This window comes from Elgaria multicarinata, chromosome 11 (genome assembly GCF_023053635.1).
Source record: "Elgaria multicarinata webbii isolate HBS135686 ecotype San Diego chromosome 11, rElgMul1.1.pri, whole genome shotgun sequence".
In the NCBI taxonomy this organism is placed as follows: domain Eukaryota; kingdom Metazoa; phylum Chordata; class Lepidosauria; order Squamata; family Anguidae; genus Elgaria; species Elgaria multicarinata.
The window spans coordinates 26,318,179-26,462,357 of NC_086181.1; the positions used below are offsets into that span (position 1 = coordinate 26,318,179).

The 144,179-nt window shown below is 41.7% G+C and overlaps 8 protein-coding genes across 8 annotated transcripts in view; all 8 read left to right on the forward strand.

Moving 5' to 3' along the window:
* Positions 1–1,247: 1,247 nt before the first annotated feature.
* Positions 1,248–12,861, forward strand: LOC134405602 (vomeronasal type-2 receptor 26-like). Its single transcript, XM_063136843.1, has 6 exons — positions 1,248–1,456; positions 2,745–3,036; positions 4,119–4,982; positions 9,178–9,405; positions 10,310–10,436; positions 11,960–12,861. Exons 1-6 carry the CDS (start codon positions 1,248–1,250, stop codon positions 12,859–12,861), a joined length of 2,622 nt encoding a protein of 873 aa, XP_062992913.1.
* A 290-nt stretch (positions 12,862–13,151) lies between these two features.
* Positions 13,152–29,668, forward strand: LOC134405603 (vomeronasal type-2 receptor 26-like). Its single transcript, XM_063136844.1, has 7 exons — positions 13,152–13,312; positions 15,513–15,677; positions 18,461–18,752; positions 20,368–21,171; positions 24,675–24,902; positions 27,152–27,278; positions 28,767–29,668. Exons 1-7 carry the CDS (start codon positions 13,152–13,154, stop codon positions 29,666–29,668), a joined length of 2,679 nt encoding a protein of 892 aa, XP_062992914.1.
* A 3,926-nt stretch (positions 29,669–33,594) lies between these two features.
* On the forward strand, positions 33,595–46,116 carry LOC134405604 (vomeronasal type-2 receptor 26-like). The gene is made up of 5 exons (XM_063136845.1): positions 33,595–33,806; positions 35,204–35,495; positions 37,016–37,879; positions 43,556–43,682; positions 45,215–46,116. Exons 1-5 carry the CDS (start codon positions 33,595–33,597, stop codon positions 46,114–46,116), a joined length of 2,397 nt encoding a protein of 798 aa, XP_062992915.1.
* Positions 46,117–50,155: 4,039 nt separating this feature from the next.
* Positions 50,156–64,706, forward strand: LOC134405605 (vomeronasal type-2 receptor 26-like). Its single transcript, XM_063136846.1, has 6 exons — positions 50,156–50,331; positions 52,892–53,183; positions 54,138–55,001; positions 59,182–59,409; positions 61,304–61,430; positions 63,805–64,706. The coding sequence occupies exons 1-6, from the start codon at positions 50,156–50,158 to the stop codon at positions 64,704–64,706; spliced, it is 2,589 nt and encodes an 862-aa protein (XP_062992916.1).
* A 4,427-nt stretch (positions 64,707–69,133) lies between these two features.
* LOC134405606 (vomeronasal type-2 receptor 26-like) lies at positions 69,134–82,678 on the forward strand. The gene is made up of 6 exons (XM_063136847.1): positions 69,134–69,342; positions 72,883–73,174; positions 75,003–75,866; positions 77,814–78,041; positions 78,669–78,795; positions 81,777–82,678. The coding sequence occupies exons 1-6, from the start codon at positions 69,134–69,136 to the stop codon at positions 82,676–82,678; spliced, it is 2,622 nt and encodes an 873-aa protein (XP_062992917.1).
* An 11,679-nt stretch (positions 82,679–94,357) lies between these two features.
* Positions 94,358–110,719, forward strand: LOC134405608 (vomeronasal type-2 receptor 26-like). The gene is made up of 7 exons (XM_063136848.1): positions 94,358–94,566; positions 96,321–96,612; positions 98,010–98,885; positions 100,466–100,693; positions 101,924–102,050; positions 105,662–105,664; positions 109,806–110,719. The coding sequence occupies exons 1-7, from the start codon at positions 94,358–94,360 to the stop codon at positions 110,717–110,719; spliced, it is 2,649 nt and encodes an 882-aa protein (XP_062992918.1).
* Positions 110,720–124,133: 13,414 nt separating this feature from the next.
* On the forward strand, positions 124,134–134,567 carry LOC134405609 (vomeronasal type-2 receptor 26-like). Its single transcript, XM_063136849.1, has 5 exons — positions 124,134–124,508; positions 125,401–126,264; positions 127,368–127,595; positions 130,600–130,726; positions 133,654–134,567. Exons 1-5 carry the CDS (start codon positions 124,134–124,136, stop codon positions 134,565–134,567), a joined length of 2,508 nt encoding a protein of 835 aa, XP_062992919.1.
* A 5,641-nt stretch (positions 134,568–140,208) lies between these two features.
* LOC134405610 (vomeronasal type-2 receptor 26-like) overlaps positions 140,209–144,179 on the forward strand; it is an 8,683-nt gene continuing 4,712 nt past the window's right edge. The window contains exons 1-3 of the mRNA XM_063136850.1: positions 140,209–140,417; positions 142,285–142,576; positions 143,394–144,179. The exon at positions 143,394–144,179 is cut by the window's right edge and continues 78 nt beyond it. Of these exons, the coding sequence (XP_062992920.1) occupies positions 140,209–140,417; positions 142,285–142,576; positions 143,394–144,179 (1,287 nt within the window). The remainder of the gene's footprint in view (positions 140,418–142,284; positions 142,577–143,393) is intronic.

Sequence of the window (144,179 nt, forward strand, 5' to 3'; positions counted from 1 at the left end):
TCACCACAGTTAAAGCTGTGACTGCCCTCTTTTAAATCTGGTCACTCTAGTATAGCTCCTGCACTTTTAACTGTGGTGCTGAAGAGGGAATTTCACCAGGTGCTGCATGCATACAAATGACAGCTGCTGAAATTCCCTTTTCTATGCAACTGTTAAAGATACAGGAGCCCTGTCCTCCTTTTCATATGGTCACCCTACCTAGTGGGATCAATGGGACTTATTCACTGATATAGGATTGCCTACCGTTTAGCCCACAACAGAGGAGGGGAGATCCCACAATGTGTTTATCGCGAGATCTCTCCTCTGTTTACATGCGATGCACGACGACCTCAGAAGAAGAGGCATCTGGACCACCATTTTTTTCGAAATTAAAGGGGCAGCAGCGCACGAATGCTCGTGCTCTAAAGGTAAGTGTTTTTTTTAAAAATTAAAGTACTTTCCCTGCTCCCCCCACCCTACCCCCGATGGGCGCAGCACTTCTAAGGAGCGCCGCACCCCGTGCGTGGCTCCCTGCTCCTCATGAAGAATTGCACGGAGCTGGGTCAACCCGCGGAACCTGGCCACATATTCCGTGGTCTCAGGCTCAGCCCAGGACCATGGAAAAACCAGGGCCAAAGGGGAGGGCTATATCCCAGGGCAAGTGAGGGATGATCACTCCCTGATCCCGGGATCCCCTGTGTGTCATGTGGACACACAGGGACGATCCCGGCGTTGGCCCCAGGATAAAGCCCTGTCTAGCTATGGCCTTACTCACCGATATAGGATTGCAGGCTAAATAGATCAAGGTCATCTTTGAAGGTGGTCAGTCTCATTATCAGATATAAACATTTTGTCTCTGATTTCAGTCCAAACTTTTTTATTTCTGTTTTCAATTTCATTAGTAAAAAATAAATTCTGTTGGCCATCCCAAGAGATATGGTCCCTCGCTTGTTATTCTGTTGGGGGAGGAGGGATATGATTCAGATGTGACAAACATGCTTTCATCAGTAATTATTTTGTAATTAGTCTCCTCTTAAGTTATCTAAAGGATAGTGATTAATTCTGCTGATTCTCAAATCCCCTGTAGAATTTAGGAGACACTTGGAAAACTAATATCAAAAGATTTCATAAATATCCCCAGTAATATTAAGAGGTAGAAAGAGGACCTATGGATAGGCAAAGATCTTGGATTCAGATAAGGCAACTGTTTTGCAAATGACTGGTTCTCAATGCAATAAACCAAGCAACTATACTTCTACTGTTATGCCATGGTAGACCTGCTGCTGGTACTGCTTGCTTGGATGGGATGCAAAGCTGACATTGACAACTGTAGGGTCAGAAATCCTAATCCTCTGCTTCACAAGTATCATCAGTCAGGAGACCTCATCATTGGTGGTATTACTTCTTATGGTCTCCTCATCTCCAGTCCAACAGCCTTCACTGAAGAACCCCCTCCAGAAATGTTGGATGAACTTGTGTAAGGACAGTTGTTTGCTTGATATATGTCCATTTATGGTGTCATCATGATGATCAGAGTATTAGAAATTCATAAAGCTGTGGAATAGGGGGTTACTGGATTCGGATGTAGAAAACAGTGGTGTATGTTTGTGTATGTGTGTGTTTATGTTGTTCCAGCAGCTATTAAACATTTGAATTCTCAGACAAATTTTTGGTTCCCTTATAGAGCTGCTATACGGATTAAGGGATTGTCTACAGTTTTTAATGGTGGACAAGTTACAGTTTTAGGAGCTCGTTTGCACATCCCACAATGTTTTCCAAATGCAGCTATATTAATGGAAACAGGTACAAATAACTGGCTTTGGGTGTGAGTGCTTGGATGGCTGCCTTAAAGTTTAATTTTAAGATTAATATGTTTCAGTAGGTTCCTTCTTTCCCTGAATCTAGTTGCCAAGGTCCTTTGAGGAAGCGCTCCTTGTATTGTGCAGTCACTGCCTTTTATTTTTCCATAGGGATAGGGTTCTGCAATAGCTAGAATAAGGCAGAACCCCTGCGTTATTTCTTTTCAAAACCTTTCTCCTCAGGCCTGTGCAATGTGCTCATCTTGTTTGTTAGGTATTCCTAATCAAAATGGTTTTCAGTTAGCTGCCAATCTAAGCAATTTGTATTTTATTAAATATGAAAACCCTCAGATCTTACCCAATGTCACCTTGGGCTTCCACATCTGTGATAGCTATGACAATGCAAGGAAGACCTATCATGCCACAATGCTACTGTTGACTACACTGGAAAACATTGTACCTAACTACATATGTAATGTCCAGAATATATTAACAGCAGTAATTGGGGGACTGGATTCTGAAATCTCCTTATATGTGGCAAACATCTTGGATATGCCTCTGGATGATCTCTCCCAGCTATTTCATGTAAATATTAAATAGCATTGGGGAAAGGATGGCACCATGTGGTACACCACACAGCAGCTCCTTCTTTAAGGAGCAGCTATCCCCAAGCATCACCATCTGGAACCTGCCCGAGAGGTAGGACCGGAACCACTGAAGCACAGTGCCCCCGATTCCCAATCCCCTCAGGCGATCCAGAAGGATACCATGTTCAATGGTATCGAAAGCGGCTGAGAGTCCAAAAGTACCAGCAGGGACACACTCCCCCTGTCAATACTCAGGCGTAGATCAAGAAGGATCACATTTGAATGCTGTAATATGAATGATGATGAGGTGAAACGCAGTGGCAACAATTAATATATGTTTGGAATATTCTGCTGTTACCAAATGCAACATTCATTTTAGGGTAATTCCTAAGCATTACCAGCACATCCTGGTCTTGGCATTTGCAGTAAAGGAAATCAATGAAAACCCTCAGATCTTACCCAATGTCACCTTGGGCTTCCACATCTATGATAGCTATGACAATGCAAGAAAGACCTATCATGCCACAATGCTACTATTGACTACACTGGAAAACATTGTACCTAACTACATATGTGATGTCCAGAATATATTAACAGCAGTAATTGGGGGACTGGATTCTGAAATCTCCCTATACGTGGCAAACATCTTGGATACCTATAAGACTCCACAGGTAGGTTATTTGGAGAGCATGAGAATCTGCCACAACACTCACTTTTATGAATATCATATGCTGGCTAATATAAAGCCATGGAGTTGAAATAGCAGAACATTGCTATAGTTCTACAAACCACATTTAAGCCATTCAGTATTTTAAATATGTCACTTCTTAATGCATTTTCTTGCAGATATATTTTGTAATTGGTGCATGGATACTGTAGGATACTACTCATTGCATTTATATTGATAACAGTGTATGCAGATTGCAGTTCTGCATGGCCTAGCTCCATTGCAATTCTGGTAGTAAGGAAAACCAATAACCCCCCTCCACACACACACAAACAACAACACTAAAACAAAGGAGCTATTAGGAGCTCCCCTTCATCCAAATGCAGCCCGTGAGAGAATGTAGGAAATAATGTAGGGTGACCATATGAAAAGGAGCACAGGGCTCCTGTATCTTTCACAGTTATATTGAAAAGGAAATTTCAGCAGGTGTCATTTGTACATATGGATAATCTGGGGAAATTTCCTCTTCATCACAGCAGTTAAAGCTGCAGGTGCCCTGCCCTCTTTTAAATCTGGTCACTCTAGTATAGCTCCTGCAGCTTTAACTGTTGTGATGAAGAGGGAATTTCACCAGGTTCTCCATATATACAAATGACACCTGCTGAAATTCCCTTTTCTATGCGACTGTTAAAGATACAGGAGCCCTGTCCTCCTTTTTATATGGTCACCCTAAATAATGCCACATGTTGTTTGGCCCTCAAGATCCTTACAGTTCTCTGATAGAATCACATGAGAACACTAAGTTTAACTCTTAAGTATTACTAAGTTTGGATGCAATCCAATGTCCCTGGAAAGACCGTATACCATGATATAGAATCCTTCCACTGAGAGCCTTATCCTTGAATGTGCTAGATGGCTATGGGATACTCAGTATTCTCTTAGATCAGACTGCTTTCCAACAAACCATTTTGTTCCCAACCAGGTGCCCATTAAATGTATGTTCATTTTTTAAAATAAATAAATAAATAAATAAGGAAATGACTCCATGTATGATTTATTTTCCCTCCACCCCAAATTTCTCCTTAGCTCATCTATGGCCCTGCTCCCATAATGAACACTAAAACTCCAGGACTTCCCTTCTACCAGTTGGCTCCTCAGGACGGCGTTCAGTATGAGGGGATCCTCTCTTTGCTTATCCATTTCAGGTGGACGTGGATAGGGATTGCTGCTATGGATAATGATAATGGAGAAAGATTTCTACAAGTGGTCATTCCACTGTTTTCTAAGAGTGGTGTCTGTTTTGCCTTCATAGAAAGAAGCCCCAAATTAAGTTTTGACACTAAAATTAGTGATGAAATTCTACAGGGGATAAAAAAATATAATGAAGTAATGGGCAGCAAAGCCAATGTAGTGGTAGTCCATGGAGAATCTTATTCCATGGCAATATTTCTCTTCATTCCATATCTCTCAGAACAAGAGGCCATGGCAAAGGAACTAAAGGGGAAGGTCTGGATAGTAACTGCTCAGATGGAGTTCACTTCAACTGTCCTACAAAGAAATTGGAATACAGAAATATTCCATGGCGCCATATCCCTCAGGATCCACTCTAGTGACCTACGAGGATTTCAGCAGTTTCTGGAGAGCAGAAACCCTTTTTACTCTAAAGAAGATGGTTTCATCAGGGATTTCTGGCAACATGCCTTTGGCTGTGAATTCCCAGATATTATTGTGGGCAAGGTGAATTGGAACATTTGCACAGGGGAGGAGAAACTGGAGAGCCTTCCTGGATCTTTGTTTGAAATGAGCACAATTGGACACAGCTATAGCATCTACAATGCTGTCTATGTGGTGGCCCATGCCCTGCATCATGCCATGTCATCTTCTAAGGCCAAAAATGGTGCAATGATGAATGGAGTAGGACCCAAACTTCAGAATCTTCCGTTCGGGCAGGTAATGGGCTCAAGCCCTCATATAATAGGGCACTCTATATTGTATTTTATTCTCCTCCAAAATCTTCTTAACATTTCCATCTTCCTTCCCTTGCCACAACTCGCAATAAAAGAATAGTCCCTATTTCAGTCAGTTGTTATGCTTTCCTCTTGGTGCTTTGGGAATATTTGTTATTACCATTGAAATTTCTAATTCTACAGATTCACATAGCATCCCCTCATGCAATCTCTGGGTCATATAGGATGAGCTCTTCCCCAGAAGCATTCTCCAGGGCTGGCCTTAAAGGTGGGCAAGCTATGTGGTGACTCAGGGTGCCAAGCTGATGGTGGCAGGAGAGGCAACCTGAGCTAAGTGAGTGGGCTTTTTTTTTCCACATGTAGTGTCTACAGTGAGCTACAGTGGCAGAAATCAGGTGTCATCAACCTTGCTTTCAAGGTTCTTCGGGTTCTTTGCGTAAAAACTACATAAATGATCTTCCTTCAATTAGCTTTTAAAGTATGTTTCTTTTTCCATTTCCACTTTCATGTCATTTCTGCTAGGTAAAAAATATTGGAATACAGCTGTACTTTGAGGCAGCATGACTTGGGATGGGAAAGTGACCCCCATAAGGGCCGTGCACCAGACCCACACCAGCCAACCAATTCTTCTTGTCACTGGCAAGTAGTGTTCAGCCGCCCACTCCCTCACTGAGCTGCTATTTTGTGTGAAAATGGAGGATCAGCCTTTTTCATAAAGGGGCCATTTAAGTAACAATACAGACATCACTGAGCTTTAAACATCAACTGGACATGTGTGCCATCAACAAAGCACTTAGGACTTCAAATACTGCAAATCTTATAAGTGCTAAACAAATAGCAAAAATTTAAGAGGTCAGGTGGATAACTTTTTATGTATTATTATTCTTCATTCTTATTAAAATGAAAAAAAAATGAAATTCTAAAATAAAGAATGCTTACCAAAAGTAGAGTGACCATCTTTTTGAAACCAAAAAAGAGAACACCCCACCATGGCCCACCCCACCATGGCCAGACCCAAGAGGGTGTGCCCACCCCACCATGGCCAGCCCCCAATGGGGTGTGCCCAGTCCAATATGGCCTTGGTCACATGTCTGATTCTACAGCTCACAATTAAGATAAACCTGTTCTACATAATATGTTGATCTCAAAATCACTGAAATATAGAACAAGTGAAACATTCAATGTAGGTGTTCTTGATGTTCATTTTGCTGTCTTCGCCACAACACTAGTTGTGAAAAGGAAAGGACAGATTCCTTTCCTTTGTCCACTGGCTTTGCATTAGAGAGAAAACATGCTGCATATTAAAGTTGTGGTAGGGAACAGCAAAAAAGAAAAAGAAAAAAAAGGAAGGAAGAAAGAAAAAGAACTGTACAATCTTCAGCAGTTCTGAGTGGCAGACAATTTTTTTTCTTTTCTTTTTTTGGAAATGGAATAGAAGGGTGTTCCAGCCGGCTCTGGCTGCTGGTGCCAGAATGTAGTTTGGAGAATTGCCAAGAATAAGTTTAGGCATCCGTGGTTTTAAGTGTGATGCAGTTATTAGCGCCCCCACTCCAAACATCAATGCCCTAATTCCAATTGGTGGGGTGGAAAGTAGGTTCACTGTAGGCAGAGCCAAGAGGGGATCACCCCCCCTCCCAGAAACCTCTCAAGAATAACACAGAGAAAGCTTTCCCACTGCCATTGCAGGCCCCATAAATCCTCTATATGGCCCTGAAAAACTGACTAATGTAGTGACTGGCTACTAAAAATGAAGGCATGAACCGATCCACTCCCAACATGGCATGCCTGAAGCCCTACTTAAATGCTACCATGCTGCCAAGATTCAATTCTTTTCTTTTAATTTCATTTTTTTTTAAATAATAATAATCGTACTGCTCAAGGTCCCAGCCTCCATAAATCCCTTATGTGGCCCTGATATATTGACTAACGGGGTGAATGGCCACCAAAGGCACTCCTTGGCCAGTGTGCAATTTGTCCTAGGGCCAGCCATGGCCTTCACTCAGCTGAAAAATAAGCCAGCCAGAACCCCATTCTTCAGGTGCAATTTGAATGCCAAAATAGACAATATTTTAAATACATATTGAGCAGCTACACTTCCCATCCCCCAATTTCTGCTCTACAGAACGTGCAGTAGGACTGATCTGGATCAGACACATAGCATGAGGGTAGAGGATTTTAAGTAGGGATGTGCTCCGCTCCGATTAGGAGCGTAGAAGCAGTAGCGGATTGGCCTGCTCCGCCTTACCCAGAGGCGGAGTAGGAGCGGACCGCGGACCCCCTAGAAGCAAGGCGAAGAGAAGCGCCCATTTTTCGGAGCTCCTAGTTCAGGCGGAGCGCTCCGGTCGCCATCTTGAAAACATTTCGCCATAGGATTGCATTGCGGCAAATAATCGCACATAACTACGTTGTTTTTGAAGCTATCATTCTGAAAATTCTTGTGCACAGAGAGTCCTGGATGGGGGTCATTTTGAGACCACTCTCAACTTTCTGCATCGTACGGGTCGCGGGCTATATTTTTGTGAAAATCGGGTCAACCGCGCGGCTCAAACGGCGTTTTCGGCTTTTCGCCCATAGGATTGCATTGAGGGAAAGAATCGGGGATAACTGGGGGGGGTTTAAGCTATCATTCTGAAAATTCTTGTGCACAGAGAGTCGTGGATGGGGGTCATTTTGAGACCACTCTCAACTTTCTGCATCGTACGGGTCGCGGGCTATATTTTTGTGAAAATCGGGTCAACCGCGCGGCTCAAACGGCGTTTTCGGCTTTTCGCCCATAGGATTGCATTGAGGGAAAGAATCGGGGATAACTGGGGGGGGGGTTAAGCTATCATTCTGAAAATTCTTGTGCACAGAGAGTCGTGGATGGGGGTCATTTTGAGACCACTCTCAACTTTCTGCATCGTACGGGTCGCGGGCTAGAAGTTTTTAAAAAATCGGCGGGAAAAATACCTTTTTCAAAGGGCTGAGGGGCAGAGTCAGCTCCCGGTCATGATGATCCCAAAGTTGGAGGAGGGCATAGGCAAAACAGGTAACTTGGGATTCTGGGAAACTTCTCTTTCTTCATCTGAACGGGCTTTTCCCCGTGTTTTTTAACACAGTAGCCCCACCAAATGCACAAACACAACCTGAAATCATATACTAAGCCAAGAATAAGAGATAGAAACACAGCACTGCTCCCCACCCTAACCTTGGTGAACAACTGAATAGATGTGGTGCAAGGGGATGAGCTCCCCTAGGGCATCTCATCGTGGACGTGCCCCCACTCTCTCCTGCACTGGAAGGCCATTAGAGCCTTCCAAAGAGAGTAAAACGGTGGAGCAATGCCTATCATGAGTTGAAGTGAATGGTCACTTTTCAGTGGTGGAGCAATGCCTGTTATGAGTCGAAGTGAGCGTTTTACTTCTTCTCAGAGCTGTTGGTGGCTGTCAGTGTCTTGAACTGGCAGCTACTTCCCCCTCCCCCGGGCACGTCCCCCTATTGCTGGTAAAAGACAGATATAGCCTTTTTAAAAAAATTCTTCTTGCTGTTTATTGAGCAACACTGCTGCTTTTAATTCCACCCCTCCTTTGTTTATTGATTGATTTATTCCATTTTATATGCATTACTGGCTTATCCTTGGCTCACTTCCTTATGCCCCCAGAAATGCCAGCTGCATGCCTGCCTGCCTTCCCTCCCTCCTCCCCTGCCCACCTCGCAGGGATGTTGTGTGTGGGGTGCCCGATTTTCAAAAATTCGCCAAAAATCAGGGGATGATGGGATTGCTTTGAAACTTGGCGTGCGTGTGTATATCCCCATGAGGTGTCATGGTGCCAAACATGAGGTTTCTAACTTGAACAGAAAAAAAGTTGTATAATTTTTTAGCTTTCAATGCAAGCCTATGGGGGGGGGAAACGGAGCTCCGGATCCGGATCCGGAGCTCCGGGCGGAGCGGAGCGGAAGTGGGTGGAGCAGGGGCGGGGCGGAGCGGCCCGATCCGGAAAATGGCGGATCTGCAAGTGAAGCGGAGCGGGGGGTCCGTGCACACCCCTAATTTTAAGATCCAGATTGGAGCCCTTACTATAAAGTAAAGATTAAAAATGGTTACAGATGCTAGATGCTGGTTTCAAGTTATGTCCTTTTGTCACATAAAACCCTAAATTCAGTCTTTTCTAAATCCTGCCTTTTCTTTTTCATTCTAGCTCCAACCATTTCTAAAACGGGTCTCATTTAACAACAGTGTGGGAGACAAAGTTTCCTTCAACCAGAATGGGGAACTAGTCTCTGGATTGGATGTGATCAACTGGATGATTTTTTCCAACCAATCATTTCATAGGGTGAAAGTGGGTAGAGTGGATCCTGAGGCTCCCATAGGTCAAGTGTTCACCATTGATGAAGATGCCATAACATGGAATGGCTGGTTTAATAAGGTAGGCTCCAAATGTCAGCTATTTTTAAAGAGACACTGAACTTACCTACAGCAAGCAGGATATTCCACTATGAAAGCAGTATGAAAGTGGTATATAAAAAGCAGGAGCCACACTACTGCTTAATAGTGGTACTGAAGTTCTCTGACAACTATATATTAGTTCTATATATTGAACTAATGGTTCTAACAAGGAGCTGTATCCTGAAATGATTGGTCTGCTGGGAGGCGAAAATCCATGTTTATGGAACTTAGGAAGGGTATAGAACATAGGTGTTCTGGGAAAGATTTTCATGAGAAATGTAGTGACATGGGTATTTACATAGCCCAAATTGAATTCCTGCAATCAGGCATAGGAAGGGGTAAATGTCACTTATTGTTTCATGTTATTTAATTTTATAAGTTTAACCATTTTTTAAGTTTAACCAGTAATAAATAGTTCTTGTTAATAATTTCTTATAAAATAATACCCATTGTTACAATCAAGAAAAGTCCCAAGAAATTGTAGCAAGTCAAGTATTCCCTATTGGGTCTGTTCAAGCATTTCTGAAATTTATTTAATTTATTACAATTTAATGTTCATGCTGGTAAATGCCCTCAGGGTGGGATTAAATGTTAAAGATGAAAAACAATATCGTAATCATCATCAACAACAGAATAACAGTAAAAAAGGCAATCTTAAGCATTAGAATATTTTAAATTATTTTTATTCAATATTTCAACAAAATAACAAATTAAAAATAATGAGAATCTAAAAAAAATAACAAGTTTAAAAACACTTCAATGCCTGATTAAAGAAGAATTGGGCCAAGAACCTTCTGGGTAAAATACAGAAAGGGGCTCAAAGCTTAAAGATTCCAAGCTCCATATTCCTTCATTATATTGATTCTTTTCTTTTTTCCAAATAGTCTCGGCCTCTTTCTCAGTGTACTGTGAGTTGCCAACCTGGTTCTCACAAGAAAATGAAGGAGGGGGAGCCATTTTGCTGCTACGATTGCATCCCATGTCCAGAAGGGAAGATTTCAAATCAGGAGGGTGAGAAATATACTGTAGACATTTATATATATAAAAAGAATAACTATAATAGAGAACAATGTATAAAATTATCCATATAGCAGAGTTTTCTTCAATATTGATCAAAAGGTTGTGTAAAGAGGGCCTGGAAGGAAGCTGCAAAACCAGAAAGAATTTGGCAGGGATCTTCGACTGCATGTCTTTGAGCATTTCTACACAAGGCTTTCATTGTGTGCTCATGATTGGTGAGTTACATTTTACACAATGCCATTCACCTCTAGGGATCCCCTCCAATGCATTCTGGACATTATAGCAGCTTGGTTCCCAACACAGACAACATGAGAAGAAAATATATTACACTTTGATGCATGATAAATTTACGGGAAATTTCAGGAAACCTGCAATACTGCAACAATAAATCGCAGCACCAACTATAGAACATATAGAACTTGCCCAGAAAAAAACAACACGTGGATAAAACCACACTGGTGAAACATGTGGCGGATCTTAATCCTGCAAGGAATCTGGAGGCAGAAGCCCTGGTAAGAGTGGAGGATTTTAGGCTTGTGTAGAAATGACCTCAGTAATAGTAAGTCATTAACACAGTCAGATAATCAGGCAGTTTGCTAGGCAAAATCACCAATAGCCACAGGGTAATAACAGAAAAGAAGGGAATATCTCATTTTATTTATTTTATTTATTTATTTTTATTTTTTTATTTATTACATTTTTATACCGCCCAATAGCCGAAGCTCTCTGGACGGTTCACAAAAATTAAAATCATCATAAAACAACCAACAAGTTAAAAATACAAATACAAAATACAATATAAAAAGCACAACCAGGATAATTAGTAATATATATTAGTAAAGAAAAGCACTTGGAAGATGCTGCTATAATCACTATAAAATTGATGGTTACTGAGTAGCTGGTTGATATCTCTGATCTCAGTAGCCTGTAACCTTCTGACTATAGAACATTCTAGAACTGTAGTTCCTTCCTTCCTTCCTTTTCTCTTCCCTCCATTCCAACATGAAAGCTGTAGGCAGTTTTGCCAATCAAACAACCCCCACCTCCCCCCAGTTCTTTAACATTGGTTGTGAAAGATGTTACAGAAGGGCATCATTGCCGTTGCCATGATTGCAGCTTGCCACATTGTGTGAACATAGACAAGGCGGCTTGGTCCTGTGGCTAACAAACCACTCAGAACTCATGGGCTGTTTTAGTGTCCTTGGTTGGCATGTTAATCACAGCAATATGCCACCAGTTCCTGAGTTTTATTGACCTGAAAAGTCATTCCAAGGAGGGTGATTATGCAAATCCTCCAGCAAGGGACTGACAAGTGCAGTAGAAGAAATAAGCCACTGTGGCGTATTTACCCCATAAAGATCATGTAAAACAGGACATAGTTTTAAACCAGCCCTTGCCATATTTCATATCATGAGTAGAAACAGTATCCATTAATTTTCATAGAGAATATTTAGAAGTGTGAGATTCAGGGAAGATTGTGAGTGACCTGCAGACCACCTCTTTTCCTTTTTCAGATGCAAATGACTGTGTGGAATGCTCAGCCAAAGACTATCCAAGCAAAAAGCAAGATTGCTGTATTCTAAAGAGAGTAACTTTCTTGTCTTATGAAGACCCTTTGGGACTTAGTTTAGCCTCATTTGCTCTTTCCTTTTCTTTTATCACAGCTCTGGTGCTGGGGACATTTATAAAGCACCACAATACTCCCATAGTCATAGCCAATAACCGGAACCTCACCTACACTCTCCTCATCTCTCTCCTGCTCTGTTTCCTTTGTGCATTGCTATTCATTGGTCGTCCTCACAAGGTGACATGTCTCCTTCGACAAACAGCCTTTGGCCTCATCTTCTCAGTGGCTGTTTCATGTGTGCTGGCAAAAACCATCATGGTAGTTCTGGCTTTCATGGCCACCAGGCCAGAATCCAGGATCAGGAAGTGGTTGGGGAAGGAGCTGGCCAGCTCCATTGTGGTTTCCTGCTCCCTCAACCAAGTAGGCATCTGTACTGGATGGCTGGCAACCTCTGCCCCATACCCAGATGAGGACATGCACTCAGGGACTGAAGAAATTGTACTGGAATGTAACGACGGGTCAGTGAGTCTATTTTACTGTGTCCTGGGCTACATGGGCTTCCTGGCAATGTTGAGCTTGACAGTAGCTTTCCTTGCCAGGAAGTTGCCTGACAGTTTCAATGAAGCCAAGTTTATCACTTTTAGCATGTTGGTCTTTTGCAGTGTGTGGTTATCCTTTGTTCCCACCTATCTGAGCACCAAGGGAAAATACATGGTAGCCGTGGAGATCTTTTCTATCATAGCCTCAAGTGCTGGGTTGATGGGTTGTATCTTTTTGCCTAAATGTTACATTATTATGCTGAGGCCTGAGCTGAACAACAGGGAACAGCTAATCAGAAAGAAATCCTGAAATATGCCCTGTTTTAGGTAGGGATGGATGAACACACCCATGTTTGGCTTCGATGGACACTTGCTAAGGTGCCATCACTGCAAGTCCCTGTTCTCAGTGCTATGTGAGCTTCTTTGCAGGTCAGTGAGTGCCTGATGGGGCTGTGAGCCCATTATTGTGGATAATGGAGGCTCCAGAAGTTGCATATCTTCTACCTTCTGTAAATGACAGCTGTAAAGGCCCCCTTTACACAAGATTAAAAGCATTGTTCACACTTTTAATTTCGTGCACATGAGGCCTTTTCAACCGCCATGCTCAGGAAATACACAATTTCCAGAGCTTCCATTGTGCACAGTAATGGAGGCTCCCGGGCAGGGCAGAGGGTGGCTGGGCACTTGTTGGGCTCTGGGGTAGTCGAACAGCAGGCTTGCAAACACATCATGGGTCAACGAGCTGGGGCCTGGGAAGAGATGTGAGAAAGTTGTGTGCCCACGACATCCCTAGTTCTAGGGTAAATTTTTATTCAAGTCCAGATATGTGCTTGTGGGAGTGTGTGTATGGGTGAAAGCACAGACATAGAAAAGTTGTCACACTTTCCCTTGCTGTTGCTGTTATATAAATCTGTCATATAAGTCACAGAAGTACATGGAATGTGTCCAATGCCCCAACAGTTATCAGTGCATTTCAATAACACTTTTTTCTTAACTTTTGTTAGTTTCTATTAATTAGTTGTAACTGTATAAGTTTCAATTTGGTAAAGCCATCTGTGTGTGGGCCATTGCTCTCAGAGCAGTTCCAATGTCTCAGGGTGGATGGCTGTCGCCATCTCTTGGGCCACATCCTGGCCAGTGCTCCCCACATTGTTGAGTGTAATGCGGGCGCCTCTGTTGCTGTGCACACCATTACTGGGTGCCTGGGCTGTGCCCTTGAGAGCAGACACTCTGGCCTTCCTGGAGCATCAGTTGGCAGCGCTGTCCCATAGGCCCTGTCCTTGCTGGCCCCACCCGTTTTGTCTAGATGTGATGCAGCCTCCTTTGCCATGCACATGTGGGCACCATCTTCCTTGGCTGGGGCATCATGTTCAACTCAAACAGGAATCTAAGGTATAACCCACCTGTGCTGATTCCTATGCCCATGTAGCACTGTATAAGCAATATCCTACCTCTTTGGTTGTGGACTGCCACCAAAGAGAAGGTTGGATGGGAAATATGTGGGTAAAATTCCCACACTTTTAGGGTAGATAAACACCAGGATAAAGGCAAGGACAGATTGGGGACAGGAGGAGAGCTAAGGGGATGAAGGTCAATGTGACTTGAGTGAATTGACTTGCTGGCACAGTCAATCTTGCTGGGTATGGTCCAGCTAAAGCACTTGGGCAGAGGGATAGTTAACCAAGAACTGCCCAGAGAGCTTTGGCTACTTGGTGGTATAAAAACGTAATAAATAAATAAATAAGCAGCAATAACATGCGAAGACCATGGTCAAATAAAATGTTTTTAAAACCTTCCTGAAAGCCTGCAATTAGAACCATAAAATAAAACAAGTAGATATAAATTAAAAAAGATAAAAGGTTTTTTTTAAGACAATATAAAATCAGCTAAGTTAAAATCAAGAGAAAGCCTGTAGGAAAGACTACGTTTGTCAGTGGGCACTGAAAGGATGTTACATGTTGCAGAAACAAACAAAAACAGGTTGAGTGTTATTAAAAGGATAAATATTTCCTGTGTGAAAAAAAATACTTAAGAAGTAAAAATTATAATTGAGCAAAAGATTTCTATTTGACACACACTACCTAAAGCATTATATGAAAGGTATAACACATGTCCTATTTCCTGAAATTTCCTTCTACACTACGCATTGAAATAAAGTTCGGTCAGTTTTCTTAAATTCTAGCTCACAGTTGTCTAGCATCCAGCTCATTTTAAGGGATTTTTCTGTGTTATCTAAGGCTGCAATCCTAAATAGACATCTTGGGTAATAAGGCCCATTAAAAACTGTGGGTCTCACTTCTGAGTAAACATGCATAGGACTGCACAGTGAGATTTTATTTTTCACCCCACAGATTAACAACATATACCTCTGCATGTCTATCCTGAAGTAAATCCTATTGGGATCAATGGGACTTATTCACTGATATAGGATTGCTGGCTAAATTGATCAAGGTCATATTCTCAAGATGGTCAGGCCTATCATCAAACATATTCATTTTGTCTCTGATTCCAGACCAAATTCTATTATTTCTCTTATGAATTTATTAGTAAAAAAACCAACAAATTATGTTGGCCATCCCAAGACATATGGTCCCTTGCAATCTATTATGTTGGGCGGGAATATTGTTCCGATGTGACAAACATGCTTTCATCAGTAATTATTTTGTAATTAGTCTCCTCTTAAGTTAGCTAAAGGGTAGTGATTAATTCTGCTGATTCTCAAATCCACCATAGAATTTAGGAGTCACTTGCAAAACTAATTCCAAAGGATGTCATAAATATCACCAGTAACATTAAGAGGTAGAAAGAGGACCTATGAATAGGCAAGGATCTTAGATACAGATAAGGAAACTGTTTCGCGAATGACTGGTTGTCAATGCAATAAAACAAACAACTATACTACCACTTCTATTATACCATGGTCGACTTGATGCTGATACTGCTTGTTTGCATGGTGTGCAGAGCTCACACTGACAACTGTGGGGTCAGGAAACCTAACCCTCCATTTCACAGGTATCATCAGTCAGGAGACTTCATCATTGGTGGCATTACTACTTATGGCCTCCTTGTCTCCAGCCCAACAGCCTTCACTGAAGAACCCCCTCCAGAAATGCTGGATAGACTTGTGTAAGGACTGTTGTTCGTTTGTTTTATTTCCATGATCAGAGTATTAGAAATTCAAAAAGCTGTAGAACAGGGGCTTATTGGATTGGGCTGTAGAAAACAGGTATACGTTGTTCCAGCAGCTGTTAAACATTTGAATTCTCTGATAATGTTTTGGTTCCCTTATACAGCTGCTATATGGATTAAGGGAGTGTCTTTAGTATTTAATGGTGCCCAAGTTACACATCCCACAATATGGTTCAAATGCAGCTATATTAATGGTATCAGATATAAATAACAGGCTTCGGGTGTCAGTGCTTTGATGGCTGCCTTAAAGTTTAAGTTTAAGAATAATATATTTCAGTTGGTTCCTTCTTTCCCTGAATCTAGTTGCCAAAGTCCTTTGTTGAAGAGCTCTTTTGATTGTGCAGTCACCCCTATTTCTTTTTCAGAATGGACACTTTTCTACAGTATCTATTGTAAATAAGACAGAAGCCCTGTGTTATTTCTTTCCAAGACTTTCCCCCTCAGGCCTGTGCAATGTGCTCCTCATGTTCCTTGGGTATTCCTAATCAAAATGGTTTTCAGTTAGCTGCAATTTGCAATTTCTTAAACATTGTACAGCCTGATTAGATGTGCCACTGTCTCAATACTTTAGGAGGATAGAGTGGTGTTTCCTTGCCTCAGAAGGCACATCCATGTAACAATCAGGAAGTGGTGTCTGCGGAATACAAACTTGTTTGTACAATTGTTAATTAGGTTGGCAGCCAATTGGTTCTCCCTTATTGGTTACATTACCAGACAGACCAGCCAAATTTTATTTGTAACTTTTTTAAAGAGATAACAACACCATCAGTATCATTTGCTCCAGCAACTTAAGTTGTTATTCTTGTTGTTAGAGGTAGGGTGACCCTATGAAAAGGAGGACAGGGCTCCTGTATCTTTAACAGTTGTATTGAAAAGGGAATTTCAGCAGGTGTCCTTTGTATGTATGGGGAGCTGATGAAATTTCCTCTTCATCACCATAGTTAAAGCTGCAGGTGCCCTGCCATCTGGTCACAGTATAGCTGCAGTATAGCTCCTGCAACTTTAACTGTGGTGATGAAGAGGGAATTTCACCAGGTGCGACATGCATACAAATAACACTTGCTGAAATTCCCTTTTCTATGCAGCTGTTAAAGGTACAGGAGCCCTGCCCTCCTTTTCAAAGGGTCACCCTATTAGCGGCAATGTCAAAAATGAAACTATGAGTGATTTCATAATGGAAAGCTTACATCAATTATCTTTGCAGAACTTTATGTTTTGGTTGAAGATGTCTAAGAGCTCCATCAGATGAGTGTTTTATTGCTCAGTCATTACTGGAACTCACAGATGTTTGCAGGTCCATCTCATGTCTTCATCTGCCTCCTGTGCGCCTCCCACACCTTCTAGCCTTTTTCACATGACAAAAATCACCCCATTAAGTCCGACTTATTTTTAAAGATGGAAGTTGCTGCTATCTCCTGCTCTGTGCAGGAGAAGCAGCAGGATTATAAACACCCACAGAATTGGCCACGTGCAAGTTGTTTACTTCCTGTTTCAAAAGAGGAAGCAATGAGGGAAAACATGCAGGCAGAGAAGCAACGGTAAGCAAATGCAATTTCCCCCTTTGTGATGACACTCTAGGTCTCATCTAGATCTCTAAATCATGTCTGTTAACTACAATAAAGAATATAAATACATACATTTAGAGGATTTGGGGCAGGGGGAAGTACTTCCATTTGGATATCTTACTTCCATTTGGATATTTTACCTTCTTTGAAACACCTTATGATGCAATGAATGATTAATATATTCAGGCCTCACCTAATCATTGTCAAGTAATCCACAGAAAATCATGCATCCACATGCAATCACATACACTGACTGTATGAATGCTGCCACACCCCATTCAGCATTCTTTACAGGAAAACTCATTGCATTGAAACTAGATCTACTCAACCTCCAAGCATAACAATTGAAATTAATCGAATTCAAGTTAGTCATGACTAATTTAAGTCCCACTGATTTCATTTGGTCTAATTTGAGTAAATCAGGTTCCAACCTATTTCCCCCTCTTATTCAATACAATTTGATCATTGACATAAATCATGCCTAACTTGTTCCATAGATTTCAATAGGACTTCTCCAAGTATGACTTAGTCTGGATGTAACACAGTATATTTCTGTAGCTCTTAAAGAGCGCTTTCAAATAATGTTGACTCACAGTATAAAAAATCCCTTCTATAAAAAGGTACCTTCCCCAGAAATGACAGGTACAGTGATGTGCTGAAGATGAGCATTGCTAAAGTTTGGTGTGTGTGTTTTCTTAGTGTAGGCAAACCTTGGACTTAAGAGTACAAGAACGATTGCATTCACATGCTGTGATATGACAAATGATGGTGTTGTGGAACACAGTGGCAATAATTAATTATTATTATTATTTATTTATTTATTTATTTATATAGCACCATCAGTGTACATGGTGCTGTACAGAGTAAAACAGTAAATAGCAAGACCCTGCCGCATAGGCTTACAATCTAATAAAATCATAGTAAAACAATAAGGAGGGGAAGAGAATGCAAACAGGTACAGGGTAGGGTAAGCAGGCACAGGGTAGGGTAAAACTAACAGTAGAAAGTAACAGTAGAAGTCTGCACAACATCAAGTTTTAAAAGCTTTAGGAAAAAGAAAAGTTTTTAGTTGAGCTTTAAAAGCTGCGGTTGAACTTGTAGTTCTCATGTATGTGTGCAATATCCTGCCATTACAGAATGCAACTTTTGTTGTAGGGTATTTCCTAAGCATTACCAGCACATCTTGGCCTTGGCATTTGCAGTAAAAGAAATCAATGAAAATCCTCAGATCTTACCCAATGTCACCTTGGGCTTCCATATCTATGATAGCTATGACAATGCAAGGAGGACCTATCATGCCTCAATGCTACTGTTGACTGCACTGGAAAATGTTGTACCTAACTATGTATGTGATATCCAGAATACACTAACAGCAGTTATTGGGGGACTGGATGCTGAAATCTCCCTATATGTGGCAAATATCTTGGATACCTATAAGACTCCACAGGTAGGTTATTTGGGGAGCATGAGAATCTTCAACAATGCTCTCTCTTCCCTCATTGGATAGACGTGGAGCTGAAATAGCAGAACATTGCTATAATTTCAAAAGTCACATTTAAGCCATTCAGTATTTTTAACATTTAACTTCTTAATGCATTTTCGCTCTGACATAGTTCCTAATTGGTACATAGGCACTGTAGGATACTACTCATTGCATTTGTATTTATAACTCTGTATGCAGATTCCAATTCTGCATGACGTAGCTCCATTGCAATCCTGGTAGTAAGGAAAACCATTACCTGTCCCCCTGCACACACACACTCACACACTCACAACACTGGAGCTCATGGGAGCTCCCCTTTATGCAAATTCAGCCTGTGGGACAATGTAGGAAATAATACAACATGTTGTTTGGCCCATGGGATCCTTCCAGTTTTTTGACAGAATCTCCTGAGGTGACAACTTTTGTGGAGACAGATGAGTGCATGACAGCAGAAGCAATGCTCTTTCTCTCTGTTTTACTCAACAATAAATTGGAATCAGACTGAGAGCTCCATCACACCAGGGGTTAACACGCTTCCTACCTTTGCTTCTTCAGAGTTGTTTCCATTCCTCAGTTACTTCCTCTTTCAAAAGCGGAAGTACACCATGAGCATGAGACCCATTGAGTCCGCTGTTCTAATGGTGCTGCTTCACCTGTACACAGCAGCAGCGAGCAGCAATTCCGAGTTTAAAAAAACATCGGACTTAAAGAAGGCTTTTTCTGTCACACAAGGAAGGCTAGAAGGGGTGGAAGGCACACGGGAGGCAGACTATGGGCTCATCTATACCAAGCAGGATATTCCAGTATGAAAGCGGTATATAAAAGGCAGGAGCCACACTACTGCTTTATAGTAGTATTGAAGTGCACTGCAGGATCAACACTACTGCTTTAATAGTGGTACTGAAGTGCGCTGTCAACTGTTGGGGCCTAGGACACATCTACACCAAGCAGGATGTAACACCATGAAAGTGGTATGAAAGCAGTATATGGTATGTGTCAATTGGCCCCAACAGTTGTCAGTGAACTTCAATACTGCTATAAAAAAAGTAGTGTGGCACCTGCCTTTTATATTCTGCTTTCACACTGGAATATCCTGCTTGGTGTAGATGAGCCCTATGTCTCATGGGGGACCTGAGCAAACTCTGTGAGTGCCCAATAATGAGCATGCAATAAAACTCTTGTGGGATGGAGTTTTGAGTCATACTGAAATTAGACACATTGAAACTTATGGGATGGAAGCCAATCTGGATTTCTTTACGTTCTATTGAATTAATAGGTTTAACTCTTAAGTATGCCCCTAGAAAGAACTTATATCATAATGTAGTATCCTTCCACTGAGACCTTTATCCTTGAATTTGCTAGCTGGCCATACGATCAGTATTCTCTTAGATCAGCCTGCCATCTACCCAAGCAGTTTCTTCCCAAACATGCCCATTATTTGTATGTATATTTTTAAAATATAATAAGGAAATGACTCCATTTATTATTTCCTTTCCTTCTACCCAAAATCTCTCCTTAGCTCATTTATGGTCCTGCTCCCGTGATGAACACTAAAACTCCAGGACTTCCCTTTTACCAGTTGGCCCCACAGGAAGCTCTTCAGTATCAGGGGATTCTGTCTTTGCTTCTCCAGTTCCGGTGGAAATGGATTGGGATTGGTGTTATGGATAACGATAATGGAGAAAGATTTCTACAAGTAGTCATTCCACTGTTTTCTAAGAGGGGTGTCTGTTTTGCCTTCATAGAAAGAATCCCAAAATTAGGCTTCGACACTAAAATGAGTGACAAATTTCTACAGGGGGCAAAAATACGTGATAAAGTGAAGGACAGCAAAGCCAATGTAGTGGTAGTCCATGGAGAATCTTATTCCATGTTCATTTTTCTCTTCTTTCCATATCTATCAGAACAAGAGGTCATGACAAAGGAAGTAATAGGGAAAGTATGGATAGTAACAGCCCAGATGGAGTTCACTTCTGTTTTCCTACAAAGGAATTGGGACACTGAAATGTTCAATGGAGCGATATCCCTCAGGATCCACTCCAGCAACCTACCAGGATTTCAGCAGTTTCTTAAGAGCAGAAACCTTTCTAGCTCTAAAAAAGATGGTTTTATTAGAGATTTCTGGCAACAGGCCTTTGGCTGTGTATTCCCAAATAGTATTGTGGGCAGGGCAGATGTGGACATTTGCACAGGGGAGGAGAAGCTGGAGAGCCTTCCTGGATCTTTGTTTGAAATGAGCACAATTGGACACAGCTATAGCATCTACAATGCTGTCTATGTGGTGGCCCATGCCCTACATCATGCCATGTCCACTTCTAGAGCTGAACATGGTGCAATGATGGATGGAGTAGAACCCACATTTCAGAATCTACAATTTGGGCAGGTAATGGGATCAAGTTCCTCATATAACAGGGCAATGTATGTTATGTTTTATTCTCCCCAAAGTCTTCGTAACGTTTTCATCTTCCTTCCTTTGCCCCAACTAGAAATAATAGAGGAGTCCTTATATCAGTCAGTCATTATTCTTTCTTCTTGGTGCTTTGAGAATTTACATGGACACTGCAGTGCCCATGTAGTTAAGGGCAATGAGTAGATTCTGCATTCCTCCATTATGAAGCAGTAATTGGGGGGTGTCATTCTAAAGTTCATCAAATGGAAAATGTTTCACCAATTTTGCTGAAATGTACATGTGCCAGAAAGAAATGTTTGTTTTACATACCTGGAAAATTTCAAGAAGATTGAGGGAGTTAGGGCAGTTTAAAGTACAAAAGAAAAGAAAACCCCTCTGCGAATCAAAATGACACTGATAACATAGCCTGGCAAGGATATTTCCTCATGATTTCAGAAGTCAGAAAATCCTTAGTAATTAATGCAGTGAGGGGGTCTTCTTCCTCCTTTCTTCTAGTTGGTGGAATGGATTTTCTTCTTTTTTTAAATTCCCTTCCGTTCATTTTTAATAATTTTTTTTGCCCCATTAGATTGAATACAGAGACTTGCTTCACCCATGCTCAGTAGCATCGCTGTCCCCCTCCCTCCTGCCTCAGATAGATGTATGATGAAAATATAATGGCCACCTGGCTCCTCTTGCAGTCATTTCCATAATGGAATCATCATTCCTTATGATTGTTGGGTTTTGCTTTAACCACTAAGTAGCCTGGTTTCAGACACTACCACAAGGAAGCTATGGGATTGAATGGGATTGAAACTTTAGTTTATAAGTAGCCCTGGCTTTCTGAGAAACAGACTCAGCTTGGTTCTTGCTTCCCTTTCAAGAGAAGAAGAGTTCTCTTTTCTCTTTTGGAACATGTTTTCCTTGGGCTTTTTGAGAGTCTTTTGGGCTCTCTTTTAACAAGGCCAGCTTGCTTTTTTGCTTACTGGTGAAGCAGGGTGTACAACTCAGGAGATATCTCTTTCAGCCTTCTGGATCCATAATCACCTGGTCTTTAGATCTCTCCTTGGAATTCCTTTTAATTCCTTAGAATTCCTTTGAACCCCCCTGCCCCCCATATACACATAGTGCTCCTGTCCATTGTTTCTAAGAGTTTGGTCAATACTGATATAAAGTTGAACGCTTCAAACACTTTGTTGTATTCACTGTTTTCCTGCTTATGTTATAAAATCTGTTTTCAACTTCAAGGCTAACAGAGGGCCTTGCTAGATCTACCGGAGAATCCATGTGGGAGGAGGGGCCAGTCTGTGCTAGAAGTAGTGTGGGCTGTCACTCCTTTCCACACGGCAGACGTGACAGGGTAAAGGAAAGCCCCATCGCATCGGCCATTTTGTTTAAGGTCTCAAAGGGGCCGGGTGTGCAGGAGGTGACTAAGGTAGGTGGTTTTTTAAAAAACAAAGGGTTCCCTGCTCCTCCGGCCCCGATTTCGCCCCCTGGCCACAATTCCCATGACTGTGATCTCTGGTTCCGCCCCCCCCCCCACGATCTCTGGTTTCCCCCATCCCCCACCCGCGATCTCCAGTTTTCCCCCATCCCCCACCCGCAATCTCCGGTTTCCCCCCATCCACGCCCGTGATCTCTGGTTTTCCCCATCCCCCGCCCTTGATCTCCGGTTTTCCCCGTCCCCCGCCCGCAATCTCTGGTTTTCCCTCATCCTCCGCCCGCAATCTCTGGTTTCCCCCATCATCCGCCTGCGATCTCTGGTTTCCCCCATCCCCCATCCACGATCTCTGGTTTCCCCGCATCCCCCACCCGTGATCTCCAGTTTCCCTCCCATCCCCCATGGCTTTGTTTTCCCCCATCTCCCCACCCCGCCCTGATGGCCACAATGCTCCTTTGGAGTGCTGCGTGCCATCCACCACTTTTCTGGGCTACTCATGAGTAAATGCAGTTGACGGGAAAAGCGGCAGATCAGGCTACACACCCACAGTCTTGGGCTCAGCCCGAGATCATGGGAAATATCGGGCTACAATCAGTGCTGGTTACCTCAGGGCCAGGGAGGTTTGACTCCTGCCTGAGCCCGGGATCCCCTGTGCGTCATCTGGATGAACAGGAACAAGCCCGGGCTTCGCACTGCTTTGCCCTGGTCTAGCAAGGCCCAGAGTTGGGGGAAAATCCTCCATCTCTTTGCTATCAGAGCCACTTAGTAAGGGACCCAGGGAGATTATTTAGACTGACCCCAACCACATAGCGCTTTTCCCCCTTCTGAAGAAGTCTGGATCACAAACTATGAAAGACAAATGAAGTAGCAGATATTGTAACAGTTTTCATGTGGCCATTTGCTTTATGAGGCAGGTGCTCCTGTGGGCTAACAGGCCCTAAAATTGCCTGGCTGATTCTGCCACAAATCCAGCCTCAACACACCTGGAAGGTGCATGTTCTATAGCACCTGATGTCAGATGAACTTGATGGAATCCCACCCTCCACCCGTGGGTTTAATTTCCTGGCCTCCCCTGGCTGGGCCTTGCAGGAAACTATAGGGACAGACAGAGCAGGCATTCATAGCACACATAGAGTGCTGAGACTGGCAAACCTAAAAGCAAGTATGTTGCTTTTCAAGAACCAAGGAATTCCAATGGGTCTTACTTTGAGTAAATATCTAGGGATGGAAATTCAGCCTTTGCAAGAATTGAGCCATGCCAAGTTGGAATCACATTGGTTCATGCCTTCATTCTTAGGATTTTTAAAAATGTTGCCTTTAAAAAAAAAAAAAAACCACCCTAAAAATCAAGGCATGAACCGATCCGCTCCCAACTTGGCATGCCTGAAGCCCTACTTAAATGCTATCATGCTGCCAAGTTTCAATTTTTTATCTTTAATTTCATTTTTAAAAAAACTTGTACTGCTCAAGGTCCGAGCCCCCATAAATCCTCTGTGTGGCCCTGATATATTGACTAATGAGGTGACTGGCCACCAAAGGCACTCCTTGGCCAGTGTACTATTTATCCTAGGGCCAGCCATGGCCTTCACTCAGCTGAAAAATAAGCCAGACAGAACCCCATTCTTCAGGTGCAATTTGAATGCCAAAATAGACATTACTTTAAATACATATCGAGCAGCTACACTTCCCATCCCCCAATTTCTGCTCTACAGAACGTGCAGGAGGACTGATCTGGATCAGACCCATAGCATGAGGGTAGAGGACTTTTAAGATCAAGATTGGAGCCTTTACTCTAAAGTAAAGATTAAAAATGGTTGCAGATGCTAGATGCTGGTTTCAAGTTATGTCCTTTTGTCACTTAAAAACCTAAATTTATATTTTTATATTGTATTTTGTATTAGTGTTTTTAACTTGTTGGTTGTTTTATGATGGTTTTTATTTTTGTGAACCACCCAGAGAGCTTCGGCTATTGGGCGGTATAAAAATGTAATAAATAAATAATAAATAAAAATAAATTCAGTCTTTTCTAAATCCTGCCTTTTCTTTTTCATTCTAGCTCCAACCATTTCTAAAATGGGTCTCATTTAACAACAGTGTGGGAGACAAAGTTTCCTTCAACCAGAATGGGGAACTAGTCTCTGGATTGGATGTGATCAACTGGATGATTTTTTCCAACCAATCATTTCATAGGGTGAAAGTAGGTAGAGTGGATCCCGAGGCTCCTATAGGTCAAGTGTTCACCATTGATGAAGATGCCATAACATGGAATGGCTGGTTTAATAAGGTAGGCTCCAAATGTCAGCTATTTTTAAAGAGACACTGAGTTTACCTGAAAGCAGTATGAAAGTCATATATAAAAGGCAGGAGCAACACTACTGTTTAATAGTGGTATTGAAGTTCAATGACAACTGTTGGGGCCCATTACACCTCTACACCAAGCAGGATATAACACCATGAAAGGAGTATGAAATTGGTATATGGTCTGTGTCAATGGGTCCCAACAGTTGTCAGTGCACTTCAATACTGCTATAAAGAAGTAGTGTAGCTCCTGCCTTTTATATACCACTTTCATACCACTTCCATACCACTTTCATAGTGGAATATCCTGTGTGTTGTAGATGAGATCTGAATTTCATATTGCCATCAGTGGAATTACTCCAAAGAAAAAAATGGTTGACATCAGCACTTTGTGTGAATGTAACAAAGACATCATCACTATACTCTTCATACACTTTAAAGTACTTCTTGTACGGATTGATGGATGTGATCAGAAAAATAGAATTTTCTAATGCTTGCATAAAAACATTAGCAATACTAGGGGCAACTGAGCTGCCCATTGCCACTCCTTTAATCGGTAAAACAACAACAACAAAAATAACAACAATGCATCACATTAAAAAAATGTGTTTTGAAATGATATAAAATAAATCCATAAGAAAATGGGTGAGAAGATTTTCTCCAGAGCAGGAATTCCTTAGTTCTTGTACAGTTGATCTGGTACCCATGATAATCAAAAACATGGTAGACTTCATACTAAGATCCTTAATCTGTTGAGTAAAATGTCTAGTATCTTTAATACATGATGTTGAAGAAATTACAGCTGGCAAGAGAAAGGAGTCTATATATTGAAATAATGGTTCTAACAAGGAGCTGTATCTTGAAATAATTGGTCTGCAGGGAGGTGAAAATCCATGTTTATGGAACTTAGGAAGGGTATAGAACATAGGTGTTCTGGGAAAGACTTTCATGAGAAATGTAGTGACATTGGTATTTACATAGCCCAAATTGAATTCCTGCAATCAGGCATAGGAAAATGCAATCCAGAAAATGTCACTTATTGTTTCATTTTATTTAATTTTATAAGTTTAACCAGTTTAACCAGTTTTTAAGTTTAACAAGTAATAAATAGTTATTGTTAAGAATTACTAATAAAACAATACCCATTGTTACAATAAAGAAAAATCCCAAGAAATTATAGCACATCAAGTATTCCCTATTGGGTCTGTTCAAGCATTTCTGAAATTTATTTAATTTATTACAATTTAATGTTCATACTGGTAAATGCCCTCAGGGTGGGATTAAATGTTAAAGATGAAAAACGATATCGTAATCATCATCAACAACAGAATAACAGTAAAAAAAGGCAATCATAAGCATTAGAATATTTAAAATTGTTTTTATTCAATATTTCAACAAAATAACAAATTAAAAATAATGAGAATCTAAAAAAAATAACAAGTTTAAAAACACTTCAATGCCTGATTAAAGAGGAATTGGGCCAAGAATCTTCTGGGTAAAATACAGACGGGGGATAAAAGCTTAAAGATTCCAAGATCCATATTCCTTCATTTAGGGTGACCATATGACCGGATTTGCCCGGATTTGCCCGGTTTTGTGTTGACAAATCCGGGAGGGGGGAGGGGAAATCCGGATTTCTCCCCAAAGAGCAGCTCTAATGGGAATTAACAAAAATGCTTATAACTCTGTCATTTTTTAAGATAAAGTAATTAAACTTGGCACAATGGTAGCTCTTAGGAAGGGCTTTAGTCTTACCAAATTTGATACAGATCCGTTAATCCATTGATTTTTAAAGAATTTTTTTTAAAATTGAGGTTTTAAAATTATTATTTTTAAAATTGTCATTTTTAAAGATAAAGAGATGAAAGTTGGCACCATGATAGCTTTTAGGTAGAGCTTTAGCCATACCAAATTTGAAACAGTTCTGTTCATCCATTGATTTTTAGGATTTTTTTAAAATTTGAGGATTTAATTTTTTAAAAAAATATATGTTATTTTTAAAGATAAAGAGATGAAACTTGGCACCATGATTGCTCTTAACAAGGACTTTAGCTATGCCAAGTTTGAAACAGATCCGTCCATCCATTGAGTTTTAGGATTTTTAAAAAATTTTGAGGTTTTAAAATTATTTTTTAAAAATAATTTTAACATGGCGACCATGTTGTCCTCCTTTTTGGTTTCCAAAATATGGTCACCCTACTTCATTATATTGATTCTTTTCTATTTTCCAAATAGTCTCGGCCTCTTTCTCAGTGTACTGCGAGTTGCCAACCGGGTTCTCACAAGAAAATGAAGGAGGGGGAGCCATTTTGCTGCTACGATTGCATCCCATGTCCAGAAGGGAAGATTTCAAACCAGGAGGGTGAGAAATATACTGTAGACATTTATATATATAAAAAGAATAACTATAATAGAGAACAATGTATAAAATTATCCATATAGCAGAGTTTTATTCAATATTGATCAAAAGGTTGTTTAAAGAGGGCCTGGAAGGAAGCTGCAAAAACAGAAAGAATTTTGCAGGGATCTTCGGCTGCAGGTCTTTGAGCATTTCTACACAAGGCTTTCATTGTGTGCTCATGATTGGTGAGTTACATTTTACACAATGCCATTCACCTCTAGGGATCCCCTCCAATGCATTCTGGACATTATAACAGCTTGGTTCCCAACACAGAAAATATATTACACTTTGATGCACGATAAATTTACACGGAATTTCAGGAAACCTGCTATATTGCAACAATAAATCGCAGCACCAACTATAGAACATATAGAACATGTCCAGAAATAAACAAAACTTGGATAAAACCATACTGGTGAAACATGTGGCGGATCTTAATCCTGAATCTGGAGGCTGAAGCCCTGGTAAGAGTGGAGGATTTTAGGCTTGTGTAGAAATGACCTCAGTTATAGTAACTCATTAACCGAGTGAGATAATCAGGCAGTTTGCTAGGCAAAATCACCAATAGCCACAGGGTAATAACAGAAAAGTCGGGAATATCTCATATGTATTAGTAAAGAATAGCTCTTGGAAGATGCTGGTATAATCACTATAAAATTGATGGTTACTGAGTAGCTTGTTGATATCCCTGATCTCAGTAGCCTGTAACCTTCTGACTATAGAACATTCTAGAACTGTAGTTCCTTCCTTCCCTCCTTCCTTCCTTCCTTTTCTCTTCCCTCCATTCCAACATGAAAGCTGTAGACAGTTTTGTCAATCAAACAATCCCCACCTCCCCCCAGTTCTTTAACATTGGTTGTGAAAGATGTTAGAGAAGTGGAGCATGCCTTTACTGTCTCAGCTGGCTTACTTTCATCCTTAAAGCACAAGACAAAAGTCCAGTTCGCGCATTCATGGTGGAGGAAATAAGTCACAGTGGCAAATTTCTCCCGCTAAGCATGCCGTTCTCATGCCAGCAAAATTTGCATCATTGCCCTTGCCACAATTGCAGCTTGCCACATTGTGTGAACATGTTCATGGTGGCTTGGTACTGTGGTTAACAAACCACTCAGAACTCATGGGGTGTTTTAGTGTCCTGGGTTGGCAAGTTAATCAAAGCAACATGCCACCAGTTCCTGAGTTTTATTGACCTGAAAAGTCATTCCAAGGAGGGTGATTATGCAAATCCTCCAGCAAGGGACTGACAAGTGCAGTAGGGGAAATAAGCCACTGTGGCGTATTTACCACATAAAGATCATGTAAAACAGGCTATATTTTTAAACCAGCCCCTGCCATGTTTCATATCACGAGTAGAAACAATATCCATTAATTTTCATAGAGAATATTTTGAAGTGTGAGATTCAGGGATGTTTGTGTGTGACCTGAAGACCACCTCTTTTCTTTTTTCAGATACAAATGACTGTGTGGAATGCTCACCCAAAGACTATCCAAGCAAAAAGCAAGATTTCTGTATTCCAAAGAGAATAACTTTCTTGTCTTCTGAAGAACCTTTGGGGCTCAGTTTAGCCTCATTTGCTCTTTCCTTTTCTTTTATAACAGCTCTGGTGCTGGGGACATTTATAAAGCACCACAATACTCCCATAGTCATAGCCAATAACCGGAACCTCACCTACACTCTCCTCATCTCCCTCCTGCTCTGTTTCCTTTGTGCATTGCTATTCATTGGTCGTCCTCAGAAGGTGACATGTCTCCTTCGACAAACAGCCTTTGGCCTCATCTTCTCAGTGGCTGTTTCATGTGTGCTGGCAAAAACCATCATGGTAGTTCTGGCTTTCATGTCCACTAGGCCTGGATCCAGGATAAGGAAATGGTTGGGGAAGGAGCTGGCCAGCTCCATTGTGCTTTCCTGCTCTCTCAACCAAGTAGGCATCTGTACTGGGTGGCTGGCAACCTCTGCCCCATTCCCAGATGAGGACATGCATTCAGGAACTGAGGAAATTATACTGGGATGTAACGACGGGTCAGTGAATCTATTTTACTGTGTCCTGGGCTACATGGGCTTCCTGGCAATGTTGAGCTTGACAGTAGCTTTCCTTGCCAGGAAGTTGCCTGACAGTTTCAACGAAGCCAAGTTTATCACTTTTAGCATGTTGGTCTTTTGCAGTGTGTGGTTATCCTTTGTTCCCACCTATCTGAGCACCAAGGGAAAATACATGGTAGCTGTGGAGATCTTTTCTATCATAGCCTCAAGTGCTGGGTTGCAGGGTTGTATCTTTTTGCCTAAATGTTACATTATTATGCTTAGGCCTGAGCTGAACATCAGGGAACAGCTAATCAGAAAGAAATCCTGAAATATGCCCTGTTTTAGGTAGGGATGGATGAACACACTCATGTTTGGCTTCGATGGACACTTGCTAAGCTGCCATCACTGCAAGCCCCTATTCTCAGTGCATTATTGTGGATAATGGAGGCTCCAGAAGTTGCATATCTTCTACCTTCTGAAAATGACAGCTGTAAAGGCCCCCTTTACACAAGATTAAAGGCATTGTTCACACTTTTAATTTCGTGCACATGAGGCCTTTTCAACCGCCATGCTCAGGAAATACACAATTTCCAGAGCTTCCATTGTGCACAGCAATGGAGGCTCCCGGGCAGGGCAGATGGTGGCTGGGCACTTGTTGGGCTCTGGGGTAGTCGAACAGCAGGCTTGCAAACACATCATGGGTCAATGAGCTGGGTCCTGGGAAGAGATGTGAGAAAGTTGTGTGCCCACGACATCCCTAGTTCTAGGGTAAATTTTTATTCAAGTCCAGATGTGTGCTTGTGGGTGTGTGTGTATGGGTGAAAGCACACACATAGAAAAGTTGTCACATTTCCCCTTGCTGTTGCTGTTATATAAATCTGTCGTATATGTCACAGAAGTACATGGAATGTGTCCAATGCCCCAACAGTTATCAGTGCATTTCAATAACACTTTTTTCTTAACTTTTGTAAGTTTCTATTAATTAGTTGTAACTGTATAAGTTTCAATTTGGTAAAGCCATCTGTGTGTGGGCCATTGCTCTCAGAGCAGTTCCAATGTCTCGGGGTGGATGGCTGTCGCCATCTCTTGGGCCACATCCTGGCCAGTGCTCCCCACATTGTTGAGTGTGATGCGGGCGCCTCTGTTGCTGGGCACACCATTACTGGGTGCCTGGGCTGTGCCCTTGAGAGCAGACACTCTGGCCTTCCTGGAGCATCAGTGGGCAGCGTTGTCCCATGGGCCCTGTCCTTGCTGGCCCCACCCACTTTGTGATGCAGCCTCCTTTGCCATGCACATGTGGGCACCATCTTCCCAGCACAAGTCAAGGGCACCATTTGCTGGATGTGTGTGTGGATACGGGCCTTTTGCTGGGCCTACTCTGTGAGAGGGAGGAGTGGCACCCTCTTATGGGCAACCCTGCATGCCTGGTGGATGGGGGGAATGGTTTAGTGGCATCCACTTGGTTGCTGGCATGGACCTGCTGCCCCTTAGAGTGGGGTGGTATGCTGAGATCCTTCAGCTTCATTTCAGCCAGGCATATTTATTATTGCTATTGCTGTTGCAGCAGCTACCCTTCTTGTTTGGTTCATTTGTATTTAGGGCAGTCTAAGCACACTCAAACTCAACAGTGGTGGAGCATCTGCTTTGCATGCTTGGGGTCCCTGGCATCCCCAATTCTGCCCTGGCCTACGCTAGGGCAAACCAGTGGTCCTCTTGAGTGCTATGTGGTGCTTTGTGAACCTAGGGCCAGCGGGGAGGACGGGGGCATTGTATGATGCAGGTTTGATCTCTGGCTGCTCTTGGTAGAGCAGGGAAAGGAGTCTGCCTGGGGCATTGTAGGGCCATGGCCATTCAGTGCAGATATCAATTGCTGGGGTACCAATGGTCTGTTTGGTATAAGGCAGCTTCTTGATAATAAATGAATGAATGAATGAATGAATGAATATATAAGATTGCGCAGGGAGAGCATAATTTTGGACCCCATGTAAACACTCTGGTTACATGATCGATACAAACTGACATACTGTATGCATGCTAGTCATATTCCACTGTACTGTCCATACTCTTCATAATAAGCTGCCTTAAATAATGATGTGTGAAAGATGTGTGCATGGCACATATATGGGTTTTAAACCCTTTCCAATAGGCCTAAAAGGGCAGGGTGGCAAGAAGGAGTGAGGGAAGGCTCCATGCCCTCCTACTAAGCGGCCTTTGATTGCCCTGCTTATTCTTCACTCAATGAGGACCTCTTTGTCTGAAATATTAGTGTGGGGTTATGCTTGACATGGGTGACATGGGAACAGGCCCAGTGTAATGAATGGCTTTCAGTTTTAGCTTGTGGATACCAATGGCCTACAGGGTTCTGCATTAGGTGGCTACATTGAGGCAGACACCTCCCTGCAAGTAAACGGATGCTGGAGTATACTTAAGTCCGGATCCCTTTCCTAAGGACAGCACAGCACAACGGGAGTATATTGCACCACACACAACTCATGGTTCACATGATTGACTCTTGGGGCTGGTTCAGCATTTCCTCTGGCCTGTTAGTTTTGAATAGCCCAATGAGGGTGAGGGCTCCCAGCAGGACTCCTTGTTGGCAGTGTGCCCAATGGAGTAGGATGGCCTATGGTCCCCTTCCGCCACATGTTTCACCAGCATCCCATGAACCTCTGGCTCTTATGTTGGTGGCTGCTGTGGCAGCCACTCCTTGGCTGGGGCATCACGTTCAACTCAGACAAACAGGAATCTAAGGTATAACCCACCTGTGCTGATTCCTATGCCCATGTAGCATTGTATAAGCAATATCCTACCTCTTTGGTTGCGGACTGCCACCAAAGAGAAGGTTGGATGGGAAATATGTGGGTACAATTCCCACACTTTTAGGGTAGATAAACACCAGGATAAAGGCAAGGACAGATTGGGGACAGGAGGAGAGCTAAGGGGATTAAGGTCAATGTGACTTGAGTGAATTGACTTTCTGGCAAAGTCAATTTTGCTGAGTATGGTCCAGAGGGATAGTTAACCAAGAACCGTCCAGAGAGCTTTGGCTATTGGGTGGTATAAAAACCTAATAAATAAATAAATTAATTAATTAATAAGCAGCAATAACATGTGAAGACCATGGCCAAATAAAATGTTTTTAAAACCTTCCTGAAAGCCTGCAATTAGAACCATAAAATAAAACAAGTAGACATAAATTTAAAAAGATAAAAGTTTTTTTTAAGACAATATAAAATCAGCTAAGTTAAAATAAAGAGAAAGCCTGTAGGAAAGGATACGTTTGTCAGTGGGCTTTTAAAGGATGTTACATGTTTCAGAAACAAACAAAAACAGGTTGAGTGTTATTAAAAGGATAAACACTTCCTGTGTAAAAAAAAAATACTTACGAAGTAAAAATTATAATTGAGCAAAAGATTTCTATTTGACACGTACTACCTAAAGCATAGTATGAAAGGTATAACACATGTCCTATTTCCTGAAATTTCCTCCTACACTACATATTGAAATATTGTTTGGTCAGTTTTCTTAAATTCTAGCTCATAGTTGTCTAGCTTCCAGCTCATTTTAAGGGATTTTTCTGTGTTATCTAAGGCTGCAATCCTAAATAAGGCCCTTTAAAAACTGTGGGTCTCACTTCTGAGTAAACATGCATGGGACTGCACAGTAAGATTTTATTTTTCACCCCACAGATTAACAACATATACCTCTGCATGTCTATCCTGAAGTAAATCCTATTGGGATCAATGGGACTTATTCACTGATATAGGATTGCTGGCTAAGTTGATCAAGGTCATATTCTCAAGATGGTCAGGCCTATTATCAAACATATTCATTTTGTCTCTGATTCCAGACTAAATTCTATTATTTCTCTTATGAATTTATTAGTAAAAAAACAACAAATTATGTTGGCCATCCCAAGACATATGGTCCCTCGCTTGCTATTATGTTGGGCGGGAATATTGTTCCGATGTGACAAACATGCTTTCATCAGTAATTATTTTGTAATTAGTCTCCTCTTAAGTTGTCTAAATGGTAGTGATTAATTCTGCTGATTCTCAAATCCACCATAGAATTTAGGAGTCACTTGCAAAACTAATACCAAAGGATGTCATAAATATCACCAGTAACATTAAGAGGTAGAAAGAGGACCTATGAATAGGCAAGGATCTTAGATACAAATAAGGAAACTGTTTCGCGAATGACTGGTTGTCAATGCAATAAAACAAACAATTATACTACCACTTCTACTATACAATGCTGGTCGACTTGATGCTGATACTGCTTGTTTGCATGCTGTGCAAAGCTCACACTGACAACTGTGGGGTCAGGAAACCTAACCCTCCATTTCACAGGTATCATCAGTCAGGAGACTTCATCATTGGTGGCATTACTACTTATGGCCTCCTTGTCTCCAGCCCAACAGCCTTCACTGAAGAACCCCCTCCAGAAATGCTGGATGGACTTGTGTAAGGACTGTTGTTCGTTTGTTTTATTTCCATGATCAGAGTATTAGAAAGTCAAAAAGCTGTAGAAAAGGGGCTTATTGTATTGGCCTGTAGAAAACAGATATACGTCGTTCCAGCAGCTGTTGTTCCAGTGTCTTTAGTATTTAATGGTGCCCAAGTTATACATCCCACAATGTGTTTCAAATGCAGCTATATTAATGGAAACAGATACAAATAACAGGCTTCGGGTGTGAGTGCTTGGATGGCTGCCTTAAAGTTTAAGTTTAAGATTAATATATTTCAGTTGGTTCCTTCTTTCCCTGAATCTAGTATTGAAAAGGGAATTTCAGCAGGTGTCATTTGTATGTATGGGGAGCTGGCGAAATTTCCTCTTCATCACCATAGTTAAAGCTGCAGGTGCCCTGCCCTCTTTTACAACTGGTTAAAGTATAGCTGCAGTATAGCTCCTGCAGCTTTAACTGTGATGATGAAGAGGGAATTTCACCAGGTGCGACTTGCATACAAATAACACCTGTTGAAATTCCCTTTTCTATGCAACTGTTAAAGGTACAGGAGCCCTGTCCTCCTTTTCAACGGGTCACCCTATTAGAGGCAATGTCAAAAATGAAACTATGAGTGATTTCATAATGGAAAGTTTACATCAATTATCTTTGCAGAACTTTATGTTTTGGTTGAAGATGTCTAAGAGCTCCATCAGATGAATGTTTTATTGTTCAGTCATTACTGGTACTCACAGATGTTTGCAGGTCCATCTCATGTCATCATCTGCCTCCTGTGCGCCTCCCACACCTTATAGCCTTTTTCACATGACAAAATTCACCCCATTCTTTCCTGCATTCTTTACAGGAAAACTCATTGCATTGAATCTAGATCTAGTCAACCTCCAAGCAGAACAACTGAAATTAATAGAATTCAAGTCAGTCATGACTAATTTAAGTCCCACTGATTTCATTTGGTCTAATCGGAGTATATCAGGTTCCAAATTATTTTCCTGTCTTATTCTATTCAATTTGATCATTGACATCAATCATGCCTAACTTGTTCCATAGATTTCAATAGGACTTCTCCAAGTATGACTTAGTCTGGATGTAACACAGTATATTTCTGTAGCTCTTAAAGAACGCTTTCAAATAATGTTGACTCACAGTATAAAAAAACCCTTCTATAAAAAGGTACCTTCCCCAGAAATGATAGGGGCAGTGATGTGCTGAAGATGAGCATTGCTAAAGTTTGGTGTGTGTGTTTTCTTAGTGTAGGCAAACCTTGGACTTAAGAGTACAAGAACGATTGCATTCACATGCTGTAATATGACAAATGATGGTGTTGTGGAACACAGTGGCAATTATTAATGTATGTGTGCAATATCCTGCCATTACAGAATGCAACTTTTGTTGTAGGGTATTTCCTAAGCATTACCAGCACATCTTGGCCTTGGCATTTGCAGTAAAAGAAATCAATGAAAATCCTCAGATCTTACCCAATGTCACCTTGGGCTTCCATATCTATGATAGCTATGACAATGCAAGGAGGACCTATCATGCCTCAATGCTACTGTTGACTGCACTGGAAAATGTTGTACCTAACTATGTATGTGATATCCAGAATACACTAACAGCAGTTATTGGGGGACTGGATGCTGAAATCTCCCTATATGTGGCAAATATCTTGGATACCTATAAGACCCCACAGGTAGGTTGTTTGGGGAGCATGAGAAACTTCAACAATGCTCTCTCTTCCCTCATTGGATAGACATGGAGCTGAAATAGCAGAACATTGCTATAATTTCACAAGCCACATTTAAGCCATTCAGTATTTTTAACATTTAACTTCTTAATGCATTTTCGCTCTGACGTAGTTCCCAATTGGTACATAGGCACTGTAGGATACTACTCATTGCACTTGTATTGATAACTCTGAATGCAGATTCCAATTCTGCATGACGTAGCTCCATTGCAATCCTGGTAGTAAGGAAAACCATTACCTGCCCCCCTTCACACACACACTCACACACTCACAACACTGGAGCTAATGGGAGCTCCCCTTTATGCAAATTCAGCCTGTGGGACAATGTAGGAAATAATGCAACATGTTGTTTGGCCCTTGGGATCCTTCCAGTTTTTTGACAGAATCTCCTGAGGTGACAACTTTTGTGGAGACAGATGAGTGCGTGACAGCAGAAGCAATGCTCTTTCTCTCTGTTTTACTCAACAATAAATTGGAATCAGACTGAGAGCTCCATCACACCAGGGGTTAACACGCTTCCTACCTTTGCTTCTTCAGAGTTGTTTCCATTCCTCAGTTACTTCCTCTTTCAAAAGCGGAAGTACACCATGAGCATGAGACCCATTGAGTCCGCTGTTCTAATGGTGCTGCTTCACCTGTACACAGCAGGAGAGAGCAGCAATTCCGAGTTTAAAAAAAAATCTGACTTAAAGAAAGCTTTTTCTGTCACACAAGGAAGGCTAGAAGGGGTGGAAGGCACACGGGAGGCAGACTATGGGCTCATCTATACCAAGGAGGATATTCCAGTATGAAAGCGGTATATAAAAGGCAGGAGCCACACTACTGCTTTATAGTAGTATTGAAGTGCACTGCAGGATCTACACTACTGCTTTAATAGTGGTACTGAAGTGCGCTGTCAACTGTTGGGGCCTAGGACACATCTACACCAAGCAGGATGTAACACCATGAAAGTGGTATGAAAGCAATTCCGAGTTTAAAAAAACATCGGACTTAAAGAAGGCTTTTTCTGTCACACAAGGAAGGCTAGAAGGGGTGGAAGGCACATGGGAGATAGACTATGTATTATGAGGGACCTGAGCAAACTCTGTGAGTTCTCAATAATGAGCGTGCAATAAAACTCTTGTGGGATGGAGTTTTGAGTCATACTGAAATTAGACCCTTTGAAACTCATGGGATGGAAGCCAATCTGGATTTCTTTATGTTCTATTGAATCAATACATTTAACTCTTAAGTATAACCCTAAAAAGACCTTATATCATAATGTAGTATCCTTCCACTGAGACCTTTATCCTTGAATTTGCTAGCTGGCCATACGATAGTCAGTATTCTCTTAGATCAGCCTGCTATCTACCAAAGCAGTTTCTTCCCAAACATATGGCCATTATTTGTATGTATATTTTAAAAATATAATAAGGAAATGACTCCATTTATGATTTCCTTTCCCTCTACCCAAAATCTCTCCTTAGCTCATTTATGGCCCTGCTCCCGTGATGAACACTAAAACTCCAGGACTTCCCTTTTACCAGTTGGCCCCACAGGAAGCTCTTCAGTATCAGGGGGTTCTTTCTTTGCTTCTCCAGTTCCGGTGGACCTGGATTGGGATTGGTGTTATGGATAACGATAATGGAGAAAGATTTCTACAAGCGGTCGTTCCACTGTTTTCTAAGAGGGGTGTCTGTTTTGCCTTCATAGAAAGAGTCCCAAAATTAGACTTCGACACTAAAATGAGTGACAAATTTCTACAGGGGGCAAAAATACGTGATAAAGTGAAGGACAGTAAAGCCAAAGTAGTGGTAGTCTATTCAGAATCTTATTCCATGGCCATTTTTCTCTTCTTTCCATATCTATCAGAACAAGAGGTCATGACAAAGGAAGTAATAGGGAAAGTATGGATAGTAACAGCCCAGATGGAGTTCACTTCTGTTTTCCTACAAAGGAATTGGGATACTGAAATGTTCAATGGAGCTATAACCCTCAGGATCCACTCCAGCAACCTACCAGGATTTCAGCAGTTTCTTAAGAGCAGAAACCCTTCTAGCTCTAAACAAGATGGTTTTATTAGAGATTTCTGGCAACAGGCCTTTGGCTGTGTATTCCCAAATAGTATTGTGGGCAGGGCAGATGTGGACATTTGCACAGGGGAGGAGAAGCTGGAGAGCCTTCCTGGATCTTTGTTTGAAATGAGCACAATTGGACACAGCTATAGCATCTACAATGCTGTCTATGTGGTGGCCCATGCCCTACATCATGCCATGTCCACTTCTAGAGCTCAACATGGTGCAATGATGGATGGAGTAGAACCCAAATTTCAGAATCTACAATTTGGGCAGGTAATGGGATCAAGTTCCTCATATAACAGGGCAATGTATGTTATGTTTTATTCTCCCCAAAGTCTTCGTAACGTTTTCATCTTCCTTCCTTTGCCCCAACTAGAAATAATAAAGGAGTCCTTATATCAGTCAGTCATTATGCTTTCCTCTTGGTGCTTTGAGAATTTACATGGACACTGCAGTGCCCATGTAGTTAAGGGCAATGAGTAGATTCTGCATTCCGCCATTATAAAGCAGTAATTGGGGGGTGTCATTCTAATGTTCATAAAATGGAAAATGTTTCACCAATTTTGCTGAAATGTACATGTGCCAGAAAGAAATGTTTGTTTTACATACCTGGAAAATTTCAAGAAGATTGAGGGAGTTAGTGCAGTTTAAAGCACAAAAGAAAAGAAAACCCCTCTGTGAATCAAAATGAAACTTATAATAGCCTGGTGACGATATTTGCTCATGATTTCTGAAGTCAGAAAATCCTTAGTAATTAATCCAGTGAGGGGGTCTTCTTCCTCCTTTCTTCTAGTTGGTGGAATGGATTTTCCTCTTTTTTTAAATCCCCTTCGGTTCATTTTTAATGAATATTTTTTGCCCCATTAGATTGAATACAGAGGCTTGCTTCACCCATGCTCAGTAGCATCACTGTCCCCCTCCCTCCTGCCTCACATAGATGTATGATGAAAATAAAATGGCCACCTGGCTCCTCTTGCAGTCATTTCCTTAATGGAATCATCATTCCTTATGATTGTTGGGTTTTGCTTTAACCACTACGTAGCCTGGTTTCAGAAACTACCACAAGGAAGCTATGGGATTGAATGGGATTGAAACTTTAATTTATAAGTAGCCCTGGCTTTCTGAGAAACAGACTCAGCCTGGTTCTTGCTTCCCTTTTGAGAGAAGAAGAGTTCTCTTTTCTCCTTTGGAACATGTTTTCCTTGGGCTTTTTGAGAGTCTCTTGGGCTCTCTTTTAACAAGGCCAGCTTGCTTTTTTGCTTACTGGTGAAGCAGGGTGTAGAACTCAGCAGATACCTCTTTCAGCCTTCTTCTGGATTCATAATCACCTGGTCTTTAGACCTCTCCTTGGAATTCCTTTTAATTCCTTGGAATTCCTTTTAATCCCCCTTCCCCCCCCCCCCCATATACACACAGTGCTCCTGTCCATTTTTTCTAAGAGTTTGGTCAATACTGATATAAAGTTGAAAGCTTCAAACACTTTGTTGAATTAATTTGGGCAGGTGTAAGTTTATAAGTACAATTTTGAAATATTTCAAAGTGCTTCTAGGTCTATAACATTGATTTTGGCATAGTCACACTGTTTTTCGGTTAAGCTTTAGAAACAGTTAAACTGTAGTGTGTTTCATATAGTTTACACATATACTTTCTTTCTAATCATTGCGGCTAGAGTGTGTTTTTGGAGGCAGGCAAAACCTTTGTTGGTCTGGCAGGCCTTTGGCAAATAAACTGGACCTCTGTCTATACCTGGGAGTTTTAAATAGTTATATATTTTTAAAGTTTTAAATGTTTGAATACTGAAATGTATTTAATTATGTTTTTAAATTTTGTATATTTCTATTTATAGGTTTAGCTGTAAATGTTTTCATTTTGTAAGGCTGCCTTGAGGGCCAGCATTGGGAATAAGGCAGAATAATAATAATAATAATAATAATAATAACAACAACAACAACAACAACAACAACAACAACCACAACAGTAATGTTTCACATTTCACTTCTGTTTTTGAAGTTATTTTGCATTTACTTTTCTTTATAAACCATTCATATCTTAAGACTTTTTTGTGGCATGTTTTCATTGGTATAACAAGTTAAAAGGGGTATTCACTGGTTCCCTGCTTATGTTAAAAAATCTATTTTCAACTTCAAGGCTAACAGAGGGCTAGATCTACCGGAGAATCCATGTGGGAGGAGGGGCCAGTCTGTGCTAGAAGTAGTTTGGGCTGTCACTCCTTTCCACATGGCAGACGTGACAGGGTAAAGGAAAGCCCCATCACATCGGCCATTTTGTTTAAGGTCTTAAAGGGGCCGGGTGTGCAAGAGGTGACTAAGTTGGTTGGTTTTTTAAAAAACAAAGGGTTCCTTGCTCCTCCTGCCCCGATTTCGCCCCCTGGCCACAATTCCCCTGCCTGTGATCTCTGGTTCCGCCCCCCCCCATCCATGATCTCTAGTTTCCCCCATCCCCCACCCGCGATCTCCAGTTTTCCCCCGTCCCCGCCCGCAATCTCCGGTTTTCCCCATCCCACGCCTGCGATCTCTGGTTTCCCCCATCACCCACCTGTGATCTCTGGTTTCCCCCATCCCTTGCCCGCGATCTCTGGTTTCCCCCCGTCCCCTGCCCGCGATCTCCGGTTTCACCCCATCCCCCACCTGTGATCTCCGGTTTCCCTCCCATCCCCCATGGCTCTGTTTTCCCTCATCTCCCCACCCTGCCCTGATGGCCACAGTGCTCCTCTGGAGTGCTGTGTGCCATCCACCACTTTTCCGGGCTACTCATGAGTAAATATGGTAGCCGGGAAAAGCGGCAGAACAGGCTACACACCCGCGGTCTTGGGCTCAGCCCGAGATCACAGGAAATACCGGGCTACAACCAGTGCTGGTTACTTCGGGGCCAGGGAGGTTTGACCCCTGCCTGAGCCCGGGATCCCCTGTGCGTCATCTGGATGCACAGGGACATCTGGATGCACAGGGACCAGGGATAAGCCCTGGTATCGCAAGGCCCAGAGTTGGGGGAAAATCCTCAATCTCTTTGCTATCAGAGCCACTGAGTAAGGGACCCAGGGAAATTATTTAGACCGACCCCAACCACATAGCACTATTCCCCCTTCTGAAGAAGTCTGGATCACAAACTATGAAAGACAAATAAAGTAGCAGATATTGTAACAGTTTTCATGTGGCCATTTGCTTTATGAGGCAGGTGCTCCTGTGGGCTAACAGGCCCTAAAATTGCCTGGCATGTTCTACAGCACCTGCTGTCAGATGAACTTGATGGAATCCCACGCTCCACCCCTGGGTTTAATTTCCTGCCCCCCCCCCCCCCGGCTAGGCCTTGCAGGAAACTATAGGGACAGACAGAGCAGGCATTCATAGCACACATAGAGTGCTGAGACTGGCAAATCTAAAAGCAAGTACGTTGCTTTCCAAGAACCAAGGAATTCCAATGGGTCTTACTTTGAGTAAATATCTAGGGATGGAAATGCAGCCTTTGCAAGAATTGAGCCATGCCAAGTTGGAATCACATTGGTTCAAGCCTTCATTCTTAGGATTTTTAAAAACGTTGCCTTTTTTTTAAAAAAACACAACTTAAAAATCAAGACATGAACCAATCCGCTCCCAACTTGGCATGCCTGAAGCCCTCCTTAAGTGCTATCATGCTGCTAAGTTTCAATTCTTTATCTTTAATTTCATTTTAAAAAAACTTGTACTGCTCAAGGTCCCAGCCTCCATAAATCCTCTGTGTGGCCCTGATATATTGACTAATGGGGTGACTGGCCACCAAAGGCACTCCTTGGCCAGTGTACTATTTATCCTAGGGTCAGCCATGGCCTTCACTCAGCTGAAAAATAAGCCAGCCAGAACCCCATTCTTCAGGTGCAATTTGAATGCCAAAATAGACATTACTTCAAATACATATTGAGCAGCTACACTTCCCATCCCCCAATTTCTGCTCTACAGAAAGTGCAGGAGGTCTGATCTGGATCAGACCCATAGCATGAGGGTAGAGGACTTTTAAGATCCAGATTAGAACTCTTACTCTAAAGTAAAGATTAAAAATGGTTGCAGATGCTAGATGCTGGTTTCAAGTTATGTCCTTTTGTCACTTAAAAACGTAAATTCAGTCTTTTCTAAATCCTGCCTTTTCTTTTTCATTCTAGCTCCAACCATTTCTAAAATGGGTTTCATTTAACAACAGTGTGGGAGACAAAGTTTCCTTCAACCAGAATGGGGAACTAGTCTCTGGATTGGATGTGATCAACTGGATGATTTTTTCCAACCAATCATTTCATAGGGTGAAAGTAGGTAGAGTGGATCCCGAGGCTCCCATAGGTCAAATGTTCACCATTGATGAAGATGCCATAACATGGAATGGCTGGTTTAATAAGGTAGGCTCCAAATGTCAGCTATTTTTAAAGAGACACTGAGTTTTCCTGAAAGCAGTATGAAAGTGGTATATAAAAGGCAGGAGCCACATTACTGTTTAATAGTGGTACTGAAGTTCACTGACAACTGTTGGAGCCCATGACACCTCTACACCAAGCAGGATATAACACCATGAAAGTAGTATGAAAGTGGGATATGGTATGGGTCAATGGGCCCCAACAGTTGTCAGTGCACTTCAATACTGCTATAAAGCAGTAGTGTAGCTCTTGCCTTTTATATACCACTTTCATACCACTTTCATAGTGGAATATCCTGTGTGTTGTAGATGAGCCCTGAATTTCATATTGCCATCAGTGGAATTACTCCAAAGAAAAAATGGTTGACATCAGCACTTTTTTGTGAATGTAACAAAGACATCATCACTATACTCTTCATACACTTTACTTCTTGTACGGATTGATGAATGTGATCAGAAAAATAGAATTTTCTAATGCTTGAATAAAAACATTAGCAATACTAGGGGCAACTGAGCTGCCCATTGCCACTCCTTTTTGGTAAAACAACAACAACAAAAATAACAACAATGCATCACATTAAAAAAATGTGTTTTGAAATAATATCAAATAAATCCATAAGAAAATGGGTGAGAGGATTTTCTCCAGAGCAAGAATTCCTTAGATCTCATACAGTAGATCTGGTACACGTCATAATCAAAAACATGGTAGACTTCATACTAAGATCCTTAATCTGTTGAGTAAAATGTCCAGTATCTTTAATACATGATGTTGAAGAAATTACAGCTGGCAAGAGAAAGGAGTCTATATATTGAACTAATGGTTCTAACAAGGAGCTGTATCCTGAAATAATTGGTCTACTGGGAGGTGAAAATCCATGTTTATGGAATTTAGGAAGGGTATAGAACATAGGTGTTCTGGGAAAGACTTTCATGAGAAATGTAGTGACATGGGTATTTACATAGCCCAAATCGAATTCCTGCAATCAGGCATAGGAAGGGGAAAATGTCACTTATTGTTTCATGTTATTTAATTTTATAAGTTTAACCAGTTTAACCAGTTTTTAAGTTTAACCAGTAATAAATAGTTATTGTTAATAATTTCTTATAAAATAATACCCATTGTTACAATAAAGAAAAGTCCCAAGAAAATTGTAGCACGTCAAGTATTCCCTATCGGGTCTGTTCAAGCATTTCTGAAATTTATTTAATTTATTACAATTTAATGTTCATACTGGTAAATGCCCTCAGGGTGGGATTAAATGTTAAAGATGAAAAACAATATCGTAATCATCAACAACAACAGAATAACAGTAAAAAAAGCAATATTAAGCATTAGAATATTTTAAATTATTTTTATTCAATATTTCAACAAAATAACAAATTAAAAATAAAGAGAATCTAAAAAAATAACAAGTTTAAGAACACTTCAATGCCTGATTAAAAAGGAATTGGGCCAAGAATCTTCTGGGTAAAATACAGAAGGGGGCTCAAAGCTTAAAGATTCCAAGCTCCATATTCCTTCGTTATATTGATTATTTTCTATTTTCCAAATAGTCTCGGCCTCTTTCTCAGTGTACTGCGAGTTGCCAACCTGGTTCTCACAAAAAAAAGAAGGAGGGACAGCCATTTTGCTGCTACGATTGCATCCCATGTCCAGAAGGGAAGATTTCAAACCAGGAGGGTGAGAAATATACTGTAGACATTTATATATAAAAAAAGAATAATAATAATAGAGAACAATGTATAAAATTATCCATATATCAGAGTTTTCTTCAATATTGATCAAAAGGTTGTGTAAAGAGGGCCTGGAAGGAAGCTGCAAAAACAGAAAGAATTTGGCAGGGATCTTCGACTGCATGTCTTTGAGCATTTCTACACAAGGCTTTCATTGTGTGCTCATGATTGGTGAGTTGCATTTTACACAATGCCATTCACCTCTAGGGATCCCCTCCAATGCATTCTGGATATTATAGCAGCTTGGTTCCCAACACAGACAACATGAGAAGAAAATATATTACACTTTGACGCATGATAAATTTACGGGGAATTTCAGGAAACCTGCTCTACTGCAACAATAAATTGTAGCACCAACTATTAAACATATAGAACTTGCCCAGAAAAAAAAAACACTTGGATAAAACCATACTGGTGAAACATGTGGCGGATCTTAATCTTGCAAGGAATCTGGAGGGAGAAGCCCTGGTGAGAGCGGAGGATTTTAGTCTTGTGTCTAAATGACCTCAGTAATAGTAACGCATTTACCGAGTAAGATAATCAGGCAGTTTGCTAGGCAAAATCACCAATAGCCACAGGGTAATAACAGAAAAGAAGGGAATATCTCATATATATTAGTAAAGAACAGCACTTGGAAGATGCTGCTATAATCACTATAAAATTGATGGTTACTGAGTAGCTGGTTGATATCTCTGATCTCAGTAGCCTGTAACCTTCTGACTATAGAACATTCTAGAACTGTAGTTCCTTCCTTCCTTCCTTCCTTCCTTCCTTCCTTCCTTCCTTCCTTCCTTCCTTTTCTCTTCCCTCCATTCCAACATGAAAGCTGTAGACAGTTTTGCCAATCAAACAATCCCCACCTCCCCCCAGTTCTTTAACATTGGTTGTGAAAGATGTTAGAGAAGTGGAGCATGCCTTTACTGTCTCAGCTGGCTTACTTTCATCCTTAAAGCACAAGACAAAAGTCCAGTTCACACACATTCATGGTGGAGGAAATAAGTCACAGTGGCAAATTTCTCCCACTAAGCATGCCGTTCTCATGCCAACAGAATTTGCATCATTGCCCTTGCCATGATTGCAGCTTGCCACATTGAGTGAACACAGTCATGGTGGCTTGGTACTGTGGTTAACAAACCACTCAGAACTCATGGGCTGTTTTAGTGTCCTGGGTTGGCATGTTAATCACAGCAACATGCCACCAGTTCCTGAGTTTTATTGACCTGAAAAGTCATTCCAAGGAGGGTGATTATGCAAATCCTCCAGCAAGGGACTGACAAGTGCAGTAGGGGAAATAAGCCACTGTGGCGTATTTACCACGTAAAGATCATGTAATGCAGGCCATAGTTTTAAACCAGACCCTTCCATATTTCATATCATGAGTAGAAACAATAGAGAATAATTTTCATAGAGAATATTTAGAAGTGTGAGATTCAGGGATGATTGTGTGTGACCTGAAGACCACCTCTTTTCTTTTTTCAGATGCAAATGACTGTGTGGAATGCTCACCCAAAGACTATCCAAGCAAAAAGCAAGATTTCTGTATTCCAAAAAGAATAACTTTCTTGTCTTATGAAGAACCTTTGGGACTTAGTTTAGTCTCATTTGCTCTTTCCTTTTCTTTTACAACAGCTCTGGTGCTGGGGACATTTATAAAGCACCACAATACTCCCATAGTCATAGCCAATAACCGGAACCTCACCTACACTCTCCTCATCTCCCTCCTGCTCTGTTTCCTTTGTGCATTGCTATTCATTGGTCGTCCTCACAAGGTGACATGTCTCCTTCGACAAACAGCCTTTGGCCTCATCTTCTCAGTGGCTGTTTCATGTGTGCTGGCAAAAACCATCATGGTAGTTCTGGCTTTCATGGCCACCAGGCCAGGATCCAGGATCAGGAAGTGGTTGGGGAAGGAGCTGGCCAGCTCCATTGTGCTTTCCTGCTCCCTCAACCAAGTAGGCATCTGTACTGGGTGGCTGGCAACCTCTGCCCCATACCCAGATGAGGACATGCACTCAGGGACTGAAGAAATTGTACTGGAATGTAATGACGGGTCAGTGAGTCTATTTTACTGTGTCCTGGGCTACATGGGCTTCCTGGCAATGTTGAGCTTGACAGTAGCTTTCCTTGCCAGGAAGTTGCCTGACAGTTTCAACGAAGCCAAGTTTATCACTTTTAGCATGTTGGTCTTTTGCAGTGTGTGGTTATCCTTTGTTCCCACCTATCTGAGCACCAAGGGGAAATACATGGTAGCCGTGGAGATCTTTTCTATCTTAGCCTCAAGTGCTGGGTTGCTGGGTTGTATCTTTTTGCCTAAATGTTACATTATTATGCTGAGGCCTGAGCTGAACAACAGGGAACAGCTAATCAGAAAGAAATCCTGAAATATGCCCTGTTTTAGGAAGGGATGGTGGAACACACCCATGTTTGGCTTCGATGGACACTTGCTAAGCTGCCATAACTGCAAGCCCCTGTTCTCAGTGCTATGTGAGCTTCTTTGCAGCTCAGTGAGTGCCTGATGGGGCTGTGAGCCCATTATTGTGGATAATGGAGGCTCCAGAAGTTGCATATCTTCTACCTTCTGTAAATGACAGCTGTAAAGGCCCCCTTTACACAAGATTAAAGGCATTGTTCACACTTTTAGTTTCGTGCACATGAGGCCTTTTCAACCGCCATGCTCAGGAAATACACAATTTCCAGAGCTTCCATTGTGCACAGCAATGGAGGCTCCCGAGCAGGGCACATTGTGGCTGGGCACTTGTTGGGCTCTGAGGTAGTCAAACAGCAGGCTTGCGAACACATCATGGGTCAACGAGCTGGGTCCTGAGAAGAGATGTGAGAAAGTTGTGTGCCCACGACATCCCTAGTTCTAAGGTAAATTTTTATTCAAGTCCAGATATGTGCTTGTGGGAGTGTGTGTATGGGTGAAAGCACACACATAGAAAAGTTGTCACAGTTTCCCTTGCTGTTGCTGTTATATAAATCTGTCATATAAGTCACAGAGGTACATGGAATGTGTCCAATGCCCCAACAGTTATCAGTGCATTTCAATAACACTTTTTTTCTTAACTTTTGTAAGTTTCTATTAATTAGTTGTAACTGTATAAGTTTCAATTTGGTAAAGCCATCTGTGTGTGGGCCATTGCTCTCAGAGCGGTTCCAATGTCTCGGGGTGGATGGCTGTCGCCATCTCTTGGGCCATATCCTGGCCAGTGCTCCCCACATTGTTGAGTGTGATGCGGGCGCCTCTGTTGCTGTGCACACCATTACTGGGTGCCTGGGCTGTGCCCTTGAGAGCAGACACTCTGGCCTTCCTGGAGCATCAGTGGGCAGCGTTGTCCCATGGGCCCTGTCCTTGCTGGCCCCACCCACTTTGTGATGCAGCCTCCTTTGCCATGCACATGTGGGCACCATTTTCCCAGCACAAGTAACGGGCACCATTTGCTGGATGTGTGTGTGGGGTGGGTGGGTGGATACGGGCTTTTGCTGGGCCTACTCATTGAGAGGGAGGGGTGGCACCCTCTTATGGGCAACCCTGCATGCCTGGTGGATGGGGGGAATGGTTTAGTGGCATCCACTTGGTTTCTGGCATGGACCTGCTGCCCCTTAGAGTGGGGTGGTATGCTGAGATCCTTCAGCTTCATTTCAGCCAGGCATATTTATTATTGCTATTGCTGTTGCAGCAGCTACCCTTCTTGTTTGGTTCATTTGTATTTAGGGCAGTCTAAGCACACTCAAACTCAACAGTGGTGGAGCATCTGCTTTGCATGCTTGGGGTCCCTGGCATCCCTAATTCCGCCCCGGCCTACGCTAGGGCAAACCAGTGGTCCTCTTGAGTGCTATGTGGTGCTTTGTGAACCTAGGGCCAGCGGGGAGGACGGGGGCATTGTATGATGCAGGTTTGATCCCTGGCTGCTCTTAGTAGAGCAGGGAAAGGAGTCTGCCTGGGGCATTGTAGGGCCATGGCCATACACTGCAGATATCAATGGCTGGGGTACCAATGGTCCGCTTAGTATAAGGCAGCTTCTTGATAATAAATAAATGAATGAATGAATATATAAGATTGCGCAGGGACAGCATAATTTTGGACCCTAGGTAAACACTCTGGTTACATGATTGATACAAATTGACATACTGTATGCATGCTAGTCATATTCCTCTGTACTGTCCATACTCTTCATAATAACCTGCCTTAAATAATGATGTGTGAAAGATGTGTGCATGGCACATATATGGGTTTTAAACCCTTTCCAATAGGCCTAAAAGGGCAGGGTGGCAAGAAGGAGTGAGGGAAGGCTCCATGCCCTCCTACTAAGCAGCCTTTGATTGCCCTGCTTATTCTTCACTCAATGAGGACCTCTTCGTCTGAAACATTAGTATGGTGTTACGCTTGACATGGGGACAGACCCAATGTAATCAATGACTTTCAGTTTCAGCTCGTGGATACCAATGGCCTACAGGGCTCTACATTAGGTGGCTACATTGAGGCAGACACCTCCCTGCAAGTAAACGGATGCTGGAGTATACTTCAGTCCGGATCCCTTTCCTAAGGACAGCACAGCACAACGGGAGTATATTGCACCACACACACCTCGTGGTTCACATGATTGACACTTGGGGCTGGTTCAGCATTTCCTCTGGCCTATTGGTTTTGAGTAGCCCAATGAGGGTGAGGGCTCCCAGCAGGACTCCTTGTTGGCAGTGTGCCCAATGGAGGAGGATGGCCTATGGTCCCCTTCCGCCACATGTTTCACCAGCATCCCATGAACCTCTGGCTCTTATGTTGGTGGCTGCTGTGGCAGCCACTCCTTGGCTGGGGCATCACGTTCAACTCAGACAAACAGGAATCTAAGGTATAACCCACCTGTGCTGATTCCTATGCCCATGTAGCACTGTATAAGCAATATCCTACCTCTTTGGTTGCGGACTGCCACCAAAGAGAAGGTTGGATGGGAAATATGTGGGTACAATTCCCACACTTTTAGGGTAGATAAACACCAGGATAAAGGCAAGGACAGATTGGGGACAGGAGGAGAGCTAAGGGGATGAAGGTCAATGTGACTTGAGTGAATTGACTTTCTGGCAAAGTCAATTTTGCTGAGTATGGTCCAGCAAAAGCACTTGGGCAGAGGGATAGTTAACCAAGAACTGCCCAGAGAGCTTTGGCTATTGGGTGGTATAAAAACGTAATAAATAAATAAATAAATAAATAAGCAGCAATAATATGTGAAGACCATGGTCAAATAAAATGTTTTTTAAAACCTTCCTGAAAGCCTGCAATTAGAACCATAAAATAAAACAAGTAGACATAAATTTAAAAAGATAAAAGGTTTTTTTTAAGACAATATAAAATGAGTTAAGTTAAAATCAAGAGAAAGCCTGTAGCAAAGGCTTCGTTTGTCAGTGGGCTTTTAAAGGATGTTATATGTTGCAGAAACAAACAAAAACAGGTTGAGTGTTATTAAAAGGATAAATATTTCCTGTTTTTTAAAAAAATACTTTCGAAGTAAAAGCGATAATTTTGCAAAAGATTTCTATTTGACACATACTACCTGAAATATTATATGAAAGGTATGACACATATCCTATTTCCCCAAATTTCCTTCTACACTACGTATTGAAATATTGTAAGGTCAGTTTTCTTAAATTCTAGCTCATAGTTGTCTAGCATCCAGCTCATTTTAAGGGATTTTTCTGTGTTATCTAAGGCTGCAATCCTAAATAGACATCTTGGGTAATAAGGCCCATTAAAAACTGTGGGTCTTACTTCTGAGTAAACATGCATAGGACTGCACAGTAAGATTTTATTTTTCACCCCACAGATTAACAACATATACCTCTGCATGTCTATCCTGAAGTAAATCCTATTGGGATCAATGGGACTTATTCACTGATATAGGATTGCTGGCTAAATTGATCAAGGTCATATTCTCAAGATGGTCAGGCCTATCATCAAACATATTCATTTTGTCTTTGATTCCAGACCAAATTCTATTATTTCTGTTATGAATTAATTAGTAAAAAACAACAAATTATGTCGGCCATCCCAAGACATATGGTCCCTCGTTAGCCATTATGTTGTGCGGGAATATTGTTCCAATGTGACAAACATGCTTTCGTCAGTAATTATTTTGTAATTAGTCTCCTCTTAAGATATCTAAAGGGTAGTGATTAATTCTGCTGATTCTCAAATCCACCATAGAATTTAGGAGTCACTTGCAAAACTAATACCAAAGGATGTCATAAATATTCACCAGTAACATTAAGAGGTAGAAAGAGGACCTATGAATAGGCAAGGATCTTAGATACAGATAAGGAAACTGTTTTGCGAATGACTGGTTGTCAATGCAATAAAACAAACAACTATACTACCACTTCTACTATACAATGCTGGTCGACTGGATGCTGATACTGCTTGTTTGCATGGTATGCAAAGCTCACACTGACAACTGTGGGGTCAGGAAACCTAACCCTCCACTTCACAGGTATCATCAGTCAGGAGACTTCATCATTGGTGGCATTACTACTTATGGCCTCCTTGTCTCCAGCCCAACAGCCTTCACTGAAGAACCCCCTCCAGAAATGCTGGATGGACTTGTGTAAGGACTGTTGTTCGTTTGTTTTATTTCCATGACCAGAGTATTAGAAAGTCAAAAAGCTGTAGAAAAGGGGCTTATTGTATTGGCCTGTAGAAAACAGGTATACGTTGTTCCAGCAGCTGTTAAACATTTGAATTCTCGAATAATATTATTGTTCCCTTATACAGCTGCTATATGGATTAAGGGAGTGTCTTTAGTTTTTAATGGTGCCCAAGTTACACATCATTACCACATTGTTTCTATGCACAATGTGGTTCAAATGCAGCTATATTAATGGTATCAGATACAAATAAAAGGCTTCGGGTGTCAGTGCTTATTTATTTATTTATTTATTTATTTATTACATTTTTATACCGCCCAATAGCCGAAGCTCTCTGGGCGGTGCTTGGATGGCTGCCTTAAAGTTTAAGTTTAAGATTAATATATTTCAGTTGGTTCCTTCTCTCCCTGAATCTAGTTGCTAAAGTCCTTTGTTGAAGAGCTCTTTTGATTGTGCAGTCACCCCTATTTCTTTTTCAAAATGGGCACTTTTCTACAGTATCTATAATAAATAAGGCAGAAGCCCTGTGTTATTTCTTTCCAAGACCTTTCCCCTCAGGCCTGTGCAATGTGCTCCTCATGTTCCTTGGGTATTCCTAATCAAAATGGTTTTCAGTTAGCTGCAATCTGTATTTTCTTAAACATTGTACAGCCTGATTAGATGTGCCACTGTCTCAATACTTTAGGAAGATAGAGTGATGTGTCCTTGCCTCAGAGGGCACATCCATGTAAGAATCAGGAAGTGGTGTCTGCGGAATACGAACTTGTTTGTACAATTGTTAATTAGGTTGGCAGCCAATTGGTTCTCCCTTATTGGTTACATTACCAGACAGACCAGCCCAATTTTATTTGTAACTTTTTTAAAGAGATAACACCATCAGTATCATTTGCTCCAGCAACTTAAGTTGTTGTTCTTGTTGTTAGAGGTAGGGTGACCCTATGAAAAGGAGGACAGGACTCCTGTATCTTTAACAGTTGTATTGAAAAGGGAATTTCAGCAGGTGTCCTTTGTATGTATGGGGAGCTGATGAAATTTCCTCTTCATCACCATAGTTAAAGCTGCAGGTGCCCTGCCATCTGGTCACAGTACAGCTGCAGTATAGCTCCTGCAGCTTTAACTGTGGTGATGAAGAGAGAATTTCACCAGGTGCGACATGCATTCAAATGACACCTGCTGAAATTCCCTTTGTTAAAGGCACAGGAGCCCTGTCCTCCTTTTCATAGGGTCACCCTATTAGAGGCAATGTCAAAAATGAAGCTATGAGTGATTTCATAATGGAAAGCTTACATCAATTATCTTTGCAGAATTGTATGTTTAGGTTGAAGATGTCTAAGAGCTCCATCAGATGAGTGTTTTATTGCTCAGACATTACTGGTGCTCACAGATGTTTGCAGGTCCATCTCATGTCATCATCTGCCTCCTGTGCACCTCCCACACCTTCTAGCCTTTTCACATGACAAAAATCACCCCATTAAGTCCGACTTATTTTTAAGGATGGAAGTTGCTGCTATCTCCTGCTCTGTGCAGGGGAAACAGCACGATTATAAAGGCCCACAGAATTGGCCACGTGCAAGTTGTTTACTTCCTGTTTCAAAAGAGGAAGTAATGAGGGAAAACATGCAGGCAGAGAAGCAACAGTAAGCAAATGCAATTTCCCCCTTTATGATGACACTCTAGGTCTCATCTAGATCTCTAAATCATGTCTGTTAACTACAATAAAGAATATAAATACATACATTTAGAGGATTGGGGGGGAAGTATCTCATTGTTTCATGACCTCTTACTTCCATTTGGATATTTTACCTTCTTTGAAACACCTTATGATGCAATGAATGATTAATATATTCAGGCCTCACCTAATCATTGTCAAGTAATCCACAGAAAATCATGCATCCACATGCAATCACATACACTGACTGTATGAATGCTGCCACACCCCATTCAGCATTCTTTACAGGAAAACTCATTGCATTGAATCTAGATCTACTTGACCTCCAAGCAGAACAATTGAAATTAATAGAATTCAAGTTAGTCATGACTGATTTAAGTCCCACTGATTTCATTTGGTCTAATCTGAATAAATCAGGTTCCAACCGATTTCCCCCTCTTATTCTATTCCATTTGATCATTGACATCAATCATGCCTAACTTGTTCCATAGATTTCAATAGGACTTCTCCAAGTATGACTTAGTCTGGATGTAACAGTGTATTTCTGTAGCTCTTAAAGAGCGCTTTCAAATAATGTTGACTCACAGTATAAAAAAGCCCTTCTACAAAAAGGTACCTTCCCCAGAAATGATAGGGGCAGTGATGTGCTTAAGATGAGCATTGCTAAAGTTTGGTGTGTATGTTTTCTAAGTGTAGGCAAACCTTGGACTTAAGCGTACGGGAACGATTGCATTCACATGCTGTAATATGACTAATGATGGTGTTGTGGAACACAGTGGCAATAATTAATGTATGTGTGCATTACATTAATTAATGTACCCTGCCATTACAGAATGCAACTTTTGTTGTAGGGTATTTCCTAAGCATTACCAGCACATCTTGGCCTTGGCATTTGCAGTAAAAGAAATCAATGAAAATCCTCAGATCTTACCCAATGTCACCTTGGGCTTCCATATCTATGATAGCTATGACAATGCAAGGAGGACCTATCATGCCTCAATGCTACTATTGACTGCACTGGAAAATGTTGTACCTAACTATTTATGTAATATACAGAATACACTAACTGCAGTTATTGGGGGACTGGATGCTGAAATCTCCCTATATGTGGCAAACATCTTGGATACCTATAAGACTCCACAGGTAGGTTATTTGGGGAGCATGAGAATCTTCAACAATACTCTCTCTTCCTTCATTGGATAGACATGGAGCTGAAATAGCAGAAAATTGCTATAATTTCACAAGCCACATTTAAGCCATTCAGTATTTTTAACATTTAACTTCTTAATGCATTTTCGCTCTGACATAGTTCCCAATTGGTACATAGGCAATGTAGGATACTACACATTGCATTTGTATTGATAATTCTGTATGCAGATTCCAATTCTGCCTGACGTAGCTCCATTGCAATCCTGGTAGTAAGGAAAACCATTACCTGCCCCCCTGAACACTCACACTCACACACTCACAACACTGGAGCCCATTCCTCAGTTACTTCCTCTTTCAAAAGCGGAAGTACACCATGAGCATGAGACCCATTGAGTCCGCTGTTCTAATGGGGCTGCTTCACCTGTACACAGCAGGAGAGAGCAGCAATTCTGAGTTTAAAAAAACATCGGACTTAAAGAAGGCTTTTTCTGTCACACAAGGAAGGCTAGAAGGGGTGGAAGGCACATGGGAGACAGATTATGTATTATGAGGGACCTAAGCAAACTCTGTGAGTGCCCAATAATGAGCGTGCAATAAAACTCTTGTGTGATGGACTTTTGAGTCATACTGATAATAGACCCTTTGAAACTCATGGGATGGAAGCCAATCTGGATTTCTTTACGTTCTATTGAATCAATTGGTTTAACTCTTAAGTATGCCCCTAGAAAGACCTTATATCATAATGTAGTATCCTTCCACTGAGACCTTTATCCTTGAATTTGCTAGCTGGCCATACGATAGTCAGTATTCTCTTAGATCAGCCTGCTATCTACCCAAGCAGTTTCCTCCCAAACATATGGCCATTATTTGTATGTATATTTTAAAAATATAATAAGGAAATGACTCCATTTATGATTTCCTTTCCCTCTACCCAAAATCTCTCCTTAGCTCATTTATGGCCCTGCTCCCGTGATGAACACTAAAACTCCAGGACTTCCCTTTTACCAGTTGGCCCCACAGGAAGCTCTTCAGTATCAGGGGATTCTGTCTTTGCTTCTCCAGTTCCGGTGGACATGGATTGGGATTGGTGTTATGGATAATGATAATGGAGAAAGATTTCTACAAGTGGTCATTCCACTGTTTTCTAAGAGGGGTGTCTGTTTTGCCTTCATAGAAAGAATCCCAAAATTAGGCTTCGACACTAAAATGAGTGACAAATTTCTACAGGGGGCAAAAATACGTGATAAAGTGAAGGACAGCAAAGCCAATGTAGTGGTAGTCCATGCAGAATCTTATTCCATGGCATTTTTTCTCTTCTTTCCATATCTGTCAGAACAAGAGGTCATGACAAACGAAGTAATAGGGAAAGTATGGATAGTAACAGCCCAGATGGAGTTCGCTTCTGTTTTCCTACAAAGGAATTGGGATACTGAAATGTTCAATGGAGCTATATCCCTCAGGATCCACTCCAGCAACCTACCAGGATTTCAGCAGTTTCTTAAGAGCAGAAACCCTTCTAGCTCTAAACAAGATGGTTTTATTAGAGATTTCTGGCAACAGGCCTTTGGCTGTGTATTCCCAAATAGTATTGTGGGCAGGGCAGATGTGGACATTTGCACAGGGGAGGAGAAGCTGGAGAGCCTTCCTGGATCTTTGTTTGAAATGAGCACAATTGGACACAGCTATAGCATCTACAATGCTGTCTATGTGGTGGCCCATGCCCTACATCATGCCATGTCCACTTCTAGAGCTCAACATGGTGCAATGATGGATGGAGTAGAATCCAAATTTCAGAATCTACAATTTGGGCAGGTAATGGGATCAAGTTCCTCATATAACAGGGCAATGTATGTTATGTTTTATTCTCCCCAGAGTCTTCCTAACATTTTCATCTTCCTTCCTTTGCCCCAACTTGAAATAATAGAGGAGTCCTTCTATCAGTCAGTCATTATGCTTTCCTCTTGGTGCTTTGAGAATTTACATGGACACTGCAGTGCCCATGTAGTTAAGGGCAATGAGTAGATTCTGCATTCCGCCATTATAAAGCAGTAATTGGGAGGTGTCATTCTAACGTTCATCAAATGGAAAATGTTTCACCAATTTTGCTGAAATGTACATGTGCCAGAAAGAAATGTTTGTTTTACATACCTGGAAAATTTCAAGAAGATTGAGGGAGTTAGGGCAGTTTAAAATACAAAAGAAAAGAAAACCCCTCTGCGAATCAAAATGACACTGATAACATAGCCTGGCGAGGATATTTCCTCATGATTTCAGAAGTCAGAAAATCCTTAGTAATTCATCCAGTGAGGGGGTCTTCTTCCTCCTTTCTTCTAGTTGGTGGAATGGATTTTCTTCTTTTTTTAAATTCCCTTCCGTTCATTTTTAATGAATATTTTTGCCCCATTAGATTGAATACAGAGGCTTGCTTCACCCATGCTCAGTAGCATCGTTGTCCCCCTCCCTCCTGCCTCAGATAGATGTATGATGAAAATAAAATGGCTGCCTGGCTCCTCTTGCAGTCATTTCCATAATGGAATCATCATTCCTTATGATTGTTGGGTTTTGCTTTAACCACTAAGTAGCCTGGTTTCAGAAACTACCACAAGGAAGCTATGGGATTGAATGGGATAGAAACTTTAGTTTATAAGTAGCCCTGGCTTTCTGAGAAATACTCAGCCTGGTTCTTGCCTCCCTTTTGAGAGAAGAAGAGTTCTCTTTTCTCTTTTGGAACATGTTTTCCTTGGGCTTTTTGAGAGTCTTTTGGGCTCTCTTTTCCCAAGGCCAGCTTGCTTTTTTGCTTACTGGTGAAGCAGGGTGTACAACTCAGGAGATATCTCTTTCAGCCTTCTGGATCCATAATCACCTGGTCTTTAGATCTCTCCTTGGAATTCCTTTTAATTCCTTGGAATTCCTTTGAATCCCTCTGCCCCCCCATATACACACAGTGCTCCTGTCCATTTTTTCTAAGAGTTTGGTCAATACTGATATAAAGTTGAAAGCTTCAAATACTTTGTTGAATTAATTTGGGCGGGTGTAATTTTAAAAGAACAATTTTGAAACATTTCAAAGTGCTTCTGGGTCTACAACATTGGTTTTGCCTAGTCACACTGTTTTTTGGTTAAGCTTTAAAAACAGTTAAACTGTAGCGTGTTTTGCATAGTGTACACATGTATTTTCTTTCTAATCATTGCAGTCTAGAGTGGCTCTTGATGAGTTTTTGGAGGCAGGCAAAACCTTTGTTGGTCTGGCAAGCCTTTGGCAAATAATCTGGACCTCTGTCTATACCTTGCAGTTTTAAATAGTTATATATTTCTAAAGTTTTAAATGTTTTAATATTGAAATGTATTTAATTATGTTTTTAAATTTTGTATATTTCTATTGATAGGTTTGCTATAAAGGTTTTCATTTTGTAAGACTGCCTTGAGGGCCAGCATTGGGCAAAAGGCATAATAATAATAATAATAATAATAATAATAATAATAATAATAATAATAATAATAATAACCACAACAGTAATGTTTCACATTTCACTTCTGTTTTTGAAGTTATTTTGCATTTACTTTTCTTTATAAACCATTCATATCTTAAGACTTTTTTGTGGCATGTTTTCATTGGTTTAACAAGTTAAAAGGGGTATTCACTGTTTTCCTGCTTATGTTATAAAATCTATTTTCAACTTCATGACTAACAGAGGGCCTTGCTAGATCTACCGGAGAATCCGTGTGGGAAGAGGGGCCAGCCCGCGCTAGAAGTAGTGTGGGCTGTCGCTCCTTTCCACACGGCAGACGTGACAGGGTAAAGGAAAGCCCCATCACATCGGCCATTTTGTTTAAGGTCTTAAAGGGGCCGGGTGTGCAGGAGGTGACTAAGGTAGGTGTTTTTTTAAAAAACAAAGGGTTCCCTGCTCCTCCTGCCTCCGATTCCCCCCCCCAGCCACAATTCCCCCACCCACGATCTCGGGTTTCCCCTCATGCCCCACCCGTGATCTCCGGTTTGCCCCCATCCCCCACCCACAATCTCCGGTTTCCCCCCTTCCCCCACCTGCAATCTCTGGTTTCCCCCCTCATCCACCACCTGCAATCTCTGGTTTCCCCATCATCCCCCACCCATGATCTCCGGTTTCCCTCCCATCCCCCCATGGCTCTGTTTTCCCCCCATCTCCCCACCGTGCCCTGATGGCCACAATGCTCCTGTGGAGTGCTGCGTGCCATCCACCACTTTTCCAGGCTACTCATGAGTAAATGCAGTCGCCAGGAAAGGCGGCGGAACAGGCTACATATCCGCGGTCTTGGGCTCAGCCCGAGATCATGGGAAATATCGGGCTACAACCAGTGCTGGTTACCTCAGGGCCAGGGAGGTTTGACCCCTGCCTGAGCCTGGGATCCCCTGTGCGTCATCTGGATGCACAGGGACAAGCCTGGGCTTCGCACTGCGAAGCCCTAGTCTAGGAAGGCCCAGAGTTGGGGGGAAATCCTCAATCTCTTTGCTATCAGAGCCACTTAGTAAGGGACCCAGGGAGATTATTTAGACCGACCCCAACCACATAGCACTATTCCCCCTTCTGAAGAAGTCTGGATCACAAACTATGAAAGACAAATGAAGTAGCAGATATTGTAACAGTTTTCATGTGGCCATTTGCTTTATGAGGCAGGTGCTCCTGTGGGCTAACAGGCCCTAAAATTGCCTGGCTGGTTCTGCCACAAATCCGGCCTCAACACTCCTGGAAGGTGCATGTTCTATAGCACCTGCTGTCAGATGAACTTGATGGAATCCCACCCTCCACCCGTGGGTTTAATTTCCTGGCCTCCCCTGGCTGGGCCTTGCAGGAAACTATAGGGACAGACAGAGCAGGCATTCATAGCGCACATAGAGTGCTGAGACTGGCAAATCTAAAAGCAAGTATGTTGCTTTTCAAGAACCAAGGAATTCCAATAGGTCTTACTTTGAGTAAATATCTAGGGATGGAAATGCAGCCTTTGCAAGAATTGAGCCATGCCAAGTTGGAATCACATTGGTTCATGCCTTCATTCTTAGGATTTTTTAAAACGTTGACTTTTTTAAAAAAAAAAAAAAAAACTAAAAATCAAGGCATGAACCGATCTGATCCCAACTTGGCATGCCTGAAGCCCTCCTTAAGTGCTATCATGCTGTCAAGTTTCAATTCTTCATCTTTAATTACATTTTTTTTAAAAAAAAAAAAACTTGTATTGCTCAAGGTCCCAGCCTCCATAAATCCTCTGTGTGGCCCTGATATATTGACTAATAGAGTGACTGGCCACCAAAGGCACTCCTTGGCTGGTGTACTATTTATCCTAGGGCCAGCCATGGCCTTCACTCAACTGAAAAATAAGCCAGTCGGAACCTCATTCTTCTGGTGCTATTTTAGAGCCAAAATAAACGTTAATTAAAATTCTTACATTAATTGAAACACATACAATTTCTGCTCTACAGAAGGTGCAGGAGGACTGATCTGGATCAGAACCATAGCATGATGGTTTTTAAATTTGTTGCCTTTACTCTAAAATAAAGATAAGAAAATTATTATTATTATTATTAATATTATTATTATTATTTACATTTATATACCGCCCCATAGCTGAAGCTCTCTGGGCTGTTTATAAAAGTTAAAAACAGGGAACATTAAAAAGAAATATACAAAAGCATAAAATACAAACAAAAACAGACAATATCCATTTAAAAACAATTATTGGGGTCAGTAAAAACAACAACACACACCTCAGCTTATGCTGTTAAATGCTCTTAATTGTCTGGTAGAAGAGAAAAGTCTTGACCTGGTGCCAAAAGGATGACAACGTTGGCGCCAGGTAAGCCTCATCAGGGAGATCATTCCATAATTGAGGGGCCACCACTGAAAAGGCCCTCTCCCTGGTTGCCATCTAGTATATGCTAGATACTGATTTTAAGTTATGTTTGGCCCATAAAGACCTAAATTCTGTCTTTTCTAAATCCTGTGTGTTCTTTTTCACTCTAGCTGCAACCATTTCTAAAATGGGTCTCATTTAACAACAGTGCAGGCGACAAAATTTCCTTCAACCAGAATGGGGAGCTAGTCGCTGGATTGGATGTGATCAACTGTATAATTTTTTCCAACCGATCATTTCATAGGGTGAGAGTAGGGAGGGTGGATCCCGAGGCTCCCATAGGTCAAGGTTTCACCATTGATGAAGATGCCATAACATGGAATGGCTGGTTTAATCAGGTAGGCTCCAAATGTTAGCTACTTGGAAAGAGACCCTGTTATAAATGAGCAACTGTTCTGAAGTCTACCAAAATTTTATTGTACAATAAAAACACACATAGAAAGGAAGGTTAATGTGTGACTAGATGAAATAAATGAAGAACCTCAAGTTTCTGCTCTCCCAATAACTTTGTTTAAGGAGAAATTGCTGGAAGAATGTTTAATGAGATGATAGTTATATTTCTAATGTTTTGAACAAGGCTTTCCAAGAAACTAAAAGTCCTGTGCAATCCAAGTGATTGCAAATTGGTACATTATGGACCAAATGCCAGTAGATCATATGTTTGATACAATGAGGAAAGTGGTTAAATTCTAGAGACCAAAACAATCTGGAGAAATCAATGACATTTCTCAGAAAACCCTTTCTAAGAGTTCCTAGGTGAAAAGATATCTCTGCATTGTAAAGATATTTACAATTCCTTTTTAATGTAAAAATTGGCCACAGAGAAAATTGCATTTCAAATGCCTACAATGATTACTAGAAAAACATAAGATAGAATTTTTATCTACGATTTTCACAAACCCTCTAACGTTGATTTTACCACTGTTAGCATAAACCATAGCATCCATGAATGGCATTTATAGATAATTCATATAGCAAATGAAGTTAATATTGTTATCAATGGAATTAATCCAAAGGGGGGGATTGTTTACATCAGCACTTTGTGTGTTCATAACAAAGATATCTTTTTACTCCTCATAAAATTTAAAGTACTTCTTTTATGAATTGATGGATGTGATCAGAGAAATAGAATTGTCTAATGTTTGCATAAAAATATTAGCAATACCAGGGGCAACTGAGCTGCCCATTGCTACTCCATTAATCGGTAAAACAACAACAACACATCACATCAAAAATAATTGTGTTTTGTAATGATACCAGATAAATCCATAAGAGAATGGGTGAGATGATTTTCTACAGAGCAAGAATTCATTACGTCTAGTACAGTAGATCTGCCACCCATGGTAATCAAAAACATGGTAGACGCCATATTGAGGCCCTTAACCTGTTAAGTAAAATATGCAATCTCTTTAATATGTGATGTTGATGAAATTACAGCTGGCAAGAGAAAGGAGTTTATATTTTGAGCTAATGATTCTAACAAAGAACCATATCCTGAAATAATTGGTCTTCTGGGAGGTGAAAATCCATCTTTGTGGATCATAGGAAGGGTATAGAACACAGACGTTCTGGGAGAGTCTTTCATGAGAAATATAGTGACATTGGTATTTATATATCCCAAATCTAATTTCTCCTGTACTACAATCAGGCATAGGAAGGGGAAAATGTCTCTTATTGTTTCATGTCATTGCTTATTAAAACAATACCCATTGTTACAATAAAGAAAAGTCCCAAGAAATTGAGTCTATTCAAGCATTTCTGAACTCTTATGTCTTAATTTATTTAATTTATTAGAATTGCAACTGGTAAATGCCCTCAGGGTGGGATTCAATCATGAGGCTGAAAAACAATACCATAATCATCACCAACCACACAATGAGTATGTAAAAAAGATAATATTAAACATTAAAATATTTAAACTGTTTTTATATTTTAAAATTTCATCAAAATAACAAATTAAAAATATTAAACAAAAAAATAAAAACTTTGGGTATGTAATAGTAAAATTGAAAAGCAATGAAACAATTAAAAGATTCAATGCCTGTTTTAAAAGGAATTTGGCCCAGAATCTCTTTTGTGTACAGCCCAGAGAGCTTCGGCTATTGGGCAGTATAGAAATGCAATAAATAAATAAATAAATAAATTTGGTAAAATACAGAAGGTGCCTCGAAGCTTACAGATTTCAAGCTCCATATTCTTTCATTATATTTTCCCCCTCCATTTTTCAAATAGTCCCGGCCTCTTTCTCAGTGTACTGAGAGTTGCCAGCCTGGTTCTCACAAGAAAATGAAGGAGGGGGAGCCATTTTGCTGCTATGATTGCATCCCATGTCCAGAAGGGAAGATTTCAAACCAGGAGGGTAAGAAATATACTGCAAGGATTTTGAAAAACAGAATAATTGTAATCGAGACCAATGTATAAAATTATCCATATATCAGCGTTTTCTTCAATATTGATCAAAAGGTTGTGTAAAGAGGGCCTGGAAGGAAGCTACAAAAACAGAAAGCATCTGGCAGGGATCTTGGACTGGATGTCTTTGAGCATTCCTACACAAGGCTTTCATTGTGTGCTTACGATTGGTCAGTTACATTTTACACTATGCAGTTCTCCTCCAGGGATCCCCTCCAATGCTTTCTGGATTCTCAACACAGACAATGTGAGAATTGATTATATCACACTTTGAACCATAATACATTTACAGAGAATTTCAGGAAACCTGCTATAACACAACATTATATTTCAGCACAATAAATGGAATTTCAGGTGTCATTTGTATGCATGCAGCACCTTGTGAAATTCTCTATTCATCACAACAGTTAAAACTCCAGCAGCTATATTAGAGTGACCAGATACAAATGAGGGCATGTCTCCTAAATGTATTTATATAACACAAAATTGCAGCTATGTGAGGGAGTGGGAAGCTGCACACCACTTGCCAGGGGCCCCAGACCATCCAGTGACAAGAAGAATGGGGCAGCTACCATTGGTCCAGTTCTCAGGGTTGAGTTTGCTCATCCCAAATAATGTTGCCTCAAAGTAAAGCTGTGTTCCAATGATTTTTACCTAGCAGAAATGACATCAAAGTGGAAATGGAAAAAGAAGTATCCTATAAAAGCTAATTGAAGGAAGATCATTTTTTGTAGTTAGCGCCCAAAGAAACTATAGAATCTTGAAAGAATGGTTGAAGACACCTGATTTTTGCCCCCACAGCTCAAAGTAGGCAGTACATGAAGAAGAAGAAGAAGAAGAAGAAGAAGAAGAAGAAGAAGAAGAAGAAGAAGAAGAAGAAGAAGAAGAAATTAAGCTCAGGTTGCCTCACCGCCCCATTAGCTTGGCACACTAGATGACCACCAAGCTTGCCCACTGTTAAGGCCAGCCCTCCAAAGGTATACCAGAGTGACGAGATACAAAAATGAGGACAGGGGTGTACAACTGTTAAAGATACAGGAGCCCTGTCCTCCTTTTCATATAAGCAATCTAACAAGATAAGTCACTCATTTATAGAGTCAGCCAATTAGGCAGTTTGCTAGGCAAAATCACCAATAGGCACAAGGTAATAACAGAAAAGAAGGGAATATATTGGTCAAGGACAGGACTTGGAAGAATTGCAACAAACACTATGCAAATAGATGCTTATATCATTGATCTCAGTAGCCTTTACCCTTCTGGCTCTGGAAGGTTCCTTCCTTCCTTCCTTCCTTCCTTCCTTCCTTCTCTCTTCCCTCCATTCCATCATAAATGCCATAGACATTTTTGCCAAGCAAACCACCCCCGTCCCCCCAGTTCTTTAACACTGGTTGTGAAGAAAATGTGAAGCATGCCTCTACTGTCTCAGGTGACTTACTTTCATCCTTAAAGCACAAGACAAATGTCCAGTTTGCACAATCATAGTGGGGAAATAAGTCACAGTGGCAAATTTTCCACTGTACTAGTCTCATTCCAGCAGAATTTGCATCATTACCCTTGCCGCCATTGCAGCTCATCACTTTGGCCATAGCTAGACCTAAGGTTTATCCCTGGATCGTCCAGGGGTCAAACCTGTTCACCTAACTGACACACAGGGGATCCAGTGCTCAGGCAGGGGCGAACCCTGGATGATCCCAGGATAAACCTTAGATCTAGCTGTGGCCATTGTGTGAAAACAGTGATAGTGGCTTGTTGCTGTGATTAGCAAACCACTTAGGACCCATGGGCTGTTTTAGGGACCTGGGTTGGCATGTTGGTCATGACAATATGCCTACTGTTGCTGAGCTTTAATGACTTGACAAGCCACACCAAGGAGGTTAGTTATCCATATCCCCCAGCAAGTGACTGACAATTGCAGCAGAGGAAATAGGCCACTGTGGTTTATTACCCCATTATGAACATGCGAACCAGGCCATAGATTTAAACCAGAACCTGCCATATTTCAAATCATGAGTAGTTTTCATGGAGAATGTTTGGATGTGTGTGAGAAGTGGAGTTTTGAAACATATTTATAGCATAGAATCATAGAATCATAGAATCATAGAATAGCAGAGTTGGAAGGGGCCTACAAGGCCATCGAGTCCAACCCCCTGCTCAATGCAGGAATCCACCCTAAAGCACCCCTGACAGATGGTTGTCCAGCTGCCTCTTGAAGGCCTCTAGTGTGGGAGAGGCCACAACCTCACCAGGCAACTGATTCCATTGTCGTATTGCATATTTAAGTGTGTTTGTGTTTGACCTGAAGACCACCTCTTTTCTTTTTTCAGATGCAAATGACTGTGTGAAATGCTCACCCAAAGACTATCCAAGCAAAAAGCAAGATTTCTGTATCCCCAAGAGACTAACTTTCTTGTCTTATGAAGAACCTTTGGGACTCAGTTTAGCCTCATTTGCTCTTTCCTTTTCTTTTATCGCAGCTCTGGTGCTGGGGACATTTATGAAGCACCACAATACTCCCATAATCATAGCCAATAACCGGAACCTCACCTACACTCTCCTCATCTCCCTCCTGCTCTGCTTCCTTTGTGCATTGCTATTCATTGGTCGTCCTCAGGAGGTGACATGTCTCCTTCGCCAAACAGCCTTTGGCCTCATCTTCTCAGTGGCTGTTTCATGTGTGCTGGCAAAAACCATCATGGTAGTTCTGGCTTTCATGGCCACCAGGCCAGGATCCAGGATCAGGAAGTGGTTGGGGAAGGAGCTGGCCAGCTCCATTGTGCTTTCCTGCTCCCTCAACCAAGTAGGCATCTGTACTGGGTGGCTGGCAACCTCTGCCCCATTCCCAGATGAGGACATGCATTCAGGAACTGAGGAAATTATACTGGAATGTAACAACAGTTCCGTGAGTCTGTTTTACTGTGTCCTGGGCTACATGGGCTTCCTGGCAATGTTGAGCTTGACAGTAGCTTTCCTTGCCAGGAAGTTACCCGACAGTTTCAACGAAGCCAAGTTTATCACTTTTAGCATGTTGGTCTTTTGCAGTGTGTGGTTATCCTTTGTTCCCACCTATCTGAGCACCAAGGGAAAATACATGGTAGCTGTGGAGATCTTTTCTATCATAGCCTCAAGTGCTGGGTTGTTGGGTTGTATCTTTTTGCCTAAATGTTTCATTATTGTGTTGAGGCCTGAGCTGAACAGCAGAAAACAGCTAATCAGGAAGAATTGCTAAAATATACCCTGTTCTAGGTAGGGATGGATTAGCTTACCCGTGTTTTGCTTAGATGGACACTTTCCAAGCCACCACCACTGCACACCCCCTACTATCAATGCTTTGTGAGCTTCTGTGTGTCTCAGCAAGTGCCTGATGAGGCTGTGAGCCCATCTGCCCTGGTCTGGAGCCTCCATTATTATGAATAATAGAGGCTCTAGTACTCACATATCTCCTACCTTGTGGAAATGACAGCTGTAAAAGCCCCATTTACACAAGGTTAAAGTATTGTTCACTCCTCTAGTAATTTTGCGTACATGACGCCTTTACTGCCACAATCCTCCCAAGGTAGGAAATGCACAACTTTCAGAGCTTCCATTGAGCACAGCAGTGCAGATGAGGGCTGGGCACTTGTTAGTCTGTGGGGTAGTTGATGAGCAGGCTTGTGAACATGTTATGGGCTAACGAGCCCATCTGTCCTCAGAACAGATGCCAAAGAGTCCATTCGACTCCAGGATCCAGGATCCAGTTGGGTGCCTACGACATCCCTGGTTCCAGGGTAAATTATCATTCATCTCCAGATGTGTGCTTGTGTGGTGTATGCATGTGTGAAAGAACACACATCAAAAAATTGTCACCCTTTCTCTTGCTGTTGCTGTTATATAAAACAGAGTGGTAAATGGAATGTGTCCCATGCCCCAACAGTTATCAATGCACTTCAATAACAATATTTTTTTTAACTTTTGTAAGTTCCTATTAATTAGTTGTAGTTGTATATGTTTTTTTAATATATTATTATTATTATTATTATTATTATTATTATTATTATTATTATTTCCTCCACCCACCTGCCTACATGCGATAGTCCTGGCATTCAGTAATTAAAATAAATCAAGGCAAAAAAATACAGGATACATTATTCACATGAACCAAACAGACCGATGTGCTACAGAGTGTTATGACATCTTCCAAACCCATGTCCAACAGGCATCCAATGAAACTCCTCTTAGGTCCTTCCAGAATTGAGCAATGACCAATCTGGTTGCCACCAACAAAAATCTAGCCAATGGCTTAACGGAACAGTTTTTGTTGTTTCCCAGAAATAGTCCTAAAAGTGCCCGCTCCAGAGTTCTCTCCAACTGCTGTCCAAGGATCTTATCAATTTCACCAATGACTTCAGTCCAAAACTTTGGCACTTTTACACAGGACCACCACATATGCTGGGTGGAACCTGGTTCCTTACATCCCCTCCAGCACAATCTTGACAATTCCTGGTGAACGTTTGCTAACCGAACAGGGGTCATGTACCATTTTTTGAAGAACCTACAAAGTTTGTTCCCTCGTATTAATAGATACTAATTTAAATGGGATTTTTTTCCAGCATTGAGTTCCATAACGTTTCCTCTATTTCTGTTTCCCAGTCCAGTTCCCATATTTGTTTTAAACTGTTGGTTGAGGCCATGTTTGAATCAATTAGCACTCTGTACATATGTGACACCAGGCCTCTCGGCTCCTTGCTTAGAAGTTTAAGTATGCATTCAAATGGTGTTAAATTTCTCAGTGTCTAGTCTTTAATATCCTCTCTCTTAATAAATGTACCTAATTGATACCATGCTAACCATGTTATTCCAGCTTCCTTCAGGGGAGTCCTCCAAAATTCCCTGGGAAGGGGCTGAGCATTCTCAGTAACATTCTTTCAGTCTGTACAGCCCCTTTTGTGTAAAGGCCATTACATCCATTGGGCAATCTTTGTTATGGAAGGGCAGATGACAATGTAGGGGGATCAGAGGGGATATCCCTGGTAATTTCAATTTTTGTGAAGCTGCCTTGGGTCCCAGTATTTGAAATACTGGGGGGGGATTGGTATAGTAGTACACACACCCCAATACTGGGGGGGGAGTGGTGTAGTAGTAGTAGTAGTAGTAGTAGTAGTAGTAGTAGTAGTAGTAGAAGAAGAAGAAGAAGAAGAAGAAGAAGAAGAAGAAGAAGAACAACAACAACAACAACAACAACAACAACAACAACCGGTACTGTAGATCTAGCCCCAGCCTCAAATTCATATCAGAATATATATTCAAGTCTCTATAGTTTTCAACCAAGCACCAAAAAGCAGGGAAATTGGGAGTTAAGGCTCACAAACCTTAACGCCACATCCTCCCTAAGGAGGCAGAAAGTGCCAGTGCCAGTGAAATTCTCATTTTCCCAAAGCAGACAAACCATGAGTACACGATGGAGAATATAATATGCAGAGGTGACTATGGGATTGTGGAAAACTGATGACAAACAACTGAGGGCCATTGACTTCTATTTTGTGTTCTTGAGACCAGCCCTTCCCCAGCCTGGTGCCCTCCAAAGGTGTTAGAGTACAACTCCCATCATTACAAGTAATTATGTCCCATGGTCAGGAATGTTGACATCCCAGCTTTTGGAGAAGACATGCCCAATGCAGCATTAATGAGGACAGTCACTGTTGTCATTAGGACTCAATTGAACGAGGCAGCTGTATGTCCTTATGCAGACAAGGTTGTTCTGTGTCCAAGGACCAGCACTGTCACTATGTCAACCAGGTGGCATTGGAATGGATGGAAACTGAGGGAAGGGCCTAACTGAGCACAGAGGAATTCACTGTTGATGAACTACACAAAATTAACCTACTTCCAACATTTTTACAATTTTAATAGTGTTTTTCTCTTCCTCACCCTTGCTCCTGTCCTGAAATGGAAGCCTCTGACCCACCAGAATGCGAGTAAAGACATTAAGATTTCATTGAGCCTCTGTTACTGGTCTCTCAAGGTCACAGAAGCCATCAAGCATTCCTGGTGAGGAGCATCCGAGAAGGAAGTCAGTGCAGGATTGTGATAAAATATTCCAGGAAGTCAGAGCTATTGGCTGATGGTGATTTATCAGGATAGGGTTGAAATGGCTTTGCTGCTCCCAGTAAATTGAAGGGAAAAACTTTCAAATTCTACCATTTTTGTATATTTATTTATTTATTTATTTATTACATTATTATACTGGCCATTAGCCAAGCGTACAATATATATATATATATATATATATATATATATATATATACATGTCTTGACTGCCTTTCAGGGCAGAGGCTGTGACAAGGCAGGTTACAATAATAACGTACATAAACTATTAAAAGCAATAAAATATTAAGATATTAAAAGCAATAAAAAAAACATATTCACATGAAAATAGCAATCAAAACCATAAAAACACCAGGGACAACAAGAGCAGCCATAACAGTATACATCATGGGAAGGCCATGGCAAAATAAAATGTTTTAAAAGCCTTCTTGAAACCCTGCAATTAAAACCATAAAATACAGCAAATATAGATAAATTTAAAAGGATAAACGTTTTTTGTTTTTTGTTTTAAAAAAAGGCAATATAAAACCAGCTAAATTAATATCAAGAGAAAGCCTGTGTAAAAATGTATGCTTTCTGTAGGCGTTTAAAAGATGTTATATTTTGCAGAAACAAACAAAAAAAAACAGGTTAGGTGTTATTAAAGGGATGAAGTTTTCCAGTGTAAAAAAGAAAGAAAAATCTTCCAAAGTGAAAACGATAATTGTTGAGCAAAAGATTTCTATTTGACACACACCAGCTAAAGCATTATGTGAAAGGTATGGCACATGCCCTATTTGCTGAAATTTCCTTCTACACTACATATTGAAATATTGCAGGGTCAGTTTTCTTAAGTTCCAGCTCATAGGGGTCTAGCTTCCAGCTCATTTTGAAGGATGTTTCTGTGTGTTATCTGAGGCTGCAATACTATAGAGTTCTTGGGCAATAAGCCTCATTGAAAAACATGGGTCTTACTTTTGAGTAAAAATGCATAGGACTGCACAGTAAGATTTTATTTTTCACCCCACAGATTAACAACATAATCCTCTGCATGTCTACCCTGAAGTAAGTCCTATGGGAGCAATGAGACTTACTCCCCGATATAGGATTGTAGTCTAAATTGATCAAGGTCATCTTCTGAAGGTGGTCAGTCCTATCATCAAACATATTCATTTTGGTCTCTGATTCCAGACCAGACCCTTTTATTTATGTTTTCAATTTCATTCATAAAAAAACAAATTCTGTTGGCTATCGAAGACATATGGTCCCTCCCTTGCCATTCTGATTGGGGGGGGGGGATATGGTTCAGATGTGACAAACAAGCTTTCATCAGTAATTATTTTGTAATTAGTCTTCTCTTAAGTTATCTAAAGTGTAGTGATTAATTCTGCTGATTCTAAAATCCCCTGTAGAACTTAGGAGCCAGTTGCAAAACTAATACCAAAGGATGTCATAAATATCCCCAGTAACATTAAGAGGTAGAAAGAGGACTTAGAAATAGACAAGGATCTTGAATACAAGTAGGGAAACCGTTTTGCAAATGACTGGTTGCCAATGCAATAAACCAAACAACTATACTACCACTATTATACCATGGTAGACTTGCTGCTGGTACTGCTTGCTTGCATGGGATGCAAAGCTGACATTGACAACTGTAGGGTCAGAAATCCTGATCCTCCACTTCACAAGTATCATAAGTCAGGAGACCTCATCGTTGGTGGTATTACTTCTTATGGTCTCCTTGTCTCCAGTCCGATAGCCTTCACTGAAGAACCCCCTCCAGAAATGTTGGATGAACTTGTGTAAGGACTGTTGTTCCTTTTATTTCTATGACCAGGGTATTAGAAATTAATAGAGCTGTAGAATAGGGGCATACTGGATTAGGCTGTAGGAAACAGGTGTATGTTGCTCCAGCAGCTATTAAACATTTGAATGATCAGATAAATTTTTGGTTCCCTTATAGAGCTGCTATATGGATTAAGGGACTGTCTACGGTTTTTAATGGTGTCCAAGGTACAGTTTTAGGAGCTCGTTTGCACATCCTACAATGTTTTCCGAATGCAATTATAGTGATGGAAATGGATACAAATACCAGGCTTTGGGTGTGAGTGCATGGATGGCTGCCTTCAATTTTAAGTTTAAGATTAATATCTATTAGGCTGTTCCTTATCTCCCTGAATCTAGTTGTCACAGTCCTTAGATGAAAATCTCCTTGTATTGTGCAGTCACCCCCTTACCCTTTTCAAAATGGATGGGATTCTGCAATAGCAATAAGAAATAAGGCAGAAGCCCTGTGTTATTTCTTTCCAAGACCCTTCCCCTCAGGCCTGTGCTTTGTGCTCATCTTGTTCCTTGGATATTCCTAATCAAAATGCTTTTCAGTTAGCTGCCGATTTAAGCAATTTCTATGTTGTTAAATATTGCACAGCCTGATCTGGTGTGCCACCTTCTCAATACTTTGGCAAGATAGAGCTGTGTTTCTTTGCTGCAGAGGGCACATCCATGCTACTATCAGGAAGTGGAGTCTGTGGAACATGAACTCTTTTGCAAAATTGATAATGGAGGTTGGCAGCCAACTGATCGTCCCTTATGAGTTCCATTACCAGACAGGACAGCCCAATTTTATTTTTAATGTTTGTTAAGAGATAACACCATCAGTATCATTCGCTCTGGCAATTTTATGTTGTTGTTGTTAGAGACACTGTGAATGATGAAGCTATGAGTGATTTCATATTGGGGGGATAAATTACATCAATTGCCTTTGCAGAACTGTATGTTTTGGTTGAAGATGTCTAGGAGTTCCTTCAGATGAGTGTTGCACACTCATTACCGGGCACTCACAGATCTTTGAAAGTCCATCTCATTACACTATCTACCTCCCACTTGTCTCCTGCCTCTTCTAGCCTTTTTCACATGCCAAAAAAGCACTCCAATAAGTCTGACTTATTTTTAAAGAGGGAAGTTGCTTCTATCTCCTGCTGTGTGCAGGAGAAGCAGCATAATCAAAACTAGGGCTGTGGTCTGCTTTCCTTTGGGTCAGAGAAGCGATAGTAAGGCGCCTGATTTGCCTTCAGAAAAGGCGGAGGTGGATCAGTTTGGGAGGGCTGCGGATTGAGGAGAAGAGGATCGCCTTAATCCGGAGCTTTGGATGCTGGTAAGTGGCGGGCAGGGGAACTCATTTGATGCTGCCACCGCTGCCGCAGACACTGCGGCGATGGCGATGGAGCTAGGTAAGGGGGCAGGGAGGAGGGAGGCTTAACTGTGTCCATCACGGTCCATCGCAGGCTTCAATTGGACCCCAGATTCAAGCAGAAGAGGCCATGGCCTTTTCTTCTACTTGAAGCCAGAGCCTCAATTGAAGCCTGCAACGGATGCAGGTAAGAGGGCAGGGGTGTTGGCCTACCTGGCGCTGGCGCCACTGTCCATGTGGCAATGGTGGCGGTGGAGCCAGGTAAGGGGGCAGGGAGGAGGGATGCTTACCTGCGTCCATCACGGTCCATTGCAGGCTTTAATTGAGGCCCCGGTTGAAGCCAGAAGTGAAGGCCACGGCCTCTTCCAGCTTCAAGCCGGGACCCCAATTGAAGCCCATGACAATGGACACAGGTAAGGGGGTGGGGTGTTGGCTTACCTGGTGCTGCCGCTGCTCCATGGATCTCGCTCCATGGAGCAGAGCGAGAGACGGGTGGATCGGCCCAAACCGTATCGGCCCGATCCGGAAGTTCTGGATCGGGCCACGAAGTGGATCGGGGGGTCTGTGCACAGCCCTAATCAAAACGGCCCAGAATATGGCCCATGTGCAAGTTGCTTACTTCCTCTTTCAAAAGAGGAAGTAATGAGGGAGAAATGTGCTGGTCGAAAAGCGATGGTAAGCAAATACAACTTTCCCCTATGTGATGACGGCTTGGGGCGAGGTTATCTGAAGGAACGCCTCGTCCCATATGTACATGCCCGGACCCTAAGGTTATCCTCAGGGGTCCTTCTCTGTGAGCCCCTGCCAAAGGAAGTGAGGAGGAGGGCCTTCTCTGCTGTGGCACCCTGGCTGTGGAATGAGCTCCCTAAGGAGGTTTGCTTGGCACCTACATTATATGCTTTTAGACGCCAGGTGAAGACCTTTTTATTCTCCCAGCATTTTAACAGTCTATAAATAAATTTTAACTTGGTGTTTTAAATTTGTAATTTTGCATTGCTGCTGTTCTTATCTGGTTGAGCTTTTATATTGTATTTTATAGTATGGTTTTATACTGTTGTTTTATACTTTGAATGTTTTTATTTTTTGTGAACCGCCCAGAGAGCTCCGGCTATAGGGCGGTATAGAAATGAAATGAAATAAATAAATAAATGATACTCTAGATTTCATCTAGGTTTGTGTATTGGCTACAATAAGGAATAGAAATACATACATTTAGGGGATTTTAGGGGCAGGGGAAACCTCCTTTGTTACATGACCTCTTAAAGGAATGATTTATATATTCAGGCCCCACCTTATCATTGTCAAGTGATCGACAGAAAACCATGCATTCACATGCAATCACATACACCACCACAATCAGCATTCTTTACAGGAATACTGATAACATTGAATCCAGATCTACTCATCCTCAAAGCAGAACAATTGAAATTAATGGAATTCAAATTAGTCATGACTAATTTCTGTCCCACTGGTTTCAGTGGGTCTAATCTGAGTAAATCAGGATCCATCCTATTTTTCCCTCTTAGGCCTCATCTACACCAAGCAGGATATTGCACTATGAAAGCGGAATGAAAGTGGTATATAAAAGGCAGGAGCCACACCAAGCAGGATATTGTGGTATGAAAGTGGTATGTGGTATGTGTCAATGGGCCCCAACAGTTGTCAGTGCACTTCAATACCGCTATAAAGCAGTAGTGTGGCTCCTGCCTTTTATATACCACTTTCATAGTGGAGTATCTTGCTTGGTGCAGATGAGGCCTAATTCTCTTTGATTTTGTCATTGACATAAATCATGCCGAACTTGTCCCATTGATTTCAATAGGTCTACTCCAAGTATAACTTAATCCAGATGCAGCGCAGTGTATTTCTGTAGCTTTTAAAGAGCACTTTCAAATGATCTTGCCTCACAGTACTAAACCTCCTATTAAAAAGGTACCATCTCCATAAATAATAAGGACGCTGGTGTGCTGAAGATGAACTCTGACATAGTTTGGGTTTTTTTCTTAGCGTAGGCCACCTTGGACAGAAGAGTACAAGAAGGATCACATTTAACTGCAGCAATATGACTAATGATGATGATGTGAAACACAGTGGCAATAATTAATATATGTGTGGAATATCCTGCCATTACAGAATGCAACTTTTGTTGTAGGGTATTTCCTAAGCATTACCAGCACATCCTGGCCTTGGCATTTGCAGTAAAGGAAATCAATGAAAACCCTCAGATCTTACCCAATATTACCTTGGGCTTCCACATCTATGATAGCTATGACAATGCAAGAAAGACCTATCATGCCACAATGCTACTGCTGACTACACTGGAAAACATTGTACCTAACTATGTATGTGATATCCAGAATAGATTAACAGCAGTTATTGGGGGACTAGATTCTGAAATCTCCCTATATGTCGCAAATATCTTGGATACCTATAAGACTCCACAGGTATGTTATTTGTGAAGCATGAGTATCTGCCACAATCACTTGTCCCTTTCCTTTCCAGTTCCATTCTTTTGTTTGGAGGCAGAAATGGTGCATTGTTTATGAATAGCATATGCTAGCTAAGACTATATATATATACATATACTGTATATTTTCAGTCATTAATCAAATCCAATTCAAATGCTTTGTTCATTGGATAGCCATGCAGCTAAAATAGCAGGGCATTGTTACAGTTTCACAAGCCTCATTTAAGCCATTCAGAATTTTAAACATTCCACTTCTTAACGTATTTTCTTTCAGATACAGTTCCCAACAAGCAATACCCTATATTTCCTCTGTGCCTCCGCATGTTCTTTTACACCAGTGAAATGGACCGCTAGTGCAACAGGAACTAGCAGTTGCTGAAATAGCCCAGAAACACTGACCTGCCCGTTACAGAAATAAGCACTGTTGCTTATTTTTAGTTGTTTCAGGAATTGCTAGTTGTTGGAGCCTTCACCGTCAATTCTATTGGTGCATGGATGCTGTAGGATCCTGTGTATGTAGAATCCTCTCCTGAATCGCCTGCTTCTATTAAACCTACCACACACACACACACACACACACACAAGCTCTGGAGCTAACAGAATCACCTGAGGTCCCAGATTTTCGATACCTATAAGACTCCACAGTTGGGTTATTTGGGGAACATGAGAATGTGCCACAACATTCACTTCTCCTTTTCCTTTCCGGTTCGATTTTGTTTTTTGGAGGCAGGAATGGGGCATTGTTTATGAATATCATATGCTGGCTAAGAAGATGGATAGACAGATAGATAGATCAGTCATATTTAGCCATGGAGTTGAAATAGCAGAACATTGGTATAGTTCCACAAGCCTCATTCAAGCCATTCAATATTTTAAACATTTCACTTCTTAATGCATTTTCTTTCAGAAATATTTCGCAATTGGTGCATGGGTACTGTAGGATACTACTCATTGCATTTGTATTGAAAAAAGAGTATGCAGATTCCAATTTGGCATGGCCTAACTCCATTGCAATTCTGATAGTAAGGAAAACCATTACCCCACCACCACCACCAGCAGCTCCACACACAAACACACTAAAACTCTGGAGGTAATGGGAGTTCCCCTTCATGCAAATTCATCCTGTGGGCTAATGTGGGAAATAATGCCAAATGTTGTTTGGCCCTAAGGATCCTTGCAGTTCTTTGACAGAATCACCTGAGGCCCCAGATTTTATGGAGACATATGCAGGTACAGCACTGTGAATGGGTGGCAACAGAAGCAGTACTCCTTCTCTTTGTTTTACTCAAAATTGAATTGGAATCGGACTTAGTCATACTTAAATTAGACCCATTGAAATAAATAGGAGGTAAGCCCATCAGGATTTCTTTACATTCTTTAGAATTCAATAGGTTAAACTCTTAAGAATTACTAAGGCCTTAGCTAGACTTAAGGTTTATCCCAGGGTCATCCCGTGGTCATCCCTGCCTGCTCCCGGGATATCCTGTGTGTCATTTACATGAACAGGAATGACCCCAGGATGATCCTGGGATAAACCTTAGGTCTAGCTAAGGCCTAAGTCTGGATGTAATCCAATGTCCCTGGAAAGACCATATACCATGACGTACCATCCTTCCATTGAGGCCCTTATCCTTGAATGCACTCGATGGCCATAGTATACTCAGTATTCTCTTAGATTAGACTGCTATCTAACCAACCATTTTGTTCCCAACCAGATGTCCATTAAATGTATTTACATTTTTTAGAAAATAAGAAAATGACTCCATATATGACCTTCTCCCCCTCTACTGAAAATTTCTCCTTAGCTAATATATGGCCCTGCTCCCATGATGAACACTAAAACTCCAGGCCTTCCATTCTACCAGTTGGCCCCTCAGGAAAGTCTTCAGTATGAGGGGATTCTCTCTTTGCTTCTCCTGTTCAGATGGACATGGATTGGAATTGTTGTTATGGATAATGATAATGGAGAAAGATTTCTACAAGTGGTCGTTCCACTGTTTTCTAAGTGGGGTGTCTGTTTTGCCTTCATAGAAAGAAGCCCCAAATTAGGTTTTGACACTAAAATTAGTGATGCATTTCTACAGGGGGCAAAAATACATGATAACGTGATGGGCAGCAAAGCTAATGTAGTGGCAGTCCATGGAGAATCTTATTCCATGGTGATATTTCTCTTCCTTCCATATGTATCAGAACAAGAGGTCATGGGAAAGGAAGTCAAAGGGAAAGTATGGATAGTAACAGCTCAGTTTGAGTTTACTTCAGTTGTCCTACAAAGGAATTGGGATACAGAAATATTCCATGGTGCCATATCCCTCAGGATCCACTCCAGTGACCTACCAGGATTTCAGCAGTTTCTTGAGAGCAGAAACCCTTTTAACTCTAAAGAAGATGGTTTCATCAGGGATTTCTGGCAACATGCCTTTGGCTGTTTATTCCCAGATAGTATTGTGGGCAAGGTGAATTGGAACATTTGCACAGGGGAGGAGAAGCTCGACAGCCTTCCTGGATCGTTCTTTGAAATGAGCACAATTGGACACAGCTACAGCATCTACAATGCTGTCTATGTGGTAGCCCATGCCCTACATCATGCCATGTCCTCTTCTAAAGCTGAGCATGGTACACTGGTGGATGCAGTGGAACCCAAACTTCACAATCTTCATTTTGGGCAGGTAATGGGCTCAAGCCCTCATATAACAAGGCACTCAATGTTGTGTTTTATTTCCCCCCAAAGTATTCTTAACATTTTCATCTTCCTTCCCTTACCCCTACTAAAAATAATAGAATATTCCCTATTTCAGTCAGTTATTATGCTTTCCTCTTGGTCCTTTGGGAATATTTGTTATTACCAGTGCAGTTTCTAATTTTACTGATTCACATGGCATCCCCTCATTAAATCTCTTGGTCATATAGGATGGGTAGTTCCCCCAGAAGCCTTCTCCAGGGCTTGCCTTAAGGGTGGGCCAGTTGGCACCCAGGGTGCCAAGCTAGTGGTGGTGGGAGGGGCAACTTGAGCTAAGTGAGTGGGCTTTTTTTCTTCACATGTAATGACTACAGTGAGCTACAGTGGCAGAAATCAGGTGACATTAACCTTGCTTTCAAGGTTCTGCAGGTTCTTTAGATACTTACTACAAGAATTATCTTCCTTCAATTAGCTTTTATAATATGTTTCTTTTTCAATTTCTACTTTGATGTCATTTCTGCTAGGTAAAAAAAACATTGGAATACAGCTGTACTTTGAGGCAGCATGACTTGGGATTGGAAAAAGCACCCCCATATGGGTAGTGCACCAGACCCATGCCAAATGACCAATTATTCTTGCCACTGGCAAGTGGTGTTCAGCCGCCCACTCCCTCACTGAGCTGTCATTTTGTGTTAAAATGGTGGATCAGCCTTTTTTTGTAAAGGGGCTATTTAAGTAACAATACCGGGGCCTGCAGCTATGCAGGAAAATGGTGGATCTGTCATAAAATGGCGGATCTGCTACAAAATGGCCTCTGAACCTCAGATTAGAATATCTGAGGTTCAAACCTTGCACAGCCCTTTTCCAGCTGGCAGTGGCTGCTGGTGCTGGAGTATCATTGGGAGAACTGATAAGAATAAGTTTAGGCATCAGGAGCTTTAAGTAGAGCTGTGTGCTCTGCTCTGAAAATTCAAAGCTTTAATGGAGCTTCGACAAAGTTTCAAGTTTTTGTAGCAGAGACAGAATAGTTTAAAACTTCATGAATACCCATGGAGTGGAGAGGAGCCCCGTTGGAGCTTTGATCTGTTTTCAGATAACTATTTCGTTATAGTAGGGTGACCATACGAAAAGGAGGACAGTGCTCCCGTATCTTTAACAGTTGCATTGAAAAGGAAATTTCAACAGATGTCATTTGTATATATGGGGAACCTGGTGAAATTTCCTCTTTATCACATCAGTTAAAGCTGCAAGTGCCCTGCCCTCTTTTAAATCTGGACACTCTAGTATAGCTCCTGCAGCTTTAACATTTGTGATGAAGAGGAAATTTCACCAGGTTCCCCATATATACAAATGACACTTGCTGAAATTCCCTTTTCTATGCAACTGTTAAAGATACAGGAGCCCTGTCCTCCTTTCATATGGTCACCATAGTTATAGTCTATGGAAATTAACAAGCATCCCGCAAGTACCAGAAGAGCAGAGAGGTGGGCTGGCAGAGAGAGGCTGGCAGAAAGCAAACAAGAGGCTGGGATGTAGTTGCGTGGGCTTGGTGGGTCAACCCCACAATGCTATGGCATACTTGCTCCCATTGCTCCATGACCATAGCCACCTGCTGCCTTTCCTTCTCTGTGCTCAACTTGCAGGGCTGGTTTGTGCATTTCTGGCTCTGAATCAAGACAATCCTTGTGTCAGTTATGTCACTGGTTGCTTTGCTTCCTCTGTGCCTCCCCACATAGCTACCTGCTGCCTCTCTGCCAGCCTGTCTCTGGAGGTCACCTTGAGCATGACGGTAGGGGACTTTTAAGATCCCTTACCCCAAAGTAAACATAAGAAAATAATGTTGATGCTAGATCTTGATTTCAAGTTGTGTCCTTTTTAGCCCATGAAGAACTAAATTTAGTCTTTTCTAAATCCTGCATTTTCTTTTTCACTCTAGCTGCAACCATTTCTAAAATGGGTCTCATTTAACAACAGTGCAGGGGACAAAATATCCTTCAGCGAGAATGGTGAGCTAGTTGTTGGATTGGATGTGATCAACTGGATGATTTTTTCCAACCAATCATTTCAGAGGGTGAGAGTGGGGAGGGTGGATCCCGAGGCTCCCATAGGTCAAGTGTTCACCATTGATGAGGAGGCCATAACATGGAATGGCTGGTTTAATCAGGTAGGCTCCAAATATCAGCTATTTGGAAAGAGACCCTGTTATAAACGAACAACTGTTGTGATGTCTACAGTAATTTTATTGTACAATAATAAACACTCAGAACGGAAGGATAATGTGTGAGGATATAAAATAAACGAAGAGCTGCATGGTTCTGCTCTCCCAGTAACTTTGTTTATGGAGAAAATGCTGGAACAACTTTTAATGAGATCAAAGTTAAATTTCTAATGTTTTGAACAGGTCTTTCACAGAAATTAGAGGTCCTGTGAAATCCAAGAGTGGAAAGCAGTTGCAGTGTGGCACTCCCTGGACTGAATGACAGCACTTGTAGATAATATGGTTGATTCACTGGGGAAGATGAGACCAAATCAATCTGTTTCTCCTTGTTCTATCAAAGGGCCCAAACAGAGACTGTCTGCTGGTTCTGTTCACTGTAGCGCTGGACAAACCAATGACATGTCTCAGAAAACCCCCTAGCTAAAAGTTCCCAGGTGAAAAGATATTAAAAAATAAAAACACTTTAATTGAGCCCAGAACCTTCTGGGTAAAATACAGAAGGGGGCTCAAAGTTTAAAGATTCCATGCTCCATATTCCTTCATTATATTGTTTCTTTTCATTTTTCCAAATAGTCTCGGCCTCTTTCTCAGTGTACTGAGAGTTGTCAGCCTGGTTCTCACAAGAAAATGAAGGAGGGGAAGCCATTTTGCTGCTATGATTGCATCCTATGTCCAGAAGGGAAGATTTCAAACCAGGAGGGTGAGAAATATACTGTAGACATTTATATATAAAAAAAGAATATCTATAATAGAGAACAATGTATAAAATTATCCATATATCAGAGTTTCTTCAATATTGATCAAAAGGTTGTGTAAAGAGGGCCTGGAAGGAAGCTGCAAAACCAGAAAGAATTTGGCAGGGATCTTCGACTGCATGTCTTTGAGCATTTCTACACAAGGCTTTCATTGTGTGCTCATGATTGGTGAGTTACATTTTACACAATGCCATTGTGTAAGACCAGTGTATAAAATTATCCATATATCAGAATTTTCTTCAGTATTGATCAAAAGGTTGCATTAATAGAGCCAGGAAGGAAAAGGAACCTCTCGTGCAAGCACTGAGTCATTACTGACTCTTGGAGGGACGCCAGCTTTCGCTGATGTTTTCTTGGCAGGCCTTATAGCGGGGTGGTTTGCCGTTGCCTTTCTCGGCTGTTATTACCTTTCCCCCAGCTAACTGGGTACTCATTTTACCAACCTCGGGAGGATGGAAGGCTGTCGACCTGAGCCAGCTGCCTGAAACCAGCTTCTGCTGGGATCGAACTCAGGCCATAGGGAGAGTTTCAGCTGCAGAAACTGCTGCTTTACCACTCTGTGCCACACAAAGCTACAAAAACAGAAAGAATCTGGCAGGCATCTTGGACCGCATGTCTTTGAGCATTTCTACACAAGGCTTTTATTGTGTGCTCGTAATTGGTCAGTTACATTCTACACCATGCCATTCACCTCCAGGGATCTCCTCCGATGCTTTCTGGACATTATAGCAGTTTGATTCCCAACACAGACAACGTGAGAAGAAATTATTTACAGAGAATTTCAGGAAGCCGAAAACACCTAGATGAAACCATGTGAAAAGGACTGGATCTTAATCCTGCAAGGAATCTAGAGGCTCAAGCCCCAGTAAGGGTACAGGATTTTAGCCTTGTGTAGAAATGTTCTCAGAGATCATTGGGAGAACTAAATAAATCCAGAAAATAACAATGACAAAAGGATCTGAGTAGCCCATTGGTGGGTGGTTCTGGTGATAACTAAAGAGAGAACACACATTCCAAATCTGCTGTCCAGCTTCCATACTACTTGGCATAACAAAATTGCATGTTTCATTGACCATTGCTTCATGGGAAAGTCCATTTTCTATTAGACGTAACAGCCGTTGTTCATTCCATTGTCAGCTTGAGAGCTGGAATCTATTTTGCGGAGTTCATGTCTTTGAACAGAGATAATAAGCTTCAACAAATGAAGAACAAGATATAGGGTGAACGTGGGCATGTCTAGACCATGCCTAAACCCAGGGATCATCGCAGCAGCATCCCTGTGCATCCACATGAAGCACAGGGGATCCCAGGGGCAGGGAGAGAAGATCCCTCCATTCCCCCAGGATAAGTGGGACAGCTTTTAGCCCAATTTTTCAGTTTTGGGACCATCCAGGTGTGGGCGGCTGTCCCAGCTTCATCTTGCATCCTCATGACTTAATGTGAGGGGACAGGAACCAGGCACGGGGCACTGAACTCTTCAGGCACTCTGTGTCCATCAGTGGGGGTGGGGGAGGGAGCTGGAGCGGGTGTTGTTGTTTTACTAACCTTTTTGTTGGAGCGCACGTGCGCTCATCTTCAGTAAAGGAAAAGAAGGAAAGAAAATGGCAAGCGTAACATCTTCCTCCTTCCCTGGATGTCACGCACCACGTGTGGACAAAGGGGAGGATCTCATGATCAGCATATCATGAGATCCTCCCCTTTCCCTCCCCTGGTGTAGACATGCCCCCAAATGAAAAGAAGGACAGGGCTCTTGCCTCTTTTATCAATTGTATTAAAAGGGGAATTTTAGCAGGTGTCATTTTTATGCATGAAGCACCTGGTGAAATTCCCTCTTCATCATAATAGATAAAGTTGAAGAGGTATACTAGAGTGACCAGATATTTAAAAAAAGAGGATAGTGCTATACTACTATTAAAGATACAGTAACCCTGTCCTCCTTTTCATATGATCCCTCTAACAAGATAGTCACTCATTAACAGAGTCAGCTAATCAGGCAGTTTTGCTAGGCAAAAATCACCCATAGCCACAGGGTAATAACAGAAAAGAAGGGAATATCTCACTCATATAAATTGGTTGAGAACAGGACTTGGAAGATGCTGCTATAATCACTATGGAAATGAATGGTTACTGAGTAGCTGGTTGATATCACCAATCACAGAAGCCTGCCCAGTACCCTTCTGGCTCTAGAAGGTTCTAGAAGGGTCCTGCCTGCCTGCCTGCCTGCCTGCCTGCCTTCATTTTCTCTTCCCTCCATTCCAACATGAAAGCTGTAGACAGTTTTGCCAATCAAACCACCTCAACCTCCCCCAAGTTCTTAAACATTGGTTGTGAAAGTTGTTAGGGATGTGGAGCATGGCTTTACTGTCTCAGCTGGCTTATTTCCATCCTTAAAGCACAAGACAAAAGTCCAGTTCACACAATCATGGTTGGGGGAATAAGTCAGAGTGGCAAATTTCCCCTGCTTAGCATGCCGTTCTCATTCCAGCAGAATTTGCATCATTACCCTTGCCATCATTGCAGCTTGCCACATTGTGCAAACACAGTGATAGTGGCTTGCTGCTGTGGTTAACAAACCACTCAGAACTCATGGGCTGTTTTAGTGTCCTGGATTGGCATGTTAACCACAGCAATATGCCACCTGTTGCTGAGTTTTAATGACCTGGCAAGTCATTCCAAGGAAGTGACCGACATGTGCAATAGGGGAAATAAGCCACTGTGGCTTATTTACCCCCATCATGATCATCTGAAGCAGACCACACCTTTAAACCAGCCCCTTCCATATTTCATATCATGAGTAGAAACAATATCCACTGATTTCCATAGAAAATGTTTGGATGTGTGTGAGAAGTGGAGTTTTGAAATATATTTATAGCATATTTAAGTGTGTTTGTGTGTGAATTGAAGACCACCTCTTTTCTTTTTTCAGATGCAAATGACTGTATGGAATGTTCAGCCAAAGACTATCCAAGCATAAAGAAAGATTTCTGTATCCCGAAGAGAGTAACTTTCTTGTCTTATAGAGAACCTTTGGGGCTCAGTTTAGCCTCATTTGCTCTTTCCTTTTCTTTTATCACAGCTCTGGTGCTGGGAACATTTATAAAGCACCACAATACTCCCATAATCATAGCCAATAACCGGGACCTAACCTACACTCTCCTCATCTCCCTCCTGCTCTGCTTCCTTTGTGCATTGCTATTCATTGGTCGTCCTCAGGAGGTGACATGTCTCCTCCGCCAAACAGCCTTTGGCCTCATCTTCTCAGTGGCTGTTTCATGTGTGCTGGCAAAAACCATCATGGTAGTTCTGGCTTTTATGGCCACCAGGCCTGGATCCAGGATCAGGAAGTGGTTGGGGAAGGAGCTGGCCAGCTCCATTGTGGTTTCCTGCTCCCTCAACCAAGTAGGCATCTGTACTGGGTGGCTGGCAACCTCTGCCCCATTCCCAGATGAGGACATGCATTCAGGAACTGAGGAAATTATACTGGAATGTAATGATGGGTCCGAGACGCTGTTTTACTGTGTCCTGGGCTACATGGGCTTCCTGGCAATGTTGAGCTTGACAGTAGCTTTCCTTGCCAGGAAGTTGCCTGACAGTTTCAACGAAGCCAAGTTTATCACTTTCAGCATGTTGGTCTTTTGCAGTGTGTGGTTATCCTTTGTTCCCACCTACCTAAGCACCAAGGGAAAAGACATGGTAGCCGTGGAGATCTTTTCTATCATAGCCTCAAGTGCTGGGTTGCTGGGTTGTATCTTTTTGCCTAAATGTTTCATTATTGTGTTGAGGCCTGAGTTGAACAACAAGGGACAACTAATCAGAAAGAAATTCTGAAATATACCCGGCTCTAGGTAGGGATGGATAAAATCACCCATTTTTGGCTTCGATGGACATTAGTTCTAGGTTATATTTTCATTCAGATCAAGATGTGTGCTTTTTTGCAATAGTGTGCATGTGTGAAAACTCTCACATAGAAAAATTGTCAGTTTCCCTTGCTGTTATTGTTATATAAATCTTCCTCACAGGTCTCCAAATTTTCCCATACTGAAATATTAATTCAGAAAAATGAATCAGACTTATTTATTTATTTACTACATTTTTATACCGCCCAATAGCCGAAGCTCTCTGGGCGGTTCACAAAAATTAAAACCATAATAAAAACAACCAACAGGTTAAAAGCACAACTACAAAATACAGTATAAAAAGCACAACCAGGATAAAACCACGCAGCAAAATTGATATAAGATTAAAATACAGAGTTAAAACAGTAAAATTTAAATTTAAGTTAAAATTAAGTGTTAAAATACTGAGAGAATAAAAAGGTCTTCAGCTGGCGACGAAAGGAGTACAGTGTAGGCACCAGGCAGACCTCTCTGGGGAGCTCATTCCACAGCTGGGGTGCCACAGCAGAGAAAGCCCTCCTCCTAGTAGCCACCTGCCTCACTTCTTTTGGCAGGGGCTCACGGAGAAGGGCCCCTGTAGATATCTTAAGGTCCGGGCAGGTACATATGGGAGGAGGCGTTCCTTCAAATAACCTGGCCCCAAACCGTTTAGGGCTTTAAATGTCAATACCAGCACTTTGAATCGGGCCCGGACCTGGACTGGCAGCCAATGAAGTTGCAAAAGGACTGGCGTAATGTGATCTCACCGGCCAGTCCCTATTAGTAAACGGGCTGCCCTGTTTTGTACCAGCTGAAGCTTCTGGACCATTTTCAAAAGCAGCCCCACGTATAACGCATTGCAGTAATCCAAACGAGAGGTTATCAGAGCATGGATAACTGTAGCTAGGCTATGTGACTTTGACTTCAGGCAAACTGTATCTTTATAAATCCAACCCTCCATTTCCCTTAATGAACCATCCTTTCTCCTGGTTCTCCTCAAACTCAGAATTAGGTATAGCCCTGCAAAATATATGGAATAAAATTTGGACAACTCAGTCAAAGAAAACTGTACAACTGAACAACACTCAGGGAGAACTCTTTAAAACTGTTACATTGATGGTTTATGTCACCAATACAACTAGCAAGAATAATGAATACAGGTAATATAAAATGCTGGAGAAAATGTAACCAGCCAGGTTCATGTTTTCATATGCAATGGTCCTATCCTATAGTGTCACAGTTTTGGAATATGATTTTCACAGAAATGGGAAAGATCACCCATCAAATTATAAATGTTAAACCAGCTTTAGCATTACTAACAATCTGGAAGGAACAAAGTGGAAATGTTTAGTCTAAAGAATTAATAGTATTCATGTTGATGGCTGCTCCAAGGGTAATTGCTAGAAATTGGAAAACTGAGAAATTATTAACTTTAAAATTTTGGTATATGGAACTGTGGCAAATAGCTACGGCAGAAAAGTTGACACATCAACTCAAATTAGCTAAAGGCAAAGCTAAGACTCCTTATTTCTACTATATACGACATGACTTTATATTATTTACAACTCAAGGACATGTGCAGCAGAACTTGTCACAGTCCTTTTTGAAACTATGGGACAGACTAATTACAATGTACAGTTATGAAGAATTACATGATCTCCAATTAATTAATAGATTCTACTCCTACACCTGTAAAGAAATGGATAAAATATGCTAAATGCACAACCTTCTGCCAGTAGTCAACAATGAAAATTGTTTGTATGTTTTTCTTTGTACATATTTTGAAAATTAATAAAAAACAAAAAATAGCCTCTGAAATATTTTTCTACTGGGATATCCTGACAAACAGACTTTTGGAGCAATTGTTGTGAACTATTACATGTAGGGCTGGATACATGCTTAGAAATCAATTTGAGTTAATTTACTGGTGGATGGATAAACCACCACATTTATGGGGTATTAGGTTGGAGAAGTCTGGTGTGTACAATGATGATTTCATAAGGTAGAGAGATCCTCATCAATCTTTCCCGTTTGCTAACCATCCTGGGCAAATTTATGATTTTTAGAGAAAAGATAAGGCATGTTATAGATATATTAGAGATTTAATGCAGCAATTTAATGAAAGTCCCCCAGCATCTGCTGCCTGAGGCAGTCACTTCACTCTGCCTCATGCTGGAGCTGGCCCTGGAAACTCCTATGGGATTAAAAAAACAGCAACAACAACCAAGTTTCCAAGCCTAGAAGGCCAGTTTACAGCCCAGAAAGCCAGCACCAAAAAAAGTTTCAAGGAAGAGTTTCAATAATGAAGAGGAGCAACTCTTGTGAGCAAAGATTCCTTTCTCATAAGATGCCAAAGCAGGAACAACTTTGCTTACAAAACTGAAGATAAAGGACAATAAAAACTAACAGAAAGGAATAGAAATGAACTCTAGTACTGAGTTCCAGCCCATTTCTGAGTAGGAATGCTTCACCAAAAAAAGAGGACAAAAGAGGACACGCATTTGCATGAAATGTGTATATGTTAATTGCAAGGTGCGAAGTAAGAAAAAATAAATTAAATGGGAACAAAATACATATCGCCATATTGATATTCTCAAAAAGAGTTCCCCTAGGAACTACAAGTAAAATTGTTATATAAGGATGCATGGAACATTTGCTTCAAAAAAAAATATTAAGAAAAGAAGCTTTGCGCTCTGGCCTGGATGCTTCCACACCTGCCTTGAGAAGCGTGCATATGCAGGTGACCCATCAGCCTTTTGATGACAGTGAAACTCTGGCTGGCCTTACACCAGTCAGTATCTCAAACCAGATGACATTGTCATCTGGGATGAAGTATTGATGCCTAACTGCCTTCACTACTGACTGAATAGACAGGCTGCTGAAGGAGCTCAGCAGAAATGAAACACCATTCAATGGAAAGAGTATTGTGTTAGACAGTGACTTTAGACAGACCTTGACTGTCATCCCATGCAGTGCCCATCCCACCATCACTGCCCAGTCAGACAAGAAATCCAATCCAATGTCATCAAAAGCAAGCTTATTCTTTACATGTGCAACCCATAGGGTGAATCTGAATTTTCTGCCTACCTTCTGATTTTTGGCAATGGTACCACAGGATAATTCCCAGCTTTTGGAGAAGACATGATCAAGGTTCCTCTCTATTTGGCCCTGGTTAGACCTCATCTAGAGTATTGCGTCCAGTTCTGGGCTCCACAATTCAAGAATGATGCAGACAAGCTGGAGCGTGTTCAAAGGAGGGCGACAGGTTGATCAGGGATCTGGAAACAAAGCCATATGAAGAGAGACTGAAAGAACTGGGCATGTTTAGCCTGGAGAAGAGAAGACTGAAGTGAGACATGATAGCACTCTTCAAATACTTAAAAGGTTGTCACACAGAGGATGGCCAGGATCTCTTCTCGATCCTCCCAGAGTGCAGGACATGGAATAATGGGCTCAAGTTAAAGGAAGCCAGATTCCAGCTGGACATCAGGAAAAACTTCCTGACTGTTAGAGCAGTACAACAATGGAATCAGTTACTTAGGGAGGTTGTGGGCTCTCCCATACTAGAGGCCTTCAAGAGGCAGCTGGACAAGCATCTGTCAAGGATGCTTTAGGGTGGATTCCTGCATTGAGCAGGGGGTTGGACTCAATGGCCTTGTAGGCCCCTTCCAACTCTGCTATTCTACGATTCTATGATTCTAAGGTCCCAGCCTCATGCCTTATTAATGAGGACATAGTCACTGCTGTCTATGGGACTCACTTTAGCGAGGCAGCTGTACATCCTAATGCAGGCAAAGTCGTTCTGTGTCCCAAAAACTATCACTGTGACTACATCAACCAGGTGACATTGGACAAAGTGGAAGGCAAGGGAAGGACCTAGTTGTGCACAGGAAATCGCTGTCAATGATCTTTACAAAATTAACCTACTTCCGACCTTTTGACAACTTTTAATGGTGTCTTCTTCTCTTCAACCTTGCTCTTGTCCTGAAATGGAAACCTCTGTATCATTAGAATCCTAGGAAGGCCACTATGGTTTCATTGAGCCTCTGTTACTGGTCCCTCAGGGACATAGCAGACATAAAGCATTCCTGGTGAGGAGCATCACAGAAGCAAGGCAGTGCAGGATTGTGAAGAAATATTCTAGGAACTCAGGGCTATTGGTTGATGTTGATTTATTGAGACAGGGTTGAAATGTTTTTGCTGTCCCAGTAAATTGAGAAAAATCACATGTCTAATTCATAACATTTTTGTTTGTTTGTTATTTAATAGGGCTGTGATCCACTTCTCTTCAATTCGGAGAAGCAACAGTGAAGCGGGGTGATCCGCCTCTGGTACAGGTGGAGGAGAAGTGGATCAGGGGGCAAGCTGAGCATGGAGAAGAGAAGCGACCACAACTGAATCGCTCCTCTTTTCATGGAGCGCTCTGCCCGCCATTTTGGATATTTTCCCAATAGGATTGCATTGTGGAAAAGATTAGCGGATAACTTTTTTTGTTTTTCAAGCTACCTCCTTGAAACTGAATGTGCTTAGAGAGTCGTGGGTGGGGGTCATTTGTGCCTATTTTCAGCACTTTGCGTGCTGCGGTTTGCTTGCTATATTTTTTTAAAAAAATAGGATAAAAAAAGCGGGAGGGGTACCTTTTTTTGAAGCACTGAGAGGCAGATGCAACTTCCGATCATGATCAATTGATGAAGCATCCTAAAATCCTAAAAAATCAAGGGATGGGCCAATCTCATTTAAACTAACCATGCTGAAAACTATACTTAAGAGCTATCACAATGCCAATTTTGATCTTTTGAGCGTTAAAAATGAGGGGGCAGTGGGCAAGGGTGGTGCATTTTCCACATTTCTTTTAAGGTGAAAATGTACCCCTGGTCATGCCTACTCAGGATTAAGAAAAAAAGAGAGGAACCCTACTGTGAAAATTCTGTGAAAAGGATCCAAACATCAAAGGACTGTCTGAGTATAATGAATAAGTCAATAAAAGGTTCTACTGTGATGTAAATGAATGTGTATTCAATTGCAATGACACCATTAGATTTAGCAACTCCTCTTTTACAAATACGTGATCAGAGTATCATTAACACTTCAAAAAGGTGCAGATACACATACATATATCTTAATGTATACAGTCGATGAAGATACAACAATATGAAACAATGATCACATACTATCAACACTGCATAAAAAAAAATAAATCACATAAATCTATATCCAGTATGTCAGCATTCAAGTAAATCATCCAGGTTGAACAATTAGGTTCACCACCTGTATTGCACAACTATTGATTGGTGGGCTGCTGGTAGTAAAAGTCTATCATATTGTATCTTCATTTACTGTATACAATAAGATATATGTATGTGTATCTCTATGTTAATTGTGGTGTTATACTTATCTGCACCTTTTTGAAGTGTTAATGATACTCTGATCATGTATTTGTAAAAAGGGAGTTGGTAAATCTAATGGTGTCATTGCAATTGAATACACATTCATTTACATCACAGTAGAACCTTTTTTTGACTTATTCATTATACTCAGACAGTCCTTTGATGTTTGGATCCTTTCCACATTGTACTCAGGATTAAGAACATAGAGTTAAATGTGACCTCTCTCCCTCCTCCTTCATGGTTGAGTGGAGAATCGCACTGTCCTCTTTTGTTAGTGAGACCACCCTTAGACACACACACACACACACACACACACCAAAGAATGGGATGATTGATAGAATGCAACCACAGAGATACATGGGAGGGAGGATAGCATTTATTTCGCAGGGGTGGAAAATAATCCAGACTTTCTGAGCTCCAAAAGAAATGAAACATGGGGAGTAAGAGCTGAAATAAATGCAGGACATGGACGACGTCATATGGGTACCAGGCTGAGAAACTGCATACCAGGCATTGGGAGTGTGCAATAAATTGCTGGTGTAATGGAGCCCAGAGTTTCAAAGTGGACATTACTTTAAATACATATCCAGATGCTGGCCTTCACCCACCCATCCCCATTTCAGCTCTACAGAAGGTGCAGAAGAACAGATATAGATCAGAATCATAACACAATGGTAGGCAGCTTTTAAGATCCAAATTGGAGCATTTACTCTAAAGTAAAGAGAAAATGATGTGGATGCTAGATACTGATTTAAAGTTATGTCCCTTTTGGCCCATGAAGACCTAAATTCAGTCTTTTCTAAATCCTTGCCTTTTCTTTTTCACTCTAGCTTCAACCATTTCTAAAATGGGTCTCATTTAACAACAGTGCAGGGGGAAAAGTTTCTTTCAACCAGAATGGGGAACTAGTTGCTGGATTGGATGTGATCAATTGGATTATCTTCTCCAACCATTCATTTCATAGGATGAGAGTGGGGAGGATGGATCCTGAGGCTCCCCTGGGTCAAGTATTTGCCATAGATGAGGAGGCCATATCATGGCACGGCTGGTTTAATCAGGTAGGCTTTAAATGTCCGTTAATTGGAAAGAGACCCTTTTAGAAATGAGTAACTGTCCTGATGTCTATCATAACGTTCTTGTACAATAACAAACACTTCCTAAGGAAAGATAATGTGTGAGTTGATGAAATAAATGATGGGCCACATGGTTCTGCTCTCCCAATAACTTCGTTTACAGAAGAATTGCTGCAAGAAATTTTAATGAGGTGATAGTTATATTTTGAATGTTTTGAACAAGTCTTTCCCAGAAATTAGAGGTCCTGCAAAAAGCAAGAGTGGAGAGCAATTGTAGAATGCTATATCCCAGACTAAATGACAGTGCTTGTACACCATGTGTTTTATTCACTGAGAAAGATGGTGAAAATGCCTAGGTAGATCACTAGAAAAATGTAAGCACTCCTCATTGTGCATATTCAAGAATTTCTGAAATCTTATGTCTTTATTAATTTAGTTTATATGATACTCAACAACAGCATCAGAATGACAGTAAACCAAACATTTGAAATATGTTAAATTGATGGGTTTTTTTTTTTTTTAAAAAAAAAAGAATTTACAATATTAAAAACACTGGGAAGGAAGCAGTAAAATTAATACATGATGCAACAATTGCGAACTTTAATGCCTGATTAAAGAGGAATTGGGCCCAGAGGCTCTTTGGTAAAATACAGAAAAGCCTCAAAGCTTATGGATTCCAAGCTCTGTATTTGTTCCATACTTTTTTTTCTTTTCCATTTTTCAATTAGTCTCAGCCTCTTTCTCAGTGTACTGAGAGTTGCCAACCTGGTTTGCATAAGAAAATGAAGGAGGGGGAGCCATTTTGCTGTTATGATTGCATCTCATGTCCAGAAGGGAAGATTTCAAACCAGGAGGGTAAGAAAGAGAGAGAGAGAGAGAGAGAGAGAGAGAGAGAGAGAGAGAGAGAGAGAGAGAGAATGAACAGAAATATAAGAACAGAATAGCTATAATCCAGAGTAACATATGAAATAATCCATACATCAGAATTTTTAAAAATATTTTAGCAGCTTTATTCTCAACACAGAACACACAATTAGAGGGGGGGGGTTTTGCACTCTGACATGATATATTTCCTGTGAATTTCTGTAAACTCGCTATCTAACACCTATATGACTGTGCCACACAGTGACTGCATAATAAAGCATATAGAATATCTAGTGGCTTTATAATGAAACATATAGAAAGAAAATCCACAACTGAAACTTTATGAAAAGGAGCCTGTTAATCTTGAAAGGAATTTGGTGGCAGAAGGGTGGAGGCTTCTAGCCTTGTGTAGAAATGGCCTCGGAGACTATTGGGAGGACTAAATAAATCCAGCAAATAGCAATGACAAAAGCATTCTGTGGGTGGTTCTGGTGATAATTAAATAGTTAACACACCTTTCAAATATGGTGTCCAAAGTCCATACTACAAGGCATATCAAAATTGCATTTTTCTTTGGGCATTGCTTCATGGGGAAGTCCCTTTTCTTTTAGACCTAGCAACCATCATTCCTGTCATTGTCAACTTGACAGCTGGAATATATTTTGCTTCCCCTGTCTTTAAACACTGTTAATAAGCTTCAACTAATGAAGAACAAGGTAGTCACACATTAACAGGCTCAGACATTCAGGCAGTTTGCTAGGCAAAATCCCCAAAAGCCACAGTGTAATTCATTGAAGAAAAAAACCCTACAGTTTACAAAACAATGTTAAGGCTCTACAGTTTTCAACCAAGCACCAAAAAGCAAGGAAATTGTAAGTTAATGCTCACAAGCTTTAACACCACATCCTTCTTAAGGAGGCAGGAAATGTAAGTGAAATTCTCATTCCCCTAAGTAGATAAGCCATGAGGACTGGATTGGAGAATATGATATTCTGAGATGACTGTGCGGTTGTGGAAAACTGACGATGAACAATTTAGGGCTGCCCACTTCTCTCACTTTTTAGAGCAGCCCTTCCCCAACCTGGTGCTCTCCAAAGGTGTTGCACTACAAGTCCCGTTACTACAAGTTACTATGTCCAGTGGTCAGGAATGCTGGGACTTGTAATCTCAACCATCTGGAGGCCAGCATGTAAGGCAACACTATTCTACATTCTTACCAAATACTGGGTCCACACAATACTGGTCACTCTGGTATAGACCAATACAAAAGAGGGCAAATATGAAAAAGAAAAATGGACTAGCCTTATACATCCAACCGCATCTAAAACTGGAATTAGTACTCTCCAATGAACAAGGTTGATTTGTAGGAGTAAAAGTCAATATAAATGGATCTATAAGCCAAAACTCTCCCCATGGCCTGAGTTCGATCCCAGCGAAAGCTGGTTCTCAGGCAGCCGGCTCAGGTCGACTCAGCCTTCCATCCTTCCGAGGTCGGTAAAATGAGTACCCAGCTAGCTGGGGGGAAGGTACCCGCGACTGGGGAAGGCAATGGCAAACCACCCCGCTACAAAGTCTGCCAAGAAAATGTCAGCGAAAGCAGGTGTCCCTCTAGGAGTCAGCAATGACTCAAGTGTTTGCACAAGAGGTTCCTTTCCTTTCCTTCCTGGGGCGTTTACGCTCCCAATGAGTATAAAGTGGATTTCTACAAAAAGCTTATGGACAGTTTAACTGATTTATCAACAATGGAAGGTTCTGCCAAATATATTCTTGCAAGTATAGGTATTCATCATGAAGAAACAACTACCACTCTTGTTCCAATGTCATCAATGTAACTTTATTTAATCTTTAAAAAAGAAAAAGAAAAGAAAATGATTTAGACCACTTACCAGGGGCTTGTCTATATGGCTTGTTTAACCCCATGTAGCTGCACATACTATCATTTTAGGACACACGAGTCAGCTGTCTGTTCACAATAACATCGATTTTTAAACCCGATAATGTGCACATCAGCGATTTACCAAGACTTTTCGTTCATGTCCGAGTTTGCTCCGCATTATGGTTATGTGTTGTTGGATGGGTTAGCTCACATTTTGACAGGTGGATGGAGCTTTGAGGGTAGGAGAACATCATTGGCTGAATTCCCGCGTTCCAAACTATCAGTTGGCTCATTTCTTCACGCTGTGTTTAGGTTGAACTATCTGATACTATGGAGCACCGCATAAACAAAGAGGCAGAAACATGCTGCCATCTTCCTCTGCAGCCTCGTTCCTCCCCCCCACACACACACACTGTTCAGTTGTTATATCAATCTGCGGAGTTCCGCATAAAAACTGTGTTACTTCACTTGCCTCAGTAGGATCGTATATCTCATAATGCGACAATGCGCACGTGGCCATTTATAACTGCACTACAAAAAAATACAGGAGATAAATTGCATTTGCTTCTGCAGAGTGAAGCTCTTTACTTATATTCGAATCAATGGAAAAATGATTTTATATTTAATGAGGAGCAATCCCGCTGTCGTATAGATGAGGGGCAGTTTAGTAATGTTCTATAGAAGCAGCATATAAATCATTACTGGGAGATCTTGTGTATATTTTGGCTTAAACCCAGACAATGAGAGCCATCAGATGAGTGTGTTATCACAAACTCATTTCTGCCCACTCATGGTTTTTCATGCAAACATTGGACGATGCTGTCCTCCTCCCATGTGTCTCCCTCTCCTTCCGCTCTTTTTTCTGTCACCAAAAAAAAAAAAAAAACCCGGAAAATCCAACATATTTTTTAAAACTAATATTGCCACCATTTCCTGCTGTTCAGGAAAAGCAGAGCAATAAAAACACCCACTGAATGGGCCACATGTTCATTGCCGCTTCCTATTTCTCTCCCCATGTAAAGAGGTCAGCGTTATTATGCACAGGAGGCCATAGCGATCGTCAGGAAATGCAAAGATCCCCCATCTGATGATGCTCAATTGTCAAGTATTGATCTACCTCTTCTAAACCCTGGCTGCTCATCTCCTATGATATTTTCATCTTCGATACACTGCACCACTTTATTATTAAGGTTACAGGCATATAATTGACCTACTACTGGAAGTAGACTGGCTGATATTTAGAAGGTTCGTTTCTATCTCCTTTCTTATATATAGTAATTATAATAGCTTGAGACCAGTTATCTGGCAATTGAGCAGTCCTATTAAAGTTTGTAAAGAGGACTGCTAATAAAGGTGCTCAACATGTAGCATTGTCTTTTAAGAGTTCAGGAATAACTACATCTGGTCCTGGGAACTTTCCAGATTTTACTTGAGAGATTAATATATTTCTTTCAGATTGGATCACAGGGCGGTTTTGAGATCACATCCGCTGCCACACCTGAGCTTGTATGTTATTAAAAGGATACACATTTCCAGTGTAAGAAGTTATTTCCAAAGTGAAACGATAACTGAGCAAAAGATTTCTATTTGACACACTTGCAAAAAGCATTATTTTAAAGGTGCCCTATTTCCTGGCCTATGTCATATTTCCAGAATTTACTTTTGCACTACATTTTGAAATACTGTAAGGCTAGTTTTCTTAAGTTCCAGCTCATTGTTGTCTAGCTTCCAGCTTATTATGAAACATTTTTTTCTGTGGGTTATCTAAGGTTGTAATCCTAAAGACCTTGTTTGGGAAAGCCACAGTAAAACTATGGGTCTTACTTCTGAGTAAACATGCATAGGACTGCACATAAAGATTGTATTTTTCACCCACAGATTAACAATATAACCTTTTTGTGTGCCTACCCTGAAGTAAGTTCTTTTGGGATCAACAGGACTTATATACTGATATAGGTTTGCAGGCTAAATCAATCAAGATCTTCTTCTCAGGATGGTCAGTCCTATCAGCAAACATGTGAATTTTGTCTCCGATTCCAGACAAGACTATATTATTTCTGCTATAAATTTTATAAGTAAAAAAATAAATTCTGTGAGCCATGCCAAACTGAAGCCATATGGTCCCTCACTTTCTATTCTATAGTGGTTTGATTATTGTTCAGATTTGACAAATAGGCTTTCATCAGTAATTATTTTGAAATTAGTCTCCTCTTAAATTATCTAAAGGGTAGTGATTAATTCTGCTGCCTCTCAAATCCCCTGTGAAGTTCCAGTAAACACTTAGAAAACTAATACCAAAGAATGTAATAAATATGACCAGTAACAGTAAGAGCTAGGGAGAGGATCTTGGATAAGAAGGGGGAAACTATTTTGCGAATGACTGATGGTCAATGCAATAAAATAAACTACTAGTATATTACTACTACTATACCATGGTTGACTTGTTTCTGGTACTGCTTGCTTGCATGGGATGCAAGGCAAACTTTGACAACTGTAGGGTTAGAAATCCTCACCCTCCGCTTCACAAGTATCATCAGCCAGGAGACCTCATCATTGGTGACATTGCTACTTATGGTCTCTTTGTCTCCAGTCCAACAGCCTTCACTGAAGAACCCCATCAGGCATCATCAGATGAACTTATGTAAGGACTGTTGTAAATTCCATTTATGGTGCCAATCAGAACAATCAGAGTAGAAGAGAGTCATAAAGCTACAGAAAAGGGGCTTACTGGATTATGCTTTAGGAATGGTGAAGGTTGTTCTAGCAGCTATTAAAAATATGAATTCACAGATAAATTTTTGTTTCTCTTAAAGATCTGCTATACAGATTAAGGGGTTGTTTTCAGTTTTTAATGGTGGTCAAGTTACAGATTTAGGAGCTCTTTGCACATCCCACAATGTGTTCCAAATGCATCTATGGCAATAGAAACAGATATAAAAAACAACTTTGGATGTGAGTGCTTGGACTTTAAATTGGTTCTTTATGTCGCTGAATCAAATTACCACTGTGCTTTGATGAAGTGGGTCACTTCATTGTATTCTGCAGTCACTCCCACTTCTATTTCAAAAGGGAAAGGATTCTGCAATAGCTATAATTAGGCAGAACACCTGTGTTATTTCTTTCGGAGACCTTCACCAGATCTACACCAAGCAAGATAAAACACTTTGAAACATTTTGAAAACTGTATATGGAGAGTGACATGGGCACCAACAGTTATCAAAACTGTTATAAACCATTTTAAAGCAGTAGTGTAGATCCTTCTCTTCACTTCAGGCCTATGCAATGTGCTCTTCTGATTCCTTGGGTATTCCTAATTAAAATGGTTTTCAGTTAGCTATAACCAATTCCAATATATACCACGAATTAAGGGAATTTTGAAGAAAACAATCTCCCTTGTTACGTGACTTGTATTTGGATATTTTATCTTTTTAAAAAATTTCTCAGCAACTTTATTTGGTGAAGCAAAGAATGATTAATATATTCAGACCTAATTTATCATTGTCAAGTGATCCATAAAAAATATATTAATGGAACTCAAGTTAGTCATGAGTGATTTCAGTCCCACTCATTTCATTGGGTCTAATCTGAGTACATCAGGATCCAATCTATTGTTCGCTTTTATTCTGTTCGATTTAATCATTGTCTCAGATTACTCTGATACAATAGTACTGCATTTAGCAGATAACAGAAGATAAAGGTAGTATTGTACAATATGACTGAAACTAGAGTTAGGCCTCATCTACACCAAGCAGGATATTGCACTATGGAAGTGGTATGAAAGCACTATATAAAAGGCAGGAGCCACACCAAGCAGGATATAGCGGTATGAAAGTGGAATATGGTATGAGTCAATGGGCCCCAATAAATAAAGCAGTAATGTGGCTCCTGCCTTTTGTATACCATTTTCATAAAATTTTCATAGTACAATATCCTGCTTGGTGTAGATAAGGCCTTGGTCACTTGTATCTAGTTATAGCCATAAATACTGCAGGTGAGACAATTGATATCAACCATGCTTAGGAATGTCATGTTTGACAAAAAGCATGTCTAACTTGTGCCATTGATTTCAATAGATCTACTACAAGTATGACTAAATGCAGATGTAACCCAGTGTATATCTGTAGCTGTTGAAGAGCAAATTCAAAAGATGTTGCTTTACATTACAAATCTTTCTATTAAAAGATAACTTCCCCAGAAATGGTAAGGGCAGTGGTGTGCTGAAGATGAGCACTGATATAGTTTGGTTTTCTTCTTAGCATAGGTCACCTTAGACTTAAGGGTAGAAGAAGGGTTGCATTTAAATCCTGTAATATAACTAATGATTTGGAGCACAGTGGTGATAATTAATGTATGTGTGGAATACCCTGCCATTACAGAATGCAACTTTTGTTGTAGGGTACTTCCTAAGCATTACCAGCACATCCTGGCCTTGGCATTTGCAGTAAAGGAAATCAATGAAAACCCTCAGATCTTACCCAATGTCACCTTGGGCTTCCACATTTATGATAGCTGTGACAATGCAAGGAAGACCTATCATGCCACAATGCTACTGTTGACTACACTGGAAAACGTTGTCCCTAACTATGTTTGTGATATCCAGAATACACTAACTGCAGTTATTGGGGGACTGGATGCTGAAATCTCCCTATATGTGGCAAACATCTTGGATACCTATAAGACTCCACAGGTAGGTTATTTGGCGAGCATGAGAATACATCACAAAACTCACTCTTCCATTTCCTTTCCAGTTCTATTTTGTCGTTTGGGGGCAGAAGTGAGTGCATTGTTTATGAATATCACATGCTGGCTAAGAATATTATTACTGTTTATTTGCTTTGTGGATTGGATAGTCATGGTGCATGAATACTGTATGATACTCCTAGCATTTGTATTGATAACTGTGTATGCAGAATCCACTTCCTCATTGCTCGGTTCTATTGCAATTCTGGTAGGAACAAAAGTCATTAACCCCTCCCCCATATACACACACAAAATCACTGGATCCAATGGGAGCTCTCCTCCATGTAATTGTGGCCTGTGGGGAAATGTGGGAAATAATGCCACATGGTGTTTGGCCCACAGGATCCTCCCAATTCTTCGACAGAATCACCTGAGGCCCCAGATTTTGTGGAGACATATGCACGTACAGCTCTATGAATGGGTGGCAGCAGAAGCAGTAATATCTCTCTATATTTTACTTGTCAATTAATTGGAACTGGATATTGTCTTATTTAAATTTGATCTGTTAAAATGATGTTCTCCAATCAGGATTTCTATAGGTTCCATTAAAATCAATTGGTTTAACTCCAACTACAGGCTCTCACCGTAATCTACACCTCAGGTGCGATGAGGTCAAGAAAAGACCTGTCGCGTCCGCCATTTTTGTTTCTTTTGAGTAGGGCTGGATGCGCACGAATGTTCGTGCGCAGAGGTGAGGTTTTTTTAAAAAAGGTTTCCCCACTCCCCCCACCCTGCCCCCAATTTACTCACCCCGCCCCCAATCTCCCCACCCTTCTGCTGATCGGCGCAGCTCCTCTCTACATGTGAGTAATCGCACGCAGTCAGGAGAAGCCACTTCAAAGGGCCACACGCTCGCAGTCTCAGTCTCAGCCCAAGACCACGAGAAAAACTGGGCCCAAAGTGGTGCCCACTATCCCAAGGCAAGGGAGAGTTGATCCCTGCCTGAGCCTGGGATCCCCTGTGAGTCATCTGGATGCACAGGGGTAATCCCGGGTATCAGCCCGGGATAGCCCCTTGTCTAGCTAAGGCCTAAGTCTGGATGCAACCCAATGTCCTGGTAGAGACATCCTATCATTATATACATCCTTCCACTGAGACCATTATCCTTGAACACTCTAGATAGCTAAATTTAGTCAATAGTCTCTTAGATCAGACTGTTATCTAAACAAAAATTATGTTCCCAACCAGATGCCAATTAAATGTGTGTGTGTGTGTGTGTGTGTGTGTGTGTGTGTATATATATATATATATATATATATATATATATATATATATATATATAATAAAAGGATTCTAAAGATGCTGATATGATTTCCTTTTCCACTACGTAAAATCTCTCCTTAGCTCATTTATGGCCCTGCTCCCATAATGAATGCGAAAACTCCAGGTCTTCCCTTCTACCAGTTGGCTCCACAAGAATGTCTTCAGCATGAGGGGATTCTGTCTTTGCTTCTCCAGTTCAAGTGGCTGTGGATTGGGATTGGTGTTATGGATAATGATAATGGAGAAAGATTTCTCCAAGTTGTCATTCCACTGTTTTCTAAGAGTGGTGTCTGTTTTGCCTTCATAGAAAGAGTCCCCAAATTAAGTTTTGACAATGAAATTAATGATGGATTTAAACAGGGGGAGAAAATATATGATAAAGTGATGGGCAGCAAAGCCAACATTGTGGTAGTCCATGGAGAATCTTATTCCACAGCATTATTTCTCTTCCTTCCTTATTTCTCTTCCTATCTATCAGAACAAGAGGTCATGGCAAAAAAAATAAAAGGGAAAGTATGGATAACAACAGCTCAGACAGAGTTCACTTTACTTGTCCTACAAAGGAATTGGGATGTAGAATTATTCCATGGTGCTATATCCTTCAGAATCCACTCCAGTGACCTACCAGGATTTCAGCAGTTTCTTGAGAGCAGAAACCCTTCTAGCTCTAAAGAAGATGGTTTTATCAGGGATTTCTGGCAACAGGCCTTTGGCTGTGTGTTCTGGGATAGTACTATGGGCAAGGCGGATGGGGACATTTGCACAGGAGAGGAGAAGCTGGAGAGCCTTCCTGGATCATTCTTTGAAATGAGCACAATTGGACACAGCTATTGCATGTACAATGCTGTCTATGCAGTGGCTCATGCTTTACATCATGCCATGTCCTCCTCTAGAGCTGAACATGGTGCAGTGGTGGATGGAGTGGAATTCAAACTCCAGAATCTACAATTTGGGCAGGTAATGGGCTCGTGTCCCTCATATAACAGGGCAATGTATTTTGTGTTTTATTCTCCCATGAAGTTTTCTTAACATTTTCAGCTTCCTTCCCTTGCCCCAACAAGAAATAATAGAACCGTCCTTATTTCACTCCGTCAATTAGCTTTCCTCTAGGTGCTTTCGGAATATATGTTATGACTAGTGTTGGGTGTTAATTTTACTGATTCATGTAGCATCCCCTCATGCAATCTCTGGCTCATATATGGTTAACAGTTCTCCAAAAGCATTCTCCAGGGCTGGCCTTAAAGATGGGCAAACTGGGTGGCGACCCAAGACTGCCAAGCCAATGGGGGGGGGGGGAACCTGAGCTAAGTGTGTGGTTTTTTCTTCTTCGATGTAGATTCTACATTGAGCTGCAGTGACAAAAATAAGGTGTCATCAATCTTTCAAGGTTCTACAGATTCTTTGAGTACTAACTACAAAAATGATCTTCCTTCAATTAGCTTTTGAGGAATACTTCTTTTTCAATTCCCACTTTGATGTTATTTCTGCTATTTAAAATTCAGTGGAACACAGCTTTATTTTGAGGCAACATTGCTTGGGATGGAAGAACTCATCTCCATCTGCACCACTCACTGGACACATTCTGGCTACCCAGTCCTTCTTGCTATATGTAATGTGGCTCTGGGTGGTCCCACGGCCCCTTGTAAGTGGCACACAGCCACTCCCCCCCCTCACTGAGCTGCCATTTTGTGTTAAAATTGTGAAGACACCATGTAAGTAACATTATGTAAAGGGGGCATTTAAGTAACATTACAGGCATTGTTATCTTCAAACATCAACTGGACGCCCATGCCATCACCAAGCACTTAGATCTTCAAATACTGTAAACACTATAGGGACTATATGAATAGCAAAGTTGCAAGAGGTAAGCTGGATACCTTTATATGTATTATTGTTCTTTATTCTTCTTAAAACTGCCCAGGGAACTTCGGCTGTTGGTCAGTATAAAAATGCAATAAATAATAATAATAATAATAATAATAATAATAATAATAATAATAATGAGAAGAATAAATTGGAGACAGGCTGCAACTGAAACACAGTGGATGAGAGATCAAGATTTAAGTGTTGTCATTCTCAACGCACCAGCCCCCATAAATCCTCTTCATGGCCCAGAGAAACTGACTAATGTGGCAACTGGCCACCAAAGGTATTCAAAGACAGTGGGCCCAATATCCTAGAGCCATAGCCTTCATACAGCTGAAAAAATAAGCCAGCCAGAGCCTTATTTTTCTGGTACCAATTGAATTTAGTATGAGTTTCAAAGCTGACATTACTTTAAATTCATACTCAGCTTCTGCTCTTCACCCACCCATCATCCATTTCTGCTCTACAGAAGGTGCAAGAGGACTGATCTGGATCAGAACAATATCATGATTGTCTTCAGCTTTTAAGATCCAGATTGGAGCCTGTACTCTAAAGTAAAGATAAGAAAATGATGTGGATGCTATATACTGATTTCAAATTTTGTCCTTTTTGGCCCATAAAGACCTAAATTCAGTCTTTCCTAAATCCCAGCCTTTTCTTTTTCACTCTAGCTCCAACCATTCCTAAACTGGATCTCATTTAACAACAGTGCAGGGGACAAAGTTTCCTTCAACCAGAATGGTGAGCTAGTTGCTGGATTGGATGTGATCAATTGGATTATCTTCTCCAACCAGTCATTTCATAGAGTGAGAGTGGGGAGGGTGGATCCCGAGGCTCCCCAAGGTCAAGTATTCACCATTGATCAAAATGCCATAACATGGAATGGCTGGTTTAATCAGGTAGGCTCCAATTGTCAGCTAATTGGAAATAGACCCTTTTAGAAATGAGCAACTGTTCCTGCGTCTATCATAACTTTATTGTACAATAGTAAACACTTAAAAAGGAAAGGTAATGTGTGAGTTGATAAAATAAATGAAGAACAACATGGATCTGCACTCCTGAGAACTTTGTTTCCCAAGAAATTGCTACAAGAAATTTTAATGAGATGATAGTTATACTTTGAATGTTTTGAACAAGACTTTCACAGAAATTAGAGGTCCTGTGAAATCCAAGAGTGGACAACAAATGCAACTTTGTACATTATTATTATTATTATTATTATTATTATTATTATTATTATTTATTTATATAGCACCATCAATGTACATGGTGCTGTACAGAGTAAAACAGTAAATAGCAAGACCCTGCCGTATAGGCTTACATTCTAATAAAATCATAATAAAACAATAAGGAGGGGAAGAGAAAGCAAACAGGCACAGGGTAGGGTAAACAGGCACTGGGTAGGGTAAAACTAACAGTATAAAGTCAGAACAAAATCATGTTTTAAAAGCTTTAGGAACGTCAGGACTTGTAGAAAATATGTTTTATTCACTAAGAAAGATGGTTAAATTCTAGAGACCAAAACAATTTGTTGTTCCTTGTCCATGGAGTTCTGTCTGCTGTTTCTATTCACTCTAGCTCTGGACAAATCAATGATGTGTCTTGGAAAACCTTAATATAAGAGTTTCCAGATGAATTGCTCCACGTGTGTTTTGTGCATATGGTCAAATATACTGTTTCTTTTTAAAAGTAGAAATTGTCCATAGGGAAAATAGAACTTTGAATGCCTAGGATGATTACTAGAAAAATGTAAGTACGCCACATTGAGTCTGTTCAAGTGTTTTTGAAATATTATATCTATTCATTTAATTTATCCCAACTGGTAAATGCCTGCAGGGTGGAATGCAATTATAGTCACAACAGCAACACAATGACAGTATACTAAACATTTAAAATATGTTAAATCAATGTTGTTGTTGTTTTAAAAAAATGAATTACAAATATTTTAAAAACAAAACATTAAAATATTAAAATACTGGGGAGTCAGCAGTACAATTAATAAGCAATGCAACAACTGGAAGCTTTAATGCCTGATAAAAGAGGAGAGGAATAGAAGGGCCTCCTCAAGCTTACGGATTCCAGGCTCCGTATTCCTTCCTCCTATATTTCTCTTTTCCATTTTTCTATAGTCCCGGCCTCTTTCTCAGTGTACTGAGAGTTGCCAACCAGGTTATCAAAAGAAAATGAAGGAGGGGGAGCCATTTTGCTGCTACGATTGCATTCCATGTCCAGAAGGGAAGATTTCAAACCAGGAGGGTAAGAAATATATATGGAGAGAGGGGGGGGGGACAGAATTATAAGAACAGAATAGCTATAATCCAGACAAATGTATAAAATACATCAGAAGTCCCCCCCCCCAATATTTTAGCAGCTTTATTCTCAACAAGAGATTTTATTGCACTCCAGCATGTGATAAATTCACTGTGAATTTCTGGAAACTCACTATAGTGTACCTATATGATGGCACCATCCAGTAGCTTTATTTTAAACATACAGAACATCTAGTAACTGCATAATGAAACATATAGAAAGAAAACCTACAGATGAAACTTTGTATAAAGGAGCCTATTAATCCTGGAAGGAATTTGGCAACAGAAGCTCCGGTAAGGGTGGAGGCTTCTAGCCTTGTGTCGAAACGGCCTCAGAGATCATTGGGAGGACTAAATAAATCCAGCAAATAACAATGACAAAAGCATTCTGAGTATCCAGTTAGTGGGTGGTTCTGGTGATAACTAAAGAAAGAACAAACCTTTAGAATAAGGTGTCCAGCTTCCCTACTACCTTGCATATCAAAATTCCATTTTTCGTTGGCCATTTCTTCATGGGGATGTCTCTTTTCTTCTAGACCTAGCAGCCGTCATGGATGCCATTGCTAACTTGACAGCTGGAATATATTTTGTTGAGTTCCTGTCTTTGAACACTTTTAATAATCTTCAACTAATGAAGAACAAGGTAGTCACACATTAACAGGGTCAGCCATTCATGCAGTTTGCTAGGCAAAATCCCCAAAAGCCACAGTGTAATTCGTTGAGCAAAAAACCCCAAAAAAACCCCAACCCTATGGTTTACAAAACAGTGTTAGGACTGTAGAGCTTTCAACAAAGCACCAAAAAGCAGGAAAATTGGGAGTAAAGGTTCACAAGCCATAACGCCACACCCTAAGGAAGCAGAAAATGCAACTGAAATTCTCATTCTCCCAAAGCAGATAAGCCATGAAGACAGGATGGAGAATATGATATGCAGAGGTGACTGTGGGGTTGTAGAAAACTGATGATGAACAATTGAGGGCCACCTATTTCTCTCTTTTTTAGAGCAGCCCTTCCCCATCCTGGTGCATTCCAAACGTATTGGACTACAACTCCCATAATTACAAGTCAGCATGTCCAATGGTCAGGAATGCTGGTACTTGTAATTTCAAACATCTGGAGGGCAGCAGGCTGGGGAATGCTGTTCTATATTCATACCAAATACAGGGTCTGCCCCAAAGTGGACACTCTGGTATAGGCTAGATACAAAAAAGGCTGGATCCTGCAGCTTTAACTGCTGTGATGAAGATGGAATTTCATCAGGTGCTGTAATGCATATAAATGACATCTGCTGAAATTCCCTTTTCTATTCAAGGTGCTGGTTTTAACCTATAAAGGCTTACACGAATTGGGACCACAATACCTGACAGATTGCCTCTCCTGACATAAACCTACCCATACACTACACTCAACATCCAAGGTCCTCCTCTGGGAGCCTATTTCAAGGGAAACTCAGAGGATGGCTACAAGAGAGAGGGCCTTTTCTGTGGTGGCCCCTCAATTGTGGAACAATCTCCCTTACGAAGCCTGCCAGGTGCAGACATGGTTATCTTTTCAGCACCAGGTCAAGACTTTTCTCTTCTCCCGGGCTGATTCTGGCCCGCTTGCATTGGTTGCCTATACATTTCCGAGCCCAATTCAAGGTGCTGGTTTTAACCTATAAAGGTTAAAAGGTCCACAATACCTGAGGGAACACCTCTCCCAGCATGAACCTACCGGTACACTATGCTCAACATCTATGGTCCTCCTCCGTGTGCCTATTCCAAGGGAAGCTCAAAGGATTGCAAAAACAGAGAGGGCCTTTTCAGTGGTGGCCCCCCAATTATGGAATAATCTCCCTAGTTATGGGTGCCTGGCACCAACATTGTTATCTTTTTGGTGCCATGTCAAAACTTTTCTCTTCTTTTCTTTTCTCTTCTCCCAGGCATTTAACAGCATATACTGAATTTTTTAACTGATCCCAGAATAGTTGTTTTAAATGGATATTGTATGGGGCAGTATATAAATATAACAACAACAACAACAACAACAACAACAACAACAACAACAACACAAGAGTCCTGTTCTCGTTTCCATATGGTCACCCTAGTTATGTGGTTGCGGTCAGTCTAAATCATCTCCAGGGGTCCCTTACTCAGTGCCTCTGATCGCAAAGACACTGTTGATGACCCCCAACTCATTTACTCTTCAAGTTACTAGGCCAGTTGAAAATAGATTTTCAGACATAAGCAGAAAAACAGTTAAAACCCTTTTTAACTTGTTAAATCTATGAAAACATGTCACACAAGAAGTCTTAAGCTATGAATGGTTTATAATCCAGGCAGAGAGTGCAGCACATATTTTAAAATAAGAAGTCCTGTAAAGCCCAACCCTCAACAATGAGCAACACCAAATATGAGGAGAAAACTGCATCAAGCTATTCAGCAGGCAGGTGCCTCAGTCAGAGAAACTGGGCTTGGGAAAGCATAGCTCAAAATTAGGGGTGTGCACGGACCCCCCGCTCTGCTTCACTTGCAGATCCACCATTTTCGGAGCGGGCCGCTTCGCCCCACCCCTGCTCCACCCACTTCCGCTCCGCTCCGCTCAGAGCTCCGGATCCGGATCGGAGCTCCGTTTTTTCCCCCATAGGGTTGCATTGAAAGCTAAAAAATTATACAACGTTTTTTCTGTTCAAGTTAGAAACCTCAAACTCAGCACCATGAAAGCTTATCCACATGTCCACACGCACGCCAAGTTTCAAGCAAATCCCATCATCCCCTGATTTTTGGCGAATTTTTGAAAATCGGGCACCCCATTCAGACCCCTTGGGATAGCTCCGTCAATTTGCACGTTAGAAACCTCAAACTCGGCACCAGGACAGCTTATCCATGTGTCCACATGGACGCCCAGACTCAAGGCAGTCCCATCATCCCCTGATTTTTGGCACGGCTCTAACCTCTAACGCACCACCCATAACCCTAATTCACACCCCTTTCGATAGCTCCGTCAATTTGCACGTTTGAAACCTCAAACTCGGCACCATGATAGCTTATCCATGTGTCCATGTATAAGAATATAATAATATGTTTAAGAATATTACTAAATGTAGGGAAATGGGACAAGAAGTGTGTGTATGCTTTCCCCAAAATGCTCAATCTGTGGCTTTTGCACTACACAAAAGCAGGCTTTAAGAGAGGAGAGGGGGGAAACGAACCAACCAAACAAACACACACTCCAAAATTTAAAAATAAAGTTTATATTAAATCAAAGTAAGGGAAAAACACAGAGCAAACTAAGCAAAAAGTCAGAAAGAAGCAAACAAACACACGCGCCAAGCTAAAATCCTAATCTATCTCCAAAGTACACAGCAGCAGCTAACGAACGCTAAACCCACAAGACGCTGAGAGCTCAAAGATCTCAGGATGACTCTGCCTTAGTCCCCCCCCTCGAAAGTTGGGATTGGAGGATGCTTCATGAGGAGATCAATTCTCATCAGGATTGGGAGTTGAATGTGCCTGTCATCGCTTCAAAAATAAAAAAAAACCCAAACTGTTTGTTGACCCAATTTTTAAAAAATTCTAGCAGGTGACCCGCACGACGTAGAGAGGTGAGAGTAGTCTCAAAATGACCCCCATCCACGACTCTCTGTGCACAAGCATTTTCAGAACGATAGCTTAACCCCCCCCAGTTATCCCCGATTTTTTCCCACAATGCAATCCTATGGGCGAAAAGCCGAAAACCGCCATTTGAGCCGCGCTGTCCCTGTTTGTTGACCCGATTTTTAAAAAAATATAGCACGCGACCCGCACCACACGGAGAGGTGAGAGTAGTCTCAAAATGACCCCCATCCACGACTCTCTGTGCACAAGAATTTTCAGAACGATAGCTTAAAACCCCCCCAGTTATCCCCGATTCTTTCCCGCAATGCAATCCTATGGGCGAAAAGCCGAAAACCGCCGTTTGAGCCGCGCTGTCCCTGTTTGTTGACCCGATTTTTTAAAAAATATAGCACGCAACCCGCACGACGCAGAGAGGTGAGAGTAGTCTCAAAATGACCCCCATCCACGACTCTCTGTGCACAAGAATTTCCAGAACGATAGCTTCAAAAACAACCCAGTTATCCGCGATTATTTCCCGCAATGCAATCCTATGGCGAAATGTTTTCAAGATGGCGATCGGAGCGCTCCGCCTGAAAGAGGAGCTCCGAAAAATGGCCGCTTCTCTTCGCCTTGCTTCTAGGGGTTCGCGGTCCGCTTCTACTCCGCCTCTGGGTAAGGCGGAGCAGGCCAATCCGCTACTGCTTCTCCGCTCCTAATCGGAGCGGAGCACATGCCTACTCAAAATAGTCTCAAAGCCAAGGGGGAAATATGTTCCAAAAGAGAAAAGAGGACTCTTCTTCTCTCCAAAGGGAGGCAAGAGCCAGACTGAATCTTCTTTTAATACATCAGGCAGCAAAAATATCTTTCTTCAAGGAAAGCCAGGTCTGCCTATGAACTAAAGTTTCATTCCCATTCAATACCATAGATTCGATGTGGTAGGGTCTGGTTGCACTGAGGGGTATTCTTGACCATGAACACACATGCACACACTCAGAGAGAGGTTCCAGAAATTGACAGCTGCTGTTGCTGTTTTTACTCCAGATGTCAGATATCCCCTCCTCCCCCCACCCTCAACATTCTGAGTGCCACATTATGAGCTTCCTTAGGATTTTATTAGCAATTAAAACATTTTTAAAAAATAAGTAAACTGGATTTTTTAAAAAATGAAATCCCATTTTACCATGTAGAGTAGGAATGGAACACAGAAATGGAAATTGTTAATATGTGGTGACTTTTGTGGGCCCACCACAGCAAGGCAAAAATGGTTGCCCATACTTTTTCAGAAACACTTTTGTGTGACAGTGTTTTTTCCCTCCTAACTGTACTTCCTCAATCTTTAACCAATCTTCCTGAAATTTTTAGTGTGTGTTAAATAGGATTTTTTTCTGGCATGTTTAAGTTACAGAAAGATTACTAAAACTGTTTTGGTTTTATTAAGGTTAGAATGAACAACCAGCCCTTATTCCTCTTTTCAATGGTGGAACCTGTTTTTTTTCCCTTTTGTACCTTAACTAAGAATGCATGGCTGTACATCTTCAAATAGTAGAATAGTACAGTATATCTCACACATATATAGCTGTACAGCTGGTTGCCGTCACTGACCTCAGTAGACTTGAAGAGCAACTTTACATTCAAAGGGCTGCATACCCGCCAACAGCTGCACAATACTACACAATTTATTTCAACTGACTTTTAATAATATAAATACTGTCAAGTTTTCTTTTATTCCTGCTCTATCTGATCTGGGACTGTGTATTTTGTCCAAGGAGAGAGATAATTCTGAGCTGCAGCTGGCCTTTATGTTTTCAGAAATGCACTAGAATGCTTGATGTCATCTTAATACCTGCAATCCTTACCAGTAAGTCATTCACTATGCTATCCCTTTTTTTGTAACTGAGTCTGTTCTGCAGACCTCATGGCCAAAAGTTCAGAACTACTCTGATTCCCTCCCTCTCCCCCATTATCATCCCTTTGCTTTTAATACCACGTAGCCTGATGAGCTCAGCATCCTAGGATCTAAAGACGTTTGCACAATCAATGTGGCATTTGGGTAAATTCTAATGAAGGGACTGCCTAGCTTCAGATATTAGAAAAATAAGAGGTTGCTCTTTAATAAGCACGGTACATAATCAGATTTAGCAGGGCATTCTGATCTCATCTGGCTTATGGCAGCACTGTGCTTAAAATCCAAGATACTGCTTCACCCCTACAAAACTCTCAACCATTTAAAACCCACTTTCTCTCATTTCAAATGATCAGCACTTAATCTACATTGCAATTTTAACAGAGACTTGGGGCCTTGCTAGGCCTACCAGGTGTTCCGTGGTTGAGGAGGGGTGAATCTGGATTTTCCTGTTTAGGTGTGACGCCTCATGGTGCACACGTTGTGAGGATTATCCCAGTGTTGGAGGGGGGTGGTTGCGGGAGTTTGCTCCGGTTGTGGTGCTGTTGGGTTGAGCACGGCATGCGCAGCCACACCAGCCTGATTTCTGGGTGGGTTTTTTTTCGCCTGCCGCACGATTTGCGCAAGTGCGAAAGAGCGCAATTCGCATAGATCAGCGGCAGTGGCGGCTAAAGTGGTGGTGCTGCTGTTGTTCCATGCCGCCACCCCCCTCAGGCTGGGCAAAGGGGAACCAGTTGGGATTGGGGGATGACCCACAGGGGGCATGGCCAGCGGTGGCAGGAGGATGGGAACAAGTGGCATTGTTGAGCGGCAACATTGACAAGGCAGGGATGCTGCCATTTCCTTTCGGGGGTGATGACAGGCGTATTGTGATCCAAGGACAGCTGTCTGCATGGGCACTCTGCGCCTACACATCCCATCATGCCTCTGAGTTTTGCCGGCGATGACCGAACCTGTGCCCCTCCCCCATCCCATGGAGCCAACCCACATCTGGACATAGCCATGGCAGCACTCTTTCCGCATGCCCTTGGATTTAGTGCGGCATTCTTCTGTGGTTCACTTATTGCCTCTCTTGCCCATCTCCCGTGCCACTTGTTGGAACACATTAAAGTTGCAGTGGCTAGCCCTCAGCTGCTCTTGTATCCTCTGTTCTCCCCAAATGTCCAGCAGATCTAGTATCTCCTGGTGGCGCCAAGTACTTCTCCTCCCCTTCGGACCCATTCCTGATACCTTCACAAGGGCCAACCAGAAAGAAGGGGGGGCTCGTCAGTTTCCACACCATCGGAGGTGCGAAACCAGCATCAGCAGCCTGCCGCTGTCACTTCCCCCCACCCAGCAAATGCAGTCGGTAGGATAGGGGAGTGTATTGACACAGTGCAAAGGGGCCCCAGGGCAGGTCCCTCCCCCTGGGCTGATGGTTTCCTGACCTTCCGCCTGCCACCGCATGGCCGATGGAAGATGGCCACCCACCCTCGCTTGCTGCCCCCTTACAGCCAGCTGCCACATACCCACACCAATAGGCACGCAGCCCTGCATGCTTCTACCATGCCCGTCATTCCCCGCTCGCCTTTACATCTTCCGCACAGCGTAAACCACCGGCATGAGGACGGTACCTGTGGCTGCCCACCGCAATGGGTCATCAACTTCCCATTACAGTTGGATGCCCGCCTTCCCGAAAAGTGACCCACACAGAGGTACCAAGCTGCACATAACCCACATCTCCACCACACACACCCCAACCACTCAACAGACACTTTTTTGGTCCTCCGTTCGTGCGCAAAGTGGACCCATTTGGTTAAAAAAAAGCTGCCAAGCCGCTGCCACAGCTGCGTACAGGGCACAAACGGCGGAGGAGGTTTGGCCAAAGCCGCTGACCACTCCCCTTAGCATGCCTTTTCCTGACCAGTGCTGACCTTGCCAGAAACTGCGCTGACCTCATTTCATCCCACACTTCCGCCTCCCGTATGCAAATTAGCGCGCGCTGACAGAAAAAGCTGTGCTGAAATCCGTTTCATAAAACAGGGGAAAACAGAGGTTTCACCACAGGATGAACATGGATCCTGGTGAACGTCATGTGGATCTGTAAAGACGATGACGGTATGTAACGCGCGCTACAGCCCCATCTAGCAACGGCCTTGTTCTCTGTGAGAGAGTAACAGTCATTGCAATTCAGTCCAGTTGATCTCATGTGTCTGCAATCAAGACCACATCCTTTCTTTTTCAGACATGGATGACTGCCATAAATGCACTGAGGAAAACTACCCAAATGTTAAGCAGGATGCCTGCGTTCGCAAGACTGTAACCTTCTTGTCTTATGACGAACCGTTAGGATTTAGTTTAGCCTGTTTTGCCTTCTCCTTTGCTTTGACTACAGCTCTGGTGCTGGGAACCTTTATGAAGCACCACAACACTCCCATTGTCAAAGCCCACAACCGGAGTCTCACCTACACTCTCCTCATCTCCCTCCTTCTCTCCTTTCTTTGTGCATTGCTGTTTATTGGCCGTCCTCAGAAGGTGACCTGTCTCCTCCGACAAACGACTTTTGGCCTCATCTTCTCAGTGGCTGTTTCTTGTGTGCTGGCAAAAACCACCACGGTGGTTCTGGCTTTCATGGCCACCAAGCCAGGGTCCAGGATGAGGAAGTGGGTGGGGAAAAGACTGGCCATCTCCATTGTGCTTTTCTGCTCCCTCATCCAAGCCAGCATCTCTACTTTGTGGCTTGCCACCACTCCACCTTCCCCAGATATGGACATGCACTCAGTGGCTGAAGAAATTGTACTGCAGTGTAACGAACAGTCTGTGACTCTGTTTTGCTGTGTTCTGGGCTACATGGGCTTCCTGGCAATGGTGAGTTTCACTGTGGCTTTCCTTGCAAGGAAGCTCCCTGACAGTTTCAATGAAGCCAAGTTTATCACTTTCAGCATGCTGGTCTTCTGCAGTGTGTGGTTATCTTTTGTTCCATCCTATCTGAGCTCCAAGGGAAAATACATGGTAGCCGTGGAGATCTTCTCTATCTTAGCCTCCAGTGCTGGGTTGTTGGTTTGTATCTTTTCCCCCAAATGTTACATTATAGTGTTGAGACCTCAGCTGAACACGAGGGAACAGCTAATAAGGAGAAAAGATGGAAGAAGTGTGTAAGAGCCTGTGTCTTTTACTGTTTTTTGTAATCTAAAGAAGTAACTGCATATTATATATCAGGATATATAAGTATCTGTCATATTTAAAGCATTCCAGGAGGTTTTACTATTCTCCCAAGATAAAAAAAAATGTAAAACTTAATCAAGACTTAAAAGGAATCAATGTATTTATTTATATTTTTTATTACATTTATATACCGCTCCATAGCCAAAGCTCTGTGGGTGGTTTACAAAGGTTAAAAACAGTGGGCATTAAAAAAAAAATCGTAACTCAAAGCATTCAGCCTTCACTACAGCAACATGTTTTAGAGTCCCCACTGATCTTGTGCTCGCTTACGCTGTAGTCCCTACAACACCTGCACATTGGTCTTTCCTGGGTCTTGCAACCTCAATCTTCTTCCTCTATGACTTGGATGAAATCCTGAAGCTGCAGATGCTAAGGCCTTAGCTAGACCTAAGGTTTATCCTGGGATCATCCCGGGGTCCTCCCTGTTCATGTAAATGACACACAGGGGATCCCAGGAGCAGGCAGGGATGACCCTGGGACAACCCCAGGATAAACCTTAGGCCTAGCTAAGGCCCAAGAGGGCATACTGACCTTCTACTTCCCCTATGTGCTTTCATCTAGATTAGATGGAATGACTAAGATTAGTAATGGTTGATTCATTGAGGATACAGAGGCCGTGTCTACACCAGCCATTAATCCTGGGTTTAGCTCGAGGTCATTCCTGTGAGTCCAAATGACACACAGCTGATCCTGGGATCAACCAGGGATGACTTCTCAGATGTCCTGGGAGAACTGGGACTGGGCTTTTCTCAGTTTTTCCATGGTCCCAGGACAACACCGAGATCCATGGGCAGTGTGGTGCTCACTCCTGAGTACTCCCCCTCCCTGAATGAAGTGGGGCTGAGCAACCAGGCACAGAGCTCTGTGAAAGGAGTCCATGCCCATTGGGGGTGAAGCAGGGAGCATTTTCGCCATCCCTAAGATGGCTCTTAGTTTTTTTAAAAGAACACAAACACAACACCTTATATTTGGCACAGGATCACACCCACACAATTGTGCAACCATCTCCTTCTTTAAAAACAAAACAAAAAAACAAAAAAAAACAAAAAAAGTGCCATACCAGAACGGCCCTCTTCACTTCCAGGATGACACACTGTGTGTTTGGTTCCTAGGAGATGATCCCAGAAGCTGGAAAGCCTGAGATCCTCCATTCTCATCCTGGATGTCCTGCAGGTGAAGATTAGGCCAGAGAGAGACTGGGGGCAGATATGGACTGGGACTGTTAACCCCATGGGGTGACAGAAATGTATTCCAAAAAATTCTGTAATCCAAAAAATCCTAAAAATTAATATCCAACTGAAACCGGAATACTTTCTTTTGGGATTTATGGATGAGCAGATGAAAAAGAGTCATCAGACTATATTCTTATATATGATGACAGTGGCAAGGTTACTATATTCCTAAAGATGTTTGAGTTAGCAGAGATGGCAAAACTCACAGCAATAATGAGAGAAAAATTGACTTTAAGATTTATAACTGAATGGGAACGTTTTGTAAATTTTATGAAGGGACAAGAAAAAGATGACTTGTATAACTGGATTCAACCAATAATGTAGGAAATGTTAAGAGAGAAATTAGAGATTTGGATTTGACAGTGATAGAGTAAGAAATAACAACAACAACAACAACAACAACAACAACAACATTGTTATATATTTTTGCTGGGGAGAATATTGGAAGAACATTTTATTTTTTGTTTGTTTGTTTTTGTTTTGTTTTTTTGCTCTGTAACATCTTTTATTTATTGGTGTTTGGAAATAATAAAAAGATTAAACCGGAAAGAAATGTTGGAACATTTGGACAGGTGATGTTGAAGCTTATGTGAAATGGCCAGGTTTACGGATGTTTGTTTATTCGTTCAGTCGCTTCCGACTCTTCGTGACTTCATGGACCAGCCCACGCCAGAGCTTTCTGTCAGCCATCGCCACCCCTAGCTCCCCCAAGGTCAAGTCTGTCACCTCCCCATAGTAACCTATGGCTGCGAGAGCTGGACCATAAGGAAGGCTGAGCGAAGGAAGATAGATGCTTTTGAACTGTGGTGTTGGAGGAAAATTCTGAGAGTGCCTTGGACTGCAAGAAGATCAAACCAGTCCATACTCCAGGAAATAAAGCCAGACTGCTCACTTGAGGGAATGATACTAAAGGCAAAACTGAAGTATTTTGGCCACATAATGAGAAGACAGGACACCCTGGAGAAGATGCTGATGCTAGGGAAAGTGGAAGGCAAAAGGAAGAGGGGCCGACCAAGGGCAAGATGGATGGATGATACACCAAATTATTTAGGGTTGTTTAAAAAAGAAACATGGGATTGTGAGGAGCTTTGAAATAATCTCTCCCAACTGGCAGAACAGGCACCTAAATGACAAATGTGGTTCAATGTAAGCAAGTCTAAAGTGATACACATCAGGGCAAAACATCTCAAGTTCAAGTATAACCTGATGGGATTTGAGATAGCAGTGACTAACCATGAAAAATCTTGGGGTTGTCATGGAAAGGTCGATGAAACTGTCCACCCAGGGTGCAGCTGCTGGGAGAAAATGCAAACTCCATGTTAAGGATAATTAGAAAAGGAACTGAGAATAAAACTGCCAATATCGTACTGCCTTTATCTATGGTGTGATCACACTTAGAATACTGTATAGAGTTCTGGTCGCCACAACTAAAACAAAGACATTATGGAGCTGGGAAAAGGGCAGAAAAGGGCAACTAAGATGATCAAGGGCCTGGAGCAACTCCCCCATGAGGCAAGTTTACAATAGATGAGATTGCTTAGGCTTGATAAAAGAGTGAGTAAGGCGAAACATGACAGAGGTGTGCAAAATTATGCATGGTCTGGGGAATGTGGATAGGGAGACGTTTTCCTCCCTCTCTCAAAATACTAGAATCCGATGAGGTCATCCCATGAAGGTGATTGGTGGGAGATTCTTGGCAGATAAAAGAAAGTACTTCTTCACACAGTGTAGCATCAAATTATCGAATTTGCTACTAGAAGATATAGTGATGACCAGTGACCACCATTTTGGATACATTTAAAGGTGGGAGGCTCATTTCGGGAGGAGAAGTCTATAAATGACTTCTAGTCTTGATGGCTCTCTGCTCCCTCCAGTATCATAGGCAGTAAGCGTATATGCACCAGTTGCTGGGGAACATGGGCAAGCACACACTTAGAAAATTTGTAACAATTTCCTTGCTTTTGCTGCGTTAAAGAATCTTCCTCATGGGTTTCCAAATTCTCACTTACTGAAATATCAATGAATCAATCAATCTTTATTATATGCCATAGACCATTTAAAACACAGGATAATCCACAAAATGGAATACAGAACAGAATACAGAATACAGAATACAAAACAAAAGAACACCTATAAAATACAGCAACTATTTAAACTGTTTAAAAGCAATTATTACCTATGTTACTGAAGAATAGCCTTGCAATTCTTAACAATGGAAAATGAAAAATTTACAACCACTTCTGTTACGTATTTATTAGTATTGGCCAGCAAGTAAGTCACATATCAGTCGAGGACCTTCTAGAGAATTGATTTAAGATAGGTGCAATATGTCCTATCTGAAAAGAGAAGAAAAAGATATAGACCACTGACCAGTGTAGTTACCTTCCCAGTGGAGGGACACATATCCTGATTCAGAGATTGTATAAACCAGTTTTAGCCAACATCTGAATGCCAAACACAAAGCAGTACATTCCACTGATGAAAGCTCAACCTCCAGCCGTAGAACTTCTGATGGCACAACCTTAGGTGCACAAAAACATTGGCACACAAAGAATGAAAGCATTTGTTCAAAAACAAGAGAAAAACCTAAAATCCACACTGGTTTTCCATGCAATAATTGTGGCAGCCCCATGGCCTTAAATACCCAGAGTGCAGCGGGGATGAGCTGTTCTGCTCTAGGATAAAAATAAAAAAGCAGACTACAGTTTTGGCATTATTAGATGCTGACAGCAGTGTTCTGATATAGATGCATAATTAAGTAAAGTAGTATTATATCAATGGTAGAGGAACAGAGCGTATCCCTTCAGATCGATTCAAAATCAGATTTTCGATCTAAAAAAGCAGCAAATAGACCATTAAAAGATGACAATGAGAGTCATCAGATGAGTGTTTTAGTGCACACTCATTACTGCTCACGCATGGTTTTTAACACAACGTTTATATGACACTGTCCACCTCTCATGCATCCCCTGCTCTTTCCACTCCTTTTTCTGTCACAAAAAAACACCCAGAAAATTTGACTAAAATTATTTGAAGCTGCTCAGTAGCCAAGTTTCCAACACCAGAATGTTAGCTGAAGTCTCTCCATTTTTAACAGGAAACTGTAAAGTAGCCATCATATTGCAGGCAAAATGTCATGATGTCCTGTATGCGAGATTGTCTCCTTGAGTGCATCCTTCTTATCTAACATAAACAAGAGCTCTGGCTCCAGTATTCCTGTGTCAAAGTTAACTTTCTGTAACTTACTGTCAGGCCAAAGGTATTGTTGACAGAACAGAGAGAATTGTTTAGCATAATTAGCTATGCCCCAGTGTTATGTTCTGAGTGGTTAATGCTGCAACAGGGCCCTGCCCCTTGCAAGCTCAAATACTGTACTGTATTCCCCATGTCTTTTGTCTGATTGCTCCCTTTGAAGAGACCAGGCCTTGATTACTAATCAATAAAGCGCTTTTGAACCCTCTGTCTCTGGAATGGTGGAGTCGTGCTTAAGGGCTGTTTGGATTTCGTCCTTGGGTGAAAAGAACATTGATCTAACAAGAAGGCCAGTTCAAGATACGTTGCATGGAACAGTTCCAAAAATGGAGAGGGGATTCCCTTCTCATTAGATGCTTAAAGAGGAACAACAAAATTGAAGATAAAGAAAAATATTTTATTTTATTTATTTATTTATTACATTTCTATACCGCCCAATAGTCAGAGCTCTCTGGGTGGTTCACAAAAATTAAAAACATTCAAAGTATAAAACAGTATAAAACCATAATATAAAATACAATATAAAAGCTCAACCAGATAAAAACAGCAGCAATGCAAAATTACAAATTTAAAACACCGAGTTAAAATTTATTTATAGACAGTTAAAATACTGGGAGAATAAAAAGGTCTTCACCTGGCATCTAAAAGCATATAAAAGCACTCTGGCCTGGATATTGCAACACCTGCCTCGAGACACGAGCCTATGCAGGTTCATCCATCATCCTTTTGATGACAGCGTAACTCTGGCCAGCCTTGCACCTGTCACTCTCAAACCAGCTGACTGAATAGACAGGCTGCTGAAGGAGCTCATGAGCAATCACATCTCATTCAATGTAAACACTATTGCTTTTGGCAATGAGTTTAGGCCGACGTTGCCTGTTGTCCCACATGTTGCTATCCAGCCATCACTGAGCAGTTGGTGAAGAAACCCAATGCCAGGAACAGTGTCACCAAATGCCAGCTTATTCTCTAGATGCCCACTCTAGAGGGTGAATCTGAATTTGCTTCGTACTTTCTGACTGTTGGCAACAGTACTGCAGAAGAGATCCCAGTTTTTGGATAACACATGATCAAGGTCCCAGACTCATGGATGGTTAATGTGGACACAATCACTGCAGACTAAAGGACTCATTTTAGAGAAGCAGCTATATGTTCTAATGCAGGCAAGGTAATTCTGTGTCCCAAGAACCAGCACTGTGAATACATCAACCAGGTGGCATTGGACAGAATTGAAGGCAAGGGAAGGACTGACTTGAGCACAGAGAAACTCACTGGCAGGATCTAAAATAGTTTATAAGAGTAGTGACAACCGTTGGGGCTCAGGACACAATATATAATACAGTTTTCAAACCATTTTCAAAGTATCAAAGTGTCAAAGTAAACTGTGGGTTACCTAAGGCTACAATCATAAAGACATTTCTTGGGAAATCAGCCTCAGGAAAAACCATGGGTCTTACTTCTGAGTAAACATGCCTAGGACTGCACAGCAAGATTTTATTTTTCACCTCACAGATTAGCAATACAATTCTGTGCTTGTCTACACTGAAGTAAGTCCTCTTGGGATCAACAGGATTTACTCTCAGGTATAAGATTTCAGGCTGAATCGATCAAAGTCATCTTCTCAAGATGGTCAGTCCTTTCATCAAACATATGGATTTTGTCTCTGATTCCAGACCAGACTCTATTATTTCTGCTATCAATTTCATAAGTAAAAATAAATAAATTCTGTGGACCATCCCAACCTATAGCCATATGGTCCCTCACTTTCTATTCTGTAGGTTGGGGGTTATTGTCCAGATGTGAACAACAAGCTTTCATCAGTAATTATTTTGTAATTAGTCTGCTCTTCAATTATCTAAATGGTAGTGAATACTTCTGCTGCCTCTCAAATCCCCTGTAGAATTCCAGTAACCACTTGCAAAACAAATACCAAAAAATGTCATAAATATCACCAGTAACATTAAGAGGTAGGGAGAGGACCCATGAATAGACAAGGATCTTGGATACGCATAGGGAAACTATTTTGCGAATGACAGATGGTCAACGCAATAAAATAAACAGCTATATAAATTCTACTATACCATGGTAAACTTGCTGCTGGTACTGCTTGCTTGCATGGGATGCAAAGCTGACCTTGACAACTGTAGGGTCAGAAATCCTTACCCTCCACTTCACAAGTATCATCAGTCAGGAGACCTCATCATTGGTGGAATTGCTACTTACGGTCTCTTCTTCTCCAGTCCAACAGCCTTCATTAAAGAACCCCCTCCAGAAATGGTGGATGAACTTTTGTAAGAACTGTTGTTCATTTTATTTCCATTCATGCTGCCATCAGAACAATCCCATTATAAGAGAGTCATATACTGTTGGAAAGGGTCTTACTGGATTATTCTTTAGGAATGGTGGAGGTTGTTCCAGTAGCTATTAAGGATATGAATTATCAGATTAAGTTTGGGTTCTCTTATAGAGCTGCTATACAGATTAAGTGATTGTACCAAATGCAGCTATATCAATAGAAATATATACAAAAAACAGGCTTTGGATGAGAGTGCTTGGACTTTAAATTGATTCTTTATGTCCCTGAATCTAATTATAACTGTTTTTTGATGAAGTGGGTCACTTAAAGAGCTTGTTATATTCTGCAGTCACCCCCTTTTCTTTTTCAAACAGGATAGGTTTCTGCAATAGCTATTATAAGGCAGAAACACTGTGTTATTTTGATTGAAGACTTTTCTCCTCATACCTATGCAATGTGCTGATCTGATTCCTTAGGTATGCCTAATTCAAATGGTTTTCAGTAGGGGTGTGATCTGCTCCGATTAGGAGCGTAGAAGCAGTAGCGGATTGGCCTGCTCCGCCTTACCCAGAGGCGGAGTAGGAGCGGACTGCGGACCCCTAGAAGCAAGGCGAAGAGAAGCAGCCATTTTTCGGAGCTCCTAGTTCAGGCGGAGCGCTCCGGTCGCCATCTTGAAAACATTTCGCCATAGGATTGCATTGCGGCAAATAATCACGGATAACTACGTTCTTTTTGAAGCTATCGTTCTGGAAATTCTTGTGCTCAGAGAGTAGTGGATGGGGGTCATTTTGAGACCACTCTCACCTCTCTGCGTCGTGCAGGTCGCGTGCTTATTTTTTTGAAAATCGGGTCAACCGCGCGGCTCAAACGGCGTTTTCAGCTTTTCGCCCATAGGATTGCATTGCGGAAAAGAATCGGGGATAACTGGGGGGGGGGTTAAGCTATCGTTCTGAAAATTCTTGTGCACAGAGAGTCTTGGATGGGGGTCATTTTGAGACTACTCTCAACTTTCTGCGTCCTGTGGTTCACGTGCAATATTTTTTAAAAAATCGGGGTTTGGTGTTTTTTTTTTTTTTTTTTGGAAGCTATGACAGGCACATTCAACTCCCAATCCTGATGAGAATTGATCTCCTCAGAAAGCATCATCCTCCAATCCCAGCGTTGGAGGGGGGACTAAGGCAGACCCACCCTGAGAACTTTCTGTTTTGTGTCTCTTTGTGGGTTGGCGTTCGTGGAGGGAACACTTAGTTAGTTAGTGCTCCTGCTTTGGACTTTGGAGATAGATTAGGATAGATTTAGTTTGGCGCGTGTGTGTGTGTTTGTTTGCTGCTTTCTGACTTATAGCTTAGTTTGCCCTGTGTTTTTCCCTTACTTTGATTTAATATAAACTTTATTTTTAAATTTTGGAGTGTGTGTTTGGTGGGTTGGGTTGGTTGCCCCCCCCCCTGACTGTTCTGCTTTTGTGAAAGCTTTCTTTTGAAAGCATACACACACTTCTTGTCCCATTTCCCTACATTTATTAGTAATATTCTTAAACATATTTTATTATATTCTTTTACATAGTCTTAGTAGTATTCTCATACATATTATTAGTAGTATTAATATTTTATTCTTCTTATACATATTAGTAGTAGTGTTTGGTTGGTTCTTTTCCCCCCTCCCCTCTCTTAAATCCTGATTGTGTTTCCTTCTATCTTCTATATACCAAAAAATACCAAAAAATACCAAAAAAAAAAAATATTCTCTTTTTCTTCTCTATGTAACTTGGACTGAGTGTGCTGCTTTTGTGAAGTGCAACAGGCAGCCACAGATTGAGCATTTTGGGGAAAGCATACACACACTTCTTGTCCCATTTCCCTACATTTATTAGTAATATTCTTAAACATATTATTAGATATTCTTAGTAGTATATATATTAGTATATTCTTAGTAGTATAATATTTTATTCTTTTTATACAGCATACACACTTCTTGTCCCATTTCCCTACATTTATTAGTAATATTCTTAAACATATTATTAGATATTCTTAGTAGTATATATATTAGTATATTCTTAGTAGTATAATATTTTATTCTTTTTATACAGCATACACACTTCTTGTCCCATTTCCCTACATTTAAACATATATTCTTCTCATACATATTCTTAGTAGTACCTTATACATATTATTAGTAGTATTAATATTTTATTAGTCATCATGAAAAGAGGGAGCAGGTGTGCTGAAAGCAGCAAGGCTCAGGCTGGCAGCAGTAAGCAGGCTGCCTCTCCTCCTGTGAAAATCAAACGGGCAACTCCTTGGCTGACTGCTCCAAAACAGAAGCAGGACAAGCAGCAGGCAGAGCCACTCTCTTCTGCAACTTGTGCCCGGCGTTCTCTTTTTGAGGGTGGGAATGGGAAAAGTGCCCCTTTACAAGAGGCAGGTGGCATTAGAGGAGGAGGAGTATCCCCAACACCTTCATTATCCTTTCAGCCCACGAGCCTGCTGATGGACCTAGACGAGGGGGAGGGGGAGGAGGAGGAGGCGGTGGGCCTCCAGGATGTGGGGGCTGAGGAGGAGGAGCAGCAGCAGCAGGCCGAGGCTCTCTCCCCAGTCTCATCCCACACCCCTGTTTCTGTGGCAACACCAGAGAACTCAGGCGGGCAATTGGTGGTGTCACCACAGAAACGAAAGACAAGCATCGTGTGGGACCACTTTGAGTTGGGAGCGGATCCCCGCTTTGCTGTCTGTCGCCACTGCAAACTCAGCCTAAGCAGGGGTTCATCGACAGGGCATTATGGAACCAGCAGCATGAAGATGCATCTTCAGAGGCAGCACCAGTCGGTCTTGATGGGGAAAGAGGCGGGCAAGGTGACTGGTTCCAGGGGAAAGCCGAAGGCTGCTGCTGCTGCTGCTGCTGCTGGCACTTCCACTCTCAGTTCTCCATCTCCCATCCCCACAAGGGTTAGGCAGGCAACCCTGCCGGAAATGGGGTGGGGGAAGTATTGACCCACAAGATGGCGTTTTCCAATGCCCATCCCAGGGTGCTACTGTGGTGGGGCATCTGCCGGGACTGACTCCTCCCCAATACTAGATCTATGACATGTCACTCTGCCTGCCCCTCTGCTAGCCTGTCCTCCTCGGTGACCGACTCGCTGGGATGGTTTGCGTTTGCAATGCGTGACTAACTGCAATGCTGGCTTAGAAACCAGCCATCCTGGCCTCACTTCCTTGTGCCCCCAGAAATGCCCGCAGCCTGCCTGCCTGCCTGCCCACCTGCCCGCCTCCCCCGGGGTGCTGCTGTGGTGGGGCATCTGCCAGGACTGACTCCTCGCCTGCTCTGCCTGCCTCTCTGCCCGCCTGGTGCCTGGGAGATGAGCTTTGCGGTTCGTGCCCAGCACCCTCCGGCACGCTTGCTCCCAGTCATCCTCCTCTGTGCCCCTCAAGGCGTAACTGCTGGCTTAGAAAGAAACAACCAGCCATCTTTGCCTCACTTTGCGCCCGCTTATGGGTTGGTTTGCTATGCGTTAGTGCTCAAGCCATCCTTGCGGCACTACAATGCATGCTGCCTGCCTGCTTTCCCTCCCTTCTCCCCTTCCCGCCTTGCAGGGATGGTGGATGTGTCTTGCTTTGACTCAGGGGAGAAGTCCTTCCTGCGCTCACTTAGACTTTATCAAGTTCAATAATCCCTTTTTCAAATGTGCAAGAAGATTTAGGGTTATCTCGTGGCATGTTGGGATTTCCTTGGAACTGGCCCCATTGAGCTGTCTGCAATTGCAACTTTAAATCCCTGACATACTGGAGTGCCCGATTTTCAAAAATTCCCCAAAAATCAGGGGATGATGGGATTGCCTTGAAACTTGGTGTCCATGGGGACACATGGGTAAGCTGTCATGGGACCAAGGGATAGGTTTCTAATGTGCAAATTGACATAGTTGTAGAATAGGACTTGATTTGGGGTGAGTTAAAAAGTTTAAGCCGCGCCAAAAATCAGGGGATGATGGGATTGCCTTGAGTGTGGGCATCCCTGTGGACACATGGATAAGCTGTCCTGGTGCCGAGTTTGAGGTTTCTAACATGCAAATTGACGGAGCTATCCCAAGGGGTCTGAATGAGGTGCCCGATTTTCAAAAATTCCCCAAAAATCAGGGGATGATGGGATTGGCTTGAAACTTGGCGTCCATGTGGACACGTGGATAAGCTATCATGGTGCCAACTTTGAGGTTTCTAACATGCAAATTGACGTAGTTGTAGAATGGGACAATTTGGGGTGAGTTAAGCCACGCCAAAAATCAGGGGATGATGGGACTGCCTTGAGTCTGGGCGTCCATGTGGACACATGGATAAGCTGCCCTGGTGCCGAGTTTGAGGTTTCTAACATGCAAATTGACGGAGCTATCCCAAGGGGTCTGAATGGGGTGCCCGATTTTCAAAAATTCCCCAAAAATCAGGGGATGATGGGATTGCCTTAAAACTTGGCGTCCATGCGGACACAATGATAAGCTATCATGGTGCCGAGTTTGAGGTTTCTAACGTGCAAATTGACGGAGCTATCGAAAGGGGTGTGATGGGTGGTGTGTTAGAGGTTAGAGCTGCGCCAAAAATCAGGGGATGATGGGACTGCCTTGAGTCTGGGCGTCCATGTGGACACATGGATAAGCTGCCCTGGTGCCGAGTTTGAGGTTTCTAACATGCAAATTGACAGAGCTATCCCAAGGGGTCTGAATGGGGTGCCCAATTTTCAAAAATTCGCCAAAAATCAGGGGATGATGGGATTGCCTTGAAACTTGGCGTGTATGTGTATACGCCCATGAGGTGTCATGGTGCCAAACGTGAGGTTTCTAACTTGAACTGAAAAAAAGTTGTATACTTTTTTATCTTTCAATGCAACCCTATGGGGGGGAAACGGAGCTCCGATCTGGATCCGGAGCTCCGAGCGGAGCGGAGCGGAAGTGGGCGGAGCGGGGGCGGGGCGAAGCGGCCCGCTCCGAAAAATGGCGGATCTGCAAGTGAAGCGGAGCGGGGGGTCCGTGCACACCCCTAGTTTTCAGTTAGCTGCCAAATTAAGCAATTTGTATTTTGTTAAATATTTTGCAGCCTAATTTGATATGCCACCTTCTCAATATTTTGGGAAGATAGAGTGGTGTTCCTTGGCCAAAGAGGGCAAATCCATGTAACGAGCAGGAAGTGGAATCTGTGGAACATGAAATCTTATGTAAAATTGGTTATAGAGATTGGCAGCAAACTGTTCCTCCCTTATTGGCTCCATTACCAGACAGATCAGCCCAATTTTATTTTAAATACTTGTTGACATATAACAATATCATCAGTATCGTTCACTGTGGCACTTTTTTTCTTAGATGTAATGTGACTTCATGCTGGGGGGATAAATTACATCAATTATTCTTGAAGAAATGTATGTTTTGGTTGAGGATATCTAGATTTCAACTAGGTTTCAAAATCTTGTCTGTTAACTGCAATAAAGTGTGTGTGCGTGTGTCATATACATATACACACAAACACACACACACACACCGAAATAACAGAATTTTGAAGAAAATTGATCCACACCCATCCGGCATGGTCTGGGAGGGGGTCGCCTGTTGCGACAGAGTGGTGCCAGGAAGGAAAATGAAAGACAGCCCTTGTGCCAGGCACATGGAGTGCCTCGTGAGCGAGTGGGTAAGCAAATGTATAAAGCTTGCCCCCGGCATTCAGGCAGCCTCTTTCTATTTCGGCCCCACCCTCCCTCCCTATATTCTAGTATGGGAACTAAAACCAGTCACCTCCTTTGTGAGGGGCTGAGTAGGAATTTTCCCTGTCATCTAGTGATGCTCAGGTTTTTGCCTACTCCATACTGGATTGATTCTTAGAAATGGAGGATAAATAAGTTAATCTTTAAAGGCAGGGTTGTGTGGGAATTGGGGGAAGTAAGATTAGGGACGGTGAGCACTCTGGCACCTTCATGGTGAAGGGCAAGTCAGAGGTCCTGCTCCTCGAGGGCTTTTTAATGGAACTCAATTAATGGAACTCAAGATAGTCATGACTCATTTCAGTCCCACACATTTCATTGGGTCTAATCTGAGTATATCAGTATCCAACCTATTGTTCCCTCTTATTCTGTCTGATTTCATCATTGTTTTGGATGACTCTAATACAATAGTACTGCATTTAGCAGATGATAGACAATAAAGGTTGATAGTGTTGTACAACATGAATGACACTGGAGTTAGTCAGTTGGATCTAGTTATAGGCATACATCAGTGAGACAACTGAAATCAATCATGCTTAAGAATGTCATGTTTGACAAAAATCATGCCTAATTTTCCCACTGATTTCAATATGCATACTTCAACAATGACAAAATCAAGATGTAACCCAGTGTATCTCTGTGGCTGTTAAAGAGCACATTCAAAAGATGTTGCTTCACAGTATATGAATCCTTCTATTAAAAGGTAACTTCCCAGAAATGGTAAGGATAGTGGTGTGCTGAAGATGAGCACTGATATAGTTTGCTTTTCATCTTAGCGTAAACTGCCTTGGACTTAGGAGTAGAAGAAGGATTACATTTAGATTCCGTAATATGACTAATGATATTGATGTGGAGCACAGTGACGATAATTAATATATGTGTGGAAAACCCTGCCGTTACAGAATGCAACTTCTGTTGTAGGGTACTTCCTAAGCATTACCAGCACATCCTGGCCTTGGCATTTGCAGTAAAGGAAATCAATGAAAACCCTCAGATCTTACCCAATGTCACCTTGGGTTTCCACATCTATGATAGCTGTGATAATGCAAGGAAGACCTATCATGCCACAATGCTACTGTTGACTACACTGGAAAATGTTGTACCTAACTATGTATGTGATATCCAGAATACATTAACAGCAGTTATTGGGGGACTGGATTCTGAAATCTCCCTATATGTGGCAAATATCTTGGATACCTATAAGACTCCACAGGTAGGTTATTTGGGGAACATGACAATCCATCACAACACTCATGCTTTCCTTTTCCTTTCCAGTTACATTTTGTTGTTTGGGGGGCAGAAGTGGGTGCATTGTTTATGAATATCACATGCTGGCTAAGAATATATACATATATTCATGAATAAAATGCAATTGTTTCTGTTTATTTCCTTTATTCATTGGGTAGCCATGGTGCATGGATACTTTGGATACTACTCACTGCATTTGTACTGATAACTGTGCCTGCAGAATCGACTTCTGCATGACTAGGTTCCATTGCAACTCTGGTAGGAACAAAAGCCATTAACCCCTTCCCCCCCCCCCACACACACACACGAAAGCACTGGAGCTAATAGGAGCTCTCCTCCACGCAGTTGTGGCCTGTGAGGGGATGTGGGAAATAATGCCACATGTTGTTTGGCCATCAGGATCCTCCCAGTTATTTGTTGAGAAATATACACGTACAGCTCTATAAATGGTATCAGAACCAGTAATCTCTCTCTGTTTTACTCATCAATTAATTGGAACTGGACATTGTCATACTTAAATTAGACCCATTGAAATAAATGGGATGTAAGCTTATCTGGATTTCTATAGGTTCCATTAAAATCGATAGGTTTAACTGTTAAATATAACTAAGTCTGGATGCAACCCTATGTCCTGGGAGATATGTTCTGTCATGATATTCACCCTTCCGCTGAGACTGTTATCCTTGAACTAGCCAGATGGCTAAAGATAATCAGTATTTTCTTAGATCAGGCTGTGGTCTAACCAAGCATTATGTTCCCAACTGGATACCCATTGTGTATGTATATATTTAAAAATGAAATGATTTTATAATTTGCTGCTTTGATTTCCTTTCCCTCTACCCAAAATCTCTCCTTAGCTGATCTATGGCCCTGCTCCGGTAATGAACACAAAAACTCCAGGCCTTCCCTTCTACCAGTTGGCCCCTCAGGAATGCCTTCAGTATGAGGGGATTCTCTCTTTACTTCTCCATTTCGGGTGGACGTGGATAGGGATTGGCGTTATGGATAATGATAATGGAGAAAGATTTCTACAAATTGTCATTCCACTGTTTTCTAAGAGGGGAGTCTGTTTTGCCTTCATACAAAGAGTCCCCAAACTGAGTTTTGACAATGAACTTAATGACGCATTTAAACAGGGAGCAAATACACATGATGAAGTGATGAACAGCAAAGCTAATGCAGTTGTCGTCCATGGAGAATCTTATTCCACGGCAATTTTTCTCTTCCTTCCATATGTATCAGACCCAGAGGTCATGTCAAAGGAAGTGAAAGGGAAACTATGGATAACAACAGCACAGACAGAGTTCACTTTACTTGTCCTACAAAGGAATTTGGGTATAGAAATGTTCAATGGTGCTATATCTTTCAGAATTCACTCCAGTGACCTACCAGGATTTCAGCAGTTTCTTGAGAGCAGAAACCCTTCACGCTCTAGAGAAGATGGTTTTATCAGAGATTTCTGGCAACAGGCCTTTGGCTGTGTATTCCCAGAGAGTATTGTGGGCAAGGCGGATGGGGACATTTGCACAGGGCAGGAGAGGCTGGAGAGCCTTCCTGGATCATTCTTTGAAATGAGCACACTTGGACACAGCTATTGCATCTACAATGCTGTCTATGCAGTGGCCCATGCTCTACATCATGCCATGTGTTCTTCTAGAGCTGAACATGGTGCAACAATGGATGGACTGGAACCCAAATTTCAGAATCTACAATTTGGGCAGGTCATAGACTCAAGTTTCTCATATAACAGGACAATGTACATTGTGTTTTATTCTCCCCCAAATTTTTCCTAACATTTTTATCTTCCTTCCCTTGCCCCAACAAGAAATAACAGTATAGTCCCAATTTCAACCAGTCAATCTGCTTTCCTCTTGGTGCTTTGGGAATACATGCTATGAGCAGTGTTGGTTGTAATTTTACTGATTCAAGTAGCATCCAGTCAAGCAATCCCTCGGTGAACAGTTCCCCGAAGGCATTCTCCAGGGCTGGCCTTAAAGATGGGCATAGTGGGTGGTGACCCAAGAATGCCAAGTTAATGGAGAGGGAGGCAACCTGAGCTATGTGGGTGTTTTTCTTCTTCGTCTAATGTAGATTCTATAGTGAGCTACAGTGGCAAAAATCAGTGTCCTCAACATTTCTTTCAAGGTTCTACAGGTTCTTTGGGCACTAACTACAGAAAAGATTTTCTTTCAATTAGCTTTTGAAGGATACTTCTTTTTCAATTTCCACCTTCATTTCATTTGTGCTATGTAAAAATCAGTGGAACACAGCTTTAGTTTGAGGCAGCATTGCTTGGAATGGGAAAACTCACCTCCATTTGCTTCACTCACAAGACACATGCCGGCTGCCCAGTGCTTCTTGCTATGTGTGGTGAGGAACTGGGTGGTTCAAGGGCCTCTGGTAAGTGGCATGCAGCCACTCTCTCCCTCACTGAGCTGCCATTTTGTATTAAAATTGTAAAGGGGGCATTTAAGTAACATTACAGAAACTCATTTTTTTTTCCTGGTACCATTAGAACTTAGTATAAGTTTCAAAGCAGACATTACTTTAAATACATATCTAGGTGCTGCTCTTCTTCACACAAACAAACACACACACACACACACACATTTCTGCTCTACAGAAGGTGCAGGAAGACTTATCTGGATCAGAACCATAGCACAAAGGTAGGAAGCTTTTAAGACCAGTTTGGAACCCTTACTCTAAAGTACAGATAAGAAAATGATGGAGATGCTAGATACTGATTTCAAGTTATGTCCATTTTGGCCCATAAAAACCTAAATTCAGTGTTTTCCAAATCCTTGCCTTTTCTTTTTCACTCTAGCTCCAACCATTTCTAAAATGGATCTCATTTAACAACAGTGCAGGGGACAAAGTTTCCCTCAACCAGAATGGGGAGCTAGTTGCTGGATTGGATGTGATCAATTGGATTATCTTCTCCAACCATTCATTTCATAGGGTGAGAGTGGGGAGGGTTGATCCCGAGGCTCCCCAAGGTCAGGAATTCACCATTGATGAAGATGCCATAACATGGCATGGCTGGTTTAACCAGGTAGGCTTCTAAACCTGTTAGAAATGACCAACTATCCTGATGTCTATCATACCTTCATTGTATAATAATTAGGGGTGTGCATGGACCCCCTGCTCTGCTTCACTTGCAGATCCGCCATTTCCCGGATCGGGCCGCTCCGCCCCACCCCGGCTCCGCCCACTTCCGCTCCGCTCCACTCGGAGCTCCGGATCTGGATCGGAGCTCCTTTTTCCCCCCCATAGGGTTGCATTGAAAGCTAAAAAAGTAAACAACTTTTTTTCTGTTCAAGTTAGAAACCTCATGTTTGGCACCATGATACCTCATGGGGGTATACACACGCACGCCAAGTTTCAAAGCAATCCCATCATCCCCTGATTTTTGGGGAATTTTTGAAAATCGGGCACCCCATTCACACCCCTTTCCATAGCTCCGTCAATTTGCACATTAGAAACCTCAAACACACCACCATGAAAGCTTATCCAGGGATACATACGCACGCCGAGACTCAAGGCAGTCCCATCATCCCCTGATTTTTGGGGAATTTATGAAAATCCAACACCCCTTTCCATAGCTCCGTCAATTTTGCACGTTAAAAAAACCCCTCAAACTCACCACCATGACAGCTTATCCAGGGATACATATGCCGCACGCCGAGACTCAAGGCAGTCCCATCATCCCCTGTTTTTTGGCGGGGCTTAAACCTGCAAAATTTGGAACTTCCAAAACTCCAAGTGAGCACAGGAAGGACTTCTCCCCTGAGTCAAAGCCACACACACACAACATCCCTGCGAGGTGGGCAGGGGAGGAGGGAGGGAAGGCAGGCAGGCAGGCATGCAGCTGGCATTTCTGGGGGCATAAGGAAGTGAGCCAAGGATAAGCCAGTAATGCATATAAAATGGAATAAATCAATAAATAAACAAAGGAGGGGTGGAATTAAAAGCAGCAGTGTTGCTCAATAAACAGCAAGAAGAATTTTTTTAAAAAGGCTATATCTGTCTTTTACCAGCAATAGGGGGACGTGCCCGGGGGAGGGGGAAGTAGCTGCCAGTTCAACTCAAGACAGCCATTGCTTCACCAACAGCTCTGAGCTTGAGAAGTAAATGCTCACTTCAACTCATAATAGGCATCGCTCCACCACTAAGAAATGAACGCTCACTTCGACTCATGATAGGCATTGCTCCACCATTTTACTCTCTTTGGAAGGCTCTAATGGCCTTCCAGTGCAGGAGAGAGTGGCGGCACGTCCATGATGAGATGCCCTAGGGGAGCTCATCCCCTTGCACCACATCTTTTCAGTTGTTCCCCAAAGTTAGGGTGGGTAGCAGTGCTGTGTTTCTATCTCTTATTCTTGGCTTAGTATATGATTTCAGGTTGTGTTTGTGCATTTGGTGGGGCTACTGTGTTAAAAAACACTGGGAAAAGTCCGTTCAGATGAAGAAAGAGAAGTTTCCCAGAATCCCAAGTTACCCATTTTGCCTATGCCCTCCTCTAACTTTGGGATCATGTGATCATGACCGGGAGCTGACTCTGCCCCTCAGCCCTTTGAAAAAGGTATTTTTCCCGCCGATTTTTTAAAAAATTCTAGCGCGCGACCCGCACGACACAGAGAGGTGAGAGTAGTCTCAAAATGACCCCCATCCATGACTCTCTGTGCACAAGAATTTTCTGAACGATAGCTTAAAAACCAACCCAGTTATGCCCGAGTCTTTCCCGCAATGCAATCCTATGGGCGAAAAGCCGAAAATGCCGTTTGAGCTGCGCGGTTGACCCGATTTTCAAAAAAATATAGCACGCGACCTGCACGATGCAGAGATGTGAGAGTGGTCTCAAAATGACCCCCATCCACGACTCTCTGAGCACAAGAATTTCCAGAACGATAGCTTCAAAAAGAATGTAGTTATCCGCGATTATTTGCCGCAATGCAATCCTATAGCGAAATGTTTTCAAGATGGCGATCGGAGCGCTCCGCGGAAACCGGAGCGCTCCGAAAATGGGCGCTTCTCTTCACCTTGCTTCTAGGGGTCCGCGGTCTGCTCCTACTCCGCCTCTGGGTAAGGCGGAGCAGGCCAATCCGCTACTGCTTCTACGCTCCTAATCGGAGCGGATCACGCCCCTAATAATAATACACACTTACAAAGGCAAGGTGTTGTGTAAGTTGATTAAATAAATGAAGAGCCACACAGTTCTGCTCCCCTAATAACTTCGTTTTCCAAGAATTTGCTTTAAGAAATCTTAATTAGATGATAGTTATATTTTGAATGTTTTGAACAAGTCTTTCACAGAAATTAGAGGTCCTGTGAAATCCAAGAGTGGAAAGCGATTGCAATTTGGTACATCCTGGACTGAATGTCAGCATTTATGGAAAATGTGTTGCATTCACTGAGAAAGATGGTTAAATTCTAGAAACCAAAACAAATTGTTGCTCCTTGTTGTAGCATGGGGCTCTGTCTGCTAGTTCTATTCACTGTAGCTCTGGACAAATCAATTGCATGTCTCAGAAAACCCTCACCTCAGAGTTCAAAAATGAAAAGACCCATGTGGATTTTGTGCGTATGGTCAAATGTACTATTTCTTTTTAAAAGTAGAAATTGACCATCGGGAAAATAGAACTTCAAATGCTTAGGATGAGTACTAGAAAACTGTAATCACTACCAACAGAATCTGTTCAAGTCTTTCTGAAATCTTATGTCTTTATTCATTTATTTTATTAGAATGGCATGCTTCCCAAATGGTAAATCCCTGCAGGGTGGAATGCAATCATCAAACTTAAATTGATATCATTCTCAACAACAGCAACACAACGACAGTATACTAACATTTAACATATGTTAGATAGATTTTTTAAAAAAAAATTAAACAAAACATTATAAATTAAATACTCTGGGTAAGCAGCAGTAAAATTAATATGTGATGCAACAATTGGGCGCAGAGGCTCATTGATAAAATAAAGAAGGGGCCTCAAAGCTTACGGATTCCAATTTCCATAGTCCTTCCTTATATATTTCTCTTTTCCATTTTTCTATAGTCCCGGCCTCTTTCTCAGTGTACTGAGAGTTGCCAACCTGGTTCACACAAGAAAATGAAGGAGGGAGAACCATTTTGCTGCTATGATTGCGTCCCATGTCCAGAAGGGAAGATTTCAAACCAGGAGGGTAAGAAATATATAAATTATATGATAGAACAGAATAGCTATAATCCAAACAAATGTTAAAAATAACTAGGGGTGTGATCTGCTTCTCCACGGATCGGACGAGCAGAAGTGGATCGGGGTGATTCGCCTCCGCTACAGGTGGAGGAGAAGTGGATCAGGGGACTGTTGAATCATGGTGAAGAGAAGCAACCATAAGCAGATTGCTTCTCTTTTCGTGGAGCGCTCTGCCCACTATTTTGGATTTTTTCGCCCATAGGATTGCATTGCGGAAAAGATTAGTGGATAACTTTTTTGTTTTTCAAGCTATCAATTTGAAATTCAATGTGCTTAGAGAGTCGTGGGTGGGGGTCATTTTGAGCCTATTTTCAGCACTTTGCATGCTGCGGTTTGCTTGCTATAATTGTTTTTAAAATAGGGTTAAAAAAGTGTGAGAAGTACCTTTTTCAACCCCACATGCTTGCTCCTAGTGCTGCCTGTCCCCCTCTGTGCCCACCTCGCAGGGATGGTTGACTTACTGGCTTTGAAACAATCCTTGGCTCACTTCGTTGTGCCCCCAGAAATATCTGCTGCATGCCTGCCTTCCCTCCTCCGCCTGGGTGCTGTTGTGGTGGGGCATCTGCTGGGACAGACTTCCCCATAGATCTATGGCATCTCTGCCTGCCTCTCCGCCTGCCAGGTGCCTGGGAGCTGTACTACATGATGGGCTTTGTGGTTCAACCCCACAAGCCTCCGGCATGCTTGCTCCCAGTGCTGCCTGTCCTCCTCCTCTGTGCCCGCCTCGCAGGGATGGTTTATATGTGTCTTGCTTTGACTCAGGGGATAAGTCCTTCCTTCACTCACTTAGACTTTTTGAAGTTCCAAATAAATTTTTCAAGTGTGGAAGAAGATTCATATTTAGGTTTATCTACTCCCCAATTCATAGCATGTTGGGATGTTCTTTGAAATGGCCATAAAGAAAGAAAACCCACTGAGCTGTCTGCAGCTTTAAAAATCCCTGAGATACTGGGGTGTTGGATATTCAAAAATCCCCCAATAATCAGGGGAGGCTTGAATTTGCTTGGGGCTTGGCATGCATGTGTATGCATGTATCAGCTGTCATGGTGCCTAATTTGAGTTTTCAAACATGAAAATTGACGGAGATATCGAAAGTGGTGTAAATTGAGGTTAAGGGTGATGCTTTAAAGGTTAAAAACCCCACCAAAAATCAGGGGATGATGGGATTTGCTTGAAACTTGCCATGAATGTGGATCTAGATGACATCTGTGAGGGACCCCACTTCAAAGTTTTTATCTGTAAAAATGAAAGAGTATATCCCATTTCTGAAAATGAGGTGTCAGATATTCAAAAATTCCCCAAAAATCAGGGCATTCTTGGATTTGCTTGAGTCTTGTCATACATGTGCATACATAGATAAGCTATCATGGTGCTGAGTTTGAGATTTCTAACGTTAACAGAAAAAAGTTGTAGGCATTTTTGGATTTCAATAGGGGAAAAGCGGAGCTCCGATCCGGATCCAGAGCTTTGCAGCGAAGTGGAGCAGACCATAGGCAGAGCGGAGCAGAGCAGACCCAATCTGGAATTTGCAAATCTGGAAGAGAAGCGGATCAGGGGGTCCGTGCACATCCCTAAAAATAACCCATAAATTATAGGGTTCCCCCCCAATATTATTGCAGCTTTATTCTAAACCTAGAACATGCAGTAAGATGTTTCATTGCACTTTGATATATAATACATTTCCCGTTACTTTCCATGAACTTGCTATAGTGCAATTATATGACAGTGCCATCCAGTCACTGTAAAATAAAACATAAAGAACATCTTGCGATTGGATCATGAAACAAATAGAAAGAAAATCCACAGATGAAACTTCATGAAAAGGAGCCTATTAATCCTGCAAGCAATCTGGAGCAGAAGAGATTACTCTTTAAAAATTATGGCACATAATCATATTGAGCAGGGCACCCTGATCTCACCTGGCTTATGAAAGTGCTGTGCTTAAAATCTATGATGCTGTTTTAGACCTACAAAACCTCAACCATTTAACACCCACTCCAGCACATCTCAAATTCCCAGCACTTAATCTATGCTGTAACTTTAACAGAGACTGGGGGCCTTCCTAGATGAGGGTTTAGCCCGGTGTGAGGCCCGGGCTCCTTGCTTTGCATGCAGATGATGCACAGGGGATCCCGGGGTCAGGCCAGGCTGAACCCTTCCTTGACCCGGGAAAACCGGATCTGCTTGCGGCCCAGTTGTTCCGCAGCCCAGGGCTGAGGTCTAGCTAGTTCCGTGGCTTTTCCCGGCTGCTCGCTTACTCGCAAGGGGGGGGAGATCACGGACGGGGGCGGAGGGGGCATCAGACATTGTGAACAGGCGAGCGAGCATGGGCTGGACAGGTGAGCGGGGGTGGACATGGCAAGTGGTGTGTGTGGACATGGCGAGTGGGAGGGTGGACAGGCGAGCAAGGGGTGAGTGGGCAAGTGAGTGAGGGGGGCTAGCGGGGGAGAGCAGGAGAGTGAACAATGGGGCGAGTGAGTGGCGAGCGGATGGACGGTCAAGCAAGGGGGCGAGCGGGGGTGCATCATACCTTGTGGGGGTAAATCAGGGGCAGGGGGAGCGGGGAACCTTTTTTTTTTTTTAAAAAAAAAAAGACTTATCTTATCATTGGTGCGCTCCTGCGCACATGGCCTGTTTAAGTGTTTTTTTTAAAATGGAGGACGCGACAGAGCTTTCCCTTACCCCGTCACGTCTCACGCATAGAAAAGGGCGACAGCCCACACTAGCTGCAGCGCGGCCTCGCTCCTTCTTCTCTCCGGATTAACATGTAGGTCTAGCAAGGCCCATGTTCTCTTTGAGAGAGTAACAGTCATACCAATTTAGCCCAGTTGATCTCATGTTCCTGAAATCAAGACCACATCTTTTCTTTTTCAGGCACAAATGACTGCCATAAATGCACAGATGAAAACTATCCAAACAAAAAACAGGATGCCTGCATTCGCAAGTCAGTAACCTTCTTGTCTTATGAAGAACCTTTAGGATTCAGTTTAGCCTCTTTTGCCATCTCCTTTGCTTTGACTACAGCTCTGGTGCTGGGAACCTTTATGAAGCACCACAACACTCCTATTGTCAAAGCCCACAACCGGGACCTCACCTACACTCTCCTCATCTCCCTCCTTCTCTCCTTTGTTTGTGCATTGCTGTTTATTGGCCGTCCTCAGAAGGTGACCTGTCTCCTCCGACAAACGACTTTTGGCCTCATCTTCTCAGTGGCTGTTTCTTGTGTGCTGGCAAAAACCATCACGGTGGTTCTGGCTTTCATGGCCACCAAGCCAGGGTCTAGGATGAGGAAGTGGGTGGGGAAAAGACTGGCCATCTCCATTGTTCTTTTCTGCTCCCTCATCCAAGCAAGCATCTCTACTTTCTGGCTGGCAACTTCTCCACCTTTCCCAGATATGGACATGCACTCAGTGGCTAAAGAAATTTTACTACAATGTAATGAACAGTCCATGACTCTGTTTTGCTGTGTTCTGGGCTACATGGGTTTCTTGGCTGTCATGAGTTTCACTGTGGCTTTCCTTGCAAGGAAGCTCCCTGACAGTTTCAATGAAGCCAAGTTTATCACTTTCAGCATGTTGGTCTTTTGCAGTGTGTGGATATCCTTTGTTCCATCCTATCTGAGCTCCAAAGGGAAATACATGGTAGCTGTGGAGATCTTCTCTATTTTAGCATCAAGTGCTGGGTTGTTGGTTTGTATCTTTTCCCCAAAATGTTACATTATAGTGTTGAGACCTCAGCTGAACACGAGGGAACAGCTAATAAGGAGAAATGATAGAAGGAGTATGTAAGTGTCCATGTCCATTGTAATCTAAAGTGCATATTATATAGCAGGATATATGAAAGAGTTTCCCCTCTAAGTATCTGCCCTATATAAAGCTTCCCAAGATATCTCAAACTTACTTAAAAGGTATAATGCATTATACAGCTGGTGCATAAAACTGTATGATCAAAATAACTTTCTAAGAAAAGAATTTAGTTACTCAGAGGTTTACTCATGCACCAAAAGGCATATCAATTGTAACTCAAGGCATTCAGACTTAACTTTAGCAGCATGTGTTTGAGTGATCTTGTGCTTTCTTGCAATGTAGCCTCTGCACACCTGCACCTTAACACTTCCTGAGTCTTGCAGCCTCAATCTTCTTCCTCTACAAATTGGATGAAATTCTAAAGCTCTGGATGCTAAGAGGGCAAAGTAGTTACTGAACTTCTACTTCCCCTATGTGCTTTCACCAAAGTAGGCAGAAAGACAAACATTCATTATTTGATTTCTGGACAATTCAGAGGCGATGTGTCCACCAGCCATTTATCCCAGGATCAGCTCGAGTTTGTCCCTGTGCATCCAAATGACACACAGCTGATCCCAGGGTCAACCAGGGACCACCTCTTAGTTGTCTTGGGATACTGGGACTGGGGTTTTCCCATTTTTCCCTCTGGTCCCAGGACAACCCCAAGATCCACAGGCAATGTGGTGCTCGCTCCCAGGCCCTCACTCCTCCCTGTGTGTGGGCTGAGCACCGAGAACGGAATTCTATGGGGGAGTCCGTGCCTATCCAGGAGGAGGGGGAGCATTTTCACCATCCCTGGGATCTTCTAAGTGTGCAACACAAACATTGCATCATATACAGCCACATCTATGTGAAGTTGACCTGTAGTTATATCATGCTCCTCATCTAAATTCTGGTACTTTTCTAGCCTGTTCGTCAACTTCTTTTGTCTGTTTTATTCATTGATCCACCAATCTGAGCAAGAGAGAATGGCATTTTTCACGTAACATTTTTGAACACCTGCCATATGAATTACTTTACTGAAAGCATCTAAAGTGCGTTTGGCAACCTCTAGTTTCTTTCGTTTAGTTTTCATGTTACTTGATGCAATAGAAGATGCGCAGTTAGCTACCAAATTTCAGGGTATGGGCTTTTCAACATTCTTTGGATCTCGCGTGTGGATTTTTTTGAACTTTTCAGCAGCTTCTTGCCCTTTAGAATAAAATGAAAGAAGATCTAGTGTGACTTTCTCGTTGATTGTCTTTCCAGTTGAAATGTTTCTTAGAAGTGCCTGAGGATCCAAGTCTTGAAATGGGTTTGAAAAACTATTCAGGGTTGAAATTATTTTTTCAATATCTCTGTGATCTTTTCCAATGCATCCTTGTTGCAAATTATGCTTCGAATCTGGAGCTTTTGTAATTCCACTGCTTTCAAGTAAGCTGCTCACTATCTCACTTTTCAATGACCTTGTGATAATCCATTGGGCTCTAACAGATTCTGAGTTTGCAAATGCTGTGATACCTGCGAACCTTGAAGCAGCATCAGCATTTACAGTCTGCTCTAGTGCCATGTCAACTGGTACCCTACAGAATGAGTTTCTAGAGTGCTTTATGCCTAGACCGCCTTGAGAAAGTGCATATATGACTTCAGGGGATTCGGTTCCTAGGTTGAAAATTTTCAGGAGGTACACCGTCATCCATCGAGCATAGTTCAACCTCTTGCCTGAGAAAAAAGCTGGAATCATTTTCTTCAAGGCATCTGTATACATATCAAGGTTACTTGTCCTATACGCTCTGCTGAACAATTTGTAGATGTTAATGAGATCAGTGTACTGTTGATAGAACTGAGCTGTTTTTCCAATTAATTCTGATCTTGAAGAACTTTTGCTGAAACTTTGATACCTTCTCAGAGTTCTTGGTTAGGCATTTGCCCAGCACTTCTTCTTTCCCTTTAACTTTTCTCTTTTTAATTCCACAAAATTACATTTTTTTCAACAACGCCTGTGTTTGTTGCTATTTTTACAAAGGAGTCAGTTGGATTGTTTGATCGCAAAGTGTATCCTGAAGTTGTTGCTTGGGGAGTTTCAATATCTCCTGACTACTGGACTGTGGAAAACATTTTGTACCAAGCTCAGTGATAGCTATGTTTGCTTACATCAAACTCTTTTGGGAGGGATTTACCAATATTGTTGTACTCACTTTTCTGAGTCATATATAAACAAAAAATATTCACTAAGCTTTTGCACTCACTGGGGTAAATAAATCCTGCCTGGCTTGGAACTACTATAATAGTTACAAAACAAAGCAATATATGAGATAAAGACTCTATCACTTTATCTCCACATGGGCAGAGATTATTAGTAAGGAATTATCTTGATGTGACCACCCATTAGAGCATACAGTATTGTGTTAAACCTGAGTTTAGAAAAAGTTATCCAATTTCTAGGTATAGTCAAGTTTTCCAGGTATTTTGCACAACTCAAACCTAAGTAGGTTGGGCAACAGATAGTACGGGCAGCGGATAACAAATATTGAATATCAATATCTTTGATACGGAGTGCAAGAATAGATTTTACTTCAGAAGAAACTTTCACGCGAAGAAAGTCATCAGCGAAACCCAAGATCTGTAGTTTATCTCTGATTGATTTAGACCACTGGAATTCCATGGGTCCTCATGGAAGTGGTCCCCCAATAACCTGCAATATCTGCTGTCCCCTTTCTAAATCCCTCCTGGGTGACCAATAAATGAATCTCCAATCCATTCACGTGCCTCAACTTTGTTACCTGGAAAAAAAAATGGTCAGTATTTCTTTCCCCATAAGAATCTCCAATGCTACCCTTCCTGGACCATCCCTTTATTGGACATAGAGATAAATATGCACAGTTTGTGGGAGGGTATCTATCGCTTGAGAGACTTGATAGATAACTGGTGAGTAATTAATGACAGTAAGTTAAAAGGCATTAAATGTACCTGGTTCCAACTCCAGCAAGTAATAACTTTTCTAAAGTACAGGTTTGGTCAAGGAGTAGATCTTCATCCCCCCCCCCCCACTGCCTTTCAGCACTTTCAGACAGACGAACAGGTCCCACTCTCTCCCCTCCTAATGTATTCATACAATATAAACAATGGAAGGTTCTGCTGAATATATTCTCACAAGTATATATTCATCATGAAGACACAACCACCACACTTGTTGTAATGTAACTTTATTTTTTTTTAAAGTAAAATAAAATAAAATGATTTAGACCACTGACCAGTGCAGTTATCTTCCCAGTGGAGGGACACATATCCTGATTCAGAGATTGCATAAACCAGTTTTAGCCAATATCTGAATGCCGAACACAAAGCAGTACATTCCACTGATGGAAGCCCAGCCTACAGCCATAGAATTGCTCAAGGCCTGCACATAGGTGCATGAAAGAGTTGGTGTAAACAGGATGAAAGTATTTGTTCGAAAACAGGAAGAAAAGAAACCTAAAATCCACACTGGAATTCCATGTGATAATTGTGGCAGCACCGTGGACTTAAAAACTCAAAGTGCAGCAGGGATGAACTGTCCTCCTCCAGGATAAAAAGTCTGTTACAGCTTTGACATTAATAGATGATATAGACACATAATTAAGTAAAGTAATATTTTATCAATGGAAAAGGAACAGAGTTTATCCCATAATAAACTTGAATCAAAAAGCAGATTTTAGATCTAGAAAAGCAGCCTATAGACAATTACTGGGAGATCTTGTATATTTTTCAGTTAAATGGTTTAAAACCAAACAATGAGAGCCATCAGATGAGTGTGCTATCGCACACTCATTACTGCCCACTCATGGTTTTTCACACATCCTTTAGATGATGCTGTCCTCCTCCCATGCATCTCCCTCTCTTTTCGCTCATTTTTCTGTAGCAAAAAAAATCCAACATATTTTTCAAAACTTAAATTGCCACCATTTCCTGCTGTTCAGGAAAAGCAGAGCGATAAAAACATCCACTGAATGGGCCACCTGGTCATTCCTGCTTCCTCTTTCTCTCCCCATGTAAAGAGGTTGCCACTATTGTGGGACAGCACTGGAGGCCATAGTGATGGTCAGGAAATGCAAAGACCCCGCCCCCCCATCCGATGATACTCAACGGTCAAGTCTAGATTTCCCTCTTCTAAAGCCTGCCTGCTCATCTCCTAGGATATTTTCATCTTTCATCCAGTGCACCACTATATTATTAAGGTAGCAGGCTAATAATTGACCTACTACTAAAAGAAGACTGATTGGCTGATATTTAGAGGGATCATTTCTATCTCCTTTCTTATACATAGGAAATATTACAGCTTGAGACCAGTTATTGGGCAATTGAGCAGTCCTATTAATGTGTGTAAATTGGGCTGATGACAAAGGTGCCCAATGTGTAATTGTCTTTTAAAACTTCAAGAATAACGAAATCTGGTTCTGGGGCATTTCCAGATTTTAATTGATGGATTAATATCTTTTTTTTCAGATTGGGTCACTGGGTGGCATCACATCCTCTGCCACACCTGAGCTTGGATGTTATTAAAAGGATAAACATTTCCAGTGTAAGAAATTATTTCAAAAGTTTCTATTTGATACACATTCCTACAGCATTGTATTAAAGTTGAGACACGTCCTATTTCCTGAATTTACTTCTACACTCCATATTGAAATATTGTAAGGCCAGTTTTCTTAAGATCCAGCTCATTGTTGTCTAGCTTCCAGCTTATTATGAGGCATTTTTCTGTGGGTTATCTAAGACTGTAATCCTAAAATGCCTTTTGGGTAATAAACCTCAGTAAAAACATGGGTCTGACGGCTGAGTAAACATGCATAGGACTGCACAGTAATATTTTATTTTTCACCCCACAGATTAACAATATAATCCTTTGCATGTCTACCCTGATGTAAGTTCTTTTGGGATCAATGAGACTGATAGCTTCATCTGACGAGTGTTTTAATGCACACTCATTATTGGGCACTCACAAAATACTCACATGACGTCATCCGCCTCTCGCGCATCTTGCGCCCCTTCTGGCAGAAGACATGCAGCAAAAAGAACCAGTAAAAGTCCAGTTAGAGCTCTCCCCTACCTGACTCTATGGTGCTAATTACTTCCTGTTTTCAAGAATCGATGTTGCAGTGGCAACAGAAGAAACAACGGGAGCCACTAGTTGACACTCGTTGGATGGAGCTTTTATACACTGGTATAGGATTGCAGGCTAAATTGATCAAGGTCTTCTTCTCAGGATGGCCAGTCCTAACATCAAACATGTGCATTTTGACTCTGATCCCAAACCAGACTCTATAATTTCTGTTATCAGTTTCATTAGTAAAAAAAATAATAATTCTGTGATCCATCCCAAAATGAAGCCATATGGTCTTCACTTTCTATTCTGTAGGAGGGTTGATTATTGTTCAGATATGGCAAACAAGTTTTCATCAGTAATTATTTTGTAATTAGTCTCCTCTTCCATTATCAAAAGGGTAGTGATTAATTCTGCTGCCTCTCCAATCCCCTGTAGAGTTCCAGTAAACAACTGCAAAGCTAATACCAAAGGATGTGATCACCAGTAACACTGAGAGCTAGGGAGAGGATCTTGGATATGGTTGTGGAAACTATTTTGTGATAGACTGATGGTCAATGCAATAAAATAAACTAGTATACCATGGTTGACTTGCTGCTGGTACTGCTTGCTTGGATGGGATGCAAAGCCCACATTGACAACTGTAGGGTTAGAAATCCATACCCTCCGCTTCACAAGTATCATCAGCCAGGAGACCTCATCATTGGTTGCATTGCTACTTATGGTCTCTTTGTCTCCAGTCCAACAGCCTTCACTCAAGAACCCAGTCAGCCATCGTCAGAGGAAATTATGTAAGGACTGTTGTAAATTCCATTTATGGTGCCATCAGAATGATCAGAGTATAAGAGAATCATAAAGCTATAGAAAAGGGGCGTACTGGATTATACTTTACGAATGGTGGAGGTTGTTCCAGCCGCGATTAAAGATATGAATTCACAGATAATTTTTTGTTTCTCTTAAAGATCTGCTATACAGATTAAGGGATTTTTTTCAGTTTTAGGAGCACTCTGCCCAACCCACAATGTGTTCCAAATGCAGCTATGACAATAGAAAAATACATAAAAATAACAGGCTTTGGATATGAGTGCTTGGACGGCTGCCTTAAAGCTTCCGTTTAAGAGTCATGCCTTTAAATTGGTTCTTTATGGCCAAGAATCTAATTACCACTATGCTTTGATGAAGTAGGTCACTTAAAGAGCTCATTGTATTCTGCAGTTACCCCCTTTTGTTTTTCAAAATGGTTAGGATCCTGCAACAGCTATAATTAGGCTGAACCCCCATGTTATTTCTTTTCACATCCTTTCTCCTCTGGTCTATACAATGTGCTCATCTTGTTCCTTGGATATTCCTAACTAAAATGGTTTTCAGTTATGTGCCGATTTAAGCAATTTGTAATTTTTATTTACATTTATTTATTTATTTATTTAAAATATTTATATCCCGCCCTATTTAACAATATTTAACAATATTTTGTTAAATATTTTGCAGCCTGATCTGATGTGCCACCTTCTCAATATTTTGGAAAGTTAGAGTGGTGTTTCTTGGCCATAGAGGGCACATCCATGTAACAATCAGGAGGTGGAGTCCGTGGAACATGAGCTCTTCTACAAAATCAATAATGGAGGTTGGCAGCAAACTAGTCCTCCCTTATTGGCTACATTACCAGACAGACCAGACCAAATTTATTTTTTATGGAAAGTGAATAATGAAGCTATGACTGACTTCATATGGGGGGGGGGTAAATTACATCAACTACCCTTGTAGAACTGTATGTTTTGGTTGAGAATATCTAGATTTCAACTAGGGTTCCAAATCTTGTCTGTTGACTGCAATAAAGAGAATATATATATATATATATATATATATATATATATATATACACAAATTAAGAGAATTTTGAAGAAAACAATCTCCTTTGTTATATGACATATTTGAATACTTTATCTTCTTTGAAACTTCTTGGCAACCTTATTTTGTGAACCAAAGAATTATTAATATATTCAGGCCCAAGTCAACATTGTCAAGTGATCCACAGGAAAACAATTAATGGAACTTAAGTTAGTCATGACTTATTTTGGTCCCAATGACCTCAGTGGATCTTATCTGAGTACATCAGAATCCAATGTATTGTTCCCTCTTATTCTGTTTGAATTCATTATTGTCTTACATGTCTCTGATACAATAGCACTGCATTTAGCAGTTAATAGATGTTAAATATGATTAACACTGGAGTTAGTCAGTTGGATCTAGTTATAGCCAGATATAGGTGAGACAACTGAAATCAATCATTCCTATGAATATCATGTTTCACAAAAAGCATGCCTAACTTGTGCCATTGATTTCAACAGGTCTGCTCCAAGTATGACTAAATCAAGATGTAACCCAGTGTATTTCTGTAGCTGTTAAGGAAGACATTCATAAGATGTTACTTTACAGTACAAATCCTTCTATTAAAAGGTACCTTCCCAGAAATGGTAAGGACAGTGGTGTGCTGAAGATGAGCACTGATATAATTTGGTTTTCTTTTAAGCATAGGTTACCTTGGGAGTTAAGAGTAGAAGGATTGCATTTAAATCAAGTAATGATGTGCAGCACAGTGGCGATAATTAATGTATGTGTGGAAAACCCTGCTGTTACATAGTGCAACTTCTGTTGTAGGGTACTTCCAAAGCATTACCAGCACATCCTGGCCTTGGTGTTTGCAATAAAAGAAATCAATGAAAACCCTCAGATCTTACCCAATGTCACCTTGGGCTTCCACATCTATGATAGCTGTGACAATGCAAGGAAGACCTATCATGCCACAATGCTACTGTTGACTACACTGGAAAACGTTGTACCTAACTATGTTTGTGATATCCAGAATACACTAACAGCAGTTATTGGGGGACTGGATGCTGAAATCTCACGATATGTGGCAAATATCTTGGATATCTATAAGACTCCACAGGTAGGTTATTTGGGGAGCATGAGAATCTGCCACAACACTCATGCTTTCCCTTTCCTTTCTGTTACATTTTGTTGTTTGGGGGGCAGAAGTGAGTGCACTGTTTATGAATATCACATGCTGGCTAAGAATATTATTACTGTTTATTTGCTTTGTGGATTGGATAGCCATGGTGCTTCGATACTATAGGATACTCATAGCATCTGTATTGATAACTGTGTATGCAGAATCCACTTCTGCATCGCTGGGTTTCATTGCAGTTCTGGTAGGGAAAAAAGCCATTAACTGGAGCTAATGGGAGCTCCCCTCCATGAATTTGTGGCCTGTAGGAGATGTGGGAAATAATGCCACATGTTGTTTGGCCTCAGGATCCTCCAACTTCTTTTACAGAATAAATGAGTCTGCAGATTTTGTTGAGGCACCTCTATGAATGGGTGTCAGCAGAAGCAGTGATCTCTCTGTTTTACTCATCAATTAATTGGAACTGGACATTGTCATATTTAAATTATACCCATTGAAATAAATGGGAGGTACTCCAAGCAGGATTTCTATAGGTTCCATTAAAAACAATGTATTTAACTCTTAAGTATAACTAAGTCTGGATTCAACCCTATGTCCTGGGAGAAACATTAAGTTATGATATTCTTCTTTCCACTGAGACTGTTTTGCTTGAACTCACTTGATGGCTAAAGATAGTCAGTATTCTCTTATATCAAACTGTTAACTAACCAAGCATAATCCCATTAAATGAATATAAAATGAAATGATTCTATAAAAGCTGACGTGATTTCCTTTCCCTCTACCCAAAATCTTTCCTTAGCTCATCTATGGCCCTGCTCCCGTGATGAACACTAAAACTCCAGGCCTTCCTTTTTACCAATTGGCCCCTAAGGAAGCTCTTCAGTATGAGGGAATTCTCTCTTTACTTCTCCATTTCAGGTGGACATGGATAGGGATTGGTGCTATGGATAATGATAATGGAGAAAGATTTCTACAGGTGGTTATTCCACTGTTTTCTAAGAGGGGTGTCTGCTTTGCCTTCATAGAAAGAAGCCCCAAATTAAGTTTTGACACTGAAATTAATGAGGCATTTATGCAGGGGGCAAAAATACATGATAAAGTGATGGGCAGCAAAGCCAATGCAGTGGTAGTCCATGAAGAATCTTATTCCACGGCATTATTTCTCTTCCTTCCATATGTATCAGACCAGGAGGTCATGGTAAAGGAAGTGAAAGGAAAAGTATGGATAACAACAGCACAGGCAGAGTTCACTTTACTCGTCCTACAAAGGAATTCTGATACAGAAATATTCCATGGCACTATATCCTTCAGAATCCACTCCACTGACATACCGGGATTTCAGCAGTTTCTGGAGAGCAGAAACCCTTCTAGCTCTAGAGAAGATGGTTTTATCAGGGATTTCTGGCAACAAGCCTTTGGCTGTTTATTCCCAGATAGCTTTGTGGGCAAGGCGGATGGAGACATTTGCACAAGGGAGGAGAAGCTGGAAAGCCTTCCTGGATCATTCTTTGAAATGAGCACGATTGGACACAGCTATAGCATCTACAATGCTGTCTTTGTGGTGGCCCATGCCCTACATCATGCC

Coding starts and splice junctions, on each gene's coding strand:
- LOC134405602 (XM_063136843.1), top strand. CDS start 1,248: ATGGTAGACCTGCTGCTGGTACTGCTTGCTTGGATGGGATGCAAAGCT. Junction 1,457..2,744: donor GAAATGTTGGATGAACTTGT/GTAAGGACAGTT, acceptor CATTCATTTTAG/GGTAATTCCTAAGCATTACC. Junction 4,983..9,177: donor AGAATCTTCCGTTCGGGCAG/GTAATGGGCTCA, acceptor TTTTCATTCTAG/CTCCAACCATTTCTAAAACG.
- LOC134405603 (XM_063136844.1), top strand. CDS start 13,152: ATGCTCAGGAAATACACAATTTCCAGAGCTTCCATTGTGCACAGTAAT. Junction 18,753..20,367: donor ATACCTATAAGACTCCACAG/GTAGGTTATTTG, acceptor CCCTTTTACCAG/TTGGCCCCACAGGAAGCTCT. Junction 24,903..27,151: donor GGAATGGCTGGTTTAATAAG/GTAGGCTCCAAA, acceptor TTTTCCAAATAG/TCTCGGCCTCTTTCTCAGTG.
- LOC134405604 (XM_063136845.1), top strand. CDS start 33,595: ATGCTGGTCGACTTGATGCTGATACTGCTTGTTTGCATGCTGTGCAAA. Junction 33,807..35,203: donor GAAATGCTGGATGGACTTGT/GTAAGGACTGTT, acceptor CTTTTGTTGTAG/GGTATTTCCTAAGCATTACC. Junction 35,496..37,015: donor ATACCTATAAGACCCCACAG/GTAGGTTGTTTG, acceptor ATCTCTCCTTAG/CTCATTTATGGCCCTGCTCC.
- LOC134405605 (XM_063136846.1), top strand. CDS start 50,156: ATGGTATGCAAAGCTCACACTGACAACTGTGGGGTCAGGAAACCTAAC. Junction 55,002..59,181: donor AGAATCTACAATTTGGGCAG/GTAATGGGATCA, acceptor TTTTCACTCTAG/CTGCAACCATTTCTAAAATG. Junction 61,431..63,804: donor GAAGATTTCAAACCAGGAGG/GTAAGAAATATA, acceptor TTCTTTTTTCAG/ATGCAAATGACTGTGTGAAA.
- LOC134405606 (XM_063136847.1), top strand. CDS start 69,134: ATGGTAGACTTGCTGCTGGTACTGCTTGCTTGCATGGGATGCAAAGCT. Junction 69,343..72,882: donor GAAATGTTGGATGAACTTGT/GTAAGGACTGTT, acceptor CTTTTGTTGTAG/GGTATTTCCTAAGCATTACC. Junction 78,796..81,776: donor GAAGATTTCAAACCAGGAGG/GTGAGAAATATA, acceptor TTCTTTTTTCAG/ATGCAAATGACTGTATGGAA.
- LOC134405608 (XM_063136848.1), top strand. CDS start 94,358: ATGGTTGACTTGTTTCTGGTACTGCTTGCTTGCATGGGATGCAAGGCA. Junction 94,567..96,320: donor GCATCATCAGATGAACTTAT/GTAAGGACTGTT, acceptor CTTTTGTTGTAG/GGTACTTCCTAAGCATTACC. Junction 98,886..100,465: donor AGAATCTACAATTTGGGCAG/GTAATGGGCTCG, acceptor TTTTCACTCTAG/CTCCAACCATTCCTAAACTG.
- LOC134405609 (XM_063136849.1), top strand. CDS start 124,134: ATGATATTGATGTGGAGCACAGTGACGATAATTAATATATGTGTGGAA. Junction 124,509..125,400: donor ATACCTATAAGACTCCACAG/GTAGGTTATTTG, acceptor ATCTCTCCTTAG/CTGATCTATGGCCCTGCTCC. Junction 127,596..130,599: donor GGCATGGCTGGTTTAACCAG/GTAGGCTTCTAA, acceptor ATTTTTCTATAG/TCCCGGCCTCTTTCTCAGTG.